This window comes from Notolabrus celidotus, chromosome 9 (genome assembly GCF_009762535.1).
Source record: "Notolabrus celidotus isolate fNotCel1 chromosome 9, fNotCel1.pri, whole genome shotgun sequence".
Lineage (NCBI taxonomy): Eukaryota > Metazoa > Chordata > Actinopteri > Labriformes > Labridae > Notolabrus > Notolabrus celidotus.
Genome location: NC_048280.1, coordinates 35,082,925 through 35,227,103, shown reverse-complemented (window position 1 = coordinate 35,227,103; position 144,179 = coordinate 35,082,925). Strand labels below are relative to the sequence as shown.

At 41.1% G+C, this 144,179-nt stretch overlaps 3 protein-coding genes across 8 annotated transcripts; all 3 read right to left on the bottom strand.

The window, feature by feature from the left end:
• Positions 1 to 17,343: 17,343 nt before the first annotated feature.
• zgc:162952 (PKc_LIMK_like_unk domain-containing protein) lies at positions 17,344 to 63,450 on the bottom strand. 4 transcript variants are annotated; one of them, XM_034692177.1, is made up of 10 exons: positions 63,208 to 63,449; positions 60,355 to 60,427; positions 39,900 to 40,093; positions 39,256 to 39,377; positions 36,264 to 36,312; positions 35,739 to 35,888; positions 25,609 to 25,782; positions 21,317 to 21,400; positions 21,014 to 21,100; positions 17,362 to 19,219 (listed from the first exon to the last, which is right to left on the bottom strand). In XM_034692177.1, the coding sequence occupies exons 2-10, from the start codon at positions 60,383 to 60,385 to the stop codon at positions 19,115 to 19,117; spliced, it is 996 nt and encodes a 331-aa protein (XP_034548068.1). In that variant the 5' UTR covers positions 60,386 to 60,427; positions 63,208 to 63,449; the 3' UTR covers positions 17,362 to 19,114. The 4 variants fall into 4 exon arrangements, with proteins under 4 accessions (XP_034548070.1, XP_034548068.1, XP_034548069.1 ...); XM_034692178.1 differs by having other exon boundaries at positions 17,370 to 19,219; positions 39,900 to 40,090; positions 63,208 to 63,450; XM_034692179.1 differs by lacking the exon at positions 60,355 to 60,427 and having other exon boundaries at positions 17,344 to 19,219; positions 63,208 to 63,448.
• A 7,459-nt stretch (positions 63,451 to 70,909) lies between these two features.
• Positions 70,910 to 72,612, bottom strand: si:ch73-195i19.3 (beta-1,3-galactosyltransferase 2). Its single transcript, XM_034692176.1, has one exon. It carries the CDS (start codon positions 72,470 to 72,472, stop codon positions 71,495 to 71,497), a length of 978 nt encoding a protein of 325 aa, XP_034548067.1. The 5' UTR covers positions 72,473 to 72,612; the 3' UTR covers positions 70,910 to 71,494.
• Positions 72,613 to 76,501: 3,889 nt separating this feature from the next.
• On the bottom strand, positions 76,502 to 128,047 carry tnc (tenascin C). Of its 3 annotated transcripts, XM_034692175.1 has the most exons (22): positions 127,479 to 127,984; positions 126,032 to 127,252; positions 124,292 to 124,555; positions 124,088 to 124,203; positions 123,443 to 123,596; positions 113,381 to 113,650; positions 112,826 to 113,011; positions 109,617 to 109,706; positions 107,582 to 107,845; positions 100,828 to 101,103; positions 95,895 to 96,167; positions 93,622 to 93,744; positions 89,951 to 90,094; positions 89,633 to 89,752; positions 88,120 to 88,263; positions 84,302 to 84,432; positions 84,068 to 84,200; positions 83,451 to 83,602; positions 81,910 to 82,006; positions 81,145 to 81,306; positions 79,376 to 79,539; positions 76,502 to 77,940 (listed from the first exon to the last, which is right to left on the bottom strand). In XM_034692175.1, exons 1-22 carry the CDS (start codon positions 127,963 to 127,965, stop codon positions 77,830 to 77,832), a joined length of 5,082 nt encoding a protein of 1,693 aa, XP_034548066.1. In that variant the 5' UTR covers positions 127,966 to 127,984; the 3' UTR covers positions 76,502 to 77,829. The 3 variants fall into 3 exon arrangements, with proteins under 3 accessions (XP_034548066.1, XP_034548064.1, XP_034548065.1); XM_034692173.1 differs by lacking the exon at positions 95,895 to 96,167 and having other exon boundaries at positions 127,479 to 128,047; XM_034692174.1 differs by lacking the exons at positions 95,895 to 96,167; positions 100,828 to 101,103 and having other exon boundaries at positions 127,479 to 128,047.
• Between the last annotated feature and the right edge of the window lie 16,132 nt (positions 128,048 to 144,179).

Here is a 144,179-nt window from a genome sequence, read left to right as displayed (position 1 = left end):
AGAATGCAGAGACTTTAAAATTGGTGTGATGTGGTCTCTCTTTCTGGTCTTTGTCAGCATTCTAGCAGCTGAGTTTTAGAGCAGCTGAAGCTGAGAGATATTCTTGATGACATTGAGTGTTGGATGTTCATAGGGACATAGGTCATAAGAAATTCCATTCAAAGTTGACGCTGTCCTACGTTTCATAAGATTTCAGAAGTGATCAGTGAAACAGCTGTTTTGTTGTCAATACTGCAGAGCGACATTTCGATTTAACATTTAACATTTTAATTTACATTTAACATTTCGATTTTACAGTGATTTTAACTTAAATATATGTGTCATAATATGGGTTGTGGGTTGGAGACTGTAGTTGTTGAACGTAACTTAGGGGTGGTAGGTCTGCAGTTTGATTGGATTTCTTTTTGGGTGTTGTGCAGTTTGCACTCTAAAAATGGATTATTCTCACAATGATTGTTACTAAATCATACTGAAAGGTTGTAGTTTTCTATATTTACATGCATACAAGAACTGTAATTGAAAGACATCGGGTATTGCAGGAAATCAGAATGCGTTTACACCATAGACTGTAAAAAATATGGAGGTAGTATCCATTACGTCACCCATCTGTTTCTGAAGAGCTGTTTTGAGACCAATCGGCTGCGGCAGCCATATTGCTTCTGTCGAGCCAGTGTGACGTAAAGAGGCGGGCTTTGAGCCTCCTAGCCAACAGCTGCAGTGTTCCCACAGGCAGCTGTGCCTCTCATTGGAAGACTGGTAATCTCAATATCTTCAAAATTGCCGAATTAGAAAAAAATTCACCCCCCTCACAGTGAGAGGACATCGAGAAATGAGCTATTCAGACTACACTCATCTTTTGTACCAGGCTGTAAACATGTTTATTAATGCTGCAAAGATCGTCTTTTCCCCATTCATGTGTATGTGACTTCCGGTACTTCCGGAGCCAGCCTCAAGCGGATCCTCGATGAACTGCAGCTTTTAACACTTCCGCATTGACTCATATTTTTAGACCGGAGGTTGCCGCTTGGTTTACACGCAACTGCATCAACGCGGTTGCTGTAGAATCTGCATTTCCATGCAGGTAGTCAGTTTCTCCCCTGCCTCCAACAGTAAAAGTAAAACTGTAAACTTAGTGTATTAGCAATATATTTGCAGCGCTGCAGCCTGAGTATAATATTGTGGAAAATCTCACAATTATTGCTCTAAATGTGATTTAAAAAAGTGACTTTTAAAAATTCACAGTGTTTTTATGAATTTTTAGAGCTAAATGTGGAGGAACGTTGCTGTTATTTCCAGTGTGCATACCTTTACAAATCAATCAATCAATCAAGCTTTATTTATATAGCACCTTTCATACAAATAAAATGCAACCCAAAGTGCTTTACAGCGATTGAAAACAAGAGAGAAGCAGAAATGAAACAATGCTAAGACATTTTAGTGGAAGATAATAATAATGATAATAATAAAACTAATAAAAATACAAATTAAAAATAAGAACAACATAAAAATAAAATAAAATAGAGACCAATGCACACCAAAATAAAATATGTGTAATTAAAATAAGTTAAAGCATCAAAATTAAGAAATAAAAATAGTTTTAAATAGATTTAAAAGGTAAGGATAAGAGTTGAAAAATAAAACTAAGGCTGAAAAATATCAATAAAACTGAGTAGATCAATAAAATTAAATACATGAATGAATAAATACATAAAAATAGAATAAGATAACAGTTAAAATTACTAAAATAATAAAGCAACATTTAAATCAATATTATAGTAAAAGGTAGGTAATAAAATTGTTAAACCCTACATAAAAGCCAGAATGAATAAATACGTTTTTAGTTTACGTTTAAAAGTCTCAATATCTCCATCAGCTCCTCTCAGATCCTCCAGCAGGCTGTTCCATAGTTTGGGAGCGTAGTGGCTGAAAGCAGCGTCACCAAATGTTTTAGTTCTGCTCTTAGGAACAGCTGAAAGAGAGGAGCCGGAGGATCTGAGAGACCTACCTGGTGCCCCATAGCTTTTCTGCTACTCAAAAAGCAGCATGCAAGCACGAGGAGTAAATTAATCAATTGATGAAGAAAAGATAGATAAGTTTAAGTTGGTGTGTTAATGCCGTTTTCCAGTTCCCCTTCACTGCAGTAAGTAAGAACTCTGCTCAGTGATGAAGGTTATTACAGCGACCACAGGTTGATGTATTGAGGTCATCATAGAGATTAGATAACAAGAGAAAACGGGCATGTTTCTACTGCAGTCTATTACATTTCAGGCGACTCTGTCTGACATAAGATAAGACTGACACAGAAAAAAGCCATCCAGGATGAACCAATCAGTCTTTGACTTATTGGTAACGCTGCATACACCACTGCAATAAACCCCATTTACCTCAAACTATTGATCTAAAAACCCATCTCCCTCGACACACCTTCATGCACTATTTCACAGACATTCCATCTCACTGAATCATTCAGGCCATCCATTGTGGACCTGCTGGGAGCTGATCAGAGGCCGTGCAGAATTCCCCTGCATCCCTCTGGCCTGCTTTCTCTCTGCCTGAGGACTGACATCTCTGGCTGTTTATCAATCAGAGAGAGCATGAGCGAAGAGTTGAAAGAACCAGTCACATACCAGCCAAAGGCTGAAATATATGTCGGTTCCATTCCTCATTTTGTCAAATATTTCATGTTGAAGTCTAAAAGAGAACAAGTAAGACAAAAAGAAGTTAGAGTAATACAGGAATGAACATCTGCATCAAACAGGTCTTTGAATGGGCAGGTACTGTGGGTGCTGTGCTGGGCTATCAGATATTCACTTGTTTAAAAGTTTTTAGATGCATTTCGATCAAGAGTTCCAGGGTCTTTTAGTCCCCAGAACTACTTTACCCTGAACTAAAAGGTTCCTGTGCCCTATTGTTGTCTGCGTTCCGAGAATAAAAAGTAAATGCACTACACCACCAGACCAGTAGAGGGCAGTAAAACAAAGAGGAATGCCATTCATCATAGATGACACCATAGAAGCAGACGGACAGGCAGGTATCATTATGAGCAACACAACAGTTAGCCTGTTAGCATGAAGAGACTCAGCTGGTGCTGTTTTAGATGGTGCTATATTTCATCACAGATGGATTCACTGAATCAACACGTGAGAGGAGATAAGCGCGAGTAGCAAAGACGTTTCAACACGCCTTTAAAATCCTTTTGAACTCAAAAAGCCGTGATCGCAGAGATCGACCGGTGTTTTGGTTTAAACAGCGACCCTGTTAACTGGAGACTCTCAGCCGGATGCATCCCTCATAAACGTCTTTAGACGATCATTAAATATCTGATGAGGATATTTTGAAATCTTAATAAACACTAAACTAGTTTGCATTCCCAGGAAGTCCCTTTGTGTTTCAACAGCTGTGTAAACTCCACAAACACTGACACGTTCAGCTGAAGGTCTCCAGTTTACAGGGTCACTTTTAAAACCGTAACACTGGGAGAGACGCATTCACGGTGGGCTGAGAGAAGACTACTGTTACAAGCTGCTAAATCAAGAGAATCACAGCTTCTTCTTTTGAAAAGTACACACACATACAAAAAAGATAGAACAAATAAAAACTAATGAAAGAAAGAGAAATCAAGTGAATCACAGATGTGTGTGGACCGAATAAAATCACTGCACTACCAATCAGACACGTTCAGCATTGCAGGCCCTGCCCCCAAAAAGTCCCGGGACCTTTGAAAAGTACTAGTAGCACGTAGTTCCAGGGTAAAGTTCCTTCTGTCACAAAAGGCCTTATGTAACATTTATTTATTTATTTTACCAGGTGAGTTAATTGAGAACCAATTCTCATTTACAATAACGACCTGGGCGAAAAGGCAACACAGGTGGCATGACAATAAATAAAAACAAAACAAAAAACAGAGAGCACATACAGAGAAACATTCATCCTCTCTGAGCCAACAGAAAATGCGTCTCCCGGTGTTATGGTTTTAAAAGTGACCCTATAAACTGGAGATCTGTCAGTGTTTGTGGAGTTTACAACAGCTCTGGATTAATTCGTATAATCTTCCTGGGGCTTCAGCCTATGGTTGAAACCCCGACAACAATGGATTAAAAGAAACCATTTAGGTCCTGAAAGAGTAGTTCCTGGAACTAAAATGTCCTGGTTGAAAAGCCCCTTTTCTAGATACTCAAAGAAGCTTGACATAGTGTGCCAAATTAAACAAATAAGATACAGAGACACAGATCAGAGATAAGGAGGGAGTAGAAGTCATGTGTTGCGTGCTTTTTTGAAAAGGCAGGGTCTGAGTTGATTTATAAATTAGAGATGTAAGTCAGAGTGGCGGGTGCTTGGAGTTGATGGCAAAGGCTCTATCCTCTAAGATGAGGAGCTTAAATGTTGATCACAAAGAAAGGTAAAAATGTACAAGGTTGATATTTAATCTAACCGAAAACATGATTTAGAAGAGACGCCAGCAACTTTTCTGTTCACTGAATGCTCTATGAATTGTTTTAAAGTAAATAAATGTTTCTTCTTCTGCATTTGTTGGTGATGTAACTCAGACACACAGTTGGAAACACGTCAGCTCTGCTTGTTTGTTTACTGCTTCAATAAAAGAGGAAGTGTTGGACAGCGGACTTCCATCTCTCTTCACTTTGTGGCACAGCGGGGTTAGTGCATTATATCCGCTCAGATATACATCAAAGCAGAAGGTGATACATTTTCTACAAGTTCAGGGTCAGGGCGAAACTTTTGGACAGCTTGAGATAAGAAGACAAACACTGCACTTCCTTGGAGTTTTCTCTGGTGCTCTCCAAGGATCAAACAGGATTTATCTTGTCATGCCCTTTTTTGTCAAGTCAGGTTACCATGACTGTATCAGCTGTAGCTGTTCTGTGTCAGGTCTGTCAGGTCTGTGCTGTTAGTGGTGTTTCCACATTCTGCGTTTATGATCTGAAGTAGAGCCTCACTCATAAATCATCTGCTCATGAAAGATACATTAAAGATAAATGTATTGTATCTATTTCTGTTACCTTTCCATTATCCAAATTCATATTATAATTTTACTCAATTTTAATTGTTTATGTAACTTTTTAATATTTGTATTTTATTGTAATTTATTTAATTATGTATTTATTTTGTATATATTTATTTTAAAACATTTTAGATTTTTTTTTTTCTTTCATACTATGGACTTTTTTAAAGGGGACATATCACGCTTTTTTCATCAATATATATTGGTCTAAGAGGTCCCCAAAACATGTCTTTAAAGTTTATGCTCGAAAAAACACTTTGAAATCAGATTTTGGCATGCCTGAAAAACCCTCTTCTTCAGCCCTCATCAGAACACTCTGTTTTCCCTCTGACCACGCCCCCTCAGGAAGTGGATGTGCTTTGGCTCTCCAGCACGTTGATCTAATGTTTACATGTTGGCTGAATATACACGCCTGCTCAGAGATCGCGTTACTTCAACCCTCTGAATCTGATCCAGAATCTGATCCTGACAGAGAGGCGCCTGTAGCAGGACCTTTCTGAACCATTGGTCACAGATTTAGTGTTTCTTGTTGTTTTATTTATCAGTATGTAGACGTGTGTCTTGGTACACAGCTACGAACATGTAGCTATGTGGCTATGCTAACTAGCGCTAGCACTTATCCATGATAAATAAAAATCATCCACTAGATCTTCAAATCTGCAGACGTGGGGAGTAAAACCGACCTCTGCCAGAAAGGCAGCAGGACCTTTTCTGAAGGATTGGTCACAGATTTAGTGTTTCTTGTTGTTTTATTTGTCAGTATGTCGATGTGTCTTGGTACACAGCTACAGCTACAGCTATGAACATGTAGCTATGTGGCTATGCCAATTAGCGCTAGCACTTATCAATGATAAATAAAAATCATCCACTAGATCTTCAAATCTGCAGACGTGGGGAGTAAAACCGACCTTTGTGTTTATTAAGACAGCCTACAACTAGCATGCCTCCCTCCTAAGCTCCTTGTTAGCACACATGTGTGCAGGTAATGAAAAACAGAGGAGGGATTCAGTATTATTTTATACAGTCTATGGGCTGAACAAGCTCCGAGCTCTGACTCCGTGACAGACCGGATATTGTTGTTACGTAACAAAAACACTGAAGTCTGAAACGGCTGGTTTCACACACATTTACAGAAAGGTGGAGAAATCAAAACAGGGGCAGAATGGATTTTTTTCATTCTCGGGGGGGTTTGTAGACATGCCAGGGAAACATATTTCAGGTAAAGAACCATTAAAAAGTCAATTTTGCATGATAAGTCACCTTTAAATTGAATCTTTGTGCATGAGATCTGCGTCTGAGTATAAAGGCTGCATTGTTGTTGTGTTGTGTTGGCTGAGTAATAAAAATCAAAGAACACTTATAGGCAGCAGAGATAGAAAAGATGGGATCAGGCAATGAAAATATTTAATATCTTCCATTGATTGATGAATCACTGCAAACAGTAGCAGGTCTACGTCTGTGAGCTGCTTGAGTTGGAGGGGCCACAGAAAATGATATCACTTTGATGATGTTCTTTGATGATGTTCTTTGTGTCGAGTGTTTTGCGGCCTTCGCTTTTGATGGAGCATCACTAATGCGAGGCACAAGAGCAGGAGTTGCTACGCAGCTTTGTGCCAAAGCACCGCTCATATCCCCGTCTGGAATTGGCTGCTGGAGATGCTCTCAAGTAGGTCAGTGGACTTCATCATTTTAAGATCATTTTGACAAATAGCACACTCTGTACAAAGCCTCGACTAGAAAGAGAAGCTGGTTCAGAGTGCTCAGAGTCTTCTTGTTAAAGGACGGGTTATTACACTCTGCTGGATGGCTTCAAGTGGGAGGACTGTGAAAGCTGTTTTTGGAGAGCTACAAAGGGCTTCGGGTGCATTTTCTAACGCTGCCAATGATTCTACCAGGGATTCAAAATACTGACCTCTGTGTCCCTTGCTTTTCTTTAGGTCACATACGATGCCTTAACAGGACTCAGTGATCTGTCAAGGGTGCTCCTAAAGAGAAACATGGCACTGCCTGAAGTGGAGAAGCTGCCGGCTTGACAGATTGGAGTCTTTGAGTTGGAGCCCACAGACAAAAACTGCTCTTAAAGCTCAAAGAGAAAACTCTTTCAAAACATGGCCCTACACGATAATCAGAGGACTGTGAAGATCAACGTAGGGACTGAAATATGAAACACAAGATGGCTCAACCAGCTCTCCTCAAAAAGGATCTTTAGCCATACACGTGGCCTGAGGGGACGCTGGACACACAGCATGAAGATGCAGAGGTGGTCCAATCCATCTGTGTGACACAGGCTGCCCAGGAATTGAAGCAAATGTGGAAGTGTTAAAAACTGCAGTTCATCACGTGTTCACTTGAGGCTGGCTCCTGAAGTACTGGAAAACCACATACACACCAATTCAAAGAAGACGATTTGGTTTCTTTACAGCCTGGTACAAAAAACAAGTGTAGGACAAACTTCCTTTAACAGGCAGAAACCTCCAGCAGGACCAGACTCATGTTAGACACACATCTGATGAGACCTACCGTGTTGGAGAGAAGGATAGAGGGAGATTAAGAGAGAGAGATGATAGTGGGGAGATGGATAGTAGTAGTTGTAGCAGCTGGAGTCTGGCACGTCCACAACAGCAGAGATCCAGAGGAACCTACGAGACAAGGGAGCTCAGGGACTCCAGAAAGGTCTATGGTTAGTAACTTTAATGGGACAGGGAGAGTTAAAGTGAGAGACAGACAGAGAGAGGAGAGAGAGGGAAAGACAGGATCTCAGTGTGTCAGTCTAAGCCTATAGCAGCATAACTAAGAGCTGGTCCAAGCCTGATCCAGCTCTAACTACAAGCTTTATCAAAAAGGAAAGTTTGAAGCCTACTCTTAAAAGTAGAGCGGGTGTCTGCCTCCCAGACCCTGACTGGTAGATGATTCCAAAGGAGAGGGGGCTGATAACTGAAGGTTCTACCTCCCATACTACTTTTAGGCCTGGATTTGGCCCCATTACAAGCATTAACAAAGACCCAACATCAAGACAGGATCAGATCCAGTCCCATCTTACAGACAGGACTCAGTCTGATCTCATCTAAATCCACCATGAGCAGAGCACTTTGCAGCATTTAGCAAGTTACAGTGGCAAGGACAAACTTCCTTTAACAGGCAGAAACCTCCTATTGGTTGACTTTCATGTGCTTTGTGTTGAGGAGTGGCTTCCATCTGGCCTCTCTACCATAAAGGTCTGATCTGTGGAGTGCTGCAGAGATGGTTGTCCTTCATGGAGCTCTGTCTGAGTGACCGTTGTGTTCGTGGTCACCTCCCTGAACAAGGCCCTTCTCCCCTGATTGCTCATTTTGGCTGGTTGGCCAGCTCTAGGAGAGTCCTGGTGGTTCCAAACTTCTTCCATTTACATATCATTGAGACCACTGTGATCTTTGGGACCTTCAACGCAGCAGACATTTTTCTGTGCCCTTCCCCAGATCTGTGCCTGGATAAAATCCTGTCTCTGAGGTCTACAGACAATTCCTTTGACTTCATGTCTTGGTTTGTGCTCTGACATGCACTGTCAACTGTTGGATCTTACATAGACAGGTGTGTGCCTTTCCAAATGAAGTCCAATCAATTGAATTTACCACAGGTGAACTCCAATCAAGTTGTAGAAACATTTCAAGGATGATCAGAGGAAACAGGAAGCACCTGAGCTCAATTCTGAGTTTCAAAGCAAAGGGTCTGAATATACATTTTTAATTCATTTGCAAAAAGTTCTACAATTTTTTTACCCTTTGTCATGATGGGGTATTGTGAGTAGAATGTTGAGGGAAAAAATAGTGTGATCCATTTTGGAATAAGGCTGTAACATAACAAAATGTAGAAAAAGTGAAGGGGTCTGAACACTTTCCAGATGCACTATATGTACCTCCTTTGAAAACTCATTACTGCTCTCCTGGTTTCTGGTGCATTGTTTGTCTTTTCAGGATCCCACATGTCTGCTTATGTGATTGTATTTGTGTTGTCATATTTTATTTCTGTTCTGTAAATGTAAGCTGTAGTTCGCCTTGGCAGCATCGTACTTCTCCATCTGCTCGTCCCCTCACGCTCCTTTTATCGTCCCCTAGCGCTCCTTTTATCGTCCCCTCACGCTCCTTTTATCGTCTCCATTCTGAACACAACATTAAAGAGTTCGATGTTCTGTCTGGCCTGCGGTGATTACCGCGCTGATACGGTCCCAGAGCGGGAAGGCTCATAAAAACATAACTGTGTGTATTAATTGGCAATCTAACTTTAATCCTGGGTGCTTATGACTCACATTAGCACGCCTGCATGATCACACATTAACAATGAGAGCAGAGAAGTGTGCACTTAGCTGAGCACATATAGAACAAACTGTTCTTACTCACAGAGGTGCACAAGCAACTACTCTTACAGATGACACACACACACACACACACACACACACACACACACACACACACACACACACACACACACACACACACACATAAGGCGTTTTTCGACCGGAGGAGCTTTACCCTTGAACTACGTGCGTTACTACCGGTGGACCCAGGGTCTAAATTTAGTTCAGGGGTAGATAATCTCCCCCCTGAAAAGCCCCTGCTAGGGGGGTATTACTTTTCAAAGTACTTTTGGGGGGGCGGGGCCTGCAATGCTGAACGTGTCTGATTGGTAGATTAACTGCAGTGTTTTTATTCCTCCCTCCGTCCACAATAACATCACACACATCTGTGATTCACTTGATTTCTCTTTCTTTCATTCGTTTTTATTTGTTCCATCTTTTTTGTATGTGTGTGTACTTTTCAAAAGAAGAAGCTGTGATTCTCTTGATTTAGCAGCTTGTAACAGTAGTCTTATCTCAGCCCACTGTGAATGCGTCTCTCCCGGTGTTCCGGTTTTAAAAGTGACCCTGTAAACTGGAGACCTTCAGCTGAACGTGTCAGTGTTTATGGAGTTTCCACAGCTGTTGAAACACAGAGGGAGTTCCTGGGAATGCAAACTAGTTTAGTTTTTATTAAGATTTCAAAATATCCTCATCAGATATTTAATGATCGTCTAAAGACGTTTATGAGGGATGCATCCGGCTGAGAGTCTCCAGTTAACAGGGTCGCTGTTTAAACCAAAACACCGGCCGACCTCTGCCACGGCTTTTTGAATTCAAAAGGATTTTAAAGCCGTGTTGAAACGTCTTTGCTACTCGCGCTTATCTCCTCTCACGTGTTGATTCAGTGAATCCATCTGTGATGAAATATAGCACCATCTAAAACAGACCAGCTGAGTCTCTTCATGCTAACAGGCTAACTGCTGTGTTGCTCATTATGATACCTGCCTGTCCGTCTGCTTCTATGGTGTCATCTGTGATGAATGGCATTCCTCTTTGTTTTACTGCCCTCTAATGGTCTGGTGGTGTAGTGCATTTACTTTTTATTTCCTCCATACGTCACTGACCTGATTTACACAATCTACCTGGGACTTCAGCCCGCGGTCGAAACGCAGACAACAATGGGGGCACAGGAACCTTTTAGTTCAGGGTGAAGTAGTTCTGGGGGGTAAAAGACCCCGGAACTCTTGGTCCAAATGCACCTATACATGCACAGACAGTCTACACACAGCTGAGCACATATAGAACAAACTGTTCTTACTCACAGAAGTGCACAAACAACTATTCTTACAGATAACACACACACACACACACACACACCGTGCACACAGACAGTAATATGTGCAGACTGTTGAATCATATTTTCACGAGCTCAGTGAGACTGAAGAGACGATTCCTTCATATTCTTACCAACAAGTCCAGAAACTCATTATCCCACCAGGTGTGGGCTCATCACACTTAAATTGAAGTGTCATAGAGACAGCGAATCTCTCCCCACACGCTCAGACACGTACACACCGCCGCTAACCGAAGATATTTGCTCTGCAAACTTAAACACAACAAACACCCAGCTGGGACAGAAAGCAGGGCGTCATTTAGGTAATAACTAGGACAGACGTCATGGAGGCTAAATCTGGATCGGGCTCGTGTCTGACAATCAAAGTCACACACACACACACACACACACACACACACACATACACACACACACATACACTTTAACAGAGACATCTCCTCATCAACACAAGATTAGATATGATTCTCTGCAGCCAGTTTTACCATTCCTCTCACTGCCTCCTACAACATCTTCAGGAAGTTGTGACTCCATGAACAGCGAGATGAAGATGTTAAAATGCTTCGGAGATCTCTGGAGAGCTGCAGTACTTTTCTTTTTCCCCTTAATAAACCTGAGAGATAGATCAACTTTCCTGTTTGTAAAAGTAAAGATGAGGTAGGATTCTCTGCAGCACAAAGTCCAAATGCAAAGCTATAACAAGACCTTGTCAGTGTACATCCGGTATTTGTTCTTTAAAGGATTAATAATATTCAAACTTTGTACCTCTACCCCACACATTAAACCATAAATACCTCTGCTTTCTACTTTGAAAAAAGCTTGTTCCCTTTGCTTTGGTGAATATCTATTATTTCCTTCTCTTTCGCTGACATCAAGTCTGATTCTTACCTTTATGCATTTAATAACAGTAGTTACTTTATTCTGCATGACAGACGTGAGGTTAGCTACACACAGAAGAATCACAATCAGTACTTAATACTACAGGTTAAGTGTCTGAGCTGCTACTGCAGAATAAAAGGCATGTATTTTCTCCACTCACAGCTCAATGTAGCTTTCATAAGAAACCTAAAGCCAGCAGGGCTTCACCTCTCAGGAGCACCGTCAGTGCTGTATGAATAAAGACTGATTGATGTTTGACTGAACACCACAGTTTGTGTCTTTAACATTAAGATTGTGTACTGCTGATATCATCTGCTGTAGATTGGTCGGCAGCAGAACATGTTGTCTGAGCAAACACTGCCACCCTGTGGACAGTCACTGTAACAGCAGCACAGAAAACAGGACGTGAGCCTGGTTCTAGAGTTCCAGAGATGTCAAAAAGGCAGAACTGAACATTTTAGCATCCCCTTCTCCTCCCTGGAGAAATGCATTTTTGATATCACTGTTTTCAACTTGTGAATAAGCTCTGTGCACAGCATTCATGCGTTTTGTAAATAAATATACCATTATACATAAAGTGCATGGACAAAGAATCAGAAGCAGAAAAATAATCAGAAATACTTTCATCCTGGGGAGGGAAATTATGGCAATACAGAGCTTGTATAAACAGTATGTAAGAAAGAAAGATATTAATATAGGAAGGATATAAAATAAAATAAAGATAAAATGAAATAGAATAAAATAATAATAATTAAGTATACAGAAGTGTCCCATTAAAGCGACTAGACAGCCTGCTGCTGTGGACGTGCCAGACTCCAGCTGCTACAACTACTACTATCCGCCTCCCCACTATCATCATCTCTCTCTCTCTCTTCATCTCCCTCTATCTCTCTCTCTCCAACACGGTCACTTTGCTTCCTTCTGTCTTTCTTTCATTCCTTTGTTTTTTTTCTTTTCTTTCTTTCATTACTTTGTTTCTCTCTTTCTTTTCTCCTTTCTTTTCTGTTCTACCTTCTTTATTTCTTTCATTCCTTCTTTCCTTCCTTCATTCTGTCTGTCTGTCTTTCTTTCTTTCTTTCTTTCATTATTTCTTTCTGTTCTTTTTTTCTTTCTCTCTTTTATTCACTTTTCCTTTCATTCCTTCTTTCCTTCCTTCTGTCTTTCTTTCATTCCTTTGTTTTTTCCTTTCTTTCTTTCTTTCTTTCTTTCTTTCTTTGTTTATTCCTTTCTTTCTTTCTTTCTCTTTCCTGCTGGCCTTCTTTATTGCTTTCATTCCTTCTTTCCTTCCTTCCTTCTGTCTCTTTTATTCCTTTGTTTTTTCTTTCTTTTCTTTCTTTCATTCCTTTCTTCCTTCCTTTCTTTCTTTTTTTCTCCTTTCTTTTCTGTTCTTTTTTCTTTCTGTTTTTTATTCCCTTTTCCTTTCATTCATTCTTTCCTGCTCTCTTTCTTTCATTCCTTCTTTTCATTTAGCAGACTCCAGCTGCTACAACTACTACCATCCGCCTCCCCACTATCATCTCTCTCTCTCTTCATCTCCCTCTATCTCTCTCTCCAACACGGTCTCTTTCCTTCCTTCTGTCTTTCTTTCATTCCTTTGTTTTTTCTTTTCTTTATTCCTTTCTTTCTTTCTTTCTTTCTCTTTCCTGCTGGCCTTCTTTATTGCTTTCATTCCTTCTTTCCTTCATCCTTCTGTCTCTTTTATTCCTTTGTTTTTTCTTTCTTTTCTTTCTTTCATTCCTTTCTTTTTTTCTCCTTTCTTTTCTGTTCTTTTTTCTTTCTGTTTTTTATTCCCTTTTCCTTTCATTCATTCTTTCCTGCTCTCTTTCTTTCATTCCTTCTTTTCATTTAGCAGACTCCAGCTGCTACAACTACTACCATCTGCCTCCCCACTATCATCTCTCTCTATCTCTTCATCTCCCTCTATCCCTCTCTCCAACACTGTCTCAGCAGATGTGTGTCTAACATGAATCTGGTCCTGCTGGAGGTTTCTGCCTGTTAAAGGAAGTTTGTCCTTGCCACTGTAACTTGCTAAATGCTGCAAAGTGCTCTGCTCATGGTGGATTAAGATGAGATCAGACTGAGTCCTGTCTGTAAGATGGGACTGGATCTGATCCGGTCTTGATGCTGGGTCTTTGTTAATGTTCTGAAAACATTAAGGCATGAGGTATCAAACTGAGCACTGCTGGTTTACGGGGCTGTGATTGCTCTATGACTTTGCTTCGTCCCTGAATTTGCAGACTAATATAAACCTTTGTTTTTTGTGGAAAGGACCATAGAGCAGATTACTCCATTTACCATCAACACAGGCCACATATCAACAATAAACATGGTGGAACTTGCAACACGTCCTCCGTATTAGATAAAACAAACCCACTAAATAAAAGATCAGTATCTGCATTATTCATCCTTTTCAAGCCTGTTCTTGATATTCTGATGTCGTGGGCGGTGTATGAGGAAGAAGTGTGTTGTTAGAGGAGCCTTTGAGTCCTTCATGATCTTTTGATGTGTTTGTGTGGGGCCTTTATGTCAGGATGGCACTTAAACCAAACAAAGCCATTGCTAAATGACTGAGTGTGTGGATGAACTGTGGGAGGCTGAGAGGCAGGAGCAAATCCAAACAACTAGGTGTCGAATGGAGGCTCAAAGAGACGCTTCTCTTTGAGCCTTTAATTGGAAACATAACATTCCACTCTTATGATTAAAAGCTTTGCTACAAAGACGTTTAGAAACACGGCTGACAGCATAAAGGATTCAGTGCTCAGTAAGCAGACAAAAAGGCTGTTTCTCACTCAACTGCTGAAACCAATGTTTGATAGATTCAAACATTACAGGACTCGTAACAAACTTATGGCTGCAGACCTCCACCGCCAGGCCCCTACCTCTGCAGACCTCCACAGTCAGACCCCTACCTCTGCAGACCTCCACAGCCAGGCCCCTACCTCTGCAGACCTCCACCGCCAGGCCCCTACCTCTGCAGACCTCAACAGCCAGGACCCTACCTCTGCAGACCTCCACAGTGAAGCACCTCCACAGTCAGGCCCAAAAGTGATGTCATTTCTTGTAGTGATTAAAGGTGACATATCACGCTTCTTTCATCAATATATATTGGTCTAAGAGGTCCCCAAAACATGTCTTTAAAGTTTATGCTCAAAAAAACACTTTGAAATCAGATTTTGGTCTGCCTGAAAAAACCCTCTTCTTCAGTCCTCCTCAGAACACTCTGTTTTCTCTCTGACCACGCCCCCTCAGGAAGTGGATGTGCCTCGGCTGTCCAGCACGTTGATCTAATGTTTACATGTTGGCTGAATATACACGACTGCTCTGAGATCGCGTTACTTCAACCCTCTGAATCTGATCCAGAATCTGATCCTGACGGAGAGGCGCCTGTAGCAGGACCTTTCTGAAGGATTGGTCACAGATTTAGTGTTTCTTGTTGTTTTATTTATCAGTATGTAGACGTGTGTCTTGGTACACAGCTACGAACATGTATCTATGTGGCTATGCTAACTAGCGCTAGCACTTATCCATGAAAAATAAAAATCATCCACTAGATCTTCAAATCTGCAGACGTGGGGAGTAAAACCGACCTCTGCCAGAAAGGCAGCAGGACCTTTTCTGAAGGATTGGTCACAGATTCTGTGTTACTTGTTGTTTTATTTGTCAGTATGTAGACGTGTGTCTTGCTACACAGCTACAGCTACGACTTGTAGCTATGCTAACTAGTGCTAGCACTTATCCATGGTAAATAAAAATCATCCACTAGATCTTCAAATCTGCAGACGTGGGGAGTAAAACTGACCTTTGTGTTTATTAAGACAGCCTACAACTAGCATGCCTCCCTCCTAAGCTCCTTGTTAGCACACATGTGTGCAGGTAATGAAAAACAGAGGAGGGGTTGAGTTGTATTTTATACAGTCTATGGGCTGAACAAGCTCCGAGCTCTGACTCCGTGACAGACTGGATATTGTTGTTACGTAACAAAAACACTGAAAACTGAAACGGCTCGTTTCACACACATTTACAGAAAGGTGGAGAAATCAGAACAGGGGCAGAATGGATTTTTTTCATTTTCGGGGGGTTTGTAGACATGCCAGGGAAACATATTTCAGGTAGAGAACCATTAAAAAGTCAATTTTGCATGATATGTCACCTTTAAGCCAGCAGACAACGGTCGGTAGCTATTCTTAAGAATCCAAAACTGAGAAAAAATAAGTCTTGATGTTCCAAACTAACATTTCCTTCACAGTTTCAGTTATTCTAGACTTTAATCAAACAACTGAATGTGACAACAGTATAATTTATTTTTTGTTTTTAAGCAAACACATAAAGACTTTGCTGTGCTGGGTGATTGAATCCTGTTTAATCACAGCTTTGTGTACCAAGCGGATTTGACTTGTTTTAACAGTATTTCTGTCCGTTGTGGATTCATCATTCCATCACTTCACGGAGCTCAGTCTGCAGTTGAATGCTGCAAAAGATGCTGTAACCTGTACCACTGCCCTCTGTGCCCTAAATATAAACCCAGTGTCCAAGATGTGATAGGTCCCTCATATAGTCTGTATAAATAATGGACGAAGTATTCATGACGTCACCCATTTGTTCCTTGAAGCGCCGTTTTTAGGCCAATCGTCAGTGGCAGCCATAGTGGAAATGTTCAAATTAACAGAAATGCTGTTGAGCGATTGTGACGTAAAGAGGCGGGCGTTGAGCCTCTTAGTCAACAGCTACAGTGTTCCTGCCTGTCAATCAGGTCAGATGTGACTCTCATTGGAAAACTCGTAATCTTAATATCTTTGAAATTGCGGCGTTATAAGAAGATCCACCACCCGTACAGTGTGTGCAGATAGAGAAATGAGCTATCCAGACTACACTCCTCATCCATGTTGTCTTTCTGGTCCTCTGAAAACCTCTGACCTGTTGACTCCAGGCCTGGCTCCGCTCATCATGACTTTGGTTTGTTGTTGTAGTTAAGTGAAATACGATCTGGTGATAACACAGAGTGTTTTATTCTGAAAATGAACCGGATGTTTTCATTTTGTTTTGGTGAAACCTGACTTCCTGTCCCGCTCCATCTGCTCTGTTGAGATTGATGCGTCGTGCTCCGGCATCCCGGCAAAAATAGAAGTCTTGTGTATCTGATCCGGAGGACTCTGAACTGCCGGATCAGAGACACAGGTGGAACGCAACAGAGCAATCAGATCTGATGCTGTGAAGGATTTGCCAAAGCATCCTCTACATACTGCTCTCTGTGGTTCTCTCAGTGGAACAGCATGCAGAAACATGTGCAGCCTCCTTTATGCCTTCACAATGTTTCCATGAGAGCATGACGACACAGAGTGAAGGCAGGCGGCCTCAGACTCCTGCATGCCGGTGGCTCCAAACTAACCGGGCAGGCCCTGGTTCCTGATTGTGCACAGGCTTCTGGATGAAGATCCAGAGCGCCTGCAGAAGAGGTGAGATCTCTGGCCACATTACAGAGGCATCATGTGATGAGGGTGTAGAGCTGAGTGGCCTCTTTCACACAGGCACTCAGGAGAGACTCTGCAGAGGTTTTCAGGGGCTTCACCAGTCTTTTGTACCACGCTGTAAACATGTTTATTTCTGCTGTAAGGATCGGCTTTTTTTAATTAGTGTGTATGTCGTTTCCGGTACTTCCAGAACCAGCCTCAAGTGGACACTCGATGAACTGCAGTTTATAACGCTTCCGCATTGGACTTAAATTTTTTTGCAGGTTGATACATCCATTAAAGAAAGAAACATTCTGAAACAACGTGTGTCTTTGAGTTCACTTTATATTGAGTCTTTGAGTTCACTTTATATTGAAGCTGTCTGAAAAATCAAAAGACAACAAAGCAGAAACTAGTAAATACTGTTTAACTTAGCAAACGACCCTAACAATACCAAAAAGAGCTCAAATATTTACACACACTCACTTCAAATTAACTTCAGAAAGGTTGAAGAGTGAGACAAAATATAAACAGAAGAAGGAAATAACACAACACTGTAGGCAACATCATCCCCCTGAAAGCAAACCCCTGTGTGAGTGAATTATCCAGAGATGAATTAAGACTTTAAAGGATCCAGTTCACTCAGAAATGCAAAGTCTTGATGATCTGTTGGCTGTTAATGAAAAACGGATGCGTCGGATGAATTCTGTTTTGAAACAACTCAAAGTGACACTGGATATACACCTGCAACCACCGCCTGAGTGGGCCCGTAAAAGTATGCACCCTTATTTGGGTGCCATTTTTCACATTCAAAGCTAGGTGGCGCTCTTCTTGTTGGTTTTAGGATATGGCTGCAAGAGGCTTTTTTGTTCGTCCCGATGCCCTGAATATGCATGTCCCAAATTGTGCACATAGCTCAAAAAACCTCTATGGAGAGGGTCATTTTACCCTATCTTTTAACCCTTTAGGGAGCGCTATGGAGCAGATTTTTGAATTTTTTGGACGAGAGCCCCAAAATATATAAATGGGATGTGAGTCCGATGGGTGTGGCCAATTTGGTGAGATTTTGTGCATTTTACAGCCCCCAAAAATCAAATTCCTGTTTATGGCGAGATGTGTGCGTTTGATGCATCGCCTGAATGTCTGAACACCCACAATTTTTTGATTTCGCAAAATGTTTCTGATAACTTTGAATCGTCAATGTGTTTACTACAGAATGTAAGTGGATTGGAGAAAAGATCTAGGGCAACATTTCTTAAATACCCCTTAAATATCTGTGACAGTACCCTTGCGAATCAGGTGAAAAACTGAAAAAAAAAAAGATGGCCGACTTTCTGTTGGGATTTCACCATGAAATTAGGTATTCTTTTATAGGTCTTGGCCTGATAGGTATGTGAAAAAAATGTCATGCATGTAAGTTGAACCATGTTGAGGGGACCTTGTCAGTGCTCGGGCCCTAATTATGAATATGCAAATGTGCAAAGCATGTTTTCTCTTGGCGTGTTTCCCTGCGTCTGACGTCTTTGAATGTCCTCAGTTCCTGATTCATCATGCATTGGTTGCATGAATCCCTGACCGCCCTGCTTTAAGAAACATTTATCTGTCTCATTTCATAAAAACATGTCCCGTGATCCAGTTCTTGAAGTCCCAGAGGAGAGCAGATCATCCTGGAGTGGAGTCCTGCTGATTCAGATTCAAGGCCTGAAGAGTCAAAAAGGGACAGGCGGCGAGCACAGAGAAGAGGCATAAAATACATCAACAGACTCGAGCATCTGTGTCGTTACAAACAAACCAACAAGTCACAGAGAACCAAGAAAGGGAGGAAATAAAAACCTTTTAGTCAGGTAAGACATTCAGTGAAAAACAGACCTTATACTTGTATCACAGCACAGTGTGAAATCAGGTGTGTTTCCACTGCCCTCCAAACACACCTTGAGTATATCTGCAAAGTTCAGCCAGTGTGTGTGTACGCAGCAGAGGAGAAATAATCAGACGTATTCTGGGTTTTCCTTCTGCTCATGATCAGTCCACCGTTTCTTGTGCAAACAGCACGAAACAACCCTGAAACTCTGCTTCCAGAGCGGTGACGACCCAGGACTGACACCTCAGCACGTGTTCGTGTCAGGTTTTGGCGGCAGCTCCAGACTCTCTGCGACCTCTCCCATCTCGTCGAGCAGCTCTGTGAATGCTGGTCGTCTGAAGGACTCCAGCTTGAAGTGAAGGAGAAGACAGAATAATTTCAAATTCTGCAACTCACCTGTTTTATGAAAATTTCTCCGTGCATTAAAGGTGACATATCACGCTTTTTTCATCAATATATATTGGTCTAAGAGGTCCCCAAAACATGTCTTTAAAGTTTATGCTAAAAAAAAACACTTTGAAATCAGATTTTGGCATGCCTGAAAAACCCTCTTCTTCAGCAGTCATCAGAACACTCTGTTTTCTCTCTGACCACGCCCCCTCAGGAAGTGGATGTGCCTCGGCTCTCCAGCACGTTGATCTAATGTTTACATGTTGGCTGAATATACACGTCTGCTCAGAGATCACGTTACTTCAACCCTCTGAATCTGATCCAGAATCTGATCCTGACGGAGAGGCGCCTGCAGCAGGACCTTTCTGGCGGATTGGTCACAGATTTAGTGTTTCTTGTTGTTTTATTTATCAGTATGTCGACGTGTGTCTTGGTACACAGCTACGAACATGTAGCTATGTGGCTATGCTAACTAGCGCTAGCACTTATCCATGATAAATAAAAATCATCCACTAGATCTTCAAATCTGCAGACGTGGGGAGTAAAACCGACCTCTGCCAGAAAGGCAGCAGGACCTTTTATGAAGGATTGGTCACAGATTTAGTGTTTCTTGTTGTTTTATTTGTCAGTATGTAGACGTGTGTCTTCGTACACAGCTACAGCTAGAGCTACAGCTAGAGCTACAGCTAGAGCTACAGCTAGAGCTACAGCTAGAGCTACAGCTAGAGCTACAGCTAGAGCTACAGCTAGAGCTACAGCTAGAGCTACAGCTAGAGCTACAGCTAGAGCTACAGCTAGAGCTACAGCTAGAGCTACAGCTAGAGCTACAGCTAGAGCTACAGCTAGAGCTACAGCTAGAGCTACAGCTAGAGCTATGAACATGTAGCTCTGTGGCTATGCTAATTAGCGCTAGCACTTATCCATGACAAATAGAAATCATCCACTAGATCTTCAAATCTGCAGACATGGGGAGTAAAACCGACTTCTGCCAGAAAGGCAGCAGGACCTTTTCTGAACCATTGGTCACAGATTCTGTGTTTCTTGTTGTTTTATTTTTCAGTATGTAGATGTGTGTCTTGCTACACAGCTACAGCTACGACATGTAGCTATGTAGCTATGCTAACTAGCGCTAGCACTTATCCATGATAAATAAAAATCATCCACTAGATCTTCAAATCTGCAGACGTGGGGAGTAAAACCGACCTTTGTGTTTATTAAGACAGCCTACAACTAGCATGCCTCCCTCCTAAGCTCCTTGTTAGCACACATTTGTGCAGGTAATGAAAAACGGGGGAGGGATTCAGTATTATTTTATACAGTCTATGGGCTGAAAAAGCTCCGAGCTCTGACTCCGTGACAGACCGGATATTGTTGTGACGTAACAAAAACACGGAAGTCTGAAACGGCTGGTTTCACACACATTTACAGAAAGGTGAAGAAATCAGAACAGGGGCAGAATGGATTTTTTACATTCTCGGGGGGTTTGTAGACATGCCAGGGAAACATATTTCAGGTAAAGAACCATTAAAAAGTCAATTTTGCATGATATGTCACCTTTAAAACACAAACTAAGAAGGAACATCAGAGTTGATCGTCCAGTGCAAGAGATCTGCTAACTGCATTCTCTTTATTTGATTCAGCACAAGTTCATCCAGTAAATTATGTGACAGATGATAACAGATGATTACTCTACCTCTGGTATATTTTTAATGTCTCCTTGAAAACCTTAACCTTTACTTTTTCATCTTCTTACCATACAGCAGCTAGCTGCTAACTCCAGCAGACGCTGAGGACAGCCCGTCACCATCTCCCTGAATGCGTCCACATCAAGCCCGTAGTCCTGAAACACACCAACATCAAACGTGTTTATGGAACACAATAAACAAGAGCTACGAGAGATGCAGGTTGAGACCCCTTGATGATGGTTAATAACTTTCACTACCATGAGCAGCACCAGGGAAAGTGTTGAAGTATTTTAACATGTCATATTTGACACAAACTATAAAGGAGAACGTCACCGTCCACCGAGGAGAGATCGTTTTTGTGTTTGCTCTACCTGAGTCCGGGGAAGAATCTCTGGATCTGCAGGGATCCTGGCCAGGATTTCACAGAGCACGATGCCGAAGGAGAAAACATCCACCTGGAGTGAGAGAGAAGTGATGTCATAGTTACATGGGTACTTTTGAAAGAAACAAGTAATCAAGATATAAGAACATACTTTGCACAGCACGGCATAAGTTCACAACAAACATCAGATTCCTCCTCCTTAGTTCACTGATACAGTAACTACACAACATAGCACAGCTGCCTGACTGAGTCTGTGTTCAGATCAGGCTGAGAAGATACTCTACTTGAGATGACTTTGCTGTCACGGTATGCATGGTGGGGGACAGGTTAGCTCATATGTTTGGTGATTTGTTTTTGGTTTGTCCTATCAGGGGGAATGATGTGTACAGAGACACAGGGAATAATGTACTTCCTGAATAGTTCACCTCTGATCATTGAATGCATTATTCTGGGTGTAAAAAAAACCCACTTTGAGTTCTGAGGCCCCATTTACGAGTTCAAGTTGTCTGCTTTTAATTCTCTTTCAGTTAGGGCTGTAACGATTAGTCTACATAATCGATTACGTCGACTACAAAAATTCATCGATGTGGAAAATGTAGGTTTATTGACAACTATTGAGTTAATAGGAGGCACACCTGTGGATGTATTTTAAAGGCACAACTCAAACACACTGCTTCCTTGTAGGGGTGACCCCAAATAGTCGAATATTGGACGATTCGTTCTAACGAGTCTTAGTCGACTGCTAATCTCATAGTCGAATATTTGCATATGAAATGTGGATCATTCCATTCAAACCATGGGGGTGCTCAATGTCTAATTTTACATTATTTTCCTGTTTCCTGTAAAAATAGTGTCTCATATATCCTATTTTTATATAAATACAGACTTATTTAATGTAATTCTGAGAACAGCTCTTGAAGTGTTAAATCTCCTTAAAGTGGTAATTAAATCTCCCCTGGTAATTAAAGGTGGACTCTCCCATTTAGCGGGACCTGTGGAGCAGACGTACCTCAGCTGGTCTTTAAATCTTTCTACGTTCATGGCAGCTCAAAATGTCGGGAAATAAAACTTCAGTTGAATCTAAAAACTAGTGATGAAGATGAGGAGCAGCTTCATGAAGAGGGCTGTGAGATCAAGGATTACCGGACCACACAAAAACTGTACGGGGCCAAAAGAACGAGGAGGGATACCCAAAGCTGTCTGAAGCCTCAAAAACAATCCACAGCATCCCATCCACCTCCACACCATCAGAGAGGATATTCTCAAAGACAGGATTTACAGTCAACAAAGACAGGAGCGCACTTCTGCCCGTACACATGATGGTTTTCCTCACGTACAGTTTGAAAAGACTCAAGCGGACAAAGATGAAAGACTGTTTTAAAAGGTTCTGTTCAGAGATTTAAAAACCCTTTAGCTGGTTCAGGTTTGATTTTGAACATTAAACAAATGTTTAGTCTTAAGTTGGACAAACTACCCTCTACAGTGCTGCTCTCCTCTGTGTGAACACTGTTTAAATATCTCCTGATTCTTTATTCTATAACGGCGTGTTGTTCCATGTTTAATGGATGGTGGTCTTATTTGAGTTTTCTCTCCTTCATCACCTCGTTGTTTTTGCATGAAATATAGATTTAAAAAATCTAAGTTTTATACTTATAATATTCTGTTGTCCCTTTTACTTTAAGCTATGAGTCTCTTAATTGTAAAGGGTTATGTGTAATATTGTCATGCGGTCACCATCATGCAGACTTTGGGTCAATAAGGAAAAACAAAAAACATTCGACTATTCATCGACTATGGGCAAAATCTGATGAATTACATTCGACTAATCAAATCCTTAGTCGGGCTCACGCCTACTTCCTTGTGAGACATCATGGGAAAAATTAAAAGAATTCAGCCAAGATATCAGGAAGAGAATTGTCCAGCTCAACAACTCTGGTTCATCCTTGGGTACAACTTGCAGACGCCTGAAGGTGCCACGTTCATCTGTGCAAACAATTATACACAAGTATAAACACCATGGGAATTTCCAGGCATCATTTCCACGGCTTCTGTGTCCCAGAGATGAACGTTTATTGGTGTGAAATGTGTGTATCAACCCCAGAACAAAAGCAGAAGACCTTGTGAAGATGCTGGCTGAAGCTGGTAAGAAAGTGTTATTGTCCACACTCAAACAAGTCCTGCACCGACATGGGCTGAAAGGACACTCAGCAAAGAAGAAGCCATTACTCAAAAAGCAACATAAAAAGGCCAGATTACAGTTTGAAATGCACACAGGGACAAAGACCTTCATTTTTGGAGACATGTCCTGTGGTCTGATGAAACGAAAACTGAACTGTTCGGCCATAAATACCATCGTTACATTTGGAGGAAAAAGGGGGAAGCTTGCAAGCCTGAGAACACCATCCCAACTGTGAAGTATGGGGGTGACAGCATCATGTTGTGGGGGTGTTTTGCTACAGGAGGGACTGGTGCACTTCACAAAATAGATGGCATCATGAAGAAAGAACATAATGTGGAAATATTGAAGCAACATCTCAAGACATCAGCCAGGAAGTTAAAGCTTGGGCAAAATTGGTCTTTCAAATGGACAATAACCCTAAGCATACTGCCAGATCAGTAACAAAGTGGCTTAAGGACAACAAAGTCAATGTTTTGGAGTGGCCATCACAAAGCCCTGATCTCAATCCCAGAGAAACTTTGTGGGCAGATCTGAAAAGGCATGTGTGAGCAAGACGGCCTACAAACCTGATTCAGTTACACCAGTTCTGTCAGGAGGAATGGGACAAAACTCCAACAAACTATTGTGAGAGGCTTGTGGAAGGTTACCCAAAACGTTTGACCCAAGTCATCCAGTTTAAAGGCAATGCAACCAAATACTAGGGAAATGTATGTAAACTTTTGACTTTGAAGAAAATAGTACTAAAATCTCTTATAAATTATCTCTCTCATTATTCTGACATTTAGCAAATAGAAATAATTTTGGTAATCTTAACTGACATGAAACAAAAAAAGTTTAGTCTAATTTAATGTCAGACAGTGAGACAAAAAAGATCGTGTTTTTTTATACTGTGTAAGTAAACTTCTGGTTTCAACACTTAAAATTGTAAAATAATACAATAACAACAATACTTGTGCTAAGCAAAGGTGTGTGGATGAGTTTGTGATGAGGAGAATCGTTATTTGCAGCCCTCAGTTAGAATCAATAACATTACATTACATCTCATATTATTCAATTAGTCAAATAACACTTTACTGTTGATCCTTCTTTCACTTTCTACTGTTTTATTAACATTTATATACCACAGTTTAATCTATGATGAAGTGATTTGCATGGTATTTTCTCATTGAATTTTCATTCTTTTTATTTCTTTCATTATCTTTGCTGGAGATCAACTTAAAAGCTGCTCGTACATTTCACTGAGGCATTTGTATAAAACGTTTGTTTTGAATTTGAAACTCACAGCGAACATGTCACTCCAGAGTTTCAAACATTATTTAAGAAATCCTGTTTGAACCTTTTAAACCTCTATCCAGTGGGAAAAGTCTTGTATTTAATCATTTAATCACTAAATTAAAAGTCAAAGGGTTAAAAGTGTTTGAGAAACCAATTAAGAAAGAGAGCACCAGAATGCCAGCACGGTGTCCAGCTTGTGATATGGTGATTCACCGAGAGCCCACCTTCTGTTGACACACAGACCCAGCACTCTGATGCAGGTCTAGACCATACTCTATGTTGTTTTATAAACAAAGACCCAAAATCCAGACAGGATCAGATCCAGTCCTATCTTACAGACAGGACTCAGTCTGATCTCATCTTAATCCACCATGAGCAGAGCACTTTGCAGCATTTAGCAAGTTACAGTGGAAAGGACAAACTTCCTTTAACAGGCAGAAACCTCCAGCAGGACCAGACTCATGATCTCACGAGTGTTAAAGGATACTTACTAATTCTGTCTTGTTTATGTTTTAGAACAAATTGTTGTTTATGTAGTCTTGAACTGGTTAAGATTATATTTACAATGCTTTGGTCAAACGTGAATCAAACAGAAAAACATTGATCTGAGAGAGAGGAGCGTGTTGAATATCATAAAGCCATGGTGAAGTTTGGGGCTTGATTGGCTGATGTCTCTGTGTGTTCAGTTACAGAATGAGTCTCACTAGATTTATATTTGTTTACTTTGTTCACTAAACTATGGATGACCAAAACCTGCCTGATATTTCTACCTAATAATCCAGGTTGGAGCTGACCCTGGTCTCTGAGGTACAGCAGGAGTCTGTTACCTTGCGGTCATACGGCTCTCCTCTGAGCATCTCGGGGGCCATCCAAAAAGCTGAACCCACGAGTGACAGCTTCCTGGCGGGGTCTTTGACTGGCAGCTCCACCACCTCCCTGGCTAGGCCGAAGTCAGTCACCAGGGCCTCCCGACCCCGAGACGTCACCCGGATTAGACAATTCTAGAAAGCAGAAAGAAGGGACATATGAATAAATGTTTTTTTTACATGATTATAAGCATGTTTAGATCAAGGCTGGAGGTGTCATTACAGTCTGTGTCACAGCATCTCTGAAATTCACACAATAATAATAATAATAATAATAATAATAATAATAATAATAATAATAATAATACTAACATTATTAATAATAATAATTATAATAATAACATTAATAAAAACAATAATAATAATAATAATAATAATGATAATAATAATAATAATGATAATACTAATAATAATACATTAAGTAACATTAATAATAATAATAATAATAAATAATATAATAATATACATTAATAATAATACCATAATAATATAATAACATTATATAATAATATAATAATACTATAATATAATATATAATAATACAATAATAACATTTAATAATAATAATAATAATAATAAATAATAATAAGATAATAATAATTTTAACATTAATAATAATATAATAACACAATAATAACATTAATAATAAATGACAACAATAACATGATATAATAATATAATAAATAACAATAATAACATCAATATAAATAATAATAATATAATAATAATAACATTAATAATAACATTAATAATAACATTAATAATAATAATATAATATATAATAATAATATTAATAACATGAAAATATAATAATAATAATATAATAATAATAATAATAATAATAATAATAACAATAATAACATCAATAATAATAATAATAATAATAATAATAATAATAATAACATTAATAATAACATTAATAATAATAATAATAATAATAATAATAATAATAATAATAATAATAATAATAATAATAATAATAATACAAAATAAACCCCAACAAGTTTTTATGTCTTCAGTATTAATCTACAATGTTGAAAATAATTAAAGTAAATAAAAACCCTCGAATGAGAAGGTGTGTCCAAACTTTTGACTGGTAGTGTATATTAATAGTAGGAAGGCAGAGAGTCCCCCAGGGAGCCACATCAAAATTCAGGGCCTCATCAAGGAGTGATATCTAAATTAGTTTTATTTTCTATTTTTATTTAGTTTCATTTGTTAAATTTTGCTCAGAATTCTTCGTTTTTTGTTTATTCTAAATCACTCTTACAACAGGAGCCTTGGATACACGATGAACTCCTATCTTTGATGTTTCATCAGTTTTTAACCATAGACTGTAAACATGGATGTAGTATCCGTGACGTCACCCATCTGTTTCTGAAGAGCTGTCTTGAGACCAATCGGCAGCAGCAGCCATATTGCTTCTGTCGAGCCAGTGTGACGTACAGAGGTGGAGTTTGAGCCTCCTAACCAACAGCTACAGTGTTCCCACAGGCAGCTGTGCCTCTCATTGGAAGACTAGTAATCTCAATATCTTCTAAATTACCGAATTAGAAAAAAATTCACCCCCCTCACAGTGAGAGGACATCGAGAAATGAGCTATCTACACTCGTCTTTTGTACCAGACTGTAAACATGTTTATCAATGCTGTAAAGATAATCTTTTTCCCATTCATGTGTATGTGACTTCTGGTACTTCCAGAGCCAGCCTCAAGCAGATCCTCCATGAACTGCAGCTTTTAGCACTTCCACATTGGACTCATATTTTTAGACTGGAGGTTGCCGCTTGTTTTTAACATCAGTATTTTATTCCAGAATAACACCTTCTTTTTTTAACTTGTGTAAATGAGAATGAATCAGGAATGCTGCAATTGAGTCCGAACAGCATTAAATATGTACCAAAACAAAGTAGAATCACATCACGTGGAATAAAATCACTCATACAGTGAAGATCTAGTCCTCCCCCATCCTCCCTCATCCTCCCTCTCTCTCTGCACACAATTTACTCTGTGGTAATGGAACAAGTTGAACTGCTGAGGATTTCAGCTGACAGGGCAAACGCTCTTGGTTATAACTGAACTCAAATCTGTTCCCATCGTTCATTTACTCTGTTCTTTTTTCATAGTTTGAATACAGCATGACGGAGAACGGAAAAAGTGCTGCATATGTACCCCCCCTCCTCCTCCCCCCCCCTGTTTTGCGGGTAGTGGGATACGAATTAGAAGAGAGCTCATGGACCTTGGAATGAACATGTGGTCATTGCATGCATTTAGTGCAACAGCAATGGAAAAATCCTCCACAGCTGGTTTCTCTGGTCCACATAGACTTTGATTCGCTGGCTGCCTGAAAAGATTAATCCTTTCTGTTTATAACTCAGCTGCAGTGCTCTCTTTGGCCAGCAGGGGGCAGTGTTTGGTTGATGTCAGAGATCCCGTTCCTGTTGTCCACATGTTCTGATCTTTAATGCTCTGTCTTTAATAAGTATTACTGCCCTGCAGGTGAGCGTCCATCTCTCAGACACACAGGCTCCTTTTATCAGTAGACTTAACAGGCTCTGTCATCAGCACCTCTCCTGTACACTTAATAATTCAGCAGACGCCCCCATGTGAAGCGCTTCAGTACACAACAAAGACTCTGTGAGGCAGCCGGTGTGGTTTCTGACTCTAAACTGATTTGTAATAACTGAGTTATCATCTACCAGTCAGGGTCCGGGAGGCAGACACCCTCTCTACTTTTAAGAGTAGGCTTCAAATTTTCCTTTTTGATAAAGCTTATAGTTAGAGCTGGATCAGGCTTGGACCAGCTCTTAGTTATGCTGCTATAGGCTTAGACTGACACACTGGGATCCTATCTCACCCCCTTACCCCAACCCTCTCATCACTTACTTTAACTCTCTCAAAAAAGTAGACCACATCACTCCAGTTGCTAGATCTCTACACTGTCAGAGAATATACTTTAAAATCCTGCTGATGGTTTATTAAGCACAAAATGGTTTAGGCCCAAATACATTGCTGATCTGCTGCTACTGTATGAACCACCTGGACCTCTGAGGTCATCAGGCACTGGTCTGCTTTCAGTCCCTAGAGTCAGAACGAAACATGGTGAAGCAGCGTTTAGTCATTATGCACCACATATCTGGAACACACTCCCTGAAAGCTGCAGGTCTGCTCCAACTCTCACCTCTTTTAAATCAAAGACTAAGATCTTTTTATTTTACACTGCCTTCCTATCTTAGCTCATTTTAACTCACTTTAAATTTGAATGTAATTTTTTATATATTCAAATTTTCCAAAATTTGTCATTTTAATTGTGCAAATGTATGCTTGTTTGAATTTTCCAGTGCTTTTAATGTTTTAATGTAAAGCACATTGAGTTCCCCTTGTGTTTTAAATGCACTATACAAATAAACTTGCCTTGCCTTGCCTCCCTGTCCCATTAAAGTTACTAACCATAGACCTTTCTGAAGTCCCTGAGCTCCCTTGTCTCGTAGGTTCCCTGAGTTTAATGTTTATTTGTGTTTTATACATGTATTCTTGTACAGGCGGTGACAACAAATCTCCTTATTAAGGACAAATAAAGATCTATCTATCTATCTATCTATCTATCTATCTATCTATCTATCTATCTATCTATCTATCTATCTATCTATCTATCTATCTATCTATCTATCTATCTATCTATCTATCTATCTGCTGTAGACGTCCTGCTGTGGACGTTCCAGACTCCAGCTGATACGGACATGCTGGACTCCAGCGGCAACAGCTTCTACTACTCGTCTCATCACTATCACCGCTCCCTCTCTCTCTTATTCTCCTCTATCCCTCTTTCCAGACACAACTCGGTCTCAGCAGATGTGTGTCTAACATGAGTCTGGTTCTGCTCGAGGTTTCTGCCTGTTAAAGGAAGTTTGTCCTCTCCGCTGTAACTAGCTAAATACTGTGAGGTGCAATGCTCATGGTGGATTAAGGTGGACTGAGTCTTATCCTGTCTTGGTGTTGGGTCTCTGTTCATAATTTGACATAGAGTGGTCTAGACCTGCTCTGTTTGTAAAAGAGTCCTGAGATAACGTTTGTTGTGATTTGCCGCTTTATAAATAAGGATTGATTGAGTGATTGATTGAAATAAAGCAACCCTCTTGAGTGTATTTTACAGGTGAAGGGGTGCTGAGGGGTAGACTGTGATGGATCTTTAGTTGCATGAAAACAGTAGGTGGCTACAAGTGTGTGTGCATGAGGCTTTATGAGTGTAATCTATATGTGTGGGATGCATTGCATGTGTGTAAATCTGTTAGTGTGTGAGTAAGAAATATGTCTGAGAGAAAACGCAGATATGAGTCTTTATGTAAATGTGTTCAGCTGCCAACTCTGTGACGTATCAGCATCTGGCTGCTATTGCACAGAAGCCTTTTTCATCAAATATAGCCTGTCATTACGAGGCTCTCCTGGGAAAGACTTCAGTCCCAGACCTCTAAATTTAGCTCTCGCCTTCTCTGCCAAAGAAAGCAACAGTTCGGGAACAAAAATGGAGCACATTGGTGAACACAAAGAGTGGGGGGAGAAGGAGCTTGTAAGCACTAATTAAAAGGGGCCTCAACTTTTCCAGGAACTTAAACTCTGGTACGAGTCAACATGCAAAGTTACTGAGGCGTTTTCACGAAGGCAGCTTTGGTTCAGAAGGCCGTTTGCCTTTTGGACGTCCTCAAATGTTGGCATCAGAGACTTCAGACACTGTAGTCGGTTTGCTGCAACATAACTTCTGTTGAACATTTTGCCAAAACATTTATAATGTAAACGAAAAGTCGTTCCACAATCCCTCTTTACCCCTGTATGTCTGTACTTCTGCTCCTACAACTCAACCACTACAGAGTGAGTGAGCTTCAGGACTCGTTACTCAAGCTGCCACACAAACCACAGAATGTTACACGAAAGGAAACTCATTACAGGATCCAGTCTCTTCATTAGGCTAGACAGCTTTCAGCCAAGCGGCAGCCTTGGGTCTCAAAGGATGAAGCTCATGTGGAAGTGTTATAAACTGCAATACATTGAGAATCCTCTTGAGGCTGGCTGCAGAAATGCCAGAAACCACATAGACATGAATGGGAAAAAGACGATCTTTGCAGCATTAATAAACATGTTTACAGCCTGGTACAAAAGACATCTTAGTTAATCTCTCTATCAGCACACACTGTATGGGGGGGGACTTTTTTCTAACGAGACGGTTCAGAAGATATTAAGATTCCAAGTTTTTGCCCAAATAAGGACATGACTGACGTGACTCCACATAGCTGTTGGCTCACACTACGTCACACTCTACCTGGTTGAGTTCAGCATTTCCAATATGGCTGCCGCCGCCGATTGGCTTCAAAACAGCTCTCAGGAACAGATGGGTGACGTCACGGATACTACATCCATATTTTATACAGCCTATGCTTTCAGCATGCCTCATTAAGATCAGAGCCCATAAATATGACACCTATGGCCACCCTCAGTCTGCTGTACCAGGACTCAGGTCATCCTACTTCACTGAGGTTCAGACCTTTGCTCAGTGGTGCGATGATAACCACATTTTAATCAATGTGAAGAAGACACAGGAGATGGTGTTTGACCCTTGCTCTATGGCTGATCACACTCCAGTCCATATCCACGAAATGAAGGTCTGTCAGGTCGGCTCCTACAAGTATTTAGGTGTCCACCTGGTATCAAGTTCAGCTGGGAGACCCACATTGATAACCTGTGTTCCTGCATACAGCAAAGATTGTATTTCTTACGTGGGCTCAGGGTGTTTTGGTGTTAATTGTATCGTATCGTGTCATATCGTGTCGTATCGTGTCGTATTGTGTCGTATCGTATTGTATTGTGCCATGTTGTATTGTATCGTGTCGTATCGTATCATATCGTGGTGTATCGTATTGCATCGTTTCGTATTGTATTGTATCGTATCGTATCGTATCGTCTTGTATCGTATTGTATCGTTTCGTATTGTATCGTATTGTATTGTATCGTGTTGTATCATATTGTATTGTGTCGTTTTGTATCGTATCATATCGTATTGTATCGTACTGTATCGTGTTGTGTCGTGTCGTATCATCTTGTATCGTGTTGTATCATATTGTATCGTATTGTATCGTATCGTATTGTATGGTGTTGTGTCATGTCGTATCATATTGTATCGTATTGTATCGTATTGTATTGTATCGTATTGTATCGTGTTGTGTCATGTCGTATCATATTGTATCGTATTGTATCGTATTGTATTGTATCGTACTGTATCGTGTTGTGTCGTGTCGTATCATCTTGTATCGTGTTGTATCATATTGTATCATATTGTATCGTATTGTATCGTATCGTATTGTATGGTGTTGTGTCGTGTCGTATCGTATTGTATCGTATTGTATCGTATTGTATTGTATCATATTGTATCGTATCCTATTGTATCGTATCCTGTCGTGTCGTATCGTATCATATCGTGTTGTCGTATTGTATCGTATCGTGTCGTATTGTATCATATCGTGTTGTGTCATATTTTATCGTACCGTGTCGTATCGTATTGTATCGTATAGTATCGTGTTGTATCATGTTGTATCGTGTTGTATCGTTTTGTATTGTATCCTGTTGTATCGTATCTTGTCGTGTTGTATCGTATTGTATTGTATCGTATCGTATCGTGTCGTGTCGTATCGTCTCGTATCGTGTCGTATCATATTGTGTCATATCTTGTCGTATTGTATCGTATTGTATTGTATCGTATCGTATCGTGTCGTGTCGTATCGTCTCGTATCGTGTTGTATCATATCGTATCGTGTTGTATCATGTTGTATTGTATTGTATCGTGTCGTACCGTATTGTTGTATCGTGTCGCATTGTGTCGTATCGTATCATATCTTATTGTATTGTGGATTATCGTGTTGTATCGTTTCGTATCGTGTTTTATCGTATCATATCGTATCGTGTCGTATCGTATCGTGTCGTATCGTGTCATTTCATGTCGTATAGTATCGTATAGTATCGTATTGTATCGTATCGTATCGTATTGTATCGTATTGTGTTGTATTGTATTGTGTTGTATTGTATTGTGTTGTATTGTATTGTGTTGTATTGTATTGTGTTGTATTGTATGGTGTTGTATTGTATTGTGTTGTATTGTATTGTGTTGTATTGTATGGTGTTGTATTGTATTGTGTTGTATTGTGTGGTGTTGTGTCGTATCGTATTGTATCGTATTGTGTTGTATTGTATGGTGTTGTGTCGTATCGTATCGTATCGTATTGTATCGTATCGAACTGTGTCGTATCGTATTGTGTTGTATCGTGTCATGTTTTATAGTATAGTATCGTGTCGTATCGTATTGTGTTGTATCGTGTCGCATTGTGTCTTATTGTATCGTATCGTATTGTGGATTATCGTGTCGTATTGTATCATGTCGTGTCGTATCGTATCATGTTTTATCGTATCGCATCGTATCATGTCGTGTCGTATCGTATCATGTTTTATCGTATCGCGTCGTATCGTATCATGTTTTATCGTATCGTATCGTATCATATCGTGTCGTGTCGTATAGCTTTAAGATAATCCCACAGACTGGTTACTGAAGGCGATTCTGCACGGAGTACACAACATGAAGTTGGGGACACTCTTTATTTGGGGCAGCTTTTATTTAGCTCTTTTTAACTTGGTGTTTGTGGGAGTCTCTGACGTGATTGACTTTCCTTATCTTCATCACAATAGACATCCTGAAGGAATTAACAGAACTAATAACTGCTTGAGTCAAACATTATTGATCAGTGTAACTAAAACAAGTCTCCCCAATCAGTAAAACCTGTTCCCTTATCAGCACATTCTTTCAACATAAAGACAGACCGGCTTATAGCCTCTGTAGCCTGAGCGTGACATAAATCCACTGTTAGCCTCTGTGGGAATAAAGTGAATTGGGTAAGAGCCAAATGAGTCGCCTCAGGGTGACGTGCATGGTGAGAGGGTTTACTGCAGGAGAGGGGGCCCTTTTCACACGGCAATCCAGGGTGCATGTGAGTTTCAACAAGTGATGTGTGGAGCAACTGCACCTCATTAGCAACAACCTATCAACATGACAATGGAGCAGTTGCCATGTTGACTTGTTCCTTTGCATTACTGACTGATTTTTCTGTGAAGCCTGGCAACCAGTCAGCGCCCACACAGGGTTAAACACACACACGCTCACACACACACACACACACACCTCCAACCCTCGCGCTCTGTGCTCACATAAGAAGGACTATTTGATGACGTGTGTGACTGTTACCATGAATAAAATAGAAAGCAGGAATTACCTTTAAATCTACCATAGCTAATGATGGAGCAGAATGTTTACAAGGCTTAGATCCCTCCAGTTTGGAAGCTATTTATCAATCAATCTTTATTAATAGAAAAAGTTCTAGACTGTACTCCATGCTCTATTATCAACAAAGACCCAACATCAAGACCGGATCAGATCCAGTCCCATCTTACAGACAGGACTCAGTCTGATCTCATCTTAATCCACCATGAGCAGAGCACTTTGCAGCATTTAGCAAGTGACAGTGGCAAGGACAAACTTCCTTTAACAGGCAGAAACCTCCAGCAGGACCAGACTCATGTTAGACACACATCTGCTGAGACCTACCGTGTTGGAGAGAGGGATAGAGGGAGGTGAAGAGAGAGAGAGAGAGAGAGAGATGACAGTGGTGAGACGGATGGTAGTAGTTGTAGCAGCTGGAGTCTGCTTAAAGAAAAGAAGGAATGAAAGAAAGAGAGCAGGAAAGAATGAATGAAAGGAAAAGGGAATAAAAAACAGAAAGAAAAAAGAACAAAAAAGAAAGGAGAAAAAAGAAAGAAAGAAGGAAAGAAAGGAATGAAAGAAAGAAAAGAAAGAAAAACAAAGTAATAAAAGAGACAGAAGGAAGGAAGGAAGGACAGAAGGAATGAAAGCAATAAAGAAGGACAGCAGGAAAGAGAAAGAAAGAAAGAAAGGAAAAAACAAAGGAATGAAAGAAAGACAAGGAAGGAAGGAAGGAAAGAAGGAATGAAAGGAAAAGCGAATAAAGAAAAAGAACAGAAAAGAAAGGAGAAAAGAAAGAAAAAAACAAAGGAATGAAGAAAGTAAAGAAAAGGAAAAAAAGGAATGAAAGAAAGACAGAAGGAAGGAAGGAAAGACGGAATGAAAGAAATAAAGAAGGACAGCAGGAAAGAATGAATGAAAGGAAAAGGGAATAAAAAACAGAAAGACAAAAGAACAAAAAAGAAAGGAGAAAAAAGAAAGAAAGAAGGAAAGAAAGGAATGAAAGAAAGAAAAGAAAGAAAAAACAAAGTAATAAAAGAGACAGAAGGAACCAAGGAAGAAAGAAGGAATGAAAGCAAAAGAGGACAGCAGGAAAGACGAATAGAGAGAAAGGAAAAACAAAGGAATGAAAGAAGACAGAAGGAAGGAAGGAAAGAGGAATGAAAAAGCGATAAGAAAAAGAACAGAAAAGAAAGGAGAAAAGTAAATAAAAAACACATAATTAAAGAAATTAAAGAGAAAGGCAAAAAAGGAAGTAAGAAAGACAGAAGTAAGTAAGAAATAAGTAATTAAAGAATAAAGAAGAACGCAGAAATAAAGAAAGAAAAGAAGTAAAGAAAGAAAGAAAGAAATAAAGAAAGAAAGAATAAAGGAAGGAAGAAAGGAAGAAAGGAAAGAAAGAAAGAAAAACAGACCCAAAGGAATCTAACACCGCAGAGATCCAGAGGAACCTACGAGACAAGGGAGCTCAGGGACTCCAGAAAGGTTCTATGTGTTAGTAACTTTAATGGGACAGGAAGAGTTAAAGTAAGAGACAGGCAGAGAGAGGAGTGAGGAGGGTAAGACGGGATCCCAGTGTGTTCAGTCTAAGCCTATAGCAGCATAACTAAGACCTGGTCCAAGCCTGATCCAGCTCTAACTATAAGCTTTATCAAAAAGGAAAGTTTGAAGCCTACTCTTAAAAGTAGAGAGGGTGTCTGCCTCCCGGACCCTGACTGGTAGATGATTCCAAAGGAGAGGGGCCTGATAACTGAAGGCTCTACCTCCCATACTACTTTTAGAGATAGCTTGGAGTCTTACCTTTGAGTTCAGGTCTCTGTGGTAAATGTTCTTGTAGTGCAGGTAGATCATCCCTCTGCTTATATCACAGGCCAGGTCTACTTTCTCTCTCCAGCACAGGGGAACGTCTTTCCTGAGCAGAAGCTCCTCCAGACAGCCTCCGTTCACGTACTGAAACAACAAAGACCAGAATGTTCAGTTTTTAAACTAAAACCTTCAAAACCGTGAAGCATCCAGTGTTTCAAATGCAGCACCACGTGTGTAATAAACACACATATGAAGATAATAAACATGTTACACACTGAGGAAAATGACCAGTTACACCATTAACACTTCTCTTTACTCGCTCGGCATTTCATTATCACTATCAGCACATATCAGTGTTATCTGTTGTGGGTTTTTTTTCACACTAGAGACACAGCCAACCTGTGAACACACACGCACGCACACGCACACGCACACGCACACGCACACACACACATACACATACACAGCACTGATGACTCATGACACGCTGAAAGCAAAAAAAAGAAGCATGGTGCTCACCTCTAAGATTGGATAGAGTTTGTCTTCTCTGACACAGATTCCCAGATACCTAGAACAAAAAGAGAGACATTTATATCATTGCTCTCCTTCCTTCATGTCATTGTTAGTTAAGTGTCCCAATGGGTAAAAACGGAGGACCAATGTCGAAAAATCAAGATTTAATGACAGAAGGTACAAACAAAGCTCAAAATGTGCAAGAACACAGAGATCCAGAGATACAGAACAAAACAGGAAACACAACAGACTGGACTAAGAAACAAGAAAGAAATACCACAGGCTGTATATATAATGGACCTAGGGCCTGATCTACTAAGATCCCAAATAATGAGCGCTAATTTGCGTGTGCAAATAATAATTTTGCACGTGTTATTTCTGGGCGTGTTGCGGGTGATCTACTAAGACTGCGTGCGCAAATGATAACAAGTGCAAAAGTGGTGTGGACCGCCCTATTTTAATGAGGATTTTGCGTGTGCTATTGGCTGTCACCATGTAGAGTTTGAGAGAGCAGAGTGGCCTTAAGTGATAAATGAAGTTTGAAGACATGGAGTTGGAGGTTTTAGTGGAGGAGGGAAATAAACACATCAGTGAACTCCAGCAGAGACATCTCAGTGTTAGAAACGCGATTTGAGAGGCTATCTGTGAAAAGGTGAATGATGTGAGAAAAAACAGAAGATCTGCCGATGAAATAAACGCATCTACTCTACTCCAAAACTCAATCAGTGTTTTGATGGAGTTTAGAGAGCGATTTGATGAGGCTTAGTCTGCCACTCTTGCTCTAGAAAAGTTAGGCGTCACTTGGATGAAGACAGTCGCCTCATTGTCCCAGGGAGCAACTTTCGGGTGAACGTTTTCAATGCCTGATATCATCATCCAGCAACTGTCCCAAAGATTCACCAGCTTAAATGGAACTGAGAACATGTTTGAGTCAATTCACCCCAACACACTGCTGCAAGCACGAGATGAGGAGTTACACCAAGCTGCCTGGTGCAGCTCAGTGAGCGCTCATTCTCCAAGTTAAAACTAACTAAAAACCCCTTGATGAGCACGATGGGACAGGAGAGACTGAGTGGACATGTCATGTTATCTATTGAGAATGACAGATCAAAGAAAATGGACATACAGTGCATCGTGGACAAGTCCGCGGAGCTTAAGGCTCATCCAAACAGTGGTGAGTAGGCCGAGTACTTCATATTGATTTTTTGTTTGTATGTGAATGTTGCGGCAACACTGTCCAGAGTATGGGGGTGTGGCTGTCGAGCTACAGGTGGGCGGACCTTCCTGGTCACGTGACCAATTTATCAATGAGACGGTGTCGCTGTGGTCTTGATTAGCTCAGGCAGACACCTGCTAGAGAGGCGAGAAGAAAGAGACGCCGTTGTCAGAAGCCGTGGAAAGACATTCTTGCGAAGTTTTCCCTTTTTCCCGTTGAGTTTTGTCGTGTGTTATATATGTCAACTTAAATATGAACTGTCACCCGAAACGCTGAGGGGTAACGAGAAGGAAGCAGTGTGAACTGGTCCCGGAGCCATGAATGGTGTCCTGGAAAGAAGTCGGCACAGGTAAGGTCCGCCTTTTCCCTTTGCCTTTTGCTCGACAGCCACCTGATTCCTTCTTTAGTATGGCACGGGCAACCAACGCTTGGATGCCCTAGACCGAGCTCGTGCCAGGGTTGTGTTGCCGTGACAGTGAACATGTGGGCCGCTGTGCCAATTTGACTAAACTTTATATCTGTTGATACAGTGACCTACTGTGCTCTCATTATATGAAAAAGTTAAAGTGGGTGTCAGAATGATGCGGTCGCTATCCGTGGTGCTGAACTGCTTTGAATTTGTGTTGTTTTATTATTATTATTTTGTTCTCTTGGTTTGATTGACTAAAACATGTAGTAATGCTTGTAAGCCCCGCTGTTGTGGGCATGTTGTAAAGCGATGTTATGATGAGCTTTACAGTGACCGCAGCCATGTGTGCGTAACGCTGTGCCAGTTTGCACCTGCCTTTCAAACGTGCTAAATATAGACGCAAATACAGCGCGTGCTATCTGCTTCAGGTTTCATAAATCACATTGCGTGTGCTAAATGATTACATTTGCATCTCCTCCTCCCAGTATTTTGTGCGTTCTGATGATCTACATGTATTCTGCATATTCATGAAGGCAAACACGCTAAATGGATAGCGAGTGCTATTTTGCTCATTTGACAGACATTGCGTCTGTCAAATGAGCAAAATAGCACTCGGTGCTCCCGGTTAGTACGTCAGCTTTGCGCGCGCTATCAAGTTTGCACGTGTTTTTATACACGCAAACCTTTAGTAGATCGGGCCCCAAGTATCCGTGACGTCCCCCATCTGTTTCTGAAACCCTGTTTTGGAGCCGATTGTTGGCGGGTGACATATAGGAAATGCTGAACACAACCAAACTTAAGGCTGATTTATACTTCTGTGTTTAATCGACGGTGTAACCTACGTCTGAGGTCCTCATAGCTCCCGCACCTACGCAGAAGGTTAATGTAACTTTAATTTGTTTAGTTACTTTAATAAGGCATGGTCATTACCACAAGTTAGCCGCCTTGAGCATTGGCTAGCTACCATGCAGGTGTGAAAACAGTGCAGTAACATGCAGTAACAAAGGAACATTTTCTGAACAAACAATATTAAGTCGGCACAACTTTCACTTCTTAGTATGTAGAACTCAAAACTGTAAGTTACACTACATATGAATGATAAGTTATCTCAACAAAACTAATCAGTTGGCTCAAATGTAAGATTTCTAGTTAGCCTCAAAACTCAAAAATCTAGTGCAGACAGTTGCCTTGAAACTTTGAGTTTTCAAAGCTTTTTCCTTTTAGCAGTGTAGGTACGAAAGAATACATCTTTTTCAAAGGTGCTCTATAACATGCTCTGTTACTATTTAGAGCAGCAATAGTAACTGTCAAAAGAGGGAGTAAGAGTGTGAAGTGAGGGGAAGGAGACTGGATATGAGGACATAAAGTGATACCTGACGATGTTTGGGTGGGAGAGTTTCTGCAGGAGGCTGATCTCTCGTACGATGCTGTCTTGGTCCACGTCGTTCTTGTAGATCTTCACCACCATCACCTTGCGACTGGTGCTGTGCATCACCTGAAGGACAGACAGGTGTCCGTAAGAAGACAGGCAGCTTTCATATCATATGTGCACGTTCGACATTTCCACCCTGATAGAGTAGAAAATAATTCTAACATTGTGTCTTTTCTTTATGTGCTTGATTTGAACATCTGTCCAAAGTCAGGAAACAAATCTCACTTGGGTTGGAAAATCAAACCCTGACTTCCTCAATCACTCTTCCACCTTGTTGCCTCTTTCTGGCTCATTCCATCAGGGACAAAGCCTGGATGCATGAAAACCAGCTCCTCCTGTAGCTCCCTCCAGCACTGCTGTCACATTAGGAGTTATATAACATCTCAGCTGGGGATGAGTAACATGCCCCCATGGTCTAAAATGCTGGTGAGCCAATCATGGAATTGCAAGAATGTCCCAATTAGTAGCTGAAACAAAGCGAGCTCTGATGGCAGCTCACACGTAGGCTGGTAACGAGGCAGAGCATGAGGAGGGAGGGAGGGAGGGAGGGAGGGAGGGAGGGAGGGAGGGAGGGGAGAGGATTACCTTATAGACTTTAGAGAAGAAGCCACTCCCGATGAGCTCAGCTGTAAAGTTCTCCCAGAACTCCAGTTTTCGGACGGCAGTGCGGAGCTTCTGCCAGCGGTCCACATGGTAGTATTTGTCTGAGGATTCACCAAACAGGGTGGGACTGCTGGGCTCTGAGGACACGTCCACGTCACACATCCTGGAGATGTCTGCTGGGGAAGAAGACACGTTTATTTTATCTCTGTGGAAAATTAAATAAAAGCTGCGTGATACAAGTAACAAGAAGCACAAGATCCAGCAGAAATCCTGGTCCACTCATTCGTTACATCCCATACAGAATACTGTAACGCACTCCCCACATCACTCCTGTTCTCATGCAACTTCACTGGCTTCCTGTACAATACCACATCCACTACAAAAACCTTCTCCTCACCTATAAAGCTCTCCACAACCTGGCCCCCATTTCTCTCCGCGACCTCCTTCACAAATACACTCCCTCCCGCTCCCTCCGCTCAACCTCTGCTGGACTGCTAACCATCCCAACGTCTCACCTCAGTACCATGGGTGCCCGAGCCTTCAGGTGCTCAGCACCCAGACTCTGGAACTCCCTCCTCCAACACATAAGACAGTCAGACTCCATAACATCATTCAAATCCTGACTCAAAACTCACCTGTTCAAACTGGCATACTCACTCAAACTGGACTCTGTGCACTTCACTAGTTTTTTTTACTTTCAAATTTATTATTTCTTGTTTGTTTTAATGATGTTTTAATTATGAATATTTTTACTATCTGTAAGGTGACCTTGGGTGACTTGAAAGGCGCCTCAAATAAAATGTATTATTATTTTTATTATTATTAAGATTAACCCAAATTATAACCCGGCTTTCTTACTGATCTTCCGGTCGTGTTAGATGCTTGATTCTGATTGGTCCAAACCCCTTGATGACGGTTTCTAGCTCAATCTATAATCTTTTTATTTTTCACCAACATGTATGTATTTTAAGATAGTAGTCTTAAGGATTCTACTTCCAATAACCACATGCCAACCCTACACGGGGTACGGGGTCTTTACAGGACTCCCTAAAATATCATCATCTGACAGTTGCTGAGGGGTTTCCAATTGGCACTGTTGCAGCTTGTTTCTATTGCTAACATGGTAAAAAAGTATCCTTCATCAAATGTTAAATGTTGACTAATAAAAAAATGTGTTTTCCCATCAAACTTGAGGGAGTCCCATCAAACCCCCCCCCCCCCCCCCCCCCCCCCCCCCAGAAGGTCTGTTGTGCACATAAATACTTTATGAATTCTCATTTCCATATATGTAAAGGGTATTTAATTCACCCGGACAGATTCTAGATCATTTCTTTGCTCCCTTCTGCTCGACTGATCTGCAAAAGACAAAAGAGCAATTCATGCATTCAACAGTGCGGAGGCCACCCAGGATGAAAGAGAGGCTCACAAAAGCTTGATTTCCACTCTGCCACTTATTAGCTGCATGGATGAGGGAAAGTGGCTCCACTTTATGGAGAGAAACAAAGGCACCGAATAATGTGAGGCTGGAAATAGAAGCCGGATAACAGGGCTGGTCACTTCACATACACACACACGCACACACACACCTTTGGAAGTGGTCAAGTGAGCTGAAGAGAACCTCATCTCTGAGACTTCAACAAAACACATGATTTAAATAAAGACAGACTGCTATTACAGTTATGTGCATCTAAAGAGCTTCCTTTCATCTTTCTTGAAATCTGAAGCATGTGATTGGACAATAAACTCATGATTGTACCTTAATGATCAGACGCCTTCTGCTACAGAAAGGGTTCCTGACAGCTAACTAATGAACAGCAGTTTGGAAAAATCCTGAATTTTAATTGGCCTGATAATAAGGAGCAATCTTTCTGAGTTGTTTTATATATCATCACAGATGGATTCACTGAATCAACACGTGAGAGGAGATAAGCGCGAGTAGCAAAGACGTTTCAACACGGCTTTAAAATCCTTTTGAACTCAAAAAGCCGTGGCAGAGATCGGCCGGTGTTTTGGTTTAAACAGTGACCCTGTTAACTGGAGACTTTCAGCCGGATGCATCCCTCATAAACGTCTTTAGACGATCATTAAATATCTGATGAGGATATTTTGAAATCTTAATGAAAACTAAACTAGTTTGCATTCCCAGGAACTCCCTCTGTGTTTCAACAGCTGTGTAAACTCCACAAACACTGACATGTTCAGCTGAAGGTCTCCAGTTTACAGGGTCACTTTTAAAACTGTAACACCGGGAGAGACTCATTCACGGTGGGCTGAGAGAAGACTACTGTTACAAGCTGCTAAATCAAGAGAATCACAGCTTCTTCTTTTGAAAAGTACACACACATACAAAAAAGATAGAACAAATAAAAACTAATGAAAGAAAGAGAAATCAAGAGAATCACAGATGTGTGTGATGTTATTGTGGACGGAGGGGGGAATAAAAACACTGTGGTTAATCTACCAATCAGACACGTTCAGCATTGCAGGCCCCGCCCCCCAAAAGTCCCGGGACCTTTGAAAAGTACTACCCCTCTAGCAGGGGCTTTTTAGGGGGGGGGGAAGATTAACTACCCCTGAACTATATTTAGACCCTGGGTCCACCGGTCAAAACGCATGTAGTTCAGGGGTAAAGTTCCTCTGATTGAAAAACGCCTTATACAGTATGTTACAATATTCAGCTTTATCTCTAATCTATAAATAGTCATGTAATGACCAGTGCATGCCATGTGGACTTAAACTCAATTCCCACAGTCTGAGACTTTTATTGCATCTCTGAAGGGGGAAGTCCTGACCTGGTTCCAGTTACAGAGGACTGGTGTGACAACAGTAAAGATCAGAGTCTGTTTTTCCATGACAACAGCCTCTTTGGCCTTTACAATGACGCCCGTGGAGAGCACACACTGACACGCTGACACAATTGGCAAGGTTTTGTCAATCAAGCCGGGGAATCAACCCCATCTATTCATGCTGCTTTTGTTCATTGGGCTTCAGACTGAACAATCACTTCACTCTCAGCTCTGTCAGAGAGAAATGCTTACAGTGCAGGCCTATCATTGAGCTGCCTCTCTCTGTGTCTCTCTATGGTCTGCTTCTGATTTATCTTAGCTGCCTTCCTCTTTTAGAACAAACATCGTTTACGGCTTAGGTTAGGACATTTGTTTCTGTTTGCTTCACTTTAAAGCTGAATAAACGTCTTAACAGTATAAAATAAACCTCAGGGTTTGTTGACCTGAGCTTCCAGATAGGAAACCCCTTCATCTGATGTAATTCAATGGGGCGGGGGAACAACACACATTATGGTCTGAAGTGCAGGGAAACAAGTAACAAGTAACACGTGCTCACTCGTCCTTCAACACCCACCGGTTACGTTTTCAGAAGGCAGCACGGAGCAGGACCTCCTGACAGCTGGAGTCATGTAACCGAGGTTTTCCCGCTGTAATCACTGAATCAAGGATTCTCCTCCTCCTCTCCTCATCCATGTTGTCTTTCTGGTCCTCTGAAAACCTCTGACCTGTTGACTCCAGGCCTGGCTCCGCTCATCATGACTTTGGTTTGTTGTTGTAGTTAAGTGAAATAAGATCTGGTGATAACACAGAGTGTTTTATTCTGAAAATTAACCGGATGTTTTCATTTTGTTCTGGTGAAACCTGACTTCCTGTGCTGCTCCATCCTCCGGCATAAAATAGAAGTCTTGTGCATCTGATCCGGAGGGCTCCAACCTGCCGGATCAGAGACGCAGCAACGGAGCGGTTCCAGTGGAAGTTAACACATTGACTAGAATAGAAACCTATCAGATCCAGTGCTGTGATGGATCGGGTGGAATTTGGCTGTAACTGTGGGTTTGGGTTTTTTAATGTCTGTCTGCAAAGAGAAAACAGGACCAAAGTCTGCTCTGGATATAAAACAGAGGAGCTAACGAGGCTAATGCCACTTAGTGTCGAGCTTTGAGGCTCGAGAGTCACTTATCTCACAGCAGGTCAGTTAATTCAATGCTTCCTACATGAGGATCATACTGGATGGGGCGACCAAAGCACATTTGACTCAGTTGGACAGTGGACACTGTACCCCTCAAGTACATGTTGTGAGGACAAAAAACAAACATGTTTCCTCCATTGTCCTGCAGTGAAGAAATAAAAGAGACTAATGGACTCCAAGGCAAAGAAGTGGTCGGCCGAGGAGACAAGCTGCCGTTGTCCGCCATTGTTGTTGTTGTGAGGGAAAGTTCGCCCTAGTGCTGCTGGGAAAAGCGGTCATATAAATCTAGCGTCATGACGTGCCTCTTCCACAGGCTCGAGCAAGGGAAAAAACAAACGGTGCCGTGTTGGTTTGCAGGTTCATCCAGCTCTGAACCAGCAAGAGCACCAGCACGGAAATACAACCCGGTTCACGATGGTCGAAAAGAGGTATCAGAGGAGTTTGTTATAAATATACTGCTGATGAAGAAAGTCAACAAATTAGACACATGCTGAAAAACTGAAGGTCTGAAAAACAAAACAAATCCCCCACCCCCCCAAAAAACACTGAAGAAGTCCTGTATCTGCTGCAAGGGGCCAGGTGTCAGTCAAGATGATGGAAAATAAAACCCTTTGTTCACTTTCTCCACGCCAAGCTTTGGAAGTGAGTGATACTAATACAACATGATGAGACTTTTTCCAAGAAAGTTATCACTCTGTCCACAGTGGGCGCAGGAATCTAGACCAACACGTTCCTCACAGAAGCTTCAAAGAGTGAAAATGTTGTTTGAGTAAGACATACACTTGAGGTCAAAATGATTAGCCCCCCAGGAATTCTGAAACATTTCCCTTAAATTCTGCCCAATGTTTGAATCATTGATAAAACTTGATATAAGCAAACATTCACCAGTGTTCTTTAGTAGCTTTGGTACATTTTGGAATGTAAAATACATTTTTAGGATAACTTTATATCAAATATAGTGAAAAATGGGGTGGTCAAAATTATTAGCCCCCCTGTGAATTTTTACTTTTAAAACACACCTGAGCAGTCAGCTGGTTTCCTAACAACACCTGTCAGTCAGTTGGCTTCCTAACAACACCTGAGCATCCAATCAGCATTGAAATTTACTTAAGGGACTCCAAACAGAGCACTTGAACACGTTATTGAGAGGGACTACTCTTACTAACCATGCCAAAGACAATGGAAATCAGTCTTGAGCTCAGAAAGAAGATAATGGAGGCTCATAATAAGGGGGAAGGCTATACTGTCATTTCCAGGCGTTTTACAGTGTCTAGAATAGCTGTATGTTGCATCATTGCAAAGTACAAGGAGACAAACTCTGTTGGAAACAAACCTAGGCGTGGTAGAAAACACAAGATTTCAAGAACTTTGGAGAGGAAAGTAGTCGAAGATGTCAACAAGAAGCCCCGGACATCTAACAAGATGATTGTTGCTGACCTGACCTCCATTGGAGTTGATGTTTGAAGGAGCACAGTTGTGAGGGATCTTCATCGTAGTGGGCTTCAGGACCATCGTCCCAGAAGAACCCCTTTACTCAAAGAGCAGCACATCAGAGCCAGACTGAGGTGTGCCCGTGAACATTTGAAAGGTAAAGATGAGTTTTGGAAGTCCATCCTTTGATCTGATGGAACTTTTTGGGCATATGGATGTTGTTCATGTTTGGCCAAGAAAGGGAGAGTCCTTCAACCCTCAGAACACGGTCCTCAGAATTAAACATGGTGGAGGGAGCATCGTACTGTGGGGCTGTTTTGCAGCCTCAGGCACAGGAAATCTTGTTCTGGTGCATGGCATCATGAAAAAAGAAAGTTATGTTGACATTTTGAGGGATAATGTGAAGAACTCTGCTCTTAGTCTAGGCTTTGGTCAGCGCTGGGTCTTCCAGCAAGACAATGATCCAAAGCTTACGTCAAAATTGGTCAAACAGTTCTTAAAGGACACCAAAACCAAGGTCCTGGAGCGGCCCGTACAGAGCCCAGATCTAAATCCTGTGAAGAATCTGTGACGGGTGCTCAAAGTGAATGTCCATGCTCAGAAACCATGTATTTTGGACCAGCTGGAACAATTTGCATTGGAAAAATGGGCCAAAATCCCTCCAGAGACGTGCCAACCTTGTAAAGAACTACTTGAAGAGGTTGTTGTCAGGTATGGCTCAGAAAGGGTGAACTATTAGCTACTTAGGGCCAGGGGGCTAATAATTTTGGACATGCCATTTTTACCTTTTCTTGTTTCAATTCATTGCATCAATAAAATATCCAAGTCAAACATAGTGAACATTTGTCTTTGTTATTTAACTATAAACACTTGTTTTTAATGGTCATTTTCATGGAGAAATCAAGGGTTTTATCTGATTTCACAAGGGGGGCTAATCATTTTGACCTCAAGTGTAACAGTGATCAGCTGAATGCAGACTCACTTTGCTGTGTGTCTTTTGTCTGTTCCACGTTCCTTTCACTGTTTCTGCTTTTACCCTTGTTTTTGATCAACTGTTGGAACAGCAGCACACATGATGTCCCATAATTACCGCAAAAATGCAGAAACCTAGATACTCCAGTTGTTATGTCATTCTGAGCGTTTCCGAGCCTGCACTTTGGGTTTACCACTTTTCCTCCTCATTATACCAAAAGGAAGAAAAATCCACATTTAGAAGTATCATAATAACAGACTCTCTCACAGCTCTACCCTGCAGTTTTCAGGATTAAGAACAGGACATAGACACTGTGGACTCAGAGTCCTTGCGCTCTAGCCACAACGCAATTCTTCAGAAGCCTTGTGTTTTTCCCCAACCTGTGACGGGAAGGTTACACAAGCAACATGCAGGAGAGTGTCTGTCTGTGATGGAAGGTCGTAATCACAACCCACTGTGAGTTTGACCTGCGTCCCTCCACACACATCAATGACAGGAATATCAGGCCCGGACGCCGCCCGACTGACGTCCACTCAGCTGATGATGCCCGTGAACGCTTCAAGTAAAAGCCTTCACACCAGAGCGAGAGTTTTCCTCAGAGCTCCCTCTCTCAACACAAGGACTGTCCCTGAGGAATGTCCGTAAGACCAGACCTCAGACTGGTATGTGGTGTTATGTTCATGCACCACAGCCTCCTGGGCAGCAGTAAAGGGCTACTTCACGTGCCGAAAAGAAAGATTTACCTCATCTGATGACATCAAGAGTTCATACTTGTAGACAGAATCCCATAAGTGACATCATGTGAAAGACAGATGTTTTCCTTTATACACCATGTGGGTGTTAATGAGCTTGATCATCATATTTCCCATTTGACGTAAGCATTAAAATGTGCACAAAAAGAGGGATACTCTCCAGATCTACTGTACAGCACCAATGGACATGGATGCAGAATAAAGGTGCATTCCGACCAAGAGTTCCGGGGTCTTTTAGCCCCCAGAACTACTTTCCCCTGAACTAAAAGGTTGTCTGTGTTTTGATCGCAGGCTAAAGTCCCGGGTACATTGTGTAAATCAGGCCAGTGACGTATAGAGGAAATGAAAGTAAATGTACTACACCACCAGACCAGTAGAGGGCAGTAACACAAAGAGGAATGCCATTTATCACAGATGACACCATAGAAACAGACAGACAGGCAGGTATCATTATGAGCAACACAACAGTTAGCCTGTTAGCATGAAGAGACTTAGCTTGCACTGTTTTAGATGGTGCTATATTTCATCACAGATGGATTCACTGAATCAACACGTGAGAGGAGATAAGCGCGAGTAGCAAAGACGTTTCAACACGGCTTTAAAATCCTTTTGAACTCAAAAAGCCGTGGCAGAGATCCGCCGGTGTTTTGGTTTAAACAGCGACCCTGTTAACTGGAGACTTTCAGCCGGATGCATCCCTCATAAACGTCTTTAGACCATCATTAAATATCTGATGAGGACATTTTGAAATCTTAATAAAAAACTAAACTAGTTTGCATTCCCAGGAACTCAAAAGGCCGTGGCAGAGATCGGCCGGTGTTTTGGTTTAAACAGCGACCCTGTTAACTGGAGACTTTCAGCCGGATGCATCCCTCATATACGTTTTCAGACGATCATTAAATATCTGATGAGGATATTTTGAAATCATAATAAAAACTAAACTAGACTAAATTTCAACAGCTGTGTAAACTCCACAAACACTGACACGTTCAGCTGAAGGTCTCCAGTTTACAGGGTCACTTTTAAAACCATAACACCGGGAGAGACTCATTCACGTTGGGCTGAGAGAAGACTACTGTTACAAGCTGCTAAATCAAGAGAATCACAGCTTCTTCTTTTGAAAAGTACACACACATACAAAAAAGATAGAACAAATAAAAACTAATGAAAGAAAGAGAAATCAAGTGAATCACAGATGTGTGTGATGTTATTGTGGACGGAGGGCGGAATAAAAACACTGAGGTTAATCTACCAATCAGACACGTTCAGCATTGCAGGCCCTGCCCCCCAAAAGTCCCGGGACCTTTGAAAAGTACTACCCCCTATAGCAGGGGCTTTTCAGGGAGGATATTATCTACCCCTGAACTAAATTTAGACCCTGGTTCCTCCAGTCGAAAAGCACATAGTTCAGGGGTAAAGTTCCTCTGGTCGAAAAGAGCCTTTAATCTATTGTTCCACTTTAATTAAAAAAAAACTCCTGTAAATATGCACAACTGGTTTATTTGCTTGATTTGCATCAGGGTAAATAAAGAATCACTCAATGCCAAAGAGCCACACACTTCTGGTCTGAACACACTTAGGGCCCACACTTTTTGTCTCTCTTTTGTTTCTCTTGAATCTCCATTTTTCCAGCGAGCTGACTGTTCAAGCAGAAAAGACTCTTAAAATAAACCCACATTATATTGTGTTGGAGGATAGGACTTACTGCAGCAGAGCAGATATTTCATTTGGTTTGTTAGAGACCAAAACAAAGCTATAAGACAGAGATTGTACATATTGGTTGTGAATGCATTTGGTCTCAGATTGGGCTGAATTCCCCAAGTGTCTGAAAAAAACAGAGAGAAGTCTTTACTTTGACTCGGTCTGGACTGATTATATCACAGAAGAGGTTCTCTGTTATTCAGTTAGTATTTCTGTTTGTGTTAAGCATGTGTTTAGACGATGTAAACACATAATTCATGCTTTGAAACTGTGGTGTACGTCATCATCTGCTGCATCCACCACAGAGTATGGGTGACGCCAGTGTGGAGCCACAGCTATGTGGGGCTGACCGTTATTGATTTGTTGTCAACCAATCTGACATATCACTGAAGTCTGCCCCCCTTCAGAAACCTGCAGACGAAGGCAGAGGCCGCTCTGGCTCTGAGACGAGCACCACTTTGCTTTGGAAAACCCTCGAGTCCGTTAACTGTGCGAGGCTCAGGCTGATTTCACTGCTTGGCTTCGATGCAGGAGCTGAAAATGTCACGACTAGAGGACTGTTTCACATCTGCTGTGGGTCAACATGCCCTTGTTATCTGCATACTTTATGTCTGTGGATGCTAACCCCCAACTCTGAATTAGATCTTCACTCAAGGCAAGTGAGTCAAGGCAAGAACCAGGGTCTAAATTTAGTTCAGGGGTAGTTAATCTCCCCCCTAAAAAGCCCCTGCTAGGGGGGTAGTACCTTTCAAAGGTCCCGGGACTTTCGGGGGGCAGGGCCTGAAATGCTGAACGTGTCTGGTTGGTAGTTTAACCACAGTGTTTTTATTCCGCCCGCCATCCACAATAACATCTGTTTTCAGCGCCCTACTGAACTGCAGTGACATGAGCCTGGGAGTTGTGCAACAGACTACAGGTCAATGACACACGAAGTTACACGTGTGAAGTCACTTGGTGTGTGAGACCTTCACGCTCATGTCACCAGAAAGCAGACTGCATTACTGATTTGGGCTGCACTTTAAAAATAGCTCTGAGCCTGAGGCTAAATGTGTGAATGTGGATCCATGAGGGCAACTGATACAAATCAATCTCTACATCTACATCCGGTCCAGCGCAACAAGAGCAACACTGACTGTAGGAATAGTGTGCATGGTAATGAATAAAACTATATATAAATTACAGTCTAATGCATGCAGGAGATCTGATCCCGTTCGTCCACAGAACTTGAACGTGGTTTATGTTCGAGGGGCCCTGATTGAAAAAGCTCGGTCCCCTTTTAATGAGATTTTAATGGTGCTAGAGACTGGCGACCCTCGTCCCTTGAGTCACACATTGCATTATTATAGTTTTACAATGTCTAGAAGCAGAATACAAGTCATCTTAATGTTCACCCTATAGCAGTGAGTAGAAATTCTTAAATACAGGCACAGGGTCGTGTCTGAGTTTCTGGTTTTATCTAGTGTTTAACTTCATTTTGTGTTTCTATTTTTAGAATAAAGGATAAAATATGCAGTTGTAAATCATTCTGTTTTTATTTATCTTTTTTCTAAAAAAAGGGATCCCGGCTGTGACCCCCTCCGTCAGTGTTACGGCCCTCAATTTGGGAACCAGTGGTCAGAAGCACATCGCCCAGAGAGACAGGGCGTCTCACTACTTTTTGCTGGGTGTGTTTTTGGCGTAACATAAAGCAATCACAGAGTCAGCTCTCGTTCCCTTTAAGAGACAATTTTTATTTACATGGCTGATCCGCGATGGCCCGGTTCGGTGCTTTCTTGGAGCAGGACCGGCGGACAGCTGGAGTCATGTGACCGAGGTTTTCCCACGGTAATCACTGAATCAAGGATTCTCCTCCTCCTCTCCTCATCCATGTTGTCTTTCTGGTCCTCTGAAAACCTCTGACCTGTTTACTCCAGGCCTTGCTCCGCTCATCATGACTTTGGTTTGTTGTTGTAGTTAAGTGAAATACGATCTGGTGATAACACAGAGTGTTTTATACTGAAAATTAACCGGATGCTTTCATTTTGTTTTGGTGAAACCTGACTTCCTGTCCCGCTCCATCTGATCTGTTGAGATTGATGCCTCGTGCTTCGGCATCCTGCAAAAATAGAAGTCTTGTGTATCTGATCCGGAGGACTCTGACCTGCCAGATCAGAGACGCAGCCAGAACACAACGGAGCGGACCCACTGGGAGTTAAAGGTGACATATATTTTTTCATCAAAATATATTGGTCTAAGAGGTCCCCAAAACATGTCTTTAAAGTTTATGCTCAAAAAAACACTTTGAAATCAGATTTTGGTCTGCCTGAAAAACCCTCTTCTTCAGTCCTCCTCAGAACAGTCTGTTTTCTCTCTGACCACGCCCCCTCAGGAAGTGGATGTGCCTCAGCTGTCCAGCACGTTGATCTAATGTTTACATGTTGGCTGAATATACACGGCTGCTCACAGACCCGCGTCACTTCAACCCTCTGAATCTGATCCTGAAGGAGAGGCGCCTGTAGCAGGACCTTTCTGAACCATTGGTCACAGATTTAGTGTTTCTTGTTGTTTTATTTGTCAGTATGTAGACGTGTGTCTTGGTACACAGCTATGAACATGTAGCTATGTGGCTATGCTAACTAGCGCTAGCACTTTTCCATGAAAAATAAAAATCATCCACTAGATCTTCAAATCTGCAGACGTGGGGAGTAAAACCGACCTCTGCCAGAAAGGCAGCGGGACCTTTCTGAACTATTGGTCACATATTCTGTCTGTTTTATTTGTTAGTATGTCGACTTGTGTCTTGGTACACAGCTACAGCTACAGCTACAGCTACAGCTACAGCTACAGCTACAGCTACAGCTACAGCTACAGCTACAGCTACGACATGTAGCTATGTAGCTTGCCAACTAGTGCTAGCACTTTTCCATGAAAAATAAAAATCATCCACTAGATCTTCAAATCTGCAGACGTGGGGAGTAAAACCGACCTTTGTGTTTATTAAGACAGCCTACAACTAGCATGCCTCCCTCCTAAGCTCCTTGTTAGCACACACGTGTGCAGGGAATGAAAAACAGAGGAGGGGTTGAGTTGTATTTTATACAGTCTATGGGCTGAACAAGCTCCGAGCTCTGACTTCCTGTTACAGACCGGATCTTGTTGTGACGTATGAAAAACACTGAAAACTGAAACGGCTGGTTTCAGCACACATTTACAGAAAGGTGGAGAAATCAGAACAGGGGCATAATGGATTCTTTTCATTCTCGGGGGGTTTGTAGACATGCCAGGGAAACATATTTCAGGTAGAGAACCATTAAAAAGTGGAGTTTGCATGATATGTCACCTTTAACACATTGACTAGAATAGAAACTTCAGTGCTGTGACGGACTGGACAGGGATCTGGTGTAACTTGGCCATGAGACAGGGTGAAAGATAACATCCTGAGTGCTTTACATCTAAGACAGGTAGGACAGATAGAAGATCTTCATTGACTGGTGTTTGCAGCTGGACCACCTGGCTGTATTCTGTACTTCATGTGTACAGATAATGAAACAGTCTGTACTAGTGGGCACATTTCTCGGTCTGTGGATAATAAATGTTCTCTGGGTCGATGTGAGCGTATGTGTTAGATTTCTCTCTGCTTCAGCTTGTATAGGAGAAAGCATTCCTGTAAATCCATTTTCAACGTACACATGGTGGGTGCTGGGCGTGAAAACCGTGACTGCCTCGGGTGGAAAATAGCAATGACGATCATGCTGCGCGCCAAGGCTCTTTGTGCCAGGTGTGATAAAGACCTGAGGAGAACACTTTGAGTAGAGCGGCTGCAGACTGAGCTGCTGTGTCGCCTGTAAACTGGCCCAAAGTGTTACATCTTAAGGTCAAAAGAACTAATTAACAAAGTGTGTCTTTAGTCCGGTCTCTAGGAGGTCTCGTGTCACTCAGATAATGATACATAATGTATTTCATCTTCTGTGTCTTTCCGCTCCACTGACCTCCTCCTCCATTAATCCTACCCGGCCTAAACTCAGGTTACACCCCCCCCAGCTCTCCAGCCAAATCAACATCTATACATCAAACCAAACAAGGGGACGATGAAGAGGAAGAGGAAGAGGAGGGTTAAAGAACCTGAGCTGTAACCATTTCATGGATGGAAACACACACGTTCATGAAGCTGTTGGTGTGATTGTGGCTCTGATTCAGTCTGCACCTCTTAATGGTGAAGAGGTAAATCCAAACAACAAGCAACAAGAAGGAAAGACACTCAGCAGCTGGGGACATACTGACTAGTGATCTCTGAGAAGGGATGAGTCTGACCCCCAATTTATACAGAATGTGTCGCGTGTTACGGCTGCGCAGCGTGTTTGCTCCGTCTGACGGCTTGCGCCCTGCTACACAGGACGCATGTTTGGAGCATTGAGCCAGCTCAGAGCAGCCGGGATCAGCTGGGTCCAGTATAGAGAGAACTACATACATACAGTACAACGGGTCACAGAGCCTTTCTGTGGTTGAATCATTTGGATAGTACTCTGTTACTTTTGTGCTTTAATCATCACTGAGTATGCTGCAGAACTATAAAGTTAAGTTTCTGCAGGTTCAGATTAATATGAATAATTCTGCTCTATTTTGTTGTCCTGTTACCTTCTGACACAGTGATCATCTTAAAGTCCTGTTACCTTCTGACACAGTGATTATCTTAAAGTCCTGTTACCTTCTGACACAGTGATCATCTTAAAGTCCTGTTACCTTCTAACACAGTGATCATCTTAAAGTCCTGTTACCTTCTGACACAGAGATCATCTTAAAGTCCTGTTACCTTCTGACACAGTGATCATCTTAAAGTCCTGTTACCTTCTAACACAGTGATCATCTTAAAGTCCTGTTACCTTCTGACACAGTGATCATCTTAAAGTCCTGTTACCTTCTAACACAGTGATCATCTTAAAGTCCTGTTACCTTCTAACACAGTGATCATCTTAAAGTCCTGTTACCTTCTAACACAGTGATCATCTTAAAGTCCTGTTACCTTCTGACTCAGTGATCATCTTAAAGTCCTGTTACCTTCTGACACAGTGATCATCTTAAAGTCCTGTTACCTTCTGATACAGTGATCATCTTAAAGTCCTGTTACCTTCTAACACAGTGATCATCTTAAAGTCCTGTTACCTTCTGACACAGTGATCATCTTAAAGTCCTGTTACCTTCTGACACAGTGATCATCTTAAAGTCCTGTTACCTTCTGATACAGTGATCATCTTAAAGTCCCGTTGTAGTCGACCTGGATCACTGGTTTGTAGGTGTTTGTATCTTACATCCATAATCGATGAGTATTTCTGATCTATACAATCTTTAAACAGTTGGGAGTCCATATATGGTGTTTTATTTTGAATTTGCCGGATGTTGCATGCAATCCTCATGCCTGACTTGTCCTGTCCAGGTCTGTCTTTTCTGTGCAGATTGACAAGTGCTGGGCTCTGGCAGAGTGGCGCGGGGGCACGCTCCTGAGACAGAGCTGAGACACGGCGCGGCGCTCCCTGTGTGAACATCAGCATTGACGAGAATGGGAGAGTATCGGCTGCGCCAAGGGACTACTAACAAATGCAAAGAAGGGTTCAAAAATGAGCTTTTACTGGGAGAGAGGAAGTCAGAAACTTAGGATGTGCAAGGGAGGGTCTTCTCAACATTTGTTCATCCAAGTCCAGTCAGGCTTGGACCAGTTCTTAGTTAGGCTGCTATAGGCTTAGACTGCTGGTGGAACTGGCAAACTGATACACTGGGATTCTATCTCACCCCCCATTATTTACTTTAAAGTTCAAAAAGTTCAAAGTCTTCTTTATTGTCAAATAAACTGCAGTATGCACTAGACATACTGAGGATTTGATATTGCATTTCTCTCTCAGACCCTCAGGCGTTGATTTGGGGTGGGGGGGGGGGGGTAAGTCTGTGAAGGGGGCACTATGGGAAGCGGGGGCAAAACAGGGAGAGAGTTCAGCATCCTGACTGCCTGGTGGATAAAACTGTCCCTCAGTCTGCTGGTTCTGGCCCGGAGACTGCGGGCTATATCTAAAAGTTCCTAACCATAGACCTTTCTGGAGTCCTTGAGCTCCCTTGTCTCGTAGGTTCCTCTGGATCTCTGCTGCTGTGGAAGTGCCAGACTCCAGCTGCTACAACTACTACTATCCGTCTCACCCCTATCATCTCTCTCTCTCTCTTCACCTCCATCTATCCCTCTCTCCAACACGGTAGGTCTCAGCAGATGTGTGTCTAACATGAGTCTGGTCCTGCTGGAGGTTTCTGCCTGTTAAAGGAAGTTTGTCCTTGCTGCTGCTCATGGTGGATTAAGATGAGATCAGACTGAGTCCTGTCTGGAAGATGGGACTGGATCTGATCCTGTCTTGATGTTGGGTCTTTGTCAATAATGGAACATAGAGTACGGTCTAGACCTGATCTGTTTAGAAAGAGTCTGAGGAGAACATTTGTTGGGATTTGGTGATTTATAAATAAAGATTTCTGATTCTTTAAGTTTCTCTCACTGAACATTCACAGTCTGAAGGGCTGGATTGATTCCTTGTTTTATGACTAGTGATTGAAGCTCCTTCCTTCCTTGTGAGCGCGGTGAATAATTCAAAAGGCATTAGTTCAGCTGCACCTCAAGCTTTCAAACAATGTTAATGCTTCCTTGTAAGCCTATATCCACCGGGGCCCCTTCACTTGCACATGTGACACTAAAGACTGAGTGCTTGGTGTGTGGTTAACACGCAGCGAGGTGGGGCTGTGCGGTTCTTGTTTAGTGTCAACAAACAACAACTTAAAGCTGTTTTTATCCATCAGGCCATCTTGGTTATTTCGTCTCATTATGTATAAAACTAAACAATGTCGATCTTATTCCACCCCAGAGAATCATCCAGAGTTTGTGGAGACGTTGGCAGAGGGAGAAGCCTCGATACACATTTTTTCGGTCGCAGAAACATTTTGTCTGAGAACAACATGCCGCTTGTGCGGATAAGTGAGTGGGTTGAAAACACTGTTGGAGGTCATACAAAATGTGTAAACAAGCACAATGTGTCTGTGTGCCTTTTCTAATGCCTCACACCAGCACAACACTCAACTCACGCAGCCTGCAACGTTGAGCCTTGAGCCAGATATCATCAACCTGGACTCCAATCAGGTGTGTGTCCATCAGGATGGCCTTGGGTGGCGTATCCCCAAAATCTGATTGGCCACCCCAAAATCCTAAACTATGAGAGGCTATTGGCTGTGTCAGATGTGGGGCTCTGATGTTAGACTTGTGTTAAAATCTACTTTTTAGGTGCGCTGGTGGCCTAGGGGTGTAAGTGCCCCACATACTGAGGGTATAGACCTCGGCGCAGAGGTTACAGGTTTGACTCCTGGCCACAACCATTTGCTGCACGTTGCTGAACGAGCAACGTACGTCAGTTCATTCAGCAACTTATTTTTTATTTATTAATTTATTAATTTATTTAATTGATTTGATTTATTTTATTTTTACTTTTATTACTATTATTGTTGCATATATTGTGTTCTTAACCTTAGGATTGTGGGGTGGGTTTGGGATCAGGGCTGGGTTGGGAATAGGATGGGGGGCTCTTTTTATTTTTTTATATATCTTTATTTTCTTAATTATTCTATTTTAATTTGTTTTTATGTACGGCACTTTGTGTTACAATGTCATTGTATGAAAAACACTTAATGAATAAAGTCTGATTGATGGATGGATGGATGGATGGATGGATGGATGGATGGATGGATGGATGGATGGATGGATGGATGGATGGATGGATGGATGGATGGATGGATGGATGATTGATTGATTGATTGATTGATTGATTGATTGATTGATTGATTGATTGATTGAATGATGGATGGAAGGATGGATGGATGGATGGATGGATGGATGGATGGATGGATGGATGGATTGATTGATTGATCGACAAATTGATTGATTGAATGATTGAATGATTGATTGATTGATTGATTGATTGATTGATTGATTGATTGATTGATTGATTGATTGATTGATTGAAAGAAAGTGACTTTGATTATAATGAGAAAATAATGAGGTTGCAGGTTTATGGATCCACAGACAGTGACACTGACAGGTGGACAAATTAAAGCTGTGATGGAAAATATCGTCACATATATCGTTATCGTAAGTTTTCTCTGGATTTGGTGATATGATGTCTAAGCTACATCGCCCACCTCTACCACTAAGGCTTTCAGCCACTAAATATTCAGCTCTGGGTGTAGGAGTGTTGATTTGTGCCCCTCTACTCTTACAAAAAGAAGAAGCAGAACCCGTGCAGAGCGAGGAGAGAGATGATGTCTGGAGGCCTTTGGATTCTGCTTGACTTAATATTTTGTTGTGTGTGAAGAGCAAAAGTTAACAGCTCATCCATCTTGGTTTGGAAAATAAAGTGTATAAGAGCATTTTAAGAAATGTTCTCTGCTTCCTTTAAAGCTAGGATCTGTGTTTTGTTGAACGTGGTTTGTCAGTATGAAGGCGCTCTGCACTGTAACACAGTGTTGACTGCTGAGGGTGTGGGGATGTTGTTTCTGCAACACGTCACACCCAAACCTCTCATGGAAAAACATGAACAGAGAGGGTGACATCACAAAGTGCTACAGCATGCATTTGACATGATTTCTTTAGGGTGAGTTCATCTTCAGCATTTAATGTCTGCAAAGTGAGGGCTTAGTGCTGAGAGGACACCACACTGGTGATAATCAGTGTGATCTGTGGTCGGAGGGAATCCCTCACAAATCCAAAACTTCTGCATGAAAAGTGGAAGAAGTGCAGTCTCTGTCTTTGCATCCATCCACTACACACACATTCTAAAGTGTGTGTTAAATCCAGCAGCCTGTCCTTGGTGAAGTACGGAGGTGGACGGCACAGATGGTTTGCTTGGAGCTGTTTTTAAAAGCCTGTGACCTGCAGAGGCATAGCAAACACAACCCTGCAGCCAAGCAGCAGCTTTCCCGGGAATGGAAGAGGAAGGTAAATAAAGGGCTGATAAATTATGAGCCTGAGCCAACAGTCATTACATCTGAGCAGACACTTTCTCATGTTTTTGGATAAGCTCATTAAACTAGCTTGGTACTGAAATCTACTGAAGAGGATTAGGGCCACTGAAAAAATAAAAATGATAAGGTCCAAAATATTTTTCAGAATTTTGAAAAAAAAAGTCAGAATTCTGAGATTAAGGTCAGAATGCTGATTTATTCTGACTTTAATCTCAGAATTTGATTTAAATATCAAAATTGTGACTTTAATCTCAGACTTGTGACTTTAATCTCAGAATTTGACTTAAATCTCTGAATTCAGACTTTAATCTCAGAATTCAGACTTTAATCTCAGAATTTGATTTAAATATCAAAATTGTGACTTTAATCTCAGACTTGTGACTTTAATCTCAGAATTTGACTTAAATCTCTGAATTCAGACTTTAATCTCAGAATTCTGACCTTAATCTTAGAATTCTAAATTTAATCTCAGAACTCTGTTTTAAATCTCAGAATCAGGACTTTAATCTCAGAATTCTGACTTTAATCTCAGATTCAGACTTTAATCTCATAATTCAGACTTTAATCTCAGAATTAGGACTTCAATCTCAGAATTCAGACTTTTTTTCTCAGAATTCTGACTTTAATCTCAGATTCAGACTTTAATCTCAGAATTCTGACTTTAATCTCAGAATTAGGACTTCAATCTCAGAATTCAGACTTTTTTTCTCAGAATTCTGACTTTAATCTCAGAATTCTGACTTTTTTTCTCAGAATTCTGACTTTAATCTCAGAATTAGGATTTAAATCTCATAATTCTGAATTGAATCTAATAATTCAGACTTTAATCTCAGAATTAGGATTTAAATCTCAGAATTCAGACTTTTTACTGAGAATTTGGACTTTAATCTCAGAATTCGAACCGTAATCTTAGAATTCGGACCTTGATTTTAGAATTATAACTTAAGCTTAGAATTGTGACTTAAATCTCAGAATTCAGACTTTAATCTCAGAATTTGACTTAAATATCAAAAATGTGACTTTAATCTCAGAGTTGTGATTTTAATCTCAGAATTTGATTTAAATCTCTGAATTCAAACTTTAATCTCAGAATTCGGACCTTATTCTTAGAATTCTGACTTTAATCTCAGATTCAGACTTTAATCTCAGATTCAGACTTTAATCTCAGAATTCAGACTTTAATCTCAGAATAAGGACTTAAATCTCAGAATTCAGACTTTTTTTCTCAGAATTCTGACTTGAATCTCAGAATTCTGACTTTAATCTTATAATTCAGACTTTAATCTCAGAATTGGGACTTAAATCTCAGAATTCTGACTTTAATCTAATAATTCAGACTTTAATCTCAGAATTAGGACTTAAATCTCAGAATTCAGACTTTTTTTCTCAGAATTCTGACTTTAATCTAATAATTCTGACTTTAATCTCAGAATTCGAACCTTAATCTCAGAATTAGGACTTAAATCTCAGAATTCAGACTTTTTACTCAGAATTTGGACTTTAATCTCAGAATTCGAACCGTAATCTTAGAATCCGGACCTTGATTTTAGAATTATGACTTTAATCTGAGAATTGTGACTTAAATCTCAAAATTCTCACTTTAATCTCAGAATTCAGACTTTTTTCTCAGAATAATTAAAAAAATATATATATTGGACCTTTATTTTTTTTTCAGTGGCCCAAATCCTCTTCCGTAAAAATCTTGGCCTGAGTCTGAAACTGAAAGTCTTAGAACAACAGAATCCAGCCTCTAACTTGGGAAGTATTCGACCCATTCTAAAAGGAAAGACTTCTTTCTGACCATTTCACTAAATATATAAAAACAGAAAAGCCTGAAATCACTGGAACAAACCTGAGATGCGTTTCGCCTCTTCATATTTTTAATATTCTTGATGCAGGTGTTTGTTTTCGTCTTGGTTCGAGACAACAGAAAGTGGGAACAATCTCTGGCCAGGCATTAAAAGAATGTGAGCGACGGAATTTTCAAAATAAAACTCTTCATTTAAAACAACATCCCTCTTGTTGTTGCTCCCTCTAACAGCAGCTCAATAGCAGATGCTGATCTCGCTAGCTTAAGAGAAACAGACGGAAGCAGTGGGCTGAAAGGTGTCACCGCTGATGTTGTGATGCTTATAAAAAATGAAAGTAATCTCTGATATGATGAAGCAGACGTAGAGAAGGACATACAGGCTGCACAGGAAGTGTTAAACATGGAGGGCAGGTAACAGGACACTTCCCTGTCACTGGATGCTGAGTTAAGGTGTTTCTATTTCAGAACAATGCCAAGCTAGACACAAAAACTGTACATAGCAAGTTCACCTGCTTAAAGCTGCAGCTCATTAAGACACAGTAACAAACCTGAGAGCACAAATCATGACGGCTGAGACAAACTTCAAAGTCAAGCAACGCACGTCTGCACACACAGCTCGAGACGGGTGCTGAGGTTGTGGTTTCTCAGTTCAGTGTCTTTGTCAACGAGTCACTTCAGACTCACATATCAGTCATCATCATCAACTTCAGTGTATGTAGTAGAGGAGTAAATATTACGAAGAGAGAAGTTCAGGAAGTTGTTTAAAGTCTTGATACTTACTCCATTGACTTAACAAGCTATTCATGTGCATCTTGTGGGCGGTGGAACAAACCCAGACGTCCTGTGCTTGAAGCTGAGGAGTAAACCACATACACGCAACAGAAAATGAGCAACAGACACAAGACTTCACACAAAGACAACACATGTGAAAGTCAAACACGCAACACTGAACACTAACGTGCAGGGGGGTGTGTGCAGCACGGAGAAGATGAAGAATGTCACTTCACTATAAAAACCTTGACTGCTAACATGGAAGTCTCACACAGATGTTATCTATTCACAGGAAATGATTCAGAGTCCAAGTGTTGACAGTGAATGTACTTTTGACAGTTAGATAGTGTGCAGGAAGTTCCCTGATTGACTAATCTACACCCCTGTGTTCTGAAATATATGTGCAAAATGTGTTTTTGTGTAATTCAAAGCACCAAAACGGTCAATTGACTACTTTAAAATGCAAAGAGAACTCCTAACTAGCAGTCCATAATGTCCCCGCCTCTGACAAGGTAAGCAGCCAATCATAGATTAGGAATCTGGGGTTGCACCTGGGGCGGCCGATTAGAATCCAAGGGGACCTGGCTCAGGCTTGGACCAGCTCTTAGTTATGCTGCTATAGGCTTAGACTGACACACTGGGATGCTATCTCACTCCCTGGAACTCTACTCTGGTACCTAAAGGGCGTTTTTCCACCGCAGGAACTTTTCCCCGGAACTACATGCATTTCAACCGGAGGGAACCAGGGTCCGGGAGGAAGACACCCTCTCTACTTTTAAGTGTAGGCTTCAAACTTTCCTTTTTGATAAAGCTTAGCTATAGGCTTAGACTGCCGGGCGAACTGACACACCGGGATCCTATCTCACCCCCTCCCCCCAACCCCCTCATCACTTACTTTAACTCTCCCTGTCCCATTAAAGTTACTAACCATAGACCTTTCTGGAGTCCCTGAGCTCCCTTGTCTCGTAGGTTCCTCCTGTGGTGACGTTCCAGACTCCTGCTGATACGGACGTGCTGGACTCTATCCCTCTGTTCAGACCCAACACGGTCTCAGCAGATGTCTGTCTAACATGAGTCTGGTTCTGCTCGAGGTTTCTGCCTGTTAAAGGAAGTTTGTCCTCTCCGCTGTAACTAGCTAAATACTGGGAGGTGCAATGCTCATGGTGGATTAAGGTGGGGTCAGACTGAGTCTTATCCTGTCTTGGTGTTGGGTCTCTGTTCATAATTTGACATAGAGTGGTCTAGACCTGCTCTGTTTGTAAAAGAGTCTTGAGAAAACGTTTGTTGTGATTTGGTGCTATACAAATAAAGATTGATTGATTGATTGATTGATTGATTGATTGATTGATTGATTGATTGATTGATTGATTGATTGATTGATTGATTGATTGATTGATTGATGTGTCCCCGTGGCCACCCCTTTGGACCCCCCCTACATGACCACTGAGTAAGGGGTTAAGACCGACAGACCACGATGTTTCTTTCAAATGAGCACATGATGAGTTTATGTTCCAAGTCCTGCAACAGGTTAGCTTACCTTTGGTTCATCTAAACATGCATCAGTAGACCTTTAACAACAAATAACTCCCAGGAGTAGAACCGGCGGAGACCGCTAGGCAACCAGAACCCCTTCACTTCATTATTAAACTGTGTTTATGTGTCTTTAAATATTCTTTTAAGTGTCTTGTGTGTATTATTATGATTCATTTTATTCTATTAACAGTGTTTTATGGGTCTTTGGGTAATTTTTAAGTGTCTTGGGTGTTTTATTATGAGTCTATTAATTTGATTTCATTTTTTAACTGTGTTTAATTGTCTTTAAGTGTCTTATGTGTTTTATTATGAGTCTATTAATTTTATTTTATTTCATTTTTCAATTGTGTTTAATTGTCTTTAAGTGTCTTATGTGTTTTATTATGATTATATTTATTTAATTTTATTTTATTAACAGTGTTTTATATTTAACATATTCTTTTAAGTGTCTCGTGTTTTATTAAGATTTTTTTTATTTCATTTTATTTTATAAACAGTGTTTTACATTTCATATATTTTCTAAGTGTCTTATGAGTTTGATTATAATTATTTTTACTTTATTTTATTAACAGTGTCTTATGAGTTTGATTATGATTATTTTATTTTATTTCATTTTATTTTATTAACAGTGTTTTATGGGTCTTTGGGTAATTTTTAAGTGTCTTGGGTGTTTTATTATGAGTCTATTAATTTGATTTCATTTTTTAACTGTGTTTAATTGTCTTTAAGTGTCTTATGTGTTTGATTATGATTCTATTTATTTTATTTTATTTTATTAATTGTTTTATATTTAACATATGTTTTAAGTGTCTTGTGTATATTATTATGATTATTTTAGTTTAGTTTATTAACTGTGTTTATGTGCCTTTAAGTCTTTTTTAAAGTGTCTTATGTGTTTCATTATGATTCTATTTATTTTATTTCATTAACTGTGTTTATGTGTCTTTAAGTTTTATTTCAAAGTGTCTATGAGTCTTTTTATTTTATTTTATTTTATTAACATTGTTTTATGAGTCTTTAAATATGTTGATGCTTTCTCTGTTTTTGTTTTATTTATTGATTTATTTTCTTGATAGTTGCTGGCTCAGAGGATTAGTCTGAGACCTCTCTGTTTAGGAATCATTGCACCTCATCAGAAGTTATTCAACATCAGTACAGATTTTCTGCGATGATTTTGTTTTTGATAGCGATGGAAAATGTCGTTAAAGTAAACTTAAGATTTGACAAAGGCGCTTCCATGAACAGTTTTCTGCAGGTACACAAGGCTCAGTGGTTTCCTGACAGTCTGTAACTTTGTGCTGACAAAGAATACATTCAAAAAGAACTCACCTAGATTGAATCGATGAAAAGGCAGCAGCTCAGTTCTAAGCTGAAGTCCTGTAGCTCATGTTTCCGGCCTTGTCTCTGCAGAAATCCCCTCTTTGAACACTTTTCCTCTCACAGCGGTTCCTGCAGCGTGCAGACGGTGTCTTCAGGTTCCTGCAGACTGCTGCTCTGTGTGGATGCGGTGGTGAAACAAGCCGTGGTAATAATGCAAATGCATGTTTCATGGGTTGTCTTAGGAACCAGCCTCAGCAGCGCGTCGGTGGATGAAACTCCACCCACGAGTGGAGAGAGAGAGAGAGAGACCGGCTGGAGCGCAGCACCAGGCAAGCAGGGAGGCTGAGGCGCTGCAGGAGAACTGAAGCTGCATGATACAGAGTGTTTGCATGAAGAGGGATAGTCTGTGTGTAGCTGTTTACTGTGGGAGCAACTTTCTAAACTCATTGAATAAAGACAAATATAACAGCATTGAGTGTCCACTGTAATAAAACATGAGTTTATTATGACCATGAAGTCATCTCTAGTGAAAGTGTTTCTGCTGATAGGAAGTATCTGGATGCAGCACAGAGGTGGGAGGGTTCCGAACAATGAGGAGCTCTGGCCCCGAGCAGAAACTCCCACTCAGTCAGTGAAATGAATAGACTCGAACAACAGGCCCACAAATCACAGACAAACGGGCTCTCTGCAGAGAATGGAGAGGAGCTGGGTGAAACCAACAGAGGGACAGTGCATGATCATTAAGGCTGCTGTAATAGAGGTTTATGATATTTCATGATGTGGGCCTACATTTCAAAATAAGTCATCCAGCTGCTCGATTCAGAATCTGCTGTTTCCTGTCAGTGTTGAGAGAGAGAGAGAGAGAGAGAGAGAGAGAGAGAGAGAGAGAGAGAGAGAGAGAGAGAGAGAGAGAGAGAGCAGACAGATCTCATCAGATCCTGTGTTTGTTGTTGTAATACTCGAATCGGCCACAGTGAGCTGAAGTGCTCTAACACTCACTTTTACAATACAATCATGACAATCAAATCAATCAAATCAGAGAAATACCAGAAAAATAAATATAAAATAAAATCATTAGAATAAATCAATAAAATGAAATCATAATACCCAAAAAATTATTCTAAAAATAAAATAGAATACATTAATATAGAATAAAATAAAATAAAATCAACACGATCATATCATTAGAATAAAATCAATAAAATTAAATCAGAGAAACACCAGAAAAATAAATATAAAAATATCATAAAATATAATAAGATATAATTAAATTAAATTAAATCAACAGGATCATATCATTAGAATAAAATCAATAAAGTAAAAGCATTAGAATAAAATTAATAAAATAAAAATCAGAGAAATACCAGGAAAATAAATATAAAAATAAAACAAAATCTAATAAGATAGAATAAAATAAAATCAACACGATCATAGCATTAGAATAAAATCAATAAAATAAAATCAGAGAAAAAACAGAAAATAAATATGAAAATAAAACAAAATATAATAAGATAGAATATAATAAAATAGAATCAACACGATAATGTAAAATAAAACCATTAAAATTAAATCAGAGAAATACCAAAAAAAATGAATATAAAATCAAATAAAATATATTTACATAAAATAAAATAAAATTAGATCAACATAATCATATCAATATATTAAAATCAATTTAAAAAATCAGAGAAAAAAACAGAAAAGTAAATATAAAAATAAAATATAGTAAGATAAATTTACATAAAATTAAATAAATAAAAATGATGCTTAAACAATGCAGCCCAGGGGTAAAATAAATGTTCCATATTAAAAGCCAGATTAAAAAGATAAGTCTTAAGTTTAGTTTTAAAAACACTCAGAGAGCTTGCTGTGTCCAGACGGAGAGAGTTCAGAGTTTTGATGTTTTACAGAAGTGAGTGATTTTTAAGTGAGTCAACACTGGCACAAGATAAATACTCATTCACCTCCCTGTGATTAAGACAGAAAAACCCTTGCAGGCCTCAGCTGTGGTTTGGTTCCTGCAGAGCGTTGTGGATTTGTAAAGCTGCTGTAGGTGTTGCAGGATTCACTGTGAGGCTGCCATCTGCTGAGGCAGCGGCTGTCTATTTCAGAGCCCACTCACCAGCTCTGCTGCCTTCATCAGCCAGAGGGCGGGCCATTCAACAGCATCCAGTGCTACCTTCCACTCAGTCTGGCACAGCATTATCTAATCTGTGCGATTAATATACAACAGGTCATTTTTGAATTCATGAATCAGTCAGTCGACTCAGTCCAGTTTCAAGAATATGCTGCTCTCTGGAACAAACATGTGGGACATTAAAGCCTTTATCTCTATTTACTGAAATAATCCTCAGAGCTGCTCTACATCGCATCCTTCTGTCTGTATCAATGCTCATGTCCTTTTCCATTTATAAAAAGTAGCTGTATTGTTCGAATGCTGCTCTCAAGTGCAATTATGCAACAAGTAGCTCCAGCCAAGTAATCTCATTGGACAAGAGGCAGATCATGCGTACCTGTCTGTGAATCAGTAGAATCAGTTGTTGTTACTCTTCAGAGCACTGCTTATAGAAATGTTCCTTAAGAGGAAGCTCACAGTCTGGTGGAGGTACTGTTCTGTTATTTCAGTCCTGGACTTCTGAAGCTACTTTAAACCTTTGGCTCCAATATATTCTGATATCTGTATATAAGCATGGTGAACTTAATGAATGATGTCATTGTTAAAGACGTATTGTTATTAAAAGTCCTGCACATACACAAATCAAACTTTGTCAAACAGAGACAATAAGATGGATTAAAGAAGAATAAAAAAGAAGAATTATTCTCATAAGACAAAAAAAATTCTCATTTTGAAACGGTTTCCTGTCTTTCCTTTTTATTTTATTTTATTTATTTATTTATTTTTACCATAGTTTGATCTAATATTGACTCAGATAATAAACGAGCCAAGTAAGTTGGCCCAAGCTTTCACTGCATCAATCCAATCCACTTTGTTAATAAAGCACATTTAAAAAAACACTTAAAGTTAACCAAAGTGCTGCACAGTGAGGATTAATATGTTAAAACACACAGAACATTAAAACATTTATTAAATTAAAAAAATAATACTAAAACATATAAGGCACCTTAAAAAAAGATTCAAAGACACATAAAACACAGTTTATAAAATTAAAATAAATTAAATTGAAATAATAATAATTAAATACAGTACATAAGACTTAAAAAAATATTGAAAGATATAAAACACTGTTATTAAAATAAAAATAGTCATAATTAAACACATAAGACACGTAAAAAAATCGTTTGACATATAAAACATTGTTAATGAAATAAAATAAAATAATTATAATAAAACACATGACACTTAAAAGAAATCTAGAGGACACATAAAACTATGTTAATAAATAAAATGAAATAAACAGAATCATAATAAAACATTGTAGACACCTAAAAAAACACTAAATACACATACAATACTGTTAATAAATACAAATATTAAGAATCATAATAAACACATAAGACACTCAAAATATACTCAGACACATAAAACACTGTTAAAAAATAAATAAATAAACAAATATAAAGATAATGAAACACATAAGACACTTAAAAAACACTTAAAGACACATAAAACACTGTTGAATAATAAAATAAAAAGAATCATAATAAAACACATGAGACATCTAAAAAATACAAAATATACATACAATACTTTTATTAAAATAAAAATAATTATAATTAAACACAGAAGACACCTAAGAAATACTTTGACATATAAAACAAAGGTAATACAATTAAATAAATAATCATAAAAAAAACACATTAGACATCTAAAAAATACAAAATATACATACAATACTGCTAATAAATACATATATTAAGAATCATAATAAACACATAAGACACTCAAAATATACTCAGACACATAAAACACTGTTAATAAATGAAATAAAATATGTGAATTATAATTAAAACACTTGAGACAATTCAAATATAATTACAGACACATAAGACACTGTTAGAATTAAAATAAAATAAGAAATAGAATCATAATAAAAACAAGTGAGACACTTAAAAAATACTTCAAGACACAAAAACACTGTTGAAAAATAAAATAAAAAGAATCATAATAAAACACATGAGACATCTAAAAAATTCAAAATACACATACAACACTGTTAGTAAAGTAATATAAAAATATTAAGAATCATAATAAAACACATAAGACACTCAAAAAATACTCAGGCACATTAAACACTGTTAATAAATCAAATTAAATAAATATGAAGATAATAAAACACATAAGACACCTAAAAAAAACACTTAAAGACACATAAAACACTGTTGAAAAATAAAATAGAAAGAATCATAATAAAACATAAGACAGTAAGAAAATATTTAAAGTCACATAAAACACTGTAAAAAAAATACAATCATAATAAAACACTTTAGACACCTAAAAAACACTAAATACACACACAATACTGTTAATAAATACAAATATTAAGAATCATAATAAACACATAAGACACTCAAAATATACTCAGACACATAAAACAGTGTTAAAAAATAAAATAAAATAAAAATAATTATAATTAAAACACTTGAGACGATTAAAATATAATTAAAGACACATAAAACACTGGTTTTCAGTCTGGTCTCGGGGACCCCAAGAAGCAGCTTATCAGCAGACCTCAGAGACCTGGAGGAGGTGTAGCCTCACAGGAAGTCAGAGATGTAGTGTGATGCGACTCCTTTTAAAGATGTATTCATTAGATAATCAATAAGCAAAAACAAAGTTTTCTTTTTGCATAAGTCTTTTATTTCAAAAACCAAATGATTGCAGCGCGGTAATATTAAATCTCTACTCATACAGAGGTACCACCTTAAAGGGAAGATAAACTGCATCAGTGATTTAGACTGATCTGACTCAGTGACAAACATTCAGAGCAGTTTGACTGGAGGTCCAGTGATGAGGTATAAATACAGGAAGCATTTTGGTTTAACAAATCAGAGGCAGCTCTTTCAAACGGTGGAACTCAAAAGGCATCGGGTGAAACGAATAAATACAAAACTGTTCGTGTCTCAAGAGCAGGACATGTCACTTTAAAGCACACACTGCCACCTGCTGGATATCACAAGCAACTACAAGACATGCATAAACAGGCACTGAGTAATACAGACAGAGTAACCTTCTAGACACACTGCAGGTTATTCTAAAGGCATCAGATGCAGCTTTACATTATATATCAGCAGTGCAATTCAGCATTTCATAAGTTATAAGTTGCAGGGTAATGTGGGTCAAACCCATAAGGCACTAACTGAAACATAGACCGATCTCTTTAAAGAGTCTTTGGTTTAAAGTGAAGATTCTGATGACACTGGATGGTACAGAGACTTTGATGAAGAAGAAAAGCACCAACAGTAGACAGAGTGTCGGCTGCTCTCAGGCTGAAGGCTAACAGAGACACTCTCCTGCATTCAGGCACTGTTACCATGGACATGGAGAAACTGGATGTTGCTCAAATACAAGACACTTCCTTCCTTCCTTCCTTCCTTCCTGCTTTTTTGTTTTAATTTCAACAGCAACCTTCAAAACCTGAGATAGAAGGAGCTTTGCAGGCGCACATAAATGTCATACTTGTCAGAGCATGGAGGGCACTTGGTCTCTGAGGTTAATGATGGGATTATAATCTGGATGATTAACGTTCACGTCCTGCACCCTCATTCTGAACAGACCGTGTTAATAATGATCACTGAGAGGATTTGAACATAAAGACTGAGTTCTTGAAGCCCCCTCCCTTTGTCCTCGACACCCTGAAGGGCCTCTTAGAGAAGCTCACTTTAGAGGGGGCGGTTTTAGGGACTAGTTGCATTTCTTTTAGAGAGGAGGAGGAGGAGGAGGAGGCCTCTGATCCTGGTTAAAGCACTGTACATGAAGAGCACTTGAGTCCTTTTTGAATGCAGTGTGTAAAGTGTAGAGCCTGCCTTGCTAATGCGCTCTGTTACATCAGGGGTTCCCAAAGTGTGGGTCGGGACCCCCTGGGGGGTCGCGAGACACAAGTGGGGGGTCATGAGATGTCTTCCAGAATTTTTTTTAAGTCATCTAAAAATATTTATTAATATTATTATTATTATTATTAATAATATTTTTTGTTTATTCAACTTGTTTTCTCATGTTTATCTTCCTTTTTGTTTAAACAGTTAATTATTATTATTTCTTTATTATGATTATATCTGTGTTTATTTATTTATTCTTTCTTTTGTTTGTCGGTTTTGAAATACTTATATATCATTTTTTAGCTTGCGGTGAACAAAGAAATTTAAAAAAATGCAATAAAAAAATGGAATGACAAAAGTTATCTAAAAATATGTATCATTATTATTTAATTGTGTTTGTTTACCTTGTTTTGTTATGTTTATCTTCCTTTTTGTTTGTACTGTTGATTATTATTATTTCTTTATTATGATTATGATTATGATTATTTGTATTATTATTATTATTATTATTATTGTATTTATTTATTTCTTCCTAACTTGTGGTGAACAAAGTAATACTGAAAAAATGCAATAAATAATTTGAATGACAAAAATTATCAAAAAATAGTAACTTTTACCCATTACAGTAATAAATACCAACAAAAATAGTATCTGAAATAAATAATGCTGTTAATGTGAGGAAATACAATGCCGACGACCAATCACAGGGCTTGCAGTCCGCGTCGATTCTATGCTTAAGGCTGATTTATACTTCTGCGTTGAATCGAAGACCGGGGGTCTGCGTAGCTTCCGTACCTACACAGAGGCCTACACACGTAGCTGACGTGCACCTCCTCCAAAATGTAACTACTCGTAGAATCGACGCGGACCGCAAGCCCTGTGATTGGTCCACTCGGCAGCATTGCATTTCCCTCATTTACAGCACTTCCGGGATCCCTGCTCATCGGCCGTGTATTTCATCTCCTCCTCTCTATTCTTCATGTAATCATGTCTGTATGATAAACAGCAACATGTATCAGCTGTAGATTAACAGAACACGCTCTGAATCTCTGTGGAAAAGGAAACAGAGATCGTAGCGGGGCCGGAAGCAGGCGACCGGCTATCAGAGAGACCACACTGCCCTCAGGTGTTTAGGAGGAGTATTGCTGCTTGACACGGACACATCGATGCACAAGTGTGTGGTGCTCATGTCCGCGTCAGCCCCATAGACTGTAAATAAAAATGGACAGCGTTGCTCCGCCTCTTCCCGTTGTACGGTTCTGAAGCCAAAAAATCCCACTCCTGGGCGCCGCCATTGTGCAGCCAGAGCTTCTGAAGCCACTGTAATAAGCTCCGCCCTACAGCGTAGCGTCACAAGACGCTGTGTGTCCTTTGAAGTTTCGTTCTACGGCGGCTGTGAATCAAAGGAAACAGGAAGTAAAACCCCGTTTTTTAAACTCTAATAACTAACGAAAAAGAAACTTTTCAGGAAAAAGAGGCCTTGAACACAAAACACTCAAATACTAACTACATATCACCACAGCATACGGATGGGAGAAACATTCGTACGACGTGTATTTATTTTTTAAAGTTTGACTGCTCCCCCATTCAAATGAATGGGGGAGACAGATTTTTTGACCTATACTGCAGCCAGCCACCAGGGGGCAGACACACTGCTGAAAGCCTCACCACCAGCCACCGGAACCTCTCCCTTGGTCAACCCCAGCTGCATAGGGGAGACGCAGAAGTATAAATCAGCCTTTAGTTACATTTTTGAGGAGGTGCACGTCAGCTACACGTGTAGGCCTCTGCGTAGGTGGACATGGACCCCTGGCGTAGGCCGTGTCGTCGATTCGATGCAGAAGTATAAATCAGGCTTTAATCTGAGCAGGACAAGGAGCAACATCATTTCTAACTGTAGCTTTGTTTTTGTTTTTTTATAGTTTAGAAATAGAAGTTATTACTGATGAAAGAAGTGATTTTTGTTGGTCAATATTTTCAATAAATTCTCAGTTTTTTTCATTTTAAATGACATCAATTTCATTTTTTAGTAAACCTGTTTTACAAAGAAATATTACGTCCTGCAGAAGTGGCCAAGAAGGTTTTTACTAAAAGTTGCCACTACAATAACTCTTGATTTATACAACATAGTTTCATGATTCTCATGTCTGTTAATACCTCTAAACCCCAACACCCTGAAACCCTGACACCCTGAAACCCTGAAACCCTCCACCCGCACCCTGATGGCTGTGTTTCCAATGACTCTCTTTCCCATACTGAAGGCTCCTCATGTCATCACCTGAAGCTTTCTTTCACCCTCTCATAAAGTGAATCTTTTCTTCCTGCAGCTCATATGACCTTTGGAGAAATCCTGCCAGACGTGCAGCAGGGTCGATGGCTCAAATCCGTTCACGATCACCAGTCTGTTGAAGCTGCACCGGTCATACTCCAGACTTCTGATCTCAAACAGGTTCCTGAAGGTCACCAAGCTGAAGGAGTACACCGGCCTCACACCCAGCACACGCAGACACAATCCCACATAGACGTCCTCCAAAGGGATCATCCGAACAAACCGGGACGCCCAGGAGATCCTAGCAGCCAGGTCTGCGGAGAACACATACCCAGCTCCAGACACATACGGGGGGAAGCTGTCCTCAGGGAACAGCTCCTCTGACACGTACCATTTACTGGAGACGTCCCGCCTCGGCTTGCCGTCCCTTATCACTGACCCCGTGATGAAGCCCTGCCTGGGAGGACCCTGCAGCCGGCTGATGAGGTAGTACACGTTCACAAAGATGTCAGCGTCCACCTTCATGGCGTACAAGGCGTTTGGACAGTAGGCTGCCAGCCAGCTCATCACCATCACGGTCTTGATGGTCAGGTTCTGGTAGCTGTCCTGGAAGTTCATCTGGATGATGTCTGCATGTTTCCTGCTCTCTTCCTCCAGCTGCCACTGAGTGTATGACCCCTGACCCCCCTCAGGTAGACCCACAAAGAACAGAGTAAGGGTGTCCTGTCCTGGAGCACCCCATGTTTTTCTGATGGCTTCCCTTTCTGCAGCCTCAGGAGGTGCAACTGGGACCATAAAGACCAGGAAGGGGTTTCTGTTCTTGCATACTGCAGGCTGGTTTAGCAGGTAGCGGTATGTTTCAGGGGACAGGACTCTGGACTCTTCCACGGGGAGGGGACTGGGCTTTGGTGGATCTTTACTCAGTTTCAGTAAGAGCTGAGCTGACAGGACGAGCACAGTTGAAACAGCGACTAACTTCACTAACCTCCGGAATTGAGATGTATTCATCGCCTCAGCATGTCCTGCTCGCTCTGTAGTCCCGGTCCCGGTCCTGGTCCGACATGACACCGTGAAACTGTTGAGTTCTCCGTCCGTTCAGAGGGGAGCGGCATCTCCCAGCTGGGAAAACCAGGAAGTACTGGGACAGCATGGGGCGGTCAGGAGCGTCGGGTCCACTTGCTGTGAGCGTGACGTCATGGAAGCCTCGCTCTGATTGGTTGATTTTATTCTAACAGAAGACGGGGCTTGTGTGTGACAGCTATAGATCTACTGTCTGCATCTGTAGCAGCTATTTGTTTATTTTTTTAATGTAGTTGTTTATTTATTAACAATTAATACGTAGATTTAGTTGTTTGATTTTTCAAAAATAAATAAATATATAGTTAGTTTGAGTTATATTTTGGGGATGTATATTTTTCTTGTCATTTGTTTAATAAAATTGAATTTTTTGTATTATTAAGTGTTTCCTCTGTTTGTTTGGTTTCCAATCCAATCCCATTTATTTTTATAGCACATTTTAAAAAACGATCACGTTTAGTAAAGTGCTGCACAGTGAGGTAAAATAAGTTAAAACACACAGGACATAAAGCGCTGTCAGATGAAATACTTTAAAAAGCAACTAAAAAACATAAGAGAAAAGAAAAAAAACATAACAAAACAACTTATACACTTAAAAAATAGTTTAAAAAATTTAAAATTCTAAATAATAAAACACATTAAACACATTGAAAAATAAAAATACAAAAAATGAATTAAAGAATCATTATAAAACAAATAAATTATATTAAAAAATAATTACACACAAAATAACACAACAATAAAATGAAGTAATAATTATGAAACATAAAATACTTTTTGAAAAATAATTTAAAAAACAAAAAATAAAATAAAATAATCATAATGATACATAAAATACTTAAAAAAAATAATTAAAACACGAAAAAATAATATATATAAAAAAAGTAATAATAATAATAATAATAATAATAATAATAATAATAATAATAATAATAAAAGTTTAAGAGCAAATAAAAGAAGATAACTGGTGTCTACAGAGCTGACTGCCTCATCACCTCTATGAATCCACTGTGTTGATGCAGGAAACGTGCATGCAGGACAGAACAGACGCTGCATTACCAGACTAACAGGTTTCTGGTTTGATGAACTTGTGCAAACATTTGTCAGTTCAAAATGAGTTGTTGTTACAAATGTGTCGAGGAGAAATGTATCATGGTAAAAATACAATAAAAATAAGAAGAACAGACAGAGACAGAGATTTAAAAGTCAGTAATGTTGGGGACAATCCTACATGCCGGGTAGCTCGTCTTTCTTTTATCCTGGATTTTCAAGGGAAATAACATCCCCCTCAAGAAATCTCATCCTCCCTCTAAACTCTGAGAACGTGTATGAAACTATAGATTCTATATGTTGCATTCAACATTATTAAACTTCATGTTGACAAATTTCATACAGCTCTGGAAAGAAAGAAAGAAAAAAAGAGGCCAAGAAAGGGAGAGTCCTTCGACCTGAAGAACACTGTTCTCACAACTAAACATGGTGGAGGGAGCATCTTACTGTGGGGTTGCAGCCTCAGGCACAGGGAGTCTTGTTCTGGTGCATGGCATCTTGAAAAAAGAAAGTTATGTTGATATTTTGAGGGATAATATGAAGAACTCTGCTCTTAGTCTAGGCTTAGGTCAGTGCTGGGTCTTCCAACAAGACAATGACCCAAAGCATACGTCAAAACTGGTCCAAAAGTTCTTAAAGGACACCAAAACCAAGGTCCTGGGGTGCCCTGCACAGAGCCCATATCTAAATCCTGTTGAGAATCTGTGGGGGTTGCTCAAAGTGAATCATTACTAATCACTAATCATTTTGGACGTGTTATTTTTTACCTTTTCTTGTTTCAACTCATTGCATCAATAAGATATCCTAATCAAACTTAATGAACATTTTGTCTTTGTTATTTGGAAACAAAAAAAACTATAACGTGTTGTTAATGGTCATTTTCATGGAGAAATCAAGGTTTTATCTGATTTCACAAAGGGGGCTAATTATTTTGTCCTCAACTGTGTGTTATTAAGTCTTGTGAGACAGGCCTAATAACCTATACTCAGCAGAGACCTCACAGTGAGACTCTCAGATCATCAAATCAAATCCCAGTCCTCAGGTCACAGAGAGTCATCTTTTTACATCTTTCAAAGCTGTAGATTTATCATCTCAAGACATTAGATGACATGTGATACACGAAAAGCTGGAACTCTAGTCTGGTACCTAAAGTCTCTTAAAGTAGTATGGGAGGTAGAATGTTCCGTTATCAGGCCCCACTCCTTTGGAATCACCTACCAGTCAGGGTCCGGGAGGCAGACACCCTCTCTACTTTTAAGAGTAGGCTTCAAACTTTCCTTTTTGATAAAGCTTATAGTTAGAGCTGGATCAGGCTTAGACCAGCTCTTAGTGATGCTGCTATGGGCTTAGACTGCCGGGGGAACTAGCGCACTGACACACTGGGATCCTATCTCACCCCCTTCCCTACAACCCCCTCATCACTTACTTTAACTCTTCCTGTCCTATTAAAGTTACTAACCATAGACCTTTCTGGAGTCCCTGAGCTCCCTTGTCTCGTAGGTTCCTCTGAGCTGCCGTAGACGTCCTCCTCCTGTGGACGTTCCAGACTCCAGCTGATACAGACATGCTGGACTCCAGTGGCAACAGGTTCTACTACTCATCTCATCAGTATCACCGCTCCCTCTCTCTCTTATTCTCCTCTATACCTCTTGCCAGACCCAACTCGTTCGAGGCAGATGTCTGTCTAACATGAGTCTGGTTCTGCTCGAGGTTTCTGCCTGTTAAAAGAAGTTTTTCCTCTCCGCTGTAACTAGCTGAATACTGTGAGGTGCAATGCTCATGGTGGATTCAGACTGAGTCTTATCCTGTCTTGGTGTTGGGTCTCTGTTCATAATTTGACATAGAGTGGTCCTAACCTGCTCTGTTTGTAAAAGAGTCTTGAGATAACATTTGTTGTGATTTGATTGATTGATTGATTGATTGATTGATTGATTGATTGATTGATTGATTGATTGATTGATTGATTGATTGATCGATTGATTGATTGATTGATTGATTGATTGACACGGAAGGCATATCTCCCTCCTAAGGATCTAGAGAGAGTTGTACATGCCTTTATTACGGCTAGGCTTGATTATTGTAATTCTTTGTATGTGGACTTAGACATGGCGTCTATTCAGCGCCTGCAGCTTCTACAGAATGCAACAGCTCGCCTCCTGACTGGCAGGAAAAAGAGGGAGCACATCACACCTGTGCTGCGTGCTCTCCACTGGCTCCCAGTCCGTCACAGGATTGATTTTAAAGTTGCACTTTTAACATACAAGACCCTAAATGGATTGGCACCATCCTACTTGGCTGATCTTCTCCATGCTCACAACCCAGCTCGAGCACTGAGGTCAACAAACCAGCTGCTCCTGGATGTGCCTAAAAGTCGCCTTAAAACCCGGGGAGACCGAGCCTTTGCAGCAGCGGCCCCCAAGCTCTGGAATGGCTTGCCACTCCAATTAAGATCGGCCCCAACTGTTGAATGTTTTAAATCTTTGTTGAAGACCCATGTCTTCTCTTTGGCCTTCTACTCGTGAAGAGGACATTTATATCCTGTTATGTTGTTTTTATTGTTGTCTTCATGTAATTTTTACTTTTTACCTTGTAAAGCACTTTGGCCAACACTGGTTGTTTTTAAATGTGCTATATAAATAAAGTTGACTTGACTTGACTTGACTTGATTGATTGATTGATTGATTGATTGATTGATTGATTGATTGATTGATTGATTGATTGATTGATTGATTGATTGATTGATTGATGGATGGATGGATGGATGGATGGATGGATGGATGGATGGATGGATTGATGGATTGATTGATTGATTGATTGATTGATTGATTGATTGGTTGGTTGATTGGTTGATTGACTGATCGATCGATCGATCCGTGGACTTGAACTGAAACATATAAAGCCTTTACCACATCCTTTTAAACAAACTGTTTTTATTGTAATACAGTTGACAGAGAAACACCTGCTGTTCATCCAGTTATAAACAAAGAAAACAAAACAAACTTAACTTACACAGGCATTCTTTAGAAGGTCAGTGGTTTAGTATGCTGCTGGAGCAACAGATGGGGGGATTAAGGGGTTTGGGTTGGGGAGGTACAAACAGTTACTAGTTCTCTAGGTTTGGCCTGTTCAAACACGATCATCAACATAAGCAAAGAGACCTTACAATGTCAAATGGAATTCAAATGGAATTGGCCTTTTTTTCATTGTTTGTGTCGACAACACATAACATTCTCTTGTTCCACATATAAGCACTGTATTCACATTTTGCAAAAAGAAAGGAGAAAATGTGATCACCTCATTTCATAATATACTTAATTACAGGTCCTGCCTCGGATTCTGAAGAGAAACAAAAGCTTTTCTTTCCTCTTTTTTTTTTTTTAAACACAATACTGTGGCTTCAGCATGATGATGCCTTCAGGCGCTCACATAATACATGGAAACATTTTCCATCCACTGGGACATGAGATGCGGCAGGTTAAACACTTTTTCATTCCGATTTTTTTGTTGTTGGTTTGTTTTGCAGGAGATGAGGAAACCTGGGATGGATAAGTGACACTTAGACAAGTTGCACAAAGACAAACAAATGGCAAGTTAGACGGAGATCTGAAAAGTGCCATCTGAGGAATATCCCTTTTTCAAATGTTTAATTCAAATACATGTACATGACTGTACAAGGAATAGATTTTCTATGAGAATCCAGTTAAAGTAGCACTGTATTTGTTATCTGCTTAAGCAAAGAGGAGGCCCTGAACCTTGACATGACCTCGTTGTTCTGTAAACAGCCCGTCCATTCTGTGAAACCCCAAACGTGGCTCGGATGTGAGATAGGGAACTGTATTAATTACTGTACAAAACAAAATGCCCAAGCTGCACATTTTCCTCCCCACAGATGCTGCAACACAAGAGACAGAGTCAAATGAGATGGAGTTGCTCTCTTTGGTGCGTGAGTAGAATCTGTGTGGGCTTGATTTAAGTCCAGTTTGTAACATGCACTCTGATTACCCCACTGGAAGCATTTCCACAGCTGTGACACAGAGGGAGGGGCGGATGGAGGCGATGCTGATCGGAGAGCAAATGGGAGGAGGGAAGGTGTGTTGGGCTCTTGGCAGTGGCTTTGGTAGCTGCAGGGTGTGTGGGTGTGGGAGTTGAGGTGGTGTATGGGGAGTCCGGACAGAGGAGTAGCAGTGTTGTTGTTGTTGTTGTTGTTGTTGTTATTCCTGTTGGTGATGGTGGATCGTTTATGATCGTTTTCTCCTGCCCTCCAGGTTTCTGAAGTTGGATGGTCTTATCTTCATCTCGGCGAACTCGATCGAGTGCTCGTGGCCTTTCCAGTGGAACCAGTTCACTCCCTGGATGAGACGGACAAATGATGTTTTTCATGTTACTGATAAAGCCGAGGGAAAACGGCTTCAAAGAGTAAAATGTAGTTGAGACATTTCAGTGCAGAGCGTCATTAATCGTCTGCTAAAATCTGAGTTACAAATGAAACTTAATCACTAAAAAAAACAAACATAGCAGCTCTTTTCACTAAACTGTGTCAACGCGGCTGATCTTACGTCTGCCTGGCTCACCTAAATGTACCAGTGTGTGCTGTGATCACAGGAAGTAGATGTCCTGACTTCTGAAAATGCATTACTATATCGTGAGTCAGCTACTCTGTCCTGTGGTGTGCCTCAGGGCTCTGTGCAGGGACCTATTTTGTTTTCTTTGTACACTACCAGTCAAAAGTTTGGAAACACCTTCTCATTCTTTTTTTTAATTATTGTAAACAATGTAGATTAATACTGAAGACATCAAAACTATGAAAGAACATATATGGAATATTTTATTTTAGCCTCCGCTTTGACTGCCGGGTGAAGTTGACCCACGAACAGTATCTATGTAATATAAACATGCAGGGGGAAGGGGGGTTTGCAAATGTGTTAAATTAATCATTTTTATTGTACATGTTCATTACTCTAATTAAACCAAGCAGAAGAAGTTTCATACCAAAATAATACTTTTAATAATTTTTTTTTTTTTTTTGAACTTTGAAATGGGTCAATCTGACCCGGGAACATAACAGGAGGGTTAAAGTCGTCACTTGAGATGACTGGGAGTTTATTCAAGCATGCTTGTTCTTATAAACTACCAGTCAAGAGTTTGGAAACACCTTCTCATTGAAGGGTTTGTATTTATTTTAATTATTTGAAACATTGTATATTAATACTGAAGACATCAAAACTATAACAGAACATATGTTGAATTATTTAATTTTAAAAAAAGTGTTAAACAAAGCAGAATATGTTTTATATTGGTATTGGTTTCTAATGAACATGAGCCTTGTCAAGAGTTCATTTGTAGAATGACTTGCCTTCTTAATGTGTTTGAGACCATCAGTTGTGTTGTTCAGAGGTAGGGTTAGTACACAATGGATAACCATATTTGACTACTGTTGTAATCCAGATTATTTCATAGTTTTGATGTCTTCAGTATTAATCTACAATGTTGGAAATAATTAAAATAAATAAAAACCATTGAATGAGAACAATACTTTCTTTACAAAGAAATATAAGAGGAACAATATATATTACAACTGTCCATATCTGAGAATTGAAATAAAATAATAGTTCATTTAAAATTTGAGTTCAATCCAGTTTTCTGATGGAGAATCGTATCAGGAACCAAAAATTGGGATTCAAATCAAATTTAGGGTTGGATGGATAACTGCTAATCTAGTGTCCCTCTCTTTTTAGGACATACTGTAACTGCTCCATGAATTGTGCCATATGCACGGTACTGTACCTTGCTGTGACTGTTGTCTCCATATCTTCCCATGAGGTTGACACGGTGACAGTTTTTATACCAGAAGGCTCCCTTATAGGACAGGGCACAGTTGGTGACAGCTATGTCGTTATCGTGGTCATACGTGGAGAATGGACGGCCATGATGGTAGGTCATGGAGTCACCTGCAACAAAAGAAAGCAGATTTAACCATTAAAAGTGTTGGTTTGATAAAAATGAAAACAGGTCATACGGTAGGTTTAAATAAAAATGTCACAGAGCAGAAGGTCCCCTACTCATCCCTCCTTACCTCGACTACTACTCATTCCTCCTTACCTCGACCCCTAATCATCCCTCCTTACCTTAACCCCTACTCATCCCTCCTTACCTTGACCCCTAATCATCCCTCCTTACCTCAACCCCTACTCATCCCTCCTTACCTTGACCCCTAATCATCCCTCCTTACCTCAACCCCTACTCATTCCTCCTTACCTCGACCCCTAATCATCCCTCCTTACCTCAACCCCTACTCATCCCTCCTTACCTTGACCCCTAATCATCCCTCCTTACCTCAACCCCTACTCATCCCTCCTTACCTTGACCCCTAATCATCCCTCCTTACCTCATCCCCTACTCATCCTTCCTAACCTCGACCCCAACTCATCCCTCCTTACCTTGACCCCTTACCATCACTCCTCACCTTGACCCCCTAATCATCCCTCCTTACCTTGACCCCTTCCCATCGCTCCTTACCTTGACACCTACTCATCCCTCTATACCTCGACCCCTACTCATCCCTCCTTACCTTGACCCCTAATCATCTCTCCTTACCTCAACCCCTACTCATCCCTCCTTACCTTGACCCCTAATCATCCCTCCTTACCTCATCCCCTACTCATCCTTCCTAACCTCGACCCCTACTCATCCCTCCTTACCTTGACCCCTAATCATCTCTCCTTACCTCAACCCCTACTCATCCCTCCTTACCTTGACCCCTAATCATCCCTCCTTACCTCATCCCCTACTCATCCTTCCTAACCTCGACCCCAACTCATCCCTCCTTACCTTGACCCCTTACCATCACTCCTCACCTTGATCCCCTAATCATCCCTCCTTACCTTGATCCCTACCCATCGCTCCTTACCTCAACCCCTACTCATCCTTCGTAACCTTGACCCCAACTCATCCTTCCTAACCTCGACCCCAACTCATCCCTCCTTACCTTGACCCCTTCCCATCGCTCCTTACCTTGACACCTACTCATCCCTCTATACCTCGACCCCTACTCATCGCTCCTTACCTTGACCAGTTCCCATCCCTCCTTACCTCCACACCTACTCATCCCTCTATACCTCGACCCCTACTCATTGCTCCTTACCTTGTCCCCTACCCATCGCTCCTTGCCACGACCCCTACTCATCGCTCCTTGCCACGACCCCTACTCATCGCTCCTTTACTCAACCCCGACTCATCCCTCCTTACCTTGACCCCTACACATCCCTCCTTTACTCAACCTCTGCTCTAACCTCATTTACTCAACTCCTACTCATCCTTCCTAACCTCGACCCCAACTCATCCCTACTTACTTCGAACCCTACTCATCCCTCCTTACCCCCACCCCTACTCATCCCTCCTTACCTTTCCTAATTTCATCGTATGCAAGTCACGCAATGACAATAAAGACATCTATTCTATTACAACAATGTTAACTCTGACCTCATGAGCATCACTTAGTGAACATGGTAAAGAAACATAACCAGTAACCAGTCCTCCCAATGTTATTCACTCACCCGCTGTCCCACTGTATCCTCCTACGTGGACCTTGTAGCGGGTTCGAGGTTCAGACACTGAGAACTTGTCGTACTGAGCGTAGGCTGTTTCTCCCTTATCTCTGAGGTCCACTCGCAGCTCATACTGACCTCCTGTTGTTATCTTGTGCATGTTGGACAGACCTGAGAAAGGAAAGCACCTTTAAAAACTGCATGCCATTAAGAAATAGCAATAGTACTCCACTGATGGCTGTAATAAATTATTATTATTAGAAAATATATTTTTTCAATTTAAGTTAAAAATAAATAAATTATCTAATGGCTTTAATAAATTATAATTATCAGAAAATATATTATAACATGTTAGTTAAAAATAGGTTATTTATGAATGAGCCAAATGCATGGCTTAATTGAGATATAGTAATCACAAAATATATTATTTTAATAACTTATAACTTATTATTTTCAAAAATACATGATTTTATTTTAAGCTGAAAATAAATAAATAATTAATGAACCAAATAATTTTTTTTATTAATTATTATTTTCAAAAATACATTATTTTAACTTTAGCAAAAAATAAATGAATTATGAATTGGACAAATATATGATTTTAATAATTTATCACGTTACCAGAAAATATATTATTTTAATTTTAGTAAAACATAAATAAATAATTAAAGAGCCTATAATAAGGGAAATTCATATTCAAGATAAATCAATTTAGATCCAAATGATACATATTTTTTATATCTGTGTGTGTGGCTGAAGTTGTCTCATAATTACCCAGCCAGAATTCATCATTCATATCTCCGAAGCCTGCGGTGTAATTCTTCCAGTTCCTGAAGAACTCCAGTCTACCGCTCTGACGTCTGAGGAAAACCTGCACGCAGAAAAACGAGAAGAAAAGAAAACAAAGAGTGTGAGATTCTGTTCATCACATTCAAACTGAAGATGAGGATTGTGGATAGCTCGGCTTCTCTCTGACCTCAGCTCAGCCATCGGTTCAGTGGACCACAGCATCTTAATCACAATCTGAAACCCTCTGTTGGAATAAGTGATGTCTGTCAATCTGCTACTTTACAATATGCTAAGAAACGCCTCCTCAGTGGGACTCTCTCTTGCAGGGTCCCCCAGGTCTCTATTTTGGGTCTCTTCTTATTCCTGTTTATCTGCTTCCCTGAGATAAATCCTGCATGGGCGTATTAGCATGGACTTTCACTCTCCCTCTGCCTCGAGTTCTCACTACATTCATAATTCGTCCTCCAGCCCAGGTGATAAATATAATAATGTTTTACATTAACTTATTGTTTTTTGACTATTTTTAAAAAAAAGTATTACAAAATTATTAAGTGTCAAATATTTGTTGTTAGCTTTTACAGTTTGTATTGTTATTGTTAATGTTATTACCTTGTCACAATTATTTGCCTTGTTTTGATTCTCATTTGATTTGTTTTTATTTGTATTTGTTAGCTTCTTTTTGAAACCTGCTCTATAAACAAAGTTACAATAATAATATTGATAATAATATAATACAAAATAAATAATAATAATAATAATTGTTATAATACAATAATTAAAATAAAATAACAATAATAACAATAATAAAAATGGCTTGTTAATGATAATAATAATACAATAATAATAACAGTAGTATAATAGTATAATAATCATAATTGTATTATTATTATATTAAACTTGTCAATAATAATATTTATAACAATAACAATAATAATAATAATAATAATAATAATAATAATAATAATAAAAAATGGAAATATTATTATTAATAATAATATCAACATAAACAATAATAAATAAATAATAATAATAATAAATAATAAAAGTAACATAAACAACATAGTATAATAATAATAATAATAATAATAATAATAATAATAATAATAATAATAATGATGATGATGATGATGATGATGATGATAATATAATAATAATAATAATAATAATAATAATAATAATATAATAATAATAATAATAATAAATATATTAATAATAATAATAATAATAATAATAATAATAATAATAATAATAATAATATTAATGACAATAATAATAACAATAATTATAATTAAAATATTACACTTGTCAACAACAATAGTAATTATAATAATAATCATATTGTTCTTATTCTTATTATCGTATCGGTGTCAGGTTGTCAGTGTGCAGAAGCTCTTTGAGAGATTTGTTCTCTGGGAGGTTCTCAACCAAAATGAAGATCTGACTCAAAAAATGAGCTGTCTGTGTGTTATTTGGCACATGGTTACTGTAGAATTACTGATCAGTGTGTCTGCTGTTTGCTGACTTACTATCCATCCACCTCCATCAGTGGTCATGTCGCAGTAGACCTGGATTGGCTGGCTCTCATCTCCACCCAGGTAGATGGTGTATAGGTCTGATTGGGTGTCACCATTCAGCAGGGCCTGAGAACAGTCCCTTGGGTACCTGTAGAGCACGCCAGCTACACAAACACACACACACACACAAACACAAAAGTGGACCCTGTTACTCCTGAAATATATCATCATAAAAAAACATGGCTGCAAAAATATTGAATGTATTCATTGAAAGAAGTGTTTCTCCTTGTCTTCAACGGTTCTGTTATTTCTAGCAGTATATTCCTTTATCCATCTCTGACTTTCACTGTAAATATCAATTATATTGATTTTATTGTAAACATCTTATCAAGCAAAGTTCTTAAAAAACTCAGTGAGGACACTTCTACTAAAGCAGAGTCACCAAAATACACAGATACAGGGATATGGTTTCTTGGGACGTTTCAAGAATTGTAAAGAGTTTGAAGTCATTTCTGAATACATTATATTTAGAGTTGGAATTAACCTAATTTTAAAAGTCTGCTTGATGCTTTTTGCACCAAATCCTACAAGTGCTGGGACCTGACGAATGTTAGTATGAACCCACTCACTGGTGGTGAAGACGGTAGTGATGACTCTGCTTCTCTTGGGCCCAGCGATGGCCTGCAGCCTGACGGAGTACTCTGTGGAGGCGGTGAGCTGAGCCATGTTGTAGGAGACAGCTGTGGGACTCAGGACGACCTCCTGGAGCGGAGACAAGTCCAAAAATTCGATTAGCAAACACGTTTTAAAGATGTACGAACTGTGGCCCAGTTAGGCCTGAGACTGCGGACTCCTGGACTCACTCGGATGGTGCCGTCTGTAGACTCGAAGCTGAGGATGTATCCTGTGATGTCTGCGCGAGGCGGCTTCCAGGTTAGCAAGCCGTTCTCTGTCTGGATGTTACTGGCTGCCAGGTCTTGAGGGGCGTCCACATCTAGAAACACAGCAGCAGATTCTAAAGTTGTATATTCAACAATACCAGTTCCTCAGTCAGCTGCTGCAGGACTCTTCATGTTTCAGAAGTAAAATGCTTTAAAGATACATTTCTTTTAAACGTTACTTAGTATGTCAAACTCATAGGTTTGTACCAAAGATTTTCTTGAACAAAGATGGATCATAACAAGCTTCATCAATGATCAAAAATTGTCACTACTTTTTCAGATCATGCACTCTGCTGGAGGTTTCAGCCTGTTAAAGGGACTTTGTCCTTGCCACTGTAACTCGCTAAGTCCCTGAGCTCCCTTGTCTCGTAGGTTCCTCTGGATCTCTGCTGCTGTGGATGTGCCAGACTCCAGCTGCTACAACTACTACTATCCGTCTCTCCACTATCATCTCTCTCTCTCTCTTCATCTCCCTTTATCCCTCTCTCCAACACAGTAGGTCTCAGCAGATGTGTGTCTAACATGAGTCTGGTCCTGCTGGAGGTTTCTGCCTGTTAAAGGAAGTTTGTCCTTGCCACTGTAACTTGCTAAATGCTGCAAAGTGCTCTGCTCATGGTGGATTAAGATGAGATCAGACTGAGTCCTGTCTGTAAGATGGGACTGGATCTGATCCGGTCTTGATGTTGGGTCTTTGTTAATAATAGAACATAGAGTACGGTCTAGACCTGCTCTGTTTGGAAAGAGTCTGAGGAGAACATTTGTTGGGATTTGGCAATTTATAAATAAGATTGATTGATTGATTGATTGATTGATTGATTGATTGATTGATTGATTGATTGATTGATTGATTGATTGATCAGCTGTAGAAAATGTGATGCTAAAGAAGCCGTTTCTCTTTCAGCTTGGTCGTTGTTTACTTCTGCTTTCTGAAACCGGAAATCCAGCAACGCCTGACCCAGCATCCTGCAGACCAGATCCAACAGAACAGCCATACTAAATACTACCTTCAAACACAGTATGCAGTACATACTGCATACTATATTCATACAGTATGTAGTCATAGACTGTAAATATGGGACTGGATCTGATCCGGTCTTGATGTTGGGTCTTTGTTAATAATAGAACATAGAGTACGGTCTAGACCTGCTCTGTTTGGAAAGAGTCTGAGGAGAACATTTGTTGGGATTTGGCAATTTATAAATAAGATTGATTGATTGATTGATTGATTGATTGATTGATTGATTGATTGATTGATTGATTGATTGATTGATTGATTGATTGATTGATTGATTGATTGATTGATTGATCAGCCGTAGAAAATGTTCAACACTAAGAGAGAAGAGAGAAATGTCACAAAGCAGAAGCCTGAAGTGTTTTAAGGGTCTGGCGACTGGTTCATCAGGATACCGTCAGTGTTTGTTTTTGAGACAGTCCCACATGGAGGTATTTGTCACCTGAGTGATGGAGGTCTTGTTTGGTCTGTTCTCAGTTTTCACTGAGTGATTTATGGTTCTTCTTGTTTCCGTTCAGGTTTATTTAGTATCGGTGCCTTTTGTTTCATGTGTTGATTTTCCCTCGTGTTTTTAGTGTGGTTTTTTACGTTCTCCTTCCTTTTTTTTGGTTTTCAGTGTTTTATTTTGTAGAATATTCTTGTGTGTTAACTTTAGTTTTAATTCCTATTTTCCCTCCTTTTTGATTGTCTTCACCTGTGCCTTGTTGTTCTCACCTGTGTGCCCTTACCCGTTACCCAGTGTGTCTATTAAGTCTGAAGCTGTTTTTTGAAACCGCCTACTATACTAGCAGTGCGTACTGATTTGGCCAAAATTCAGTATGTAGTTTGTGAACAAGAGCAAAATCTGCAGTATGCCAAAACTACCCGGATGTCTACTGATTCAGGAACATGTCTCAGGCTGTTTTCGAACTGGCCTGCTACATACTACCTACTAATATGGTAGGCAGTAGGTATTGCCTAATACATACTGCGTTTCAATTTAGTATGTGGTGCGTCTGTTCTGTTGGATCTGGTCTGGAACAACATCCAAGCTGATAGAGAAACTGCTTCTTTATCATCACTTATGATTTAAAAAGTTAAAAAGTGGTTCATATGGAATTTAATAATTTTCACAGCCCCTAAAAACTGAGTTCCTCCCATCAAAGACGAAGAGAAAAGAAAAAGCGAAACGAGTGCTGTGCATTGTGGGAAACAGTACGTGAGGCAGACTGGTCCGATGCAGACTGTGAAATTTCCTGAATCAGTAGACATCCGAGTAGTTTTGGGTTACTGCAGATTTAGCTCTTGTTCACATACTACTTACTGGATTTTGGCCAAATCAGTACGTACTGCTAGTGTAGTAGGCGGTTTCAAAAACAGCCCCGGTCTGCATCAGACCAGTCTCCCTCTCTTACTGTTTCCCACAATGCACAGCACTAATGTTCCACTTCTTCTTTTTTCCGTATATGACGGGGGCACTCAGTTTTTAAGTGCTTTGAAATGATTATCCATATAAACCGGGGTCTCCTATATTTTTGGGGGGACGTGAGTCTTTAGTACCTATATTTTGAGGGTCATGGGCTGAAAATTTGGGAACCCCTGATACAAACCACTTCTTAACTTTTTAAATCATAAGTGATGCTAAAGAAGCCGTTTCTCTTTCAGCTTGGTCGTTGTTTACTTCCGCTTTCTGAAACTGGAAATCCAGCAACGCCTGACCCAGCATCCTGCAGACCAGATCCAACAGAACAGCCATACTAAATACTACCTTCAAACACAGTATGCAGTACATACTGCATACTATATTCATACAGTATGTAGTCATAGACTGTAAATAAAAATGGACAGCGTTGCTCCGCCTCTTCCGTTGTACGGTTCTGAAGCCAAAAAACCTCACTCCAGGGTGCAGCCATTGTGCAGCCAGAGTCTGCGAAGCTGCAGAATGTATGTGTTGCCATGATAATTTATGTGTTGCCACAGTAACGAGCTCCGCCCTACAGCATAGCGTCACAAGATCCTATGGAGTTTCCCCCCCACGGCGGCTGACAATCAAAGTAAACCCGGAATTAAAACCCCGTTTTTTAAACTCTAATAACTAACAAAGAGGAAAGTTTTCAGAAAAAAGAGGCCTTGAACACAAAACAGTCAAATACTAACTACATATCACCACAGCATACGGAGGAGAGAAACATTCGTACCATGTGTATTTATTTTTTAAAGTTTGACTGCAGCCCCATTCAAATGAATGGGGGAGACAGAGTTTTTGACCTATACTGCAGCCAGCCACCAGGGGGCAGACGCTCTGGTGGAAGCTTCAATTCCAGCAAAGCGAGATGCACCCCTGTATGTCATATGTAGCTGGTGGTTTTGAAAACTGTTCCTCATGTCTTTTGTCGGTTCATTGTTCGGTCATACCTGAATGTCAAACCATACCAGAGTGTTTCTTTTTCAATTAAAACTTTAATTTTAGTCTGAACTTTTTTCCTCCTTTGTTTTTGCTTAAATGTGACACAGAATATTTGGGCTACTGAAAAAAAGGTCCAATATTAACTTTGCTGACTGTGATTTGAAGGAATCATCACATCAGTAATCATTGCTCCCATTCACTCTTACCCTGTGAATAAATAACCTGCACCCACTCTCCCAAACTAAGTGACTCTCAGTGCACCATCTCTTCTGAACCGTCTCCCACAAACACACACATTTACGATCACACATGGAAGGTAAACTTGGAAGCAGGAGTTCTCACCGGTGGTAAATACAGTTGTAGTGGCTGCACTCTTAGCCAAGTCCCTCACAGCGTAGACCTTCACGGTGTAGAGAGTTGCAGGGGTCAGAGAGCTCATTTCAAACTCCACCTGGTTTCCCGACACGCGCTCCATCACAGGAGCCACTGCAAGGACACAAACAGGGAGGCCTTAAGATTCAGATTCCTGCCTGCCATGAGGAGAGCTTCTAATGAAACGTTGTTCAGAAGTTCCTCACTGCAAGGCAGAGATGTTCATCATCAGGTTAGCTTATCAGCATCATGACGAGCAAGACCAAGTTAAAGTTATTAATAATAAAATGACTTCCTATAGGTGTTTGTCGACTGGAGAAACTTTCCCCTGGAACTTGGGACTTTACCCCTGAACTACGTGTGTTTCGACCAGTAGACCCAGGGTCTAAATTTAGTCCATGGGTAGATAATCTCCCCCTTAGAAAGCCCCTGCTCGGGGCGTAGTACTTTTCAAAGGTCCCGGGACTTTCAGGGGGTGGGGTCTGCAATGCTGAACGTGTCTGATTGGTAGATTAACCTCAGTGTTTTTATTCCTTCCTCCGTCCACAATAACATCACACACATCTGTGATTCACTTGATTTCTCTTTCTTTCATTAGTTTTTATTTGTTCTATCTTTTTTGTATGTGTGTGTACTTTTCAAAAGAAGAAGCTGTGATTCTCTTGATTTAGCAGCTTGTAACAGTAGTCTTCTCTCAGCCCACCGTGAATACGTCTCTCCTCCCGGTGTTCCGGTTTTAAAAGTGACCCTGTAAACTGGAGACCTTCAGCTGAACGTGTCAGTGTTTGTGGAGTTTACACAGCTGTTGAAACACAGAGGGAGTTCCTGGGAATGCAAACTAGTTTAGTTTTTATTAAGATTTCAAAATATCCTCATCAGATATTTAATGATGGTCTAAAGACGTTTATGAGGGATGCATCCGGCTGAAAGTCTGCAGTTAACAGGGTCGCTGTTTAAACCAAAACACCGGTCGATCTCTGCCACGGCTTTTTGAGTTCAAAAGGATTTTAAAGCCGTGTTGAAACGTCTTTGCTACTCGCGCTTATCTCCTCTCACGTGTTGATTCAGTGAATCCATCTGTGATGAAATATAGCACCATCTAAAACAGACCAGCTGAGTCTCTTCATGCTAACAGGCTAACTGTTGTGTTGCTCATAATGATACCTGCCTGTCCGTCTGCTTCTATGGTGTCATCTGTGATGAATGGCATTCCTCTTTATTTACTGCCCTCTACTGGTCTGGTGGTGTAGTGCATTTACTTTTTTTTTCTCCATACGTCACTGGCCTGATTTGCACAATCTACCCGGGACTTCAGCCCGCGGTCGAAATGCAGACAACAATGGGGGCACAGGAACCTTTTAGTTCAGGGTAAATTAGTTCTGGGGACTAAAAGACCCCGGTACTCTTGGTCGAAATGCACCTTATGTAAAGTGTGTATCGTCTGTGTTCAGCTGTATGCACTGTGTGTGTGTCCATCAGATACCTGAGTCTGCACTGTATGTGATGACGTATCCGTCCACAGTAGCGATGGCGGGCTGCCAGAGCAGCAGAGCTTCAGTGTCTGTGATGTTGACTCCAGTCAGACCACGGGGCTTATCCAGAGCTGTAACACACAAACACACACACACACACACACACACACACACACACACACACACACACACGTTTATCCTATTGAGTCAGTTCCTTATAACAATTGTTATGATGCATATAACATAGCTGCAGTCAGTCAAAAACCACCCACGTAAACACACACACACACACACACACACACATTCATGGTTCTGTTTTCTCCACATACCTGTGGTGACGCTGTCTGATCCAGGCTCACTCTCTCTCTGAGCCTTCATCGCAACCACAGTGACCTCATAGGTGACCCCGGGCGTCAGGTTGGGCAGCACGGTCTGAGGCTCAGAGCCGTCCACGGTGAGAGTCTTTGCATTTCCTGGAAGTCAAAGTTTAGATTTGAACACCTTTGACACTTTTCAAGCTCTCTCTCTCAAAGTGAACAGAAAAGCTCTGATAGCTCTGATGATGACAGCTCATGACCTGATTTAACTAAATGAAGACTTATGGGGGCGCTGTTGGTCTAGAGGTGGAAGCATGCCCCCTGTGCACAGAGGCTGGAGTCCTCGTCACAGTGGTTGCTGGTTTGACTCCCCACATGTCCAGTCTCTCTTCAGCTGTCCCATCCATTTAAGGCAAAAATACTATACACATAATAAACACATATACATCCATCTTAACTGTTTTTAAAAGGGAGCATTCTGTCACCATCAGATGGTATTAAATTAATAAATTCTCATATCCACAGATTTATCCTGGATTCAGCTTCCTTATATGTTTCTGTTTTTTAACCCCTTCTTCTCCTGAGTTATCAAACTCATTCTGTCACCTTCCATGTCATGAGTTGATCCTAAGTCTTGCTTTTGCCTTGTTTCCTCTCTGTCTGTTTCCTGTATTAGTTATTCTTTGTCTTCCTCGTGTTGGTGATCCATGTTTCTTGTTGTACCTCCTTGTGTTTCTGTTTTAGTTTGTAGTTCTCAATCCCTGTGTGTCTAGTTTAGTTTTACTTCCTGTCCTTGTGTGTTTCCCTCCTTTTTTTAATTACCCTGATTAGTTTCACCTGTGTTGAATACTCCTGTGTTGGATCATAGTAGGTCTTATTTGTGTTCACTGTGTATTTACTGATCCCCGTGGATTCTTTTGGATGTTTAAATGTCTATTTATATCTTTATCTATTCTGCACATGGGTCCTCCGTCATTTTTTCATCATGGCAGATCCAAAAAAGGGCAGGGGGAAGCAGAGAAACTAAATCCAGAGGCTGTTTTCTAAACGGCCTGCTACATACCGCCTACTAATGTAGTATTGCCTGCTACATACTGCGTTTGGATTTAGTCTGTAGTATGAATGTTCTGTTCGATCTGTGTTGCAGTATGCTGGGTAAGGTGTTGCTGGATTTCCGGTTTCAGAAAGTAAAAGTGAGCAAGGGCCAAGCTGATAGATAAACTGCTTCTTTAGCATCACTTCTGATTGAACAAGTTAAGAAGTGGTTTATATGTAATTCAATAATTTTCACATAATTTTGAGTTCCCCCTTCAAAAAAAGAAGGAAAAGGAAAAAGTGGAATGAGCGCTATGCATTGTGGGAAACAGTACGTGAGGCAGACTGGTCCGATGCATACTGAGAAATTTTCCTGAATCAGTAGACATCTGGAGAGTTTTGGCTTACTGCAGATTTTGCTCTTGTTCACATACTACATACTGAATATAAGCCAAATCAGTACGTTCTGCTAGTATAGTGGGCGGTTTTAAATACAGCCAATGTCTCTTGTTGTATTTTCTCGTGTCTTAGGCTGTTTCCGAAACCACCCACTATACTAGCAGTACGTACTGATATGTCCAAAACTCAGCATGTATTAAGTAGTATGTGAACAAGAGCAAAATCTGCAGTATGCCAAAACTCCCCGGATGTCTACTGATACGGGAAAATATCTCAGTGTGCATCGGACCAGTCTGCCTCGCGTACCATTTCCCATAATGCACAGCGCTCGTTCTGCTTTTTCTTTTTCCTCATTTTTTAACGGGAGGAAATCCATTGGGTGCTGTGAAAGTTATCAAATTACATATAAACCACTTCCTAACTTTTTAAATCATAAGTGATGCTAAATAAGCATTTTATTTATCGGCTTCGCCGTTGTTTACTTCCGCTTTCCGAAACCGGAAATCCAGCGAAGTCTGGCTCAGCATGCTGCATGACAGATCGGACAGAACAGTCATACTACAGACTAAATTCAAACGCAGTATGTAGTAGGCAATACCTACTGCCTACTACATTAGTAAGTAGTATGTAGCAGGCCGTTTCGGAAACAGCCATCGTCTGGTCTTGTGTTTCCAGTTTAGTTTTACTTCCTGTCCTTGTGTGTTTCCCTCCTCTTGTGATTCCCCTCATTAGTCTCACCTGTGTCCTGTGTTCACACCTGTGTTGATGACTATGTATTTAGTTTCTCTGTTTCCCTCTGTCCTGGGTTGGATCATTAAATGTCTTCCTTGTGTTTCCAGGGTTTCCTTTTCAATTTTGTTCTTGAACGTTTTTACTAAGTTTAGTTTGTACCTTTTGTTCTTTAACTATTTATCTAATATGAAGTTACTATGTGACTTGGCACATTCACAAATAACTACTGTATCCATCTGAATCACACTGTTCTTCATACTGTGTATGTTTGTTTTTAAATAACCTGGTGCAATTTTTATCATGCAATAACTTACCTTATCTATTATCAGATAGAAGTGTACATAGTGTGTATATATCTGTAATAGTTGACATGTTTTATTTTACTTTATTTTTATTTTATTCTATTTTATTTTATCTTAATTTTATTTTATTATATTTTACCTTTATTATTGCTATTATTACTGTTATTATATTTTTTAACTATGTTAGTACATTGTTTTATTCCCCTGTCCCGTGTTGTAAGCTGCTGTAACAAAATAAATTTCCCCCAAAGGGGGACAAATAAAGTATATCTTATTTTATCTTAAATCTTTATCTATTCTGCACATGGGTCCTCCTTCATTTTTCTCATCATGGCAGACCCAACAAAGGACAGGGGGAAGCAGAGAAACTAAATACAGTCATCAACACAGGTGTGAACACATGACACAGGTGAGACTAATGAGGGGAATCACATAAGGGGGGAAACACACAAGGACATGACGTAAAACTAAACTGGAGACACAAGGATTCAGAACTATAAACTAAAACAGGAAACACAAGACTAGACAAAGAAAACACAGCAAGAGACATGGATCACTAAACACTCAAGAGAGACAAAGGAGAACTAACACAGAATAAACACAGGGAAGAACCAAAGCATGAAAAACAAGAACTATACTAACCTAAAGATCAACTCATGACATTCCAACTTCGAAAAGAAAACTCATCATTCATTATCAGCTCAACAGAGTCAATTCAAAGTGTTTCTTTATGGAACTGTTTTCTAAACACGACTGGAGCTGGAATAACACAGACTTTGAGGAGCTACACAACATGAGAACTTGATGTCTACATAATTCAAGTAGTGGTAACATTTATATTCACTAAACTGAAGGAAGTGTTTTGTGTATTATTTGTCTTGACTTTTCCATTCCTAAGAAAAAGTACCCCTAACTCCTCACAAGGGGGCAGTATCAGTCAACCCCAGAACCCACCCTGCAGATGAATGAGGGTTGGCTAAATGGTGCATTAGTGTTGATAGAGCAGCAAGAATGTCTGTTTTAACATTACAGTTATTAATAATGTGGAATATTTACAGCTGCTCAATAATGAATCAACATGATGGAGAAGTCTGAGTGCTCCACTGTCCACTCCCTTTACTTGTTCATATGTAAAAGTGAGTCTGAAGCGGTCTGCCTGTTCCTCTAGTTCAGTTTAACATCCAGAGTGTGTTACTTCCACATGAGGACACTGACCTCCATGAGCTGGCACATAAGTGACCCTGTAGCTGTCCACTCGGGCTCTTGGCACCACCCAGTGCACGGTGGCAGATGTGTCGGTGACATCAGAGAAGCGGATGCCTTTGGGTGGGCCCAGGTCTGGTACAAACAAGAGGGACACAGCAGGTGGGAGCAAGGACAAAAAGAAAGAAGAAGAAGAAGAGAGGTTTAGTCAACGTGGGCTGTTCCTTCTTAAACAAGTGTGGATTCTAAAGAGGTGAGTAGACAAAGAAAGACACACGTATGCTGTTATTGCAGACAGGAGCGCTCCACCACTGAGAGGTATCAGGTTTTAGAACGGAGCAGAAGAGCGAGAGAGAGAGAGAGGTATAGACAGACAAAAGGGGTTGAGGGGAGGCCCGGGCTCGTGGAGAGACCCGTCCCAGCTAACAGCAAGCCACAGTATCTTGCGTGACAGACCTGAGGAGATTAACTTGCCCCCATTTCATGGCAACACAAAAGTGAAACATGCGCCACGCAACCCAAGAGTAAAGCCTTTGCCCCCAGGGAGGACAGGGGGCACAGCCATAGACACCCGTTCTGTGTGACACAGACAATAGCCCCCCCCCCCCTCCACCCCCCTGCACACACACGCACACACTTTACAAAGAGCGACTCGGACACATGGGGACAGGCAGTCAAAAAAAGACAACATTTTGGAGGACGACCGGAAGGAGACCACACAAAGAAAGGAGGAGAGAGACTGTCCTGAGTGGGGGTCGACTGATGTGGCTCTTCTGATGGTTTGGGATTGAGGCCAATTTTGTGCAGATGTTAAAGCCCCAAGAAATTTGAAACAGATTAGTCAAAATCCAAAATGATATCAGATTTGTGAGAGTCATGCACTTACATCTAAGTGTAAAGAAACATTTTAAAAGAGATTTTTTTTAAAGTCTCATGTTGCTGCTTCAAGATTCAAGACTTGTTCTGTCAATCAGCTCTAAACAGTTTGATTAAACCGTCCTGACTTCTAAAAGTTTAAGTGTTTCATTGAATGGAGAGCTCTAAAATGCTTTCCCTCCATGTCACAGGTAAAAGTTAGATTTAACATATCTTTACAGCAATGCTTAAAGATGGTTTGCAGACAAAACCTAGACTTGTGTTAACAGCAGATTTACACCTGGACTTTAAGAAATATATACACTACCAATCAAAAGTTTGGACACACCTTCTCATTCAATGGTTATTTTCAAAATTATAGATTAAAACTGAAGACATCAAAACTATGAAATAATCTGGTTTTGCCATAATCTGGATTACAACAGTAGTCAAATAGGGCTATCCATTGTGTACTAACCCTACCTCTGAACAACACAACTGATGGTCTCAAACACATTAAGAAGGAAAGTCATTCTACAAATGAACTCTTGACAAGGCTCATGTTCATTAGAAACCATTCCAGGAGACCACTTCATGAAGCAGACTGAGAGAATACCAAGAGTGTGCAAAGCTGTCATGAAGGAAAAAGGGGGCTACTTTACAGAATCTAAAATATAAAACAGATTCTGCTTTGTTTAACACTTTTTTGTTCATTCAATAATTCAATATATGTTCTTTCATAGTTTTGATGTCTTCAGTATTAATCTACAGTGTTTACAATCACTAAAATAAATACAAACCCTTGAATGAGAAGGTGTTTTCAAATTGTTATATATATCCAAACTGAATGATGGCGTCCTCATACATCTGTCACCTATCAGGGGCTTTAATATCTATAAATTGCACAATTTTTAAACAAACAGCATTCATAACTTCATGGATTTCTGCTTCATATTTTTTTATTCCAGATATCAGTGAAAGCCAAATTCTGCTCCAGCAGCGGTCTGGTGTCCGGAGATCAGCAGCATGTGGTCCGTCTGAGATCAGAGTGTGCTCCGTGATGTTGATGACAGACCCTCAGCTGCGTTCTGCTTCAACCACTCACAAACAGTGACACATGGAACAACCAACACATAGACGCTGACACAAGGCACACAATGCAGCTTCAGACATCCCTGCCTCCATCTTTACACACACACCTGCTTGTGGTCAGTCTGCAGGATTGGGTGCCTCGGACAAACACCATTACACCTTTGTTACCAGGTTAGTCAACAAATATCTGTGATGTGAGGGACACGTGTTAGATCACAGGTATTAACGACCTTGTTTCATGCTGTTACTGAAACAACACCCACATTGAACAGTGACGACATGTATGAGACCAGAGCGGTTAAGATGTCAGCTCGTGTCTCTCGTTTCTCTCCTTGTACCTGTTTTCACCTGCTCCAAAACAGACTCGGAGCGTCTCCCCAAAATGAGCCCAAAGATTTCAACTTTGTACTCTGTGTCCTCGCTGAGATCTGTGATGGCCGTGCCGCGCTCCTCCCCACCCAGCACCAGCTCTTTGGGTTGGCCTGAGCCCTCAGCATCGCTGACCATTATGACAAATGTGTCAAAGGCGTCCTCTTCGGCCGTCCAGGCCAGTCTAAAGCTCTCGGGGGTGACGCTGGAGACTAGGAGGGCTTGCACCACCGGTTCGGACTCTGAGTGACAGGGGAAAGTCAGTTTTTCATTTCTGCGTCAAAGTGCTTTGACATCTGAGGAACACGGCAGCCAAAGAGAGCGTGTCAGTCGATGTGCAGATACCAGCATTAGTGTTTTGGAATACCAGCAAGAGTCAGCAAATAAAGAGTTTAAAGAGAAGAACTGCGACTGGACGAAAAACACAGACAGGACAAAATGAGCAGCAGGTGACGAAGGAGAGGGCTGTGGAGTCAAAGGAAGTCTGCCTATTTGACAGGGGAAAAGCAGAAAGGCTAGTTTATACCTCTGTGTGGCCCCTACGCAGCAGGGGCTGACTCGGACTTGAGCACCACATACTTGTGCGTCAATGTCTCCGTGTCTTGCAGCAATTCTCCTCCGAAACACTAGAGGGCAGTGTGGTCTCTCTGATAGCTGGTCGCCTGCTTCCAGCCCCCGCTACGATCTCTGTTTCCTTTTCCACAGAGATTCAGAGCGTGTTCTGTTAATCTACAGCTGATACATGTTGCTGTTTATCATACAGACATGATTACATGAAGAATAGAGAGGAGGAGATGAAATACACGGACGATGTAGGGCTGATGAGCCGGGATTGACGATTCTACGGGTAGTTGCATTTTGGAGGAGGTGCACATCAGCTACGTGCGTAGGCCTCTGTGTAGGTATGTGAGCTACACGGACCTCCGGCGCAGGCCACGCCGTCAATTCAACACAGAAGTATAAATCAGCCTTAACATCCTACGCTGTTATTATCTGTTTGAATCACAGAGAGCAACAAGCTGCTTCTTTTGCTCCAGAAGGGGGCTCTTCTTTCTAACCATGCCCAGAGATCATGTCTATCTATGTCTGATTAGCAGTGCAAGGAAGTATTATTGGTGTAGCCGCACTGATGGGAAAGTTCAAACAGGGGAAAGTTTGTTTTATGACTTCTTCATAGAGCCGTTTTATAGCATTAAGTGATATTCTCCATCCACCTGAGGATAAAAACCAATCACTCAAGGTCTGAGAGGAGGCCTTGTTCCAGGAAGAAGCTTTGAGGCATGCTGAGTGGATGCAGTTTGGATAATTTGATTTGGATAATTGCACAATTGATTGAGTTCACTTCATTTTTGCTGTTTGAAAGACAGCCCTCTTCTAACCCGACACTCCAGGTAATTCAGGGGTTTCAAAGGACAGGGTCTTTGTCAAACAACAGCTGCCTGTCTCGGAGCACTTCTCAAATTCAGACACATAACTAGTTGCCTCCAGATGGAGTGTGTGGACGTGGTGCTGGAGAAGCCGGTGGTTAAGCAGTCATTAGCAGCAGCTACTAATGGCAGTGATAGGAAGAGAGGCTGAGACAGCATGAGTCCACAGCTGCTGGAGAAAAAAGCTCTGTTTCTCCAGAGGATGAGTCCACTGAAGCTAATTAGCCGGGAAACTTCCGGTAGCACAGATGGATGCACGGACCGGACAGAGCTTTTAAAGCAGCCGTGGACAGAAGCAGATATAAGTGGGCTCAGGAAAGCCTCAATAAAGCCCAGCACCACTGCTCATTAAAACACTACACCAAATGTGAGGGTCTCAGGGGTCCTTGAACTAGCCTGGAACCCTTTTTTTTTATTGTGGGGGGGAAAAAAAAACGCATGAGGCATTGGTTGTGAGAAGAAGCAGTGGAAATGAGAAGCAAAGCAGACAAATCCGAGGGAGCTGTCACTCTTCATTAGCCGGCGGGCAGCTTTAGCTGGTCAGTGGAAGAGAGGGAGGGCCACATCCATCAGCTAACATGTGCTAGCTTGCTACTGATTTCACCCTCCCTCCACCACCACTTCTCCCCCTCTATCCCATATCCCTCCACACCCCCCTAGGCCTGAGGGAACACAATCATCTCTTACAAAAGCGAGCCTGTTAGTGGAGGAGGTAAGCGCCGGCGCCAGCTAACCTGCTGGAAATGGGGTCTGCGAGCAGAGCTGCGTTCAGTCTCGCCTGATAACTTTACGAGAGCAGCTTGTGGTCACATGAATCACAACTGAGTGGAGCTTGTTCTGGGTGCTGTCCACATCTCTTTGTGGTTCCATCAGTCAGTAGTTGTATTTAACTCTCTCTCTCTGCTTTTTAAGTTTCCTCACTCCCCTCCACGAGGAGGACTTTCTTTTTCCTACCGTCCTCCAGCAGAGTGACGACCACCGTGCATAACATAATGAAATTAGTCAGCGCTTGTATTCACAAGTTTGAATGTTTTATTTATTAAGTGATGCTAATGAAATATGTTAAGATGGTTTCACCAGTCATTAGCATGCAGACAATGGGCTGTGTTGAGCTCATGCCATTTTCTGCATGGCCCCAGAAGCCCCTGGCACCCAAGCACCAGAGCCCAGGGGCAATGGCAGCATGAGAATGAAGAGCGGTCCAGGCTTGGGAGAGCTGGGGATGCATACAGAAGAGAGGCCTCACACAAAGTGACAAAAGCGCCTCAGGGATTTTTTTGTCCTCTGTCAGTCCTCCCATCTTTCTTCCACTTGACTGATCCTCATCAGTGAAATGCTGAATGATAATTCTGGAATAGTTGCTCATATTAAAAAAAAAAACTGTCGGCTCACCCAAAGCTGGTTATTTTGACCTTTTGCTGGAGAGTGTAATCAGGTCACAGAGAGGATGTCAGCCCTCGACATGTGTTTGGGTCATGCTAAAGGTGCTCACAGGCATCTATTAGCAGAGTTTGTTTTCACTGTTTACAACCTTCATATTACACACACTCAAACTGACAGCATCTTAATCACTGACAATGACTAGGACTGCTGAAGAGGGTGGGAAACTAGCACACCTGTTGTGCTCCAGTTTAAGAGCACACTGACCTTTTGTATGTGTTGCTGCTTGTTCACAGGACAGACCAGGTGCTGCTTGTGGCTGGACTCGGACCAACAGGAAGACTGACAGCTTCATGTTAGGTCTAATGCGGATCCACTGCTGGCTACTATAGAATGAATGGAGCTGTGTCAGCTGTGGCGAGTGTTAGGCTGTTCACCATCTCCAGTTTAAAGGGAGAGGGTGTCTGCGTTAAGGGTTACTGAGAGCTGGAGGGGTTTAGATTGTGAATACAGTCCTAATGAGGAGGTTTTTGTTAGCCTTGTTAAGAGTACAGTCTGCCAAGATAGCTGATAGGAGGATTTGAAACATGTTCTTCAAATGCTGACAGATAATAAGAGCAGAGATTTAACCTTGTCCATGTATATGACATGTTGATGTATGCTGGATCAGCTTTTTAAAAGACTTTTAAACTGCTGTCATGGCAGATTTCCTTCCAATAGATTTAGGCCCGTCTGTAGAGTCTCTAGATCTCTTAGGGGTGGGACTCGAAAAGCGGATCTGACTTAGAACCGGTTCCAATTGATGAATTCCATTAGAATTGTACACCTCAAATGTTATCAGTTCTTCTTAACGATTCATTTCCCGTCACGTCACGTCACGTCACGTCACGCCACGTCACGTCACGCCACGCCACGCCACGTCACGTCACGTCACGTCACGTCACGTCACGTCACGTCACGTCACGCCACGCCACGTCACGCCACGCCACGCCACGTCACGTCACGTCACGCCACGTCACGTCACGTCACGTCACGTCACGTCACGTCACGTCACGTCACGTCACGTCACGTCACGTCACGTCGCATTAATTCACACACTATGCGACGCAGCACTCCTTCAACCATGAGGAAACACAGAGAGGAAAAGCATTTTTCCTCACCAAATTCAGAGTATTTTCCTCCAGGCTCCAGGGGCTACATCTGGACTTACGCGGCTGAAAATGAGACACCAAGAGCGGGTAAAATACCTCGGTTATGACCCCTGGAGGGAAAGCGTTTATCTCTCCAAATTCAAAGTAATTTCATCCAGGCTCCGGGGGCTATGTCCGGAATCACGTAGCCGAAAATGAGACACCGAGAGCGGGTAAAACACCTCTGTGATGACCCCCGGAGGGAAAGCGTTTTTTCCTCTCCAAATCCAAAGTATTTTCCTCCAGGCTCGAGGGGGCCACGTCCGGACTTTTTAATTTCAACTAAGGTGTTTTTTGTGCCGGCAGCCCCCACAACCCCAAATGTCACAGTGCTTCTCCCCAGCGTTTGGTGACCTGCGGCACTTAACGCTAGTAGAGACCATTAGCTCTACTTTAAAATGCTCTGAATGTTTCATACTTGCTTTCATTCCACGGTATTTTAACAAGAAACTGTCAAAGCTATTGATCGAAATCATGTCATGGCATTAGCAGCAGCTCTAAACTTTGAAATTGTACCTCAAAGATACGAGTGCGATCATTGTTCTCCTCCGTACAGATCTCCCCCATTGTTGTTACCAAAGCTGATACCAGAAGTCCCGCCCCTTCTTGATTCTGATTGGTCAGAGATCAAGCAGTGACGTTGATGAGCGTTGAGACAAACGCAACAAACAGCGTTAGTGGACACTACAACTGGGTCAATGATCGCTCTGGAAATGTAACAAACTGCATGTGACAGAGTTGCACTTTTAAACAGTGCTAAACATCCCTCATTAAAGCGACAGACATCGTTTGGAGCTGGTATTTATGAAGTCCAAATAGGAAAACACGGGTTAATTCACTTTGTTCAGCAGAGGAAGAAGGAAGCAAAGGAAAGAGTGAGGCCCAAGCGTTGACGGCGTTGATACCTGTGATGGTGTCTGCAAAGACAGGGTCTAACACAGCCCCCCTGAACTGCCCGTACAGATTGGCCCTGTACCAGGTGGTGGGAGTGAGGCCAGAGATGGCGAGGCTGCGAGCAGTGGCGGGCACCGTGTGGTTCTGCCACTCAGCACCCGTCTCTGCGTCATTAACCTCGATCACAAAGGCTTCAAAAGCCCCGTCCTCAGCAGACCAGGACAGGAGGAAGCTGTCCCATGATACATCGCTGACAGTGACGTTGGTCACCACAGGCTTCTCCTCCTCTGGGTGACAACAAACACATCAACATGGAGTTACAGGACTTGGACAGACACACAGAATGGAGACCAAAGGTTGGACAGACAGATCTCACAGTTCTCTTGGACTCAAACTCGGCTGACAATAAGTCGACGGTAGAGTTTGAGAACAAGAATCAACGTCATTGTTCGGTCTAACCTTAAAAAACAAATGTACACAGATAAAAAACTCTCAGGTCATTTTTTAACCCATCTTGTGACAACATGTGAAACATAAAGAACAAACAGGACTCATAGTCTGCTCAATGTGACATTGATCAGTTCTCATTTGTATTTCAATCATTTCATTTTGCTGTCAGGAGGGAAAAGAAGAAAGGCCTTCACTCCGTCTGGAGTGGAAATATTCCCTTATTTCCACTACAAAAGGCCAGGGGGAAAAATAGCCTCATCATTAATGGCTGCCTATAGCCATCTCCTCTATATTTCCATATAAGTGGGAAGACTTAAAGGTGGAAGCAGCAGGCAGACATGCTGATGCAGCTCATGCACATTAATGGCCACGAATGAGCCATTAACATTTGAAGGCGCAGCGTAGCCCCGCCGGAACGGCAGAAGTACGCTGTCCACTTCAAACCTATGGAGAGCCACGTGCTGCAGCCTGTAATTGGAGTCCATTGAGTGTGCAAGATTAGAAAGGACAGAGATAGATGGTGCAGGTAAACATCAAGGCTTCCATTATCCCCTTTTCACTGTGTGGCAGAGTGGAGCACAAATGGGATGGTAGACAATAGCAGTGTAATGGGGTTGGGGGGGACTTTGCTGAAATCAGCTGATCATCATCGTGAAAGCGTATATGTAAAAAGATAATGCATTTACTGAGTGATGTGTAGGATGAGTTTGTGATCCTGTGGTCTGGGGAGGATTTGAGTCAGCATTGTGTTCACTTTTCTCCAGAGATCACAACAAACTAGGGGTGAGCCCGACTAAGGATTTGCTTAGTCGAATCTGATTCGTCAGATTTTGCCCATAGTCGACTAATAGTTGAATGTTTGTTGTTTTTCCTTATTGACCCAAAGTCTGCATGATGGTGACCGCATGACAATATTACACATAACCCTTTACAATTAAGAGACTCATAGCTTAAAGTAAAAGGGACAACAGAATATTATAAGTATAAAACTTAGATTTTTTTAAATCTATATTGCAAAAACAACGAAGTGATGAAGGATAGAAAACTCAAATAAGACCACCATCAGTTAAACATGGAACAACGCTCCACTATAGAGTAAGGAATCAGGAGATATTTAAACAGTGTTCACACAGAGGAGAGCAGCACTGCAGAGGGTAGTTTGTCCAACTTAAGACTAAACATTTGTTTGATGTTCAAAATCAAACCTGAACCAGCTAAAGGGTTTTTAAATCTCTTAACAGAACCTTTTAAAACAGTCCTTTATCTTTGTCCGCTTGAGTCTTTTCAAATTGTACGTGAGGAAAACCATCGTGTGTACGGGCAGAAGTGCGCTCCTTGCTTTGTTGACTGTAAATCCTGTCTTTGAGAATATCCTCTCTGATGGCGTGGAGGTGGATGGGATGCTGTGGATTGTTTTTGAGGCTTCAGACAGCTTTGGGTATCCCTCCTCGTTCTTTTGGCCCCGTACAGTTTTTGTGTGGTCCGGTAATCCTTGATCTCACAGCCCTCTTCATGAAGCTGCTCCTCATCTTCATCACTAGTTTTTAGAATCAACTGAAGTTTTATTTCCTGACATTTTGAGCTGCCATGAACGTAGAAAGATTTAAAGACCAGCTGAGGTACGTCTGCTCCACAGGTCCCGCTAAATGGGAGAGTCCACCTTTAATTACCAGGGGAGATTTAATTACCACCTTAAGGAGATTTAACACTTCAAGAGCTGTTCTCAGAATTACATTAAATAAGTCTATATTTATATCAAAATAGGATAAATGAGACACTATTTTTACGTGAAACAGGAAAATAATGTAAAATTAGACATTGAGCACCCCCATGGTTTGAATGGAATGATCCACATTTCATGTACAAATATTCGACTATGAGATTGGCGGTCGAATAAGGCTCGTTAGAACGAATCATCGAATATTCCACTATTTGGGGTCACCCCTACAACAAACTTTCCTTTAATTATTTGAATTTTGAAACAAGAATCAATAAAGTTTCACTAGACGTTAAAGCCTGCATTTAGGCGTCCGTATAAAAGGTTTTAAACAACGACTAAAAGCAGGCTAATTAAAGAAAAGGTAGCATGAATGTAACCTTCAGTCAGTGATCAGAGGTGAAGGCAGCTGTACAGTAGCTAACATGTAATCATTGAACCACTCCTCTCAGCTAGTCCGTGTTCTGGTTGTGATGTTAAGGAGAAGGTGTGTGTCCTCATGAGTCAAATGGTCTCCTTTGACATCAACATCACACTCTCATCGTGCAGCAGGGTCAGGCCTCACACTCAGGTAATGTCTGTGCTTTTCATGCTGCACAGATCATCATCAGGTCAGTGCATGCAGGACAAAAATCATGCTTCTAACATGTTTACTCCTTTTTCAGGAGAGTCAGCTGCTCGTGCAAGATCACCCTCAACATGCAGGCGTTTTTCGACCGGAGGAACTTTACCCCTGAACTACCTGCGTTTCGACCGGTGGACCCAGGGTCTAAATTTAGTTCAGGGGTAGATAATCTCCCTACTGAAAAAGCCCCTGCTAGGGGGGGAGTACTTTTCAAAGGTCCCGGGGCTTTCAGGGGGGCAGGGCCTGCAATGCTGAACGTGTCTGATTGGTAGATTAACTGCAGGGTTTTTATTCCGCCCGCTGTCCACAATAACATCACACACATCTGTGATTCACTTGATTTCTCTTTCTTTCATTAGTTTTTATTTGTTCTATCTTGTTTGTATGTGTGTGTACTTTTCAAAAGAAGAAGCTGTGATTCTCATGGTGAAGTCATTATGCACCACATATCTGGAACACACTCCCTGAAAGCTGTAGGTCTGCTCCAACTCTCACCTCTTTTAAATCCAAGATTAAGACTTTTTTTATTTGCCACTGCCTTCCTATCTTAGCTCCTTTTATCCCACTTTAAATTAAAATTTTAATGTAATTTTTAATATATTTCTAATTTTCCTTTTCTTTTCTGTTTTATCATATTTGTCTTTTTAATTGTGTTCTTTTATGCTTGTCTGAATGTCTCCAATGCTTTTAATGTTTTAATGTAAAGCACATTGAGTTGCCCTCGTGTATGAAATGCACTATACAAATAAAGCTGCATTGCCTTCTCTTGATTTAGCAGCTTGTAACAGTAGTCTTCTCTCAGTCCACTGTGAATGCGTCTCTCCCGGTGTTCCGGTTTTAAAAGTGACCCTGTAAACTGGAGACCTTCAGCTGAACGTGTCAGTGTTTGTGGAGTTTACACAGCTGTTGAAACACAGAGGGAGTTCCTGGGAATGCAAACTAGTTTAGTTTTTATTAAGATTTCAAAATATCCTCATCAGATATTTAATGATCGTCTAAAGACATTTATGAGGGATGTATCCGGCTGAGAGTCTCCAGTTAACAGGGTCGCTGTTTAAACCAAAACACCGGTCGATCTCTGCCACGGCTTTTTGAGTTCAAAAGGATTTTAAAGCCGTGTTGAAACGTCTTTGCTACTCGCGCTTATCTCCTCTCACGTGTTGATTCAGTGAATCCATCTGTGATGAAATATAGCACCATCTAAAACAGCACCAGCTGAGTCTCTTCATGCTAACAGGCTAACTGTTGTGTTGCTCATAATGATACCTGCCTGTCCGTCTGCTTCTATTGTGTCATCTGTGATGAATTGCATTCCTCTTTTTTTTACTGCCCTCTACTGGTCTGGTGGTGTAGTGCATTTACTTTTTTTTCTCCATACGTCACTGTCCTGATTTGCACAATCTACCCGGGACTTCAGCCCGCGGTCGAAACGCAGACAACAATGGGGGCACAGGAACCTTTTAGTTCAGGGTGAAGTAGTCCTGGGGGCTAAAAGACCCCGGAATTCTTGGTCCAAATGCACCTATACATGGACAGTGAACACAAGGCCAATTTACCGTAATTCTGCTGTATTTCAAAGAACATATGGTTAATGATAATCGATCAAATGTTTTTTGTTTTTACTTCTTTTGTTCTGCTTCATCTTTCTCTTTGGTTTAATATTTTGGCTTGGCATGGTTCTTAAATACACCTGAAAAAAAAAAGAAATCCTGGTCTTCCTTTTCACAATTTTTAGAGCAGACTGGATCCCCCGACCTCCCGCAGACCTCCCCCGACTTTGTCACCTCTCACTCCATCCCTCCTCTTCCCTTCAATCCTTCCTGTAAAACCAGCGTGATCTGTGTTTGCGCTACGTGTCTGGAGACGATAAAGACTGCCGATCCGCTGGGTTGGCTGTGGATTAGAGGGATCCTGATTTTGGGGGGGGACAATGTTTTAACAGGATACCCAGCATGTGGCCTTTTATCTGACAGACCCACAGTTCATCGTGGTCAAATCGCACAAAACCAGAGGGGAGCAGGGCTCACGCCAACAATTATCACATGAATGAACATTGTGCAGAGCGCACACATTTCCACACGAACCTCCCCAGCCCCCCACCCCTCACACACACACACACACACACACCCTCAGTCTCTCAGTTATATGTGCCACTCATCAATACGCAGACAAGTGGACATTAAGGTTAGACACATGTAGTTGTGCACTTCTCCTCCCACACATGAACACACAGACACAGACACACACAGTTAAAAGTCTGCGTTCTGTTCTTCTTGGCAGACTGCAGTCCAGAAAAAATGCAACAAAAGACAGTTTTTCCACTGCTCACCAGTTTCTCCCTCATGCCATATCGATTTTTGCCCGTAGCCATGCATTTAATGGGCACTCGTTGCATAACTCAGATTTGCTTGTAAAATATTTGTCTTGGACGCACCCTGACCGCAGCAAGAAAAATATGCCACAATCATCCTATTTGTCTTTTCTTGTTTTGTTTAAAAAAATAGGGAAAAATGAAAAATAATCCCACATGCTATAAATAAGCCTTTGGGGGAGGGAGGGGGGAGGGAGGGGGGAGGGAGGGAGGGGAGTATGGGGTAGAGACAGAGTGACTTACATTGAGTGTCTAACAATGAATTCAATTCATTGCCTTGGTTTGGCTGCAGTACTGAAGGACAAAAAAATGAACCTTTGGTTAATGAGAACTTCTCTTATTCCCTCAGCCTCAGCTCCGACCGCATGGAAACAGTGTGTTACAGTCAGAGCAGCCTCTGTCTCACACTCATCGTGCAGTTACTGAAAAATACCTGACATGCCAAGTTGCAGCCTAGCCACCAATAAAATCAAAGGTAACACCTGCAGGATTTGAGGTCACTTCACCCTGAGAAAAAATATCCTACGTGCCTCTATAGTGAGATTGAGAAATGTAGATTAGGTTTTTATCTGCTTGGATTTTTGGAGGCAGTTTGTTCCTCATCACATGGGTCTTCCACTAGATCCATGTCCGGACCGTCTCCGATCAGCTGCGGTCCGGATCTATGCTCTCTTGTTCATCAACACCCACCGGTTGTGTTTTTGGAACACAGCATGGAGCAGGACCGCCGGACAGCTGGAGTCATGTGACCAAGGTTTTCCTGCTGTACCCCTGAATCAAGGATTCTCCTCCTCCTCTCCTCATCCGTGTTGTCTTTCTGGTCCTCTGAAAACCTCTGACCTGTTGACTCCAGGCCTGGCTCCGCTCATCATGACTTTGGTTTGTTGTTGTAGTTAAGTGAAATACGATCTGGTGATAACACAGAGTGTTTTATTCTGAAAAGTAACCGGATGTTTTCATTTTGTTTTGGTGAAACCTGACTTCCTGTCCCGCTCCATCTGCTCTGTTGAGATTGATGCGTCGTGCTCTGGCATCCGGCAGAAATAGAAGTCCTGTGTATCTGATCCGGAGGACTCCGATCTGCCGGATCAGAGACGCAGCTGGAACGCAATGGAGCAGATCCAGTGGAAGTTAACACTAGAATAGAAACCTATCAGATCTGGTGCTGTGACGGATCGGAGACAGACTGGACATGGATCTGGTGGAATTTGGCCGACACACCTTGTTATTTGCCCACTTAAAAAAGAAACTACAGCCTCTGTTTTCAGTGATGCTAAAAGACTTCCTTTAGTTCTCACAAAGAGATATTCCTTAAAAGATACAAGCAGGGCTATAAACTGTCCAATGTCACATGTAGAGGTTAGAATATTCAGGATCTATCATGACCAGGTAAACGAGGAGATTGTTTTACATTTTTTGTTTGAAGTATAGAAAAAATGCTAAAACAATAACTGAGAATCTTTAAAATGTGTGCAAAAACAGTCCTCTCAATCTTCTGCAGATTCTCTCCAGGCGTAACACACACAAAATAAAACATGGCACTGTTGCTTGTCAAGAGCATTTTCCCTCTAACGGTGGTAGGCGTGTTTTCACAGTACTGACCTGTGGGGGCTGAGATGGAGGTGGGTGCACTGGTCCTGCGGCCCCTCTCAGCAGTGATACTGATGGTGTACAGCATGCCAGGTGTAAGGCTCCTCAGGACGTGAGACTCAGAGCTGCCCGGGACCACGTCCTCGTCTCTGTGGCCATCGGCTGATACATAAACTAGTCTGTAGGAGTCCAGTTTGGCTAGCGGGCGCTTCCACTCCAGCATCATGGTGGTCTCTGTCACCTCTGCAACAGTCAGGTCCTTGGGAGCGTCCAGGGCTGAGAGGGCAAGCAGAGGAAACTTTTTAAGGGCATGATGATGAGTCTGCAGCACTAAGATGCAATGCAACAAAAAAGAGTGCAGATCCTGAGGCTGTGTCACCCTGCTTCATGAACTTCTAGAGATAAACACGGAGACAAGATGGAGCAAACATTTCAACAAAGTAGAGCCTCTGATGAGTTCTGAGGTCAGGCTGTGTGGAGGTACAGGGGTACCATAAAAATAATACATATGTACAAAAAAAACAAACTGATGAAATGAAAAAGTAATACAAACTAAATAGGTTGATAAAAATGAGTGAGAACAATGAAGAGAACTATAGTTTAAAAATAAAGGAAATATATAGAGAAAGATTTTTGAGAAGGTATTTAATTATTCAATGGATCAGGGGCAAAGTATATAATTTATCTCAATTTATTATTAATAATGTATATTATTATTATTATTATTATTGTTATTATAATTATTATTATCATTTTATATTTATTATTAATATCATTATTATTATTATTTTATGTGTATTATTGTCATTATTATTATATATGAGTATTTTTGTTATTATTATTACTATCATTATTATTTTATATTTTTACAAAGATTTTTTAAATTATTATTATTATCATTATTATATATATTAATAATTGTTGTGATCATTTTTGTTATTGTTATTATTATGACTATTACTATTATTTTATATTTTTTATAAAGATTGCTTTCATTTTATTATATTATATTATTATTATTATTATTATTATTATTATTATATCATTTATTGTTGTGATTATGTTTGTTATTATTATTAGTATTATTTTTAATATTATTATTTCTGCTATGTATTATCATTATTATGTATGAATATTATTGTTATTATTACTATTTCATTGTTTTTATTTTAAATGTATTACTATTATTGTTACTATTATTATAATTATCATTATTACTATTATTATTATTATTATTATTATTATTATTATTATCAATGTATTTTTTTATTACGTATCATTAATATTTTATTTATAACTATATTTCTATTATATTTTTCAAAGATCTGTTTATTTGAATTTTCACACATTACATACAGAATATAAATGTAAACAATTAAACCATTATTATTATTATTATTATTATTATTATTATTGTTATTATTATTATTATTGTTATTGTTATTGTTATTATTATTATTATTATTGTTATTATTATTATTATTATTATTATTATTACTACTATTATTATTATTATTATTATTGTTATTATTATTATTATTATTATTATTATTATTACTACTATTATTATTATTATTATTACTATTATTATTATTATTATTATTATTATTATTGTTATTATTATTATTATTATTATTATTATTACTACTATTATTATTATTATTATTATTGTTATTATTATTATTATTACTACTATTATTATTATTATTACTATTATTATTATTATTATTGTTATTATTATTATTATTATTATTATTATTACTACTATTATTATTATTATTATTATTATTAACAACATCATCATCATCATCATTATTATTATTATTAATGTTAGTATTAATTTTATTATTTCAATTTTATTTATTATTTACTGTCTATATAGACACATAACTTATTTGTTTTTTATAATGTTAAAAATAAAAATGATATGAGTAAAATATAGATAATTGAAGGAACAGTCTGTGACAGATTCGAGTGTACCACATGAATTGTGGATTCAGTGACAGGTACTGATATAATGTAGTCGCAGAGCCACAAAGAATCTTACCTGTCACTGCGTTGGTGGTCGTCGGCAGACTCTCGCGCTCATCCTTCACCGCTGTCACACCCATCCCGTACTCTGTACCGGGTCTGAGACCTGCAGGCAACATGAAAACACTGAGTGAGGAAAATGAAAAGCTATGTCATGTTTGTGTGTCACTAAATGAACGATGGGGGAGGCTCTATAGTCAAGTGGCCAGCTGTTTGGGCTAATGACTCCAGTGCCTGTGGCACACATAAAAATGCTCTCAAGTGGCTTGATTTCACAATAGATTGCAGCCTAATTGCATTTCATGGTAAGCCTGTGCTCACTGTGTGTTGTATTTCCATTGATGGCTCTATAGGGCCCTTGTCGTGGAGCAGAAACACTTCTTGCTATGATACAACAGGCTCCAGAGGCCCTTTGGTCTCTACAATTAAGCCCTCTCTCGGCCTGATCGCCTCTAATTCCTTTATTAACTCCCACAGAGGTCATCACACACTGAGTCTTGCAGCATGAAATTACACCTAATGCCCAGGAAACTCATTATCAATAAAATCACGAGCGTGAAGGCAATTACAGATAATAACTGTGTGAAAGAAGTGCTGAGGTGTGTGAGGAGTGGAGGGGGACATCGGCTGAATGGACACAGGGCTTTATTTCCATGGGATGGGCCCCCCAAGGACAAAGAATTGGTCCAGACAAAGACACTATGAGGACGTTTTTTGGAAGCTTTTTTGGGGGGGTTTTGCGTGGTGTCTAATCCTACCATGCTTCAGCTCGTAGGGTAGAAACAAACAGGGGGAAAAAAAACACATCCGCCTCAAAGCATGGCTTTCTAATGTCAGCGGTGCAGATAGATGAAACACAACCGCTTTCCTCCTTTAAACAAGATCTCACAGTGAAACAAGCTGCAGTGTTATTCCATTTAAAGTCTGAATGCCAAACCCCCCTGGGTGGTTTTCTAATAAAGTGGGCCTTTTGTACACGGGCAAACATTTCACAACACTAAACAAAGGCAACCCATTCTGGAAATGAGCAGGCTCAGTATAACACTGACCATTTAAGGACAACAAACACTTGCCCGCAGAATTAAGAGAATAAACACTTCACACTGTATTTTTTTCCCACAGAAGCTTTTCAACTGTGTCATTTGGATGCAAAGTGGTAATGTGCTGGTGTGAACCAAAGCAGACAAAAGAATGAAAACACTGAGTACGTCTGCTGTGAAGAAGCCTAATGGTTTTGACTTAGCAAGATTTAGTTGTTTTTAGCGGAGGCTGCAGTCATTATCGTCTTGGCCCTAATTGCTCCAGCATGGTGCGTGGCTGCAGGGTCGTACATTGAATCAACTAAAACTACTCCCTGAGGCCTGAAGCAATCATTCAGAGCAACATTAAACATTCCTGCAGCACATTCTGAGAGGGGTCTGATGTCTGGGCTTTATTGGCTACACAGGGGTTCAAAGTATTAGAGACACCTGTGAGTAAACAGTTCATCACGATACCACCTTTCATAAACACTACCAGTCCCAAGTTAGGACTTCTCATTCAATATTTGTATTTATTTTGATTATTTTCAACATTGTAGATTAATACTGAAGACATCAAAACTATGAAATAATCTGGTTTCACCATAATCTGGATTACAACAGTAGTCAAATAGGGCTATCCATTGTGTACTAACCCTACCTCTGAACAACACAACTGATGGTCTCAAACACATTAAGAAGGCAAGTCTTTCTACAAATGAACTCTTGACAAGGCTCATGTTCATTAGAAACCATTCCAGGAGACCACTTCATGAAGCAGACTGAGAGAATACCAAGAGTGTGCAAAGCTGTCATGAAGGAAAAAGGGGGCTACTTTACAGAATCTAAAATATAAAACAGATTCTGCTTTGTTTAACACTTTTTTAAAAATTCAATATTTCCATATATGTTCTTTCATAGTTTTCATGTCTTCAGTATTAATCTACAGTGTTTACAATATTAAAATAAATACAAACCCTTCAATGAGAAGGTGTTTCCAAACTCTTGACTGGTAGTTTATAAGAACAAGCATGCTTGAATAAACTCACGGTCCTCTCAAGTGATGACTTTAACCCTCCTGTTATGTTCCCGGGTCAGATTGACCCATTTCAAAGTTCAAAAAAAAAAAAAAAATTATTAAAAGTATTATTTTGGTATGAAACTTCTTCTGCTTGATTTAATTAGAGTAATGAACATATAAAATAAAAGTGATTCATTTAACAAATTTGCAAACCCCCCTTCCCCTGCATGTTTATATTACATAGCTACTGTTCGTGGGTCAACTTGACCCGGCAGTCAAAGCGGAGGCTAAAAGGGGTCAGAAGTGTCAAATACTAATTGTTTCTACGCAACTGTGTGATATATTTCAACCCAACCAGGAACACACATGAAAAATTAGTGAGTAGGCCTGAGTAATGATCTGATAATTAAAGAACACCAATGCACTAAATATTGATTTAAATGGTTAGTAATGGAGTTTATAAATATGAGATTTTAAAAAATGTTTATTTAAATTTTTTGGGTTCTGACACCCAAAAAAAAAACCAAACAACAACAACACGGGCTGCACGGTGGTGCAGTGGGTAGCGCTGTAGCCTCGCAGGTTGAGGGTTCTTGGTTCGAATCCCAGGGCGGGTGCCTTTCTGTGTGGAGTTTGCATGTTCTCTCCGTGCATGCATGAGTTCTCTCCGGGTACTCCGGCTTCCTCCCACAGTCCAAAAACATGCTCACCACGTTAATTGATCCCTCTAAATTGCCCTGTAGGTGTGAGTGTGTGTGTGAATGGTTGTCTGTCTCTCTGTGTTAGCCCTGTGATAGGCTGGCGACCTGTCCAGGGTGTACCCTGCCTTCCACCTGAAGCCACCTGGGATAGGCTCCAGCCCCCCGTGAGCCCTAACGGGATAAGCGGTCAAGACAATAGATGGATTGAGGGTTCTGACACTTCTGGTTAATTAAATATACCCCGGATCAAGTTAACCCAGGAACATTATTGTTCAGCTGGGCTGTTCCAGAGAAACGAAAACAACAGGAGGGTTAAGGGAAAACCTGCTGATGAATCTACAAAACATGGTGTCTGTGTTTGTAGCTTGCACGCTGACGCTTGTGATGTCAACCTGAGTTGGCATTATTTTGAGTGTGTGTGTGTGTGTGTGTGTGTGTGTGTGTGTGTGTGTGTGTGTGTGTGTGAGTGTGTGTGCATACATACCGTTGATCTTGGCCTGGGTGCTGTCCTTGGGTCCAGGGACGAAGAGCAGCTCTCCATGCTCCCCTCCGGACAACGGTCCATATTTAATGCGATAGTTTTCGACCTGAGATCGGCTGTTCTTCCACTCCAGGGTGATGCTTTCATCCGTCAGCTCCACCGTCTGCAGGTCCGTGGGGGCATCAAGGTCTGAAGCACAGACATGCTCTTTAGACATTTAGGTAGATAGAAACCTAAAGGGATTAAGGTCTAAATCTAAAGTAGTGGTTTTTAGAAAACAACCTGAGGAGTTTCCTCATTATTCTATATTTTGGAGGACATTCGGTCCTTCAGGGAACACACACACATCCAGGAAATCCCTCCTCATAAATGTATAGCTGTATGTAAAGCCTGTGTGGTCTAGTCCCCTGCAGCTGACACACAGCTCATTAAACTGGGCTGTAATAAACAGGGACTGGTTTTCGTCTGGGGGTGGGGTTGGTGGGAGGGGTTTAATATTTGATGTAAAAACTCAGGTAGATTTAATGTTTGGCCTGAAAGCACTTCAGATATAGTCACCTGTGAGGAAAGATTCATAGACAGGAATGCTGCTCCGCTCTCCTCTCCGAGCGGTCAGAGACACCTCGTACTCGGTGTCAGGGTTGAGGCCTCCCAGGTGGTACTGGGTGTCAGTGGACGACAGCTCCACCACCTCACGATCAGCCGGGTTAGAGCTGGGCCCGTATGACACGCTGACGCCGTCCACCACCGCCACGGGCTGGAACCAGGTCACCAGAGCTGTGGTGTCTGTCACGTCGCGCACGTCCACCTGGCCGGGGGCATCGATCACTGCAGGAGTAGAGGTTACAGAGCGGGCGGTTAATAGAGTAGTTGGAAGTACATGCAGTTTTGCACTGTTTATGCCACCATTGGTACAGTATGTGTTTTACAGAACTACACAAATAACACATGTTCTCACCCTTTAAATATAGAGAGGACAAAATGCTCCTGCTCAGAGGTAATAAACAGTCTTATATATGCATGAATATTGTCATTTTATTGGGAAACGTACTGAAAATATGAAAGCTCTCTCGCCTGTAGGTTTTTCCAAATAGTAACAGATTTAATCCCTCAGCCATGAAGGGCACCTTTTTAACCAAGACAGTTGATTTGTCTCATGCAAGCAACTCCAGGGAAAGTCAGTCCTCTGTGCAACACTGATAAAACAAAATCTGCATTCCAGTTTAACGCAGATTCGTCTCCTGAGGAGCCTGAGAGACCGTTCATGGGTGTCATGATACAGATCTCCTTGGCAGCCTGGGTCCTTCTGAGCTGGACTGCTTGAATGACCCGTGCCTCACACACGTTGGGTTCAGGGAGATGAGGAGGAAGATGGGAGATAGGTGGGTCCAATCTCTGATTGTATGTTTATTATTTATAAACTTTTAAACACCTTCATTAACAGCAGGTTCCCTTCACTGCCTTTATTCTTCACTTATTGCACTGATGGATAAGCAGTTCTAATGTCCACGACCTGGATGACTGAGATCCTTCACAGACAGTTTTAATGTGCCTTTTCAGGTTTTTTGTTCACCCTGATTGATGACACTGTCACCTTGCACAGTCTACACTCTGCCTTTGAACAGACTCTGCCTTCAAACAGTCTCTGCCGTTGAACTGTGTCTAAAGTTTACTGTGTTTTCTGCAGTCACTCGTTTTCCCACCTTTATAGTGCGTTCTCTGTCTGTCGCGCATGTTCTCCCTCTTGTCTCCCTCCTGTTGGTGTGCTCACTGTGCTGTGTGTGTCTGTAACCCCTCCCCTCCCCGTTCTGCTCAATGTAGACACGTGATGGGTCAAGACGCCACCATGTCTTGAACAATCACGTGAGGCTTTAACAGAAAAAGACGCAAAAAAACCAACAAAAAAAAAAAATGGCTGGCTCCCATCGTTCACTTAAAAGAGACGGCTCATGTCCAGTATCTACCCTGATATAACTCCCACCTGTGACAAGTGCAATTATAATGATGCTTCCCTGATACACATGTACTGGCTGTGTCCTAAGGTGCAGACATTTTGGCACGATATATTCCACACCTTATCTTAAGTATTACAGAAAAATGTAAATCTTAGCCCTACTCTTGCCCTGTTTGGTATTGCTGGTGGAGATAACCCCCACCTCACTCCTACAGAACACCGCATGGTTGCCTTTGCCTTGCTCTTGGCCAGACGTGCAATCCTGCTAAAGTGGAGGGGTGCTGCCCTGCCCACGCTTGACCAGTGGTGTCAGGATGTAATGTCCTGTCTCAAACTCAAGATGCTACGTTTTTCTATCAGTAGCTCGAAGAGGAAATTCTATGAGACATGGGATCCTTTCTTAGTCTACTTTCATGACACCCATACTTAAACATCATAAGATGAGCTTTTATACGGCCCTTGACATAAGAAGTAAGATCTGACTCTGTGTGGTGCGCTGCAAACTAACTCTTACACATTACGCCTGGGGGTGGGGGGGGGGGGTGGGGGGTGGGGGGGGGGGTGGGGGGGTGGGAAGGGCTATTGCACTATGTCAGTTACTACTATCACTGCCACAGAGACCTGTTCGTCTTCCTTGTTTTGCACAATACAGTACCATCTGTGGCAATGTAGAACATTACCGCCCAACCCCGGTGTTTTCTGTCCTATTATTTTTTGTATCTATGTGTGTTGTTTTTTTTGTATTGCCATATGTGTTGAAAACTCAATAAAAATATTTGAAATTAAAAAAAAGAGGCGGCTCTTAAAGCCGGATCGTTCGCGACCAACACATCACTACTGAAGCCAATCGTCAGCAGGAGCCATAATGGAAATGCTGAACTCAACCAAACTTAATGTGAGGTAAAGAGCCGGGGTATGAGCCTCCTATCTAATAGCTATTTGTTCCCGTCTGTCAATCAAGTCAGTCATGTCCTTATTTGGGAAAAAACTCGTAATCTTAATATCTTTTGAACCATCACGTTAGAAAAAACTTCAACCCCGTACAGTGTGTGCCGATAGAGAAACTAGCTATGTAGACCAAAGCCGTTTTTCATACCAGGCTGTAAACATGTTTATTTCTGCTGTAAAGATCGCCTCCTTTGAACTGGTGTGTATGTGGTTTCTGGTGTTCCTGCAGCCAGCCTCAAGCGGATTCTCGATGAGTTGCAGTTTATAACACTTCTGCATGGGCTTCATATTTTGAGACCGGAGGTTGCCGCTTGATAGTCCCTGGGCATTCAAATCCCACTGTACAATTTTACAAGCTGGTATTGATTATTGGAAGATGTTAAGGGATCCTAAGTGATACAGTGAACTCTGGACACACAATCTGTGAACTCCACGAGTGCATCCTTTCTTGAATAACAGGTTATGTTCAGAAAACAACCAAAATAACGTTCATAATGAGGTAACTGTCTTAATCTTTGAATCTTTCTTCAACATAAAAGTTCAGTTTTTGACTGTAGCCTCTAGCCCAGGGGTGTCAAACTCATTTCAGTTCAGGGGCCACATACAGCCCAAGTTGATCTAAAGTGGGCCGGACCATTAAAATCACAACATAACAACCTATAAATAATGACAACTCTAAATTTTCCCTTTGTTTTAGTGCAAAAAAGTACAAGCACATTCTGAAAATGTTCACATTTAATGAACTATCTTTCTACAAAAACTCTTGTATTTTTCACCATGATGAGTCTCATAGTGGGCCGAATATTTTATCTTTAAGCCCTGAAACCTGCTGCGAACACACCAAACACACAGGTTACCCATTCACCTGACACCGAATGTAATGTTTACTGCAAAAGAAAAGATAGACTATAATAATGAAGAAGGTAAAGTTGACTATTTAGTGGATCATCTTATAGTGCTCTAAAAAGTCTTTATGAATCTCAACCGGATTATGCAAACAGCAAGTAGCCTAATCTATTTCCTCACTTTAAGAAAAAAGTCCCAGGAAAAAAAGCGCCTTTCATGTGCGCTCCGTCAACAATATAATTTAATGCGACCCCTAGAGGACAAATCTGAAATCGCAGTTACTTTTATTGAAAAATTGCAGTCTTAATGTCTTCTATGTAACCCTTTCATTTTGCAAAGTTATTCCGCGGGCCGGATTGGAACCTCTGGCGGGCCGGTTTTGGCCCCCGGGCCGCATGTTTGACACCCCTGCTCTAGCCCTTAACTCACCAGCCTGCTCTCCCTGCTGTAAGCATAAATAAAAAAGGTTATGGAAAGCTTTTATGGCCTCTTTTAGTTGATCCTGGCACAGTGAAGATTATTTCTACACCGTGAACAGCCCAACATTAAACTTAGCGCTGTGTGTGACAAACAGTGCTGCGCTTGTTGAAACAGAAGCTTCCCTGGGGTAACAGCTAGCACAGTTAGAGTGAAGGTCTAAGTTTCAGCCTGGGGACCCAGCCACTGAGGGTAAGTCTGAAAGAAAATACACTTTAAACAACTTCAACATGAGCAGTGTGTTTACCTGCCCCCCAGGTCGAGACAGAGAGGACGGCTGAAAATGGAAAGGGGGTTTGTGGCTGGTCCGGCAGAGTAAGCCCACGACTGAACCCTGTTTGTTTCTCTTTATATTGATCCCCAGCTCCTGGGTCCTTAGAGACCTGCCACTGACATTTATAGTCTGATGAAGCTATATAGATATCTCATAACTTGCCAATAGGCTGGGACATTCTTATCTCTTTTTACTACCCTCGCTAAATCACAACAATGCAATGAAACTTAATGAGCCAATCAGTCAGGGTCGACATGTCTGCCTGTTTTCAACACTCTGCCGGGGGCTGTGAGAGGGATTACCCAGATATATATCAACTACTGAGTCAAACAAATAAATGGAAGTGTTTACCTGTTTTTTTTACCAAGACTCCAAGTGAGAATAAATTCCACAATAACCTTCAAATACTTCTAAATGTTTTAATCTGCAGCTCAAGGTTTCATGGGCTGAATGAGGCAGCACTGCCCCTCTTATGTTTACTGAATGTAATGATATATTTCCCTAGTTTAGAAAACTGGATTGAAGGTCAAACTATCCAAACAGGAGTTTGGGGGTTAATTCAAAGAAATAAACAAACAAGCCAAAGAGAAACAGAAAGAGGTAGCTCATGTGTATGCAGACCTGAGGTGTGATTGTATGTGGAGAAAGGTAAAAACTAAGAAAACTACAATAATGGAAGAAGAAAAAAACAAGTAGTTACACTTTGTTGAAACATGAGCAATGGGTTCAAAGTATGCATATATAAACACTACCAGTCAAAAGTTTGGACACACCTTCTCATTCAATGTTTTGTATTTATTTTAATAAGTTGAAACACTGTAGATTAATACTGAAGACATCAAAACTATGAAAGAACATATATGGAATTATTGAATGAATAAAAAAGTGTTAAACAAAGCAGAATCTGTTTTATATTTTAGATTCTGTAAAGTAGCCCCCTTTTTCCTTCATGACAGCTTTGCACACTCTTGGTATTCTCTCAGTCTGCTTCATGAAGTGGTCTCCTGGAATGGTTTCTAATTAACATGAGCCTTGTCAAGAGTTCATTTGTAGAATGACTTGCCTTCTTAATGTGTTTGAGACCATCAGTTGTGTTGTTCAGAGGTAGGGTTAGTACACAATGGATAGCCCTATTTGACTACTGCTGTAATCCAGATTATGTCAAAACCAGATTATTTCATAGTTTTGATGTCTTCAGTATTAATCTACAATGTTGAAAATAATTAAAACAAATAAAAAACATTGGATTAGAAGGTGTGTCCAAACTTTTGACTGGTAATGTTCGGCAGAACTGAAGAAGTCTGGTAGCCTGGTAAATAAAAGGATTTGAGGGGCGCTGGTTTAGCTCAGCAGTGAAGTCATGAGTACAGAAGCCGTAGTCCTTAAAGTGGGTAGCCTGGGTTTGTCATTCCTCACTCTTCCATCACAGTTTTCTATTTATCAAATCAGCATTATATCTACTAATTTCATATTGTGTCGAATAGTGTCATATAAAATGACGTTTTTTATCAGATTATGGTGTTCTGTTTTATATCCTCCTTTTTTATCATTTTGTATCACGTAATATTATTTGTATTGTATCATTTTCTATTGTTTTTGTATCAAACTGCATCATTTTGAATTATCTTGTATCCAATGGCATCATTTCATGCCATAATGTATCATTTCATATCATATCCTGTACTGTTTTTTGTTCATATCGCATTGTAACTTTATATTTCTGTTGGTGTGGAAAATCAAAATGTCAACACAGGATGAAAACAGAGAAATTTGATTTAAAAAATGAAACCCCGACCAGCCGTCCCCCTGAGGACAAGTATCTGCAGAGTTTCACCCCTTCAGAGACAACAATGGACTTCAGAGTACTTGTGTATTGTGTCGTTTGAGGTGTAAACTGATGATTAACTGTGATCATTGAGCATTTCCTCTGATCAGTTAACATCCACTTAGCCCGGCTTCCAATATACAGACACAGCTTCAGAGGACTCAGTTAAAAGAACAAAGGCTTGTTTATTGGACGAGTCGACAGACAGTTCATCTGAAGAGCTTCACTCTGACTGAAAACTGTGTTTGAGACCATCAGTTGTGTTGTTCAGAGGTAGGATAATGGATAGCCCTATTTGACTACTGTTGTAATCCAGATTATGACAAAACCAGATTATTTCATAGTTTTGACGTCTTCAGTTTTAATCTACAATGATGAAAATAATTAAAATAAATAATAACCATTGAATGAGAAGGTGTGTCCAAACTTTTGACTGGTAGAGTAAAATCTTCACAGCTCAAACTAAAATGCATATTTGGTCAGACTTCTAGATTCAATTTGGAAAGTTTGGGACAATAAAAAGCCAAATCCTGGTGATTCTTTAGGAAATAAGTCCAGCAGGGAAACATTGAAGATGTTTAAGGCTGTGAAATGCTGAGCGTCTTGGGTATGTTTAGGGCAATAAGGTTAGGTTTAGGCACATGTCACACCCTGTATGTTACGTATCTTTCATAAACAAAGAAAACTAATGAAGGAAATAATTAACTAATTTTTAACAAGCTATTGGACAGAGTCATCAAAGAATGACTTGCCTTCTTAATGTGTTTGAGACCATCAGTTGTGTTGTTCAGAGATAGGGTTAGTACACAATGGATAGCCCTATTTGACTACTGTTGTAATCCAGATTATGGTAAAACCAGATTATTTCATAGTTTTGATGTCTTCAGTATTAATCTACAATGTTGAAAATAATTAAAACAAATAAAAAACATTGGATTAGAAGGTGTGTCCAAACTTTTGACTGGTAATGTTCGGCAGAACTGAAGAAGTCTGGTAGCCTGGTAAATAAAAGGATTTGAGGGGCGCTGGTTTAGCTCAGCAGTGAAGTCATGAGTACAGAAGCCGTAGTCCTTAAAGTGGGTAGCCTGGGTTTGTCATTCCTCACTCTTCCATCACAGTTTTCTATTTATCATATCAGCATTATATCTACTAATTTCATATTGTGTCAAATAGTGTCATATAAAATGACGTTTTTTATCAGATTATGGCGTTCTGTTTTAGATCCTCCTTTTTTATCATTTTGTATCACGTAATATTATTTGTATTGTATCATTTTCTATTGTTTTTGTATCAAACTGCATCATTTTGAATTATCTTGTATCCTATGGCATCATTTTATGCCATAATGTATCATTTCATATCATATCCTTACATTTCATATCATATCCTGTACTGTTTTTTGTTCATATCGCATTGTAACTTTATATTTCTGTTGGTGTGGAAAATGCATATTTGGTCAGACTTCTAGATTCAATTTGGAAAGTTTGGGACAATAAAAAGCCAAATCCTGGTGATTCTTTAGGAAATAAGTCCAGCAGGGAAACATTGAAGATGTTTAAGGCTGTGAAATGCTGAGCGTCTTGGGTATGTTTAGGGCAATAAGGTTAGGTTTAGGCACATGTCACACCCTGTATGTTACGTATCTTTCATAAACAAAGAAAACTAATGAAGGAAATAATTAACTAATTTTTAACAAGCTATTGGACAGAGTCATCAAAGACCAATGCTTTCCCATGAGCCCTTATCATAATGCTAGTAAAATACACAATGCTCCTCAGTAACAAAGGAAATTGAGAACATATTTATTCTCATGTCTCATTATCTTATCACTCAAACCCTTTCTTCCCTCGTTTACCTGAAGACAACCACACTTTAAAAATGAAAACTTAAGATTGTTGGCCTGAAAATAATTTTTTGGTTAAGTAAACACAGAATGTTCCATTTTGTTGCAAACTCCATCAAAGTAGTTATCTCAACTACCTGTTTAAGTTTGTTGTGTAAAGTTGGTCGCATTTCATAAATCAGGTTGGCAAAACTTGAAATTCTGGGTTTGAGGCTCGGCTAAATTATTAGAGTATGCTTCAGGCAAAGCAAGTGGTCTCCAACTTAAATGTACAGGGGTCTTCCACACTTCCAATTCCCCACATGTGGCGCCATCTCTCCTGTCCTGTGTGAGATTTGGTCGCCCTAAAGGTGAGTGTTTGGTTTGAGTATTGTATTGAAACTCTAGCTTTACAGTTGGTGAGTTGATGGTGAGTTGATCACCGGTTAATGTCACTTTAATTTGTTTAGTTAGTTTAATAAGGCATGGTCATTACCAATAGTTAGCTGCCTTGAACATTAGCTAGCTACCTTGCAGGTGTGAAAACGGTGCAGTAACGTGCAGTTAACAAAGGAACATTTTCTGAACAAACAATAATAAGTTGGCACAACTTTCACTTCTTAGTATGTAGAACTCCAAACTTTAAGTTACACTACATATGAATGATAAGTTACTTCAACAAAAACTCATCAGTTTGCTCAAATGTAAGATTTCTAGTTAGCCTCAAAACTCAAAAATCTAGTGCGGACAGTTGCCTTGAAATTTTGAGTTTTCAAAGCTTTTTCCTTTTAACAGTGTACACATGTTTTGTGCATATTGTGGTATGATGAAACATTGCCCACACATGCTTCTTTTATGTGGTATAGTTTGTGCAGTTGAGGGTTAAGGACGTGTATATACAGTACAGCCAGTCGGATTTAAGGCATTCCAGTAGTGGTGCAACGGATCATCGTTGATCCGTGATCCGTACGGATGCCTCTCCACGGATCGGCACGGACGTGGTCCGCGGATCGGTTGATGAAATAAGTTGCGTGTGTACACGTGATGACCGCACGTTCAATCCACACTCACTCGTCAAGCGCAGCAGTAGTCATGGCAAGTGAAAGAGCAGAGGAACTTGAAAACCCTCCTGCAACTTTTAAGTCACATGTATGGGAGCATTTTGGTTTCCCTGTGAAATACAGTGAATGCTGAATGTGCTTGAGCCACGTTATGAAATTCCGTCGCACACCCACTAGACCAGAGGCCGTCAATACGCGTCCCGAGGGCCGCATCCGGCCGACTGTTCATGGCCCCCGAACTGTTATTCCTTCACTCTGTGTTCTGGTCGTGTTTACCGGGACTTGTCTCCATGTCAACGATACACAGACCGGCTGTTACTGGGTCACTTAGAGTCCAATGCTGCGAGTGCAATTTTTAACTTTCACTTTCATTTATGGAGCAGTTCACATAATTGCACTTTGCCAGCTGTAGGACCCTAGAATGCACGAAAACGGTGTGTTCAGTTTGCATCTCAAAGAAAAGTGGACGGTGAAAATCAGCAAATGAAAGAAGAATGGAGTGAAACTTTTGAAGTTCCTCTGCTCCTTCACTTGCCATGCCATGAAATGCAGTGAATGAGGCAGGACTGGGCCCAGAGTAAATTTTGAGTTGATGGTTGTTTTTATTTAATGGGCAAAATGTCATGATCCTCATCATGGCAGCCCTCTCCTCTCCCTCTTTGTGTGTGTTTTGTCATTTCCCTGTCTGTTGCTCCTCCTCCTGTGTCTCTTCCCCTTGTTTGTGTCTTGTGGGTGAATGTGGGCGGAGTTTCCATTCTGCAGGCAGCACCAGGTGAAGCCACTCAATAATCAACCCTCTCCTATAAAGACTCCGGATTCTCTCCTACTCGTTGCCAGATCGTACTTCAGTTTTAAGGGGTACACTGAGTCCGTGGCTCCTCAAGTATGTTTTTGTTTTGCTTGTCTTTGTGCGTGTCAAGCTGACGTCCTTGTGTGTTTTCATCTAGATTCAGATTTGCCGTGCATGCTTCCTGCTCTCGTGCTGATCGCTTCCCTGTCTGCTGCTGAACCTGCCTGCCTTTGCCTGAGCTCCAGTTACCCTCTGTGGAAGGACACTGGAAAGAGGGACTGCTCCGCTCGTTACCCACGGCGCCATTACCACGGAGTTCACTCTAAATAAACACTTGTATTTTTCACAATCCAGCTTGCCTGAGTTCTGCATTTGGGTCCAGTCCTAGTGACAATCATAACACAAAAGTTTAAAAGTGTTTTACAAAATAAATGGAGGACAAAGTTATATTTGTCTTTTTATTTTTTATTTTTTTTGCTGATCCGAAAAATGATCCGATCCGTGACTCAAAACCGTGATCCGATCCGAACCGTGAGTTTTTTGATCCGTTACACCCCTACATTCCAGTAAGTCTGAAACAAAAGCATGGTAAGCCAGTTAGGAGCGTGAATGCGTAAACTTACTTGTGACGACGCTCTTGGAGGCAGGCTTTCCAAGCTTGTTGTTCTTTACCACCTGCAGCTTGACCTCGTATTCCTGGCCAGGGCCCAGGCCTGACTGCTCAAAGGTGGTCTCTGGACGGCCGAGGGAGTTAAGAATCTCACCATCCTCCTCTTTCTGCCAGTACCCCCCCCAAAAAAAACACCAGTCATCAACCATTACAAAGACTAGCTCTGGCATCATGTGTGGAGTGGGAAGAAAAAACAGTCAAATCATACATAATGGCACTCTGGGTGGTATTTGGACGCAAGAGTTGACAGGGGGCTCAATTTAATAGAGTGTGACTTTGAGCAGAACCCGGTAGCACTGTTTGAAAGAGTTTCTATGAGCACTCAAAAAGGAAAATAAACAGAGTAACATTGGCTCTATGCTGTATTGTCATTGGAGCTGTGGAGACATGTTAACAGTTTAAACTGCCGTGTCTTTGCACACTGGCCTGGCAGTATGTTTTTCCACAGATACATCCACAAAAGGCCATTACAGGATTTGAAGGAAGGGTTCATTCGTGGGTTTTACCAGAGGAACATATGGATGAAGTCTGACGCTCTCTAAATTCAACCACGTTCTGGAATACAGAAGCTGTATATATGTCCAGGAGCAGGACTCACCGTGTTTCTGAAGATGAGGTTCCAGCCATCAAAGGAAATGTCCAACGGATCCCACTGCACCTCCACTGATGTCTCCCTCACAGACTTAAACTTCAGTCCCTCAGGCTCGGGCAGATCTGAGAGGGCAAGGAACCAAACGCTCATCACATGAGATCCGGATTCATATACTAAAGACTAAACCCACCACAAAGAAGATTTACATACGTGTGGCCACTCTGGCACTGACAGGGACGCTCCTCTTGTTGTTCAGCACGGCGTAGACACTGATCAGGTACTCCACACCAGGCTCAAGCTCCCGAATAGTGGCCGTCTTCTGTTCCCCAGACACCTGCATGTCCAGCTCCAGACCTCCAAGGGCTGTGGGCACGTAGGTGATGAGGTACTCGGTGACACGCATCTCGTTCTCCCAGGACAGGTCGACCGTCTCAGGGTTGACCTCGATCACAGTGAGATCCTTTGGTGGTGAGACTGTGGAGAGATGCTGACAGTGAGTCATCTGTAGCTCTGTTTGGTCATAAATGTCCTGGGGGCCGGAAATCTATCTGCTAAACATCTTTACATAAAGTATTTGATGAGATTTTATAAATATGATGCAGGTAGAAACTAATGTACATAATCTCAAGACTTTATCCAGCATCCAGAGCCATGTAGATATTATCTGGCGATAGCACAAACTTCTGCTGATGTTCTTTGACACTGGGATTATTCAAAGTGAAAGTGCAAAGAAACATCATCAGCGATAAAAACTAGTCCATGCATTTGCTACCTCCAGGTTAGATTACTGTAATTCCCTTCTATCAGGTTGCTCTAATAAGTCTCTAAAGACTCTTCAGCTAGTTCAAAACGCTGCAGCTTGAGTACTGACCAGAACCAGGAAGAGAGAGCACATCTCTCCAGTGTTAGCTTCTCTACACTGACTCCCCATAAAATCTAAAATAGAATTTAAAATCCTTCTTCTGACCGACAAAGCTCTTAATGGTCAGACACCTTCATATCTTAAAGAGCTCATAGTGTCTTATTACCCCTCTGGAACACTACGCTCCCAACATGCAGACCTGCTGGTTGTACCTACAGTCTCTAAAAGTAGTATGGGAGGTAGAACCATCAGTTATCAGGCCCCTCTCCCTTAGAATCATCTACCAGTCAGGGTCCGGGAGGCAGACACCCTCTCTACTTTTGAGAGTAGGCTTCAAACTTTCCTTCTTTGATAAAGCTTATAGTTAGAGCTGGATCAGGCTTGGACCAGCTCTTAGTTATGCTACTATAGGCTTAGACTGCCGGGGGAACTGGTGCACTGACACACTGGGATCATATCTCACCCCCTACCCCCCAACCCCCCCATCACTTATTTGAACTCTCCCTGTCCCATTAAAGTTACTAACCATAGACCTTTCTGGAGTCCCTGAGCTCCCTTGTCTCGTAGGTTCCTCTGAGCTGCCGTAGACGTTCCAGACTCTAGCTGATACGGACGTGCTGGACTCCAGCGGCAACAGCTTCTACTACTCGTCTCATCACTATCACCGCTCCCTCTCTCTTTTATTCTCCTCTATCCCTCTTTCCAGACCCAACTCGGTCAAGGCAGATGTGTGTCTAACATGAGTCTGGTTCTAGCTAAATACTGTGTGGTGCAATGCTTATTGCGACTTAAGTCTTGGTGTTCTTGGGTCTCTGTTCATAATTTGACATAGAGTGGTCTAGACCTGCTCTGTTTGTAAAAGCGTCTTGAGATAAGGTTTGTTGTGATTTGGTGCTATACAAATAAAGATTGATTGATTGATTGATTGATTGATTGATTGATTGATTGATTGATTGATTGATTGATTGATTGATTGATTGATTGATTGATTGGTTGGTTGGTTGGTTGGTTGGTTGGTTGATTAATAGCACAATAGAGACATAAAGCACAGGGTTGAATCCTGCACAATGAAACTTCAAGGATCTTACCTCCAGAGCAGTCCTCTCCAATGAAGCCCTCATCGCAAACACACATCCCATCCTCACAGCGTCCCTGGTTCTGACAGTCATCGGGGCACGTCAGCAGGGAGCAGTCAGGCCCAGAGAAACCTTCATAGCACACGCAGCTACCATCAACGCAGTAACCTCTATCCAGACAGTTATTGGGACATGTCTTCTCACTGCAGTCCTCCCCAGTGAAACCCTTGTGGCATACACACTGTCCGTTCACACAGTGCCCACGGTCCAGGCAGTCATTGGGGCACGTCAACTCTCCGCAGTCTTTCCCAGTGAAGCCAACAAAGCACATGCACTTGCCATCGACACACTCTCCACGACCCATGCAGTCTTTGGGGCAGGTCTTGATGCTGCAGTCCTCTCCAGCGTATCCTTTGTCACATTTGCACTGTCCGTTTACACAGCGGCCACGATCTTGGCAGTTGTTGGGGCAGGAGAGCTCGCTGCAGTCTTCACCTTGGTATCCTATGTCGCATACACATTCTCCATTGATGCACTGGCCCCTGTTGCTGCAGTTGTCAGGGCATGAGAGTATGGAACAGTCTTCCCCCTCAAATCCTGGATCACAGATGCACTTCCCGTTGAAACAATGACCCCTCTCAAGGCAGTTCTTGGGACAGGTGAGCTTCGAGCAATCCTCTCCACTATAGCCGGTCTGACACACACATTGGCCGTTCACACACATGCCACGGTTGTTACAGTTACCAGGACAGGTGACCTCACCACAGTCTTCACCTGTAAAGCCTTCTTCACAGTAGCAGGTTCCATTGATGCAACGTCCGCGGTCGTAGCAGTCGTTGGGACAGATGAGCTCGGAGCAGTCGAAACCCGTCCAAGGCTCGTCACAGATACACTCGTCGTCCACGCAGCGTCCGCGGCCCAGGCAGTTGTTGAGGCAGTTGGTCTGTGCGCAGTCCTCCCCGATGAAGCCCTCCTCACAGAGGCAGGACCCATCCACACAGTGGCCATAGTCACCGCAGTCCAGCAGGCAGAGCTCGACGCCACAGTCGTCCCCACCGAAGCTATCAAAACACTCACATTTGCCGTCCACACAGCGACCCTGGTCCTGGCAGTCATTGGGGCACTCAGGCTCTGTGCAGTTTGGGCCCTTCCATCCGGGTTCACATACACAGCTGCAGGTGTCGGTGCTCCAGTTGCCACGGCCATTACAGTACGGCTTAGTGGACACTTCACCTTTTGGGGGGGGGCAGGAAAGGAGACAGCAGTATTAACAAACATTTCAAAATGACTAAGAACGCTAAATCTTTGCCTGAGGCAGCTTCAGAATTGTTCTCCATTTTCCCTTTATTCATCACCTTCTACTTTCAAACAAACTTCCTCGAGGCTCATTAGAAATAGATTCATTTGACTTCACCACATACATGAATGATTCAATCACAGTAAGAAGCTACAGACTCACCTGTCACAGGAGCCCCACAGCAGCCGGACCCACTGCCGCACTGCTCCCTCAGACTAGACAGCTCTGACTCCAGCATCTCCAGCCTGTTTAGGATATCCTTGATGTCTGGCAGCTGGTTGTTGCAGCCACATGCCTGCTTGGGGATACTGATGCGGTGTGTGAAAACAATCTGATTCTCTCCATCCTCTGTGTGCTCCATGTGCTCTGTGTTCTGCATGTCCATCGGAGAGCTCTTGTGTTTGAGATCGGTGTCTCCGGGGGTCTCGAGGTCCACAGAGCATAGAGATGACGTGGGCACGTTGATGTTGTAGACGTGGTTGAACACCACCGGCTGGTCCGGGTTAGGCAGGGTGAGGTTCTCCTGGGTTTTCTTGGGCATCAGAGTCTCTCTGCGGTGGCGGATTATCTTCTTTACCAGGCCAGCGTTTGAGAGCTCGAGGAGCAGGGCCACGGTCAGGCAGCCGAAGAGCAAGCCTTTCATCAACATGATGACACCCGTGTGCTGCAGCTTCTGATGGGTGTGCAATAGAGTCTATCCAGGTGTCAAACAGGTGTTGCTTTTCTATTCCCTGAGTGAATGAAGAAACAGAAGGAGAAACCACAGAAGCAGGAGTTTAATTCTCAGAAACATGACTTGTTTCTTTTTGTGACACACAAACACACAAACAAAACAATCCATGCAGGATTCTGTTTTCACTGCTTGGTCTTGGAAATCAGGATGGATTCATCAGCCTCACCACACACAGAATACCTCCACGCTCGGTATCAAAGTTGGACTGACATATTTGCATCCTCATAACAATAAATGAGCCTTCTCTTGTGAACCCGAACACAACACCTCGTGCAATCTCGCCTCTACACAACATGTAGCTTGTATTATATGAATCCATGGTGGTTAAACATTTTTAAATCATGTACTTTTAACATGACATGCAAAATCCTTAAAACTACAAGATAGCTTTATGTCAACACAACCTAAAGGGTTTAGGTAGGAATCCCATCTGCAATACCTCTCCAGAGCAGAAGGGGGCAGTAACGTGCGACATCTACGGTGGAGAAATGTCTTCATCAGTAAGAACTTTTCTTAAAGGCTCCCTAGTCAAGATCCATATTTTCTGTTTGTCAGTAGTGATGTTCGATACCGGCGATTTCCTCTGATCCGATACTGAGTAAAATTCAGGCTGGTATCGGCGATACCGATCCGATACAGATACTTTGTGCAAATACACCTAATGTGTCTGGTAAATCTAAAAAAGTAGTGTATTTCTGAGTAATTTATTTATTTTAAACTTGTAAGTATATCAAGGCAGCTGCCTCATTTACAATATAGCCGAGCTAATACAACAACAGAAAAACCAAAGAGAGGACACAATCATACAAAAGATGTGAAAATGGTGTTTTAAACACACAAAAAAGAAAATGAGTAAAACAATAAAACTATTAAAATAGATTATTTCTTTATTATTAAGAACTAGATCTAGTAGTTCCCACCAACCCTGTATCATTTAGACAAGATCTCAATGGTTTAGTTACTTTCCACTGTGTTCCTGTTAATGAAGTACATTGCCTCAAAAGTATCAATATCTTGATTTGAGAATCGATTTTAGAGCATAAAGATCTGCTATCAGAAGTATTGATATTTCAGTAACGATTCGCACATCACTATTTGTCATGTTTGCCTTCTCTGGGGAATAGAGCTCTCTTCCAACAAATCCACACTCAGAGAAATCATTTGTTGGGTGAATGTAATACAATTATTGAAAGAATTTCCACCTAATTAAAATGCTTTCATTTAGCGAGACACAATTTTGTTGAACCAACTAGTTGTAAATATGTTGAGTGAACATAAAATATTGATGTTACCATTACTTATTTGCAACTTAATTTTAAATGGTACAATAACACTAATTAATCATGCTGACTGAACAAAACTAAAGTTCAATCCATCCGTTATCTTGACCGCTTATCCCGTTCAGGGTTACAGGGAGCTGACTTCAGGCAGAAGGCAGACAACTATTCACGCACACACACAGCTACGGGCAATTTAGAGAGACCAATTAACCTGGTGAGCATGTTTTTGGACTGTGAGGGGAAGCCGGAGTGCCCGGAGAGAACCCATGCATGCACAAGGAGAACATGCAAACTCCACACAGAAAGGCACCTGACTCGAACCTTCCACCCAGAACCTTCTAACTTTGAGGGAACAGCTCTACCCACTGCACCACCGTGCCGCCCTTATGTTCAATCATCAGAAATGATTTGAACCGTGAGACAAACCTTTTTATCATGTGATAATAAACTCTCAAATAGTCATTATTGAGAAAATATGACATTTTTAACATATCAAGACAGTTTAAATTTAGCAGTTTAAACGTGCCGACTTAGTTTACCCCCAGTTGGTGTCAAGTTTGGAAAAAGACCACAAACAGACTGGGTTTGTTGGAATAGAACTCTGCTCTCCAGAGAAAGCAACTGGGGGTAAACTAAGTCGGCTTATAGTTAGAGCTGGATCAGGCTTGGACCAGCTCTTTGTTATGCTGCTATAGGCTTAGACTGCTGGGGGAACTGGCACACTGACACACTGGGATCCTATCCCACCCCCTTCCCCCCAACTCCCCATCACTTACTTTAACTCTTCCTGTCCCATTAAAGTTACTAACCATAGACCTTTCTGGAGTCCCTGAGCTCCCTTGTCTCATAGGTTCCTCTGAGCTGCCGTAGACGTCCTCCTGCTGTGGACGTTCCAGACTCCAGCTGATACGAACGTGCCGGACTCCAGCAGCAACAGGTTCTACTACTCGTGTCATCACTATCCCCGCTCCCTCTCCCTTACTCCCCTCAATCCCTCTTTCAAAACCCAACTCGGTCGAGGCAGATGTGTGCCTAATATGAGTCTGGTCCTGCTCGAGGTTTCTGCCTGTTAAAGGAAGTTTCTCCTTGCCGCTGTAATTAGCTAAATACTACGAAGTGCAATGCTCATGGTGGATTAAGGTGGGGTCAGACTGAGTCTTACCCTGTCTTGAAGTTGGGTCTCTGTTCATAATTTGACATAGAGTGGTCTAGACTTGCTCTGTTTGTAAAAGAGTCTTGAGATAACGTTTGTTGTGATTTGGCGCTATACAAATAAAGATTGATTGATTGATTGATTGAAAAATGTCTTATTTTCTCAATAATTACTATTTGAGAGTTTATTGTCACATGATATAAATGTTTGTCTCAAAGTTCAAATCATGTCTGATGATTGAACATACTGGCTGGTAGCGCTGTTACACCACAGCAAGAGGGTTCTGGGTTTGAGTCCCCGGTCGGGCAGGTGCCTTTCTGTGTGGAGTTTTTATGTTCTCCTTGTGCATGCGTGGGTTCTTTCCGGGTACTCCGGCTTACTCCCACCAGGTTAATTGATCACTCTAAATTGCCTGTAGGTGTGTGTGCGTGAATGGTTGTCTGTCTTTCCATGTTTGCCCTGTGATAGGTTGATGTACCCTGCCTTCTGCCCAAAGTCAGCTTGGATAGGCTCCAGCCCCCGTGACCCCTAATGGGATAAGCAATTAAGATAATGGAATGATTGAACTCACTTTAGCTTTGTTCAGTCAGCATGATTAATTAGTGTTATTGTATAATTCAAAATTAAGTTTGACCCAAGCATTGCAAATAAGTAATGGTAACATCAATACTTTATGTTCACTCAACATATTTACAATTAGTTGGTTCAACAAAATTGTGTCTCGCTAAATGAAAGCTTTAATTAGGTGGAAATTATCTCCATCATTTTATTACGTTCACCAAACAAATGATTTCTCTGAGTGTGCCCTCAACCCGGCTCAGCCTGTATGCTCTTCACGGAGGAGACGCACACTCAGCAGATGGTATTTGACATTTTGATATTATTCCACAGAGGACCAAGAGCTGCAGATACAGCAGGACCAGCATGCAACCTTGGGAGATCTGAGGCTTTGTGGTTCTCACCTCATCATGACAGGTTGCCACCAACAGCCCAGGCAACACCTGCATGCTGAAACCTCCTCTTTATTCTCTGCAGTCTGGACCACAACCAAGGCTGCAAAGATTAATGCTGGTGTATGGGCAGACCATCTGTAGGGCTTGCTGGAAACCCCAGAGGTCTGCACAAATTTCCCCACAAAGTGGCAAATCAGCATTTCCAAACTTCCCCTCCTTACAGCCACCAGCTTTCCTTTTATTAGCAGATGCTTGACGTGATTGTTTTTGAAAGGTTTGCAAGGAGAGTGTGTTGTTGAAGACGTAAAACCTGATGTTTCTATTTGCTGGGTCCGCTTTGTGTTGCAACGAGTGCATATTCCCCAATAAAGGACTCATTTTTAAAGTTTGCTGAGTGATCGTGAAAATCACAGAAGGAGAGCTTTTGTCAGAATTGGAACCACGATGACTAAAGTATTTCTGTTTTATAGCATCTGGCTCAGTCTGATCTTATATAATCCCACATCTACCTTACTTGGTCAGAGGTGCTGACACCAATCATTTCCTACCTCTCTTAAAACCACTGTATGCTTTGGCGGCCTTAAAGGTTCAAATTAGCTGTTAGCAGCCAAGTTAAAAAATGTCTGAATAAGCAGACATGAAAATCCAAGACTGCAGCACACATACTGTATTCATCCTACGTGGTGGAATATGCATAGAGGGGTTACATTTTCACTGCTACACCTGACTTAGTCACACTGATAAAAGCACACTGAGCATCGTGGTTGGCCACATCCTCACAGCAAGGACAGGGAGGCTGCCAGTCAGCAGGTAAACTTCAAGACGAGGTGCTTGGTCTCCTCATCCCGGCCTGACGTGTGATTAGGCAAGCTGACAGACGAGCTCCCACAGTTTCACATCCCCCCCCCCCCCCCCCCCACCATCACCGAGCCCTCCCCAGCCTGCTGATTAGACAGGCAGGGATGAGCGCCTCCATGATGGGTTGACTGTAAAAGTGCTAATGTAGCTTGCTGAAGGGAGCACTGAGGATCGGGGGCCCTCAGGGGTCCAACCACCCCCTCCCCATGCACACACACACACACACACACACACACACACACACACACACACACACACACACACACACACACTTGCTCACACTTACACAAATACAGTCACACTGCTGTGCCCAAGCATCACAAACTAGGGATTAAATCAACAAAATAGCCAGAAAATTGCTTGGAGTTGCTGCTAAGGTTTTAGTTCTGGGCGGATGGTTGGCTTTCTCACTTTGAAGGCTGGCTGCTCTCCACATGGACCTCTGAGCGAGGCAACCCTGAGAGACCAAAACAGGGCTTTGTGTGAGAATCTGTGGCTCTGGCAAAACTCAGCTTAATTCAAAAAATAGATGAAGAGAAGAAACCTCCACAGACTGGGAAGAAAAATCTGATTTAGAATCTTTCCTCTCTTATCGCTCGTCCACACTTCTTTAATAATCACAATACGTGAATCTGAGTGTGACCCTGAGAAACACAGAGCTGATCCGTCTGTTTGGACTTGCTTCGTGTGCACCCTGGCTCTACGCTAATGCAGCTGGTGGCTGGCACTGAAGACAAGGGCTTGATACAATCGGACTGCTGCTGCTTTGTTACTTGGTTTCTTGGTTTTGGTCTATAGTTAGCTTCTCAAATGGCAACAAAGCTTGTTGCATGCCTTGTGGCCGAGCGTGAGCTGAATATTACCAAGACAAACTTTCCGGCACTCACAAATTTAGTTCAAGTGATCTCAATTACCCAGTTGTGAATAAGTGCGAGGGAAACACTTGAAGTTTTATACCCCACACAGCGGAGAACTTGAATCAGTTTCAAGATCCATCAGGGCACCATTTCAGTGTGAGGGGGTCTCTCATCGTAAGGAATGGTCTGTGGAAGGACTGTGCTGTTACCGAAGAAATCACGAGGTGAGCTAATGAAACAAACAAACTGGAGCTGAGTTTAACCACTCCAATCTTAAATAGAGATTAAACGGCTTTAAGTCTTAAGGTGCACTTCAACCAAGAGTTCTGGGGTCTTTTAGCCCCCAGAACTACTTAACCCTGAACTAAAAGGTTCCTGTGCCCCTATTGTTGTCTGCGTTTCGACTGCGGGCTGAAGTCCCGGGTAGATTGTGCAAATCAGGCCAAAAGAAATAAAAAAGTAAATGCACTACACCACCAGACCAGTAGAGGGCAGTAAAACAAAGAGGAATGCCATTCATCACAGATGACACCATAGAAGCAGACGGACAGGCAGGTATCATTATGATCAACACAACAGTTAGCCTGTTAGCATGAAGAGACTTAGCTGGTGCTGTTTTAGATGGTGCTATATTTCATCACAGATGGATTCACTGAATCAACACGTGAGAGGAGATAAGCGCGAGTAGCAAAGACGTTTCAACTCGGCTTTAAAATCCTTTTGAATCAAAAAGCCGTGGCAAAGATCGACTGGTGTTTTGGTTTAAACAGCGACCCTGTTAACTGGAGACTTTCAGCCGGATGCATCCCTCATAAACGTCTTTAGACGTTCATTAAATATCTGATGAGGATATTTTGAAATCTTAATAAAAACTAAACTAGTTTGCATTCCCAGGAACTCCCTCTGTGTTTCAACAGCTGTGTAAACTCCACAAACACTGACACGTTCAGCTGAAGGTCTCCAGTTTACAGGGTCACTTTTAAAACCGGAACACCGGGAGAGACACATTCACTGAGAGAAGACTACTGTTACAAGCTGCTAAATCAAGAGAATCACAGCTTCTTCTTTTGAAAAGTACACACACATACAAAAAAGATAGAACAAATAAAAACTAATGAAAGAAAGAGAAATCAAGTGAATCACAGATGTGTGTGATGTTATTGTGGACGGAGGGAGGAATAAAAACACTGCGGTTAATCTACCAATCAGACACGTTCAGCATTGCAGGCCCCACCTCCTGAAAGTCTCGGGACCTTTGAAAAGTACTACCCCCCTAGAAGGGGCTTTTCAGGGGGGATATCATCTACCCCTGAATTAAATTTAGACCCTGGGTCCACTGGTTGAAACACACATAGTTCAGGGGTAAAGTCCCTCTGGTCGAAAAACGCCTTATTGAATGTTCAAATTCTTTTGAGACATATGTCAAGAACTCAAGCAATACAACTTGTGAATGTAAGCTTCAAACAAAGTGATGAGTTGATCTACTTCAGAAAGGAAAAGAAACACATAAGTATGACTTAAACTCCTAAACCTTGTGACGTATGAAAACTACACAGGAAACAACATTAGTCTGAACCTGATGGCCCTTCAGGTCTACAGGAAAGTGGAAGTTCAAGTCACAGAGCAGACTCTTTACTCTTACAGGCCTGGTTTTCACATTAGTGTAATGTGAAAAACACTGCACCTCTAACCAGCCAAGGCAGCAGGAACCTTCTCTTCCCTTGCAGGAACAAGTGTTTTAAAGCTTTTCTCTCTTCTGTGCAAGTTCAGATCCTAAATCCTCAGGTAAATCAGGAGGATTTACTTGTTGAACACACAGGAAGATGGATGCAAGAAGGCGCCAATAAAAGATGGACAGTCCATAATACTGTCTGTCTATCTATCTATCTATCTATCTATCTATCTATCTATCTATCTATCTATCTATCTATCTATCTATCTATCTATCTATTTCAATTCAATTCAAAGGGCTTTATTAGCATGGAAAACATATGTAATCATTGCTAAAGCTTAAAAAGAAATAAAACACAAAATTACAAACAATTACAGAATAATACAATTCAATGTTAAACTAACAGAGCTGTATAGAAGAAAGAAAATATATGAATAATAAAAATAATAATGATAATAAAAATAAAAATAACAATAATAATACTAACAACAACAGGTCTGTGATGTGTGTGTGTACAGGTCTGTGATGTGTGTGTGTACAGGTCTGTGATGTGTGTATGTACAGGTCTGTGATGTGTGTGTGTACAGGTCTGTGATGTGTGTGTGTACAGGTCTGTGATGTGTGTATGTACAGGTCTGTGATGTGTGTATGTACAGCTCTGTGGTGTGTGTGTGTACAGGTCTGTGATGTGTGTGTGTACAGGTCTGTGATGTGTGTGTGTACAGGTCTGTGATGTGTGTATGTACAGGTCTGTGATGTGTGTGTACAGGTCTGTGATGTGTGTATGTACAGGTCTGTGATGTGTGTGTACAGGTCTGTGATGTGTGTATGTACAGGTCTGTGATGTGTGTGTGTGTACAGGTCTGTGATGTGTGTGTGTGTACAGGTCTGTGGTGTGTGTATGTACAGGTCTGTGATGTGTGTATGTACAGGTCTGTGATGTGTGTATGTACAGGTCTGTGATGTGTGTGTGTACAGGTCTGTGGTGTGTGTATGTACAGGTCTGTGGTGTGTGTATGTACAGGTCTGTGGTGTGTTTATGTACAGGTCTGTGATGTGTGTATGTACAGGTCTGTGATGTGTGTATGTACAGGTCTATGGTGTGTGTATGTACAGGTCTGTGGTGTGTGTATGTACAGGTCTGTGGTGTGTGTATGTACAGGTCTGTGGTGTGTGTATGTACAGGTCTGTGGTGTGTGTGTACAGGTCTGTGGTGTGTGTATGTACAGGTCTGTGATGTGTGTATGTACAGGTCTGTGATGTGTGTATGTACAGGTCTGTGGTGTGTGTATGTACAGGTCTGTGATGTGTGTATGTACAGGTCTGTGATGTGTGTATGTACAGGTCTGTGATGTGTGTGTGTACAGGTCTGTGATGTGTGTATGTACAGGTCTGTGATGTGTGTATGTACAGGTCTGTGATGTGTGTATGTACATGTCTGTGGTGTGTGTATGTACAGGTCTGTGGTGTGTGTATGTACAGCTTTGTGGTGTGTGTATGTACAGCTCTGTGGTGTGTGTGTATAGGTCTAATTAGATGATGGTGTGGGGATGTTCACGGGGGTTTGAAGCTGTTGGACGCTCTCTTCCGCTCACAGCAGCTGATATAGCGTGCTGCAGTGTTTGCACATTGTGGTTCCTCACCCAGTTGTCGAGTGAATGAAATTCTTTGTGTGTGTTTGTGATCAGTGGGAAGAATGTGTCTCTGATGTCCTGGTATAGAGGACAGGTGGTTAAAAAGTGGAGCTCTGTCTCCACTTCATGCTGGGTGCAGTGGGTGCAGATTCTGTCCTCTTTGGGGAGCCAGGTCTGTCGGTGGCGTCCTCTCTCAATGGCGAGGTCGTGTTCACTGAGTCTGTACATGGTCAAAGATTTCCTCAGCTATCTATCTGAGCTATCTATCCATCCATCCATCCATCCATCCATCCATCCATCCATCCATCCATCCATCCATCCATCTATTTATCTATCTATCTTTATGTCTGTCTGTCTGTCTGTCTGTCTCCGTCCATCCGTCCATCCGTCCATCCATCCATCCGTCCATCCATCCATCCATCCATCCATCCATCCATCCATCCATCCATCCATCCATCCATCCATCCATCTATCTATCTATCCAGACATTTAATTTATTAATTGTTATTATTGTCATGTCTCTGATTGGTCGGGCCACCTGTCAGTCTAAGTCCGGCCTGTCACACCCAGGCTGGCCCATAGATCCGCCCCTGGATCAGCGGACTGTCTATCTGGGGAGGTTTGCACACATCACACACAGAAGTGTGGGTTCCTTTCAAACTCAGCCAGGGCCCCGGGCAGACAAACGTAATCGTCACTATAGTTCACCTTTGCTGAGCCAACCATATGCTCGCTCCAAGATAAATCAGACAGGAGAAGTCTTCCTCTGCCGGCTCTCAGCACGGCTTATCTGTGAAGCTTTCTCTGAAGTGAAAAAGCAATTTGTTTTGGCACAAAGACAGCGAGCGTTATCAGTCCGTACAACAGCAGTGTGCGGTGGGTTATTTCAAGCAAACCGACATGATGGCGGTGAGGAGTGTGTTTCATGAAGGGAGAAGAAAAGATTAGCTAACCATTAGTGGGTAATCGCAGCAGTGTGAACAGACAACCCAGCATCCGTTTGATAACTCGACAACAAACAATCTGAATAATGAAGCAGCGTGCCCCACTTGGTGTGTAAAAGCTGTAAATATTCAATCGCTACAACTACAACTCAGGTCCCAGGACTCTATGTTAAACAGGTCTGATGCTTTCTTTTCATTTCTGAAGAATTCATCAAGCTTGCCTAGTTTTGTAGGTCACTGATGACAAACCTCAGCTTTCCCTCTTTGGTACAGATCCTAAATGTGGGTTGCTGGTACGAGGGCTCAGTGAAGTGTTCCTGTCTGGGGCTCTTTTCACCTTGACATACGGTCACAGGGGCCTCAGACACGGGTACTTAGTGACAGGAGAAGAATGTTAAAAACACATTCTCTGGAGATCCAATCCACGAGAAATGAAATCTGCTGATAAACGTATTCATCACAATCAACCTGCTTATTTAGAGGCAGGCAAAAAAACCTTCCACATACATCCTGAGCTAGAGCAGGTGAGTATTGATTTGGATCCTGTATCTCCACCAAGGTCATATTCTGCGAGATAGTGAGTTGCTGAGGACAGCACTATGGCTCTGAGTCATCATCATCAAACACAGAAATGAATTTTCCAGGAAGAGGTACGGCTGGAGTTGACTGCTTGATGTGCGATCGATGGTTCAGTTGTTGCTGCTTCTGAGAAAAAGGTTTTTCAAATGATAACTCGCGCTCTGAAAGAACCGGGGCCGTCCTTTTTCTCGCCGAAAGATGCGGCGCTGACGTAAACACAACGCCCTGACTGAGAAACGAAACGAACAATCATCAGTTTCTTTCATGTATGGGAAATCACTGAGCGGTGACACAAGGGGAAGTGAAGGATGTTTAGTGTATGTTGTGATGTTAGGACAGAGCTAGTTGGGGAAAGAAAAGCTTCCTCTCAATCTGATGGAATCCTTCCTCTGTCCGGACATTTTTAAAGCTAGGGTTGGCAGTCTCGGAAAACTAGCATGAATTTGAATGTAGCTTTTCCTCATGACTCCGTCTAACCCCTCCCCTCCTCCCTCGGAGCTCCTCCAAAACGACGCCCCCCCGCTCACATGCACGAGCGCCGCTGATTCTCGACCATATGATGGTGACTGATTCAAAACCGGTCCTCACCAAAACATTCTCATAGTGAAAGTTAAAAACACAAACAAACATGGCTGCTGTTACTACTCACAACTGTCATGCTAGCATTATCCAGTTGTACTGGTGACACGATATCAGGAGAAAAGTTATAACACATATATATAATACTGTAACAGCTCTACTGTTTGTTAAACATGTTCAGTGTAGATGTTCTTAATTCCTACAGTGTTGACCGTCAGTGAAGGCATCAGGAGAGGTGTAGAGTGTGTGAGCGAGAGAGAGGAGAGACAAGAGGAGAAGTTCTTCATTCATTCAAACATTGATTGTTGTTTTGTTGGTTGGTGTGATCACGGCCGACAGTGACCGGTTATTAAAGATCAACGTGTTCACCAATCGGCTCGTCATCACTACAGCGTCCGGACGGACGCTACAATAAATATATATTTTCTGTAGGACTTACTGAATGTCATTAATTATTCTGCTTGTAGGTGAGAGCTTTTTAGACTCTGATCCGGACTACAGTCCTGAGCAAAGCACCTCATCAGGTCAGAGGGGACAGGCCCGAGGACGAGCGAGAGGGGCAGTAAATAGAGTCAGGGGAAGCAGAGGCAGGAGACGGGGACTCGGAGGAGTGCACGCCGGGGATATGTACGCGCAGGAGGAGGGCAGAACGGCAGGACGGGATTTGATTGGTTTAAAATTTGGGGAGCCAAAAAACGGTGATTGGTTGGTGTTTTCCCAGGTTTACTCCGGCTGTAGATAGCAGTTTTTTTCACTCTTTTTTAAGAACACATTATGTAATGATTGCCATCAGGACATAAAGATCATTTTAACCAGTATGACAAAAAGTGTATCTAAATCTGATTACCAACCCCAGCTTTAAGGCAGGTTGGGTTTAGCAGGTCAGTCAACACAAACGGCCAGAACAGATACAAGCTGAACTCAAACATCTCTCATATCTAAGGTAAAGAAACTGTCTTTGTATATTTTTATTATCATATACAATACAATGCAGCCAGTTTCACTCTGAGCTTTTCAATAAAGCCACCTGGGAAATGATCTCCAGTACATGCAGGTTCAAGTCTGAGGTAAGACCATTCTTCAACACTGACTGGGCTTATCAATTGTCCCATATTAGCTTGGACATCCCTTATATCGAACTAAAGGGGGTTGTCTCTTATAGTGACATCACTCTTGTGCAGTCACTTCACAACCTTTCACTGATCCTAGATCAGATCTGACCACAGACTGTTTAATAAATGGATATAGTCTCCGTGATTTCACACATTTGTTTTGAAGCTGATCGTCAGTGGTTGCCATATAAGCTGATCGTCAGTGGTTGCCATATTGGAAATGCTGAAGACAACCTAACTTCTGTCGCGGTAGTGTGAGGTAAAGAGGCGGGCCATTAGCCTTTTCACTAACAGCTACAGTGTTCCCGCCTTCAGTCAAGTCAGCCATGCCATTTTTTTTTTTGCATTGTTGTTTTTGTGGCAAATTTAGGTATAACTATTGTTGTGATTGTGATAATTATTGTTATTATCATGAAGTTTCTCTTTGTTTGTTCAATCAATTGGGTGAGGAGTTTAAATGTGAAGTCAACGTAGACACGAGTAGACGTGAGACTGATAGCCAATTAGTGTACAGATCATAGACTGTATAAATAATGGGCAAAGAATCTGTGATGTTACCTGTGAGAACTGTGCAAACTTCTTATCATCTGCCAGCAGCTTGTGTTCTTTCAGGATATGATAAGAGGTAGCAGCACATTGAGAGAAACATCTTCAAGGTGATTCTGCCCACCAACTTGTGACTGACCGTTGTGCAAACCAATGAAATATTATCACGCCCTTTGTAATACGATCACGCCTATGCTTTCAATAAAAAAGCTGAGCAACAGAGGAGACTTTGAAGATGATCGACCACACTTTGTGGTGAACATTGGATCAGTCTTCCCTTTTGCAAAAGCGAGCTTATTTATGTTCCTTATTGACTCCTAAAGTTGTCTGTGGCTGTCATCTTCGGTCCCATGGACAAATTATTTTTGTCATTCCTCGGACTCGCTCTGTCTTTGGTAAAAGTGCTTTTAATGTCTTTGCTCCCTCTTCTTGGTTTGAGCTTCAGGGTCGCCTGAAACTGGACTGTTTAATTCGATTGGAGGATTTCAAAACTAGGATAAAGGATCATCTGATCAGCTTGTGCACATGTTTTAAAGCTTAACACTGCTCATTTATAAATCAATGTAACAGTTACTTGTCACTGTATGTTTTGTCCAGTTCTATTTGTGAAACTTTCTATGCTGCTGTCTTGGCCAGGACTCCCTTGAAAAAGAGACTTTGTATCTCAATGGGACTTTTCCTGGTAAAATAAAGGTTAAATATATAGAATTTAAAATCCTTCTTTTAACCTACAAAGCCCTTAAAAATCAGGCACCCTCGTATCTTAAAGAGCTCATAGTGCACTATTACCCCTCTAGAACTCTACGCTCCCAACATGCAGGCTTGCTAGTTGTACCTAAAATCTGTAAAAGTAGTATGGGAGGTAGAACCTTCAGTTATTAGGCCCCTCTCCTTTGGAATCATCTACCAGTCAGGGTCCGGGAGGCAGACACCCTCTCCACTTTTAAGAGTAGGCTTAAAACTTTCCTTTTTGATAAAGCTTATAGTTAGAGCTGGATCAGGCTTGGACCAGCTTTTGTTATGCTGCTATAGGCCTAGACTGCCGGGGGAACTGGCACACTGACACACTGGGATCCTAGCTCACCCCCTTCCCCCCAACCCCCTCATCACTTACTTTAACTCTGCCTGTCCCATTAAAGTTACTAACCATAGACCTTTCTGGAGTCCCTGAGCTCCCTTGTCTCGTAGATTCCTCTGAGCTGCCGCAGGCGTCCTCCTGCTGCGGACGATCTGGACTCAAGCTGATACGGACGTGCTGGACTCCAGCGGCAACAGCTTCTACGACTCGTCTCATCACTATCACTTCTCTCTCTTACTCCCCTCTATCTGTCTTTCCAGACCCAACTTGGTCGAGGCATGATGTGTGTCTAACATGAGTCTGGTTCTGCTCGAGGTTTCTGCCTGTTAAAAGGAAGTTTTTCCTCACCACTGTAACTAGCTAAATACTGCGATGTGCAATGCTCATGGTGGATTAAGGTGGGGTCAGACTGAGTCTTATCCTGTCTTGGTGTTGGGTCTCTGTTCATAATTTGACATAGTGTGGTCTAGACCTCCTATGTTTGTAAAAGAGTCTTGAGATAACGTTTGTTGTGATTTGGCACTATACAAATAAAGATTGATTGATAAAAAAAATAAAAAAATAAAAGCTGATTAAGTTGTCTGTGTGTTCCTTGACTCTGCTGTGACGATTCTTGAACCTGACATCACCCATCTGTTCCTGAGTGCTGTTTTGAAGCCAGTCGGCGGCAGCAGCCATATTGGAAATGCGGAACTCAACCAAACTTAGTGTGAGGTAAAGAGGCGGGGTTTGAGCCTCTTAGCCATAAGCTATGTGTTCCCGCCTGTCTGTCAAGTCAGTCGTGTCCTTATTTGGGCAAAAACTCATAATCTTAATATCTTCTGAACCGTCGCGTTGGAAACAATTCACCCCCCGTACAGTGGCTACGTTTACATGAGACTTTTAATTCCTCTTTAATTCCGAATTAAGATTAAATCCTCTTTAAAAAGATTTAAAATGACCATGTAAACACCTAATTCCGAATGAAAATGATAATTCCGAATTAAACTTAAATCCGATGTAAGTAGCTGGTTTATTCTGATTTTAAATCCGAATTGAATAATTCCTCGATCATGTATACGTTCATTCCGCTTTAAATTAATGTACTTATGTATGTATGTATGTATGTGTGTGTGCGTATGTATGTATGTAGGTATGTATGTGTGTGTGTGTATGTATGTATGTAAGTACGTATGTACGTATGTACGTATGTATGTATGTATGTATGTATGTATGTATGTATGTGCGTATGTATGTATGTATGTGTGTGTGTGCATATGTATTTATGTGTGTGCGTATGTATGTATGTATATGTGTGTGTGTGTGTGGGTGTGTATGTGAGTATGTGAGTATATGTATATGTGTACATGTATGTATATATGTATGTATATGGATATATATGCATATCCTCAGTTTGGGATAGCCATCAATTAATTCTTCATTGCCAACTGTACCACATATATAAATACTTCTGTGGGGAAATTGGTTTTGTACCTATGTGTCTGTCTGTCTGTTTGTGTTTTGTTTGTTGCTTTGTGATTATAATTTTTTTTTTTTGTTATTTTTTTATTCTTTTCCCATTAACTTATCTCATGCTATGCACCCCAGGTGAGGTACTGAATGTGGGGATGAACAATAGAAAGGGTGGAGTATGATAAAAAGTTTATGGATCTTTTGGGTGTGTCAGTACAAAACTTTAAATTGGTCTATCTGTATGCTGGATTAATCAGTCTTTTTCCTTTTGCTTTTCCTTTTGTTTTCTTTTGTTTTGTTCTGTTTAGGTGTCTACTTTGTAACTGTTGTGTACAAAGAGATTACCTTGCTGTATGTCACATTGATGTAACACATTTGAAAAATAAAGTTAAAAAAAAAAAAAAAAAAAAAAAAAATTCAGAATGATTTAATTCAGAATTATTAATTCAGAATATAAAAAACATGTAACCGTACCCATTGTGTGCGGATTCCATAGATAAGCTACGTAGATCCAAGCTGTTTTTTGAACCAGGCTTTAAGCATGTTTATTTCTGCTGTAAAGATCGTCTTCTCTCATAGGTGTGTATGTGGTTTAAGGTGTTTCTACAGTGCCACTGTAGATTGTTTTAATGTTGCTGCAAAGTACGGTTAGCCGCGAGTAAATATGTCAGCTGATGGCAGAAAAAAATACAACAAGCTTTTTGTTTCTCAATCAAACGTTCCAAGGACTCTATGGTACGACATTCTGTGCATTTTTTAAAGTATACCTTATCAAATAACAAAGATTTTAAAAAGACAGGAAAGAAAACTCATGTCAGTAATAACACAACAGTGGCAGATATTTACATTTAACTGAATGACCTGAGGTGAAGACACAGCTTCATGAATGCCTGGTTCTGCTGATCAACACATGTCGTGATCATATCATGTTATACATTATTTGACAAAGATTCAGCTCAGAGGCTCAGTAGTCTTGTAAGAATAACATCATTTCCTCAACAAGACAAACCTGACTGTGAAAACCGTTCAGCACATCAACACTCTGTCTCATTATTTCCCCAAATGGGTGGAAAATAAATAACAATCTGACTTGCTAAACAGGACTAAAATGAGGGTATATGCAGTTTTTTTTTTTTTTTTGATGGATGAAAAGAAGACCCGTTTCATCAAACCAAGCCTGCGCTCATTGGCTCTCCGCTGTGACCCCATTGGATCTGATGACACAGATAGCGGGGGAGTGGTGGGGGTTAGTGTGTTCACGGCTGATAAGGCAGACGGGGAGGCTGAATCTGAGATACCGGCACAAGCACTTATCTAGATACTCTGAGGAAACTCTTTTCCCAGGCTGAGCTGTATCACACTCACATACCCAGCAGAGTGATTTGGAGCTGGAGTTGACATCTCTGACTGATACTGCCCTGAAAAGTCTATTT

What these genes read in the sequence shown, in the direction of transcription:
- zgc:162952 (XM_034692177.1), bottom strand. Translation starts at nt 60,385, where the DNA reads ATGCACATGAATAGCTTGTTAAGTCAATGGA. An exon ending in TCCCACCCAAACATCGTCAG is followed by an intron (nt 36,313 to 39,255) that starts GTATCACTTTAT and finishes TTTTTGTTCTAG; the next exon opens with GTATCTGGGAATCTGTGTCA. An exon ending in GAGAGCCGTATGACCGCAAG is followed by an intron (nt 21,401 to 25,608) that starts GTAACAGACTCC and finishes CTCTCACTCCAG; the next exon opens with GTGGATGTTTTCTCCTTCGG.
- si:ch73-195i19.3 (XM_034692176.1), bottom strand. Translation starts at nt 72,472, where the DNA reads ATGAATACATCTCAATTCCGGAGGTTAGTGAAGTTAGTCGCTGTTTCA.
- tnc (XM_034692175.1), bottom strand. Translation starts at nt 127,965, where the DNA reads ATGTTGATGAAAGGCTTGCTCTTCGGCTGCCTGACCGTGGCCCTGCTC. An exon ending in CTTTGCAGACACCATCACAG is followed by an intron (nt 96,168 to 100,827) that starts GTATCAACGCCG and finishes CCTGTCACTCAG; the next exon opens with AGTCCGAACCGGTGGTGCAA. An exon ending in CACTACCGTCTTCACCACCA is followed by an intron (nt 83,603 to 84,067) that starts GTGAGTGGGTTC and finishes GTGTTTGTGTAG; the next exon opens with CTGGCGTGCTCTACAGGTAC.